The sequence below is a fragment of the Rhineura floridana genome, chromosome 6, assembly GCF_030035675.1.
Source record: "Rhineura floridana isolate rRhiFlo1 chromosome 6, rRhiFlo1.hap2, whole genome shotgun sequence".
In the NCBI taxonomy this organism is placed as follows: Eukaryota; Metazoa; Chordata; class Lepidosauria; order Squamata; family Rhineuridae; genus Rhineura; species Rhineura floridana.
The window spans coordinates 85,618,616-85,746,216 of NC_084485.1; the positions used below are offsets into that span (position 1 = coordinate 85,618,616).

A 127,601-nucleotide genomic window follows, 5' to 3' on the forward strand; every position below is an offset into this window, starting at 1 on the left:
AGATGAGGGTGGACGTGTGTGAAATATGGATGTGGATGGAAAGGACAGACACTGTACCAATTTCACTTTTATAATCTGTATTCAATAGCTGTCTGTTCAAGAAATCCATACGAAGTAGCTTATCCTTACATTCATCACCTACTAGGAGAGTGCACTGGTTCTGTGTACCTCAAATAAGGAGGCAAGCCAGGGTAATGTTTCCACTTTCCAAACTACATCAAACCATTAAGACATGTCAAAGTGGATCAAGGAGTCCCCAACGTTCTGAGTAGCTCCTTTGCCTGGGTTTTCCAAACAGTTAAGCACACAACTTCCACTTCTCTCCTTTTTTCCTTTTCTGAAAGGCAAAACTAAGCTGACTGGGGAAATGGCCAGAGGTCAAGAAGGGTGGGGGTATAGAGGGGTAGGAAACTTTCATTTAGCTAGACAGCTCTAGCTTTCCCCCAGTGCACTGCAATCACAGGGATTTGGGGGAAGAATAAACAGACTTGCTCTTCATATGGGTCATTGTTCCCAGTAGTGTAGTGGCAAATTTAGAAATGCAAGATTCTTTCATGAGTCATGCCATGCCTCCTCACAGCCCCCCCTCTCTCTCACACACTCTACTTGAGCAAACCCCGTTCAGTTTTTGTAAGCACGCTTGCACTAGTGATGGGATCTGAAGCCGTTACGGATTTGCCACCCCTACATAGAAGAAGGTGGCAGGAAAGAAGCCCTCCTCGCCAGCCAAAAAATAATGGAAGCCTTGACAACAGCCTCCCCAGCAGGGCCAGACCAGAAGAGGAACTGGAATTAAGCCAATATTTTGCCACTCCCAGCCTGCAGCCTGTCACTTGACCCAAGGTGTGGTGCCGCCTCTTCTTCATGGTCTGGTGCCGCTGGGGAGGCTTCTGCTCTATCATTCATCATGGAGGGGAGTTCCTTTCCTGCCACCTTCTCTGTGGTGGTGATAGTGGCAGATACTTGTAAAAAAAAAAAAGTAATGGGGCAGTGTCCCAACACAGCTACACTCCTGCTTGTTCTCCCTCAAGTTTTGGCTCTGAGAGTAGGATGCAGGCAGTCACGTTAAACTGTTGGGGCGGCCAGTCTCTTTCCAAATTATTTTTCCCCCTAACAATTAAATATCATAGCACTGCCTCTTTTTTGCTCTGTTTTTCATCTTTGGGTGAGGTACTTCCTGGAAGTGGGGGTAATGAGAAAAAACGCTGACTTTTCCAGTTTTTTTTAATATCGAAGATAAAGTCACACACAATAGCCCCTGGACCTATATGTCTGAACTTTGGCAAGTTTCTTACCCAGGGGCCTCTCCCTCATGTCAGCAGTTTTCAAACTGATTGCCCAGAAAAGCGAGGGGAGAGAACATGATTTCTATTTTCCCAGCCAAAATAGAAAGTTGGAGAACTACTGAACCTATTTTTCTGAAATTTGGCAGGCTTCATCCCTTCAGAAGGGATGACTATACCTCCATTTGCAGAAAATGAAAAGCCCTAGAACTTTGGCAGGCTAAAATCCACTCTGGATGGGCTACTTTGCCTGCAAATTTCATCAACATATGTGAAAAGGAAAAAAAGTTATAGATGTTGATACGTTTCCTCATTATAGTCAATGGAGGTGAAGCAGAGCTTCGCATTTAACAGATCAGACTCAGACCTGAATAATGAATTGTACTGGAATGACACAGAGCAGATCTGCTTCCAAATGCTATATATACAAGGCAAATCTTGTGGTCACATACCCCTGTCACTTACCATGGTTTCAAACTTTCTTGTCTGCCTTTTGGATAAGCAGCTGAAACAGTACCTGAGACGTAATGTTTGTGAATTGGGGCTTGAAAGAAAAAGGCCTTGTGGAAGTTTGCAGATAAGTATATTTCACCCTCGTCATAACAGCACAGTCCACAGCAAAACCAACCAATCTGGTAGTAGAGCAAGGGCAGGGAATCTTTTTTTGCCTAGCAGAACAGATCGTTATCTCCGCCCACACCCTGCAGGCCAAGTTTGACAAGTGTGTGGGACCCATCTGATGTCCCACCCGCCTGTCAAACTTGGCCCATGGGGGTGGGGGCCGAAGGGACTCCCTGTGCATCAGTTCAGTTCTGCTTTCTGCAGGATTCAGGTGCATGAAAGCATTTCCCATAGGCGAACCAAGCAGGATTGAACTCTGTGCACATCAGCTGATGTGCAGGAGTTCAGTCCTGCTTTCTGCTGGGATCAGCTGCACAAGCAGCCAGTCCAGCTGTGTCTCCACCTGCTTCACAATCTGCTTCACGCTTGAACTGTGTATGACATCGTGTGGAACAGGTTTTGGGGGAATGGTCTGGTAGGCCAAAGGGGGAGGCCTGGTGAGCCAAATTTAGTCCACAGCGCAGAGTTTCTCATCCCCATGGTAGAGGGAGCAGAAGGGGGTGTGTGCCTGTGTGATTGTTAAGTCCATGGAAACAGCAATACCACAGTAGGTAATATTAAGGTAGCTGAATATTAAAGTAATTTTCATGGAATTAGAAATACATGTAGTACTTTAAAAAAAATGCCAATGTTTTTTAAAACATGCCAAATCCTTGCTAATCCTCCTACCTTTGCAACCATTGACCAGAATACTGAAAGGTGGGAGCAGGTTGCCTTCTTGTTTGTTCAAACCTAAGATGCTAAATGCTATTTTGTCTGACTGCTGTTGGGTCAAAGAGCTTGACATGCAGAACTGTCTTCTGCTGTGAGCAACATCTGTTCACTGTATATATGCCTGGTCCATGAAATGAGAAAAGGAAAATTTAAGCAAATGTTGGCTGAGTGGGTTCTCCCCCAATATTTTCCTACCCCTTTGCGGATATCTCCTTTTCTGACTGCCTGGATGCATTTTCAGCAAATAGCAATATGTATGCCTTTAAGCTTTGGCAGATGGCCCAGTTACAACCTGATCTGGACAGGGATAGCCTGACTTCTGTTGACTATGCTCTGGTAACCTCTAGGTTAGATTACTGCAATGCTTTAAACATGGGGTTGCCTTTGAAGACAGTTTGGAAACTGCATCTGGTGCAGAATTCAGCAGCCAGATTGCTCATCGGGGCAAGACAATCTGAGCACATAACACCAATTCTGGCACAACTGCACTTGCTACCACTTCGTTTCCAGGGTCAATTCAAAGTGCTGTTTTTGACCTATAAGGCCCTATATGGCTCAGGATCCCAGTGCCTCAAGGACTTCCTCTCCCCATATCAAGCAACTCAGACCCTGCATTCAGCATCTGAGGCCCTTCTTTGTGTGCCTCCTCTGAGGAAATTGTAAAGGATGGTGACACAAGAATGGGCCTTCTCAGTGGTGGCCCCCCGCTTATGGAACACTCTCCCCAGAAAGGCATGTCTGGCGCCATTATTATTTATTTAAAATGTTTTTCTTAAAGAAGTGTTTTTAAATTTGTATATTTGTTTTTAATGTTTTTAATTGTTGTAAACCGCCCAGAGAGCTTTAGCTATGGGGCGGAATACAAATGTAATACATACATACATACATACATAAATATGTGCCAGGCAAAAACATTCCTCTTCTCCCAGGCATTTGGTTCTTCATTTTTTTGCAGGTTTTGGAAGGGCTTTTGATATTGTAGCCTCTTTTAGGTGGTAGATACAACACAATACATGGATACAATATCCATGTATTGTTTTCCCCCCAAACTTTTTATTTGTGTTAATTTTATATTGGTTTTAATCTTTTTATTGTATGTTGCTTTGGGCTCATTTTTATGAAGAAAAGCAATAATAACAACAACAACCAATAACAAACAACAACAACTTGCAGAATGTCTTTCTTGTGTTAAAACTTCAGACTACTCACAATATCATCTATTCCATCCTCTCCACACAGTCCATCCAGGATTGGCAGGCTTGAACCCTTGTCACCTCTATCACAGGTGCATATGCTAAAGTTGAACTTTACATGGACTTTAAAAAAACCAGTACCATTTTCTTTTTCCAGTTCTCACACTCTGGCTGATGGCTCAATAGACTCCCCCATGGGACTCTTAGTCTGTCTGGAGTGTTTACTGTGGCACTTTTCAGAACTGCAACCGACAACTCTGCTATCCTTTGGTACATACAGATTTTCATCAAATGTTGATTACTACCCTAGGAGTTAAACACTGTTGAGTTGGGCTTGATGTCCTTTACTAATTTGCAATTGTCTCCCAAGACATGTGTGTGGCCATGCATGTGTGCCCCTGGGGAAATGTTAACAGCTTTTTTTTTTACTGTAATACAGAAAGAAACAGGTGGATCCCCTTGTTCTGCTAAGATTAATAGCTATGAAGCATGTTGGAATGTTAGGGAGGATTCACTGATGATAGCCAATCCCTGTCTGACTACACTAGTGAGACACTTTCCTAGACGTTCTTCAGCCCTGAACGCACAAGCTTCTTTTGCTTGGAACTGACGGCTCCAGGGTGGGATTAAATTACCACTTGCTTCCTTTCCTCACTGTCCTTCCTATTAGCTCCTATGAATTTACAGCTGTAGCAGCTTCCCCTGGCTGAGAGCTGTGAGCAAATTTCCCATTATGGCTCTAGACAAAGTGAAGAGTCTCTTGTCTGATGCAGGGGTCAATGTGTGCATTGTCTCAGCTGTACTTTGTGGTTCAGCCACTGCAATCGTGGTGGTCAAATGGGTGAATCAGAGATGGGTTCAGAAGAAACTCAAAGAGGCCAAGAGGAGGCGAGAGCTTGGCTTTCAACAAATGGAGAAGGCAGCAAGACAGTTTAAACAGCAGGTGAATATTATTGCATATTACTTGGATAAAGAAGGGGTTTTCTTCTTTTTTAAAAAATATGGTTCATATCTTTAGTGGATCTTCTTTTAGATTCTCTGCAACGTGCAGAGTTGCTATTGCTGGTTCTTTTTTTAAGTACAAATATTATGAAAGATGGCAGATCTTTCTAGGTGTCTTACAGTGATGACACTATACTTTGTTCCCCAAAATCTATGTGAATTTAACTTTCTTTTCCTCTGCTTTCTCTGTATCCTTCAGCTAAGATTATTCCTCCTGACGTATGCACCCTCTCTAACTTTAGGAGCTTGTTGATACCGAGACATACCTTGTGTCATGGAAGGGAGGGTATAAAGTTGCTTTCCTCTTTTCCTCCTGCTGCATTTAAACTGGCAGTCTGAATGCAGCTGTCCCTCCCCCAGTCATCCACTGGCTGTTAACAAATCATGTACCATTAAAGAAGGGATATTTGAGCTTGAGGTTAATGTTTGCTTGGCAATTGCTGGTGCATGCATGCCAAGGTCAATGCTGACTTTCTTTGGATACACAAAGCAACCCCCTTCTACTTGACTACCTTCTTGCACAGAGATGAGTAAACAGAATTATGGGCCAAGAGAGAACTTACAATGCCCATTATTTAGCTTTAACTCTTCCTGCATGGGCTTTATGAAAATACAGCCCAGAGCTTTTCTTGATGCAGAGGGAACACATCAGCATACTGTATGGTTCCCTCTATGTGCAGAGCTTTCCCTACTTGTTAAATAATGCAGGAGTGACTTGTCAGCCCCCAAAATCAATTTGATTTTTCAAGTGTACCAAAAAGTTAAAAGTTTGGAGCATTTGATCCAAATGTGTTTAAAGTCCAATTTCTTACTCCCTTGCATTCTTATCAGTCCCTGTCCTCAGGGTGTAATGGAGGAGTAAAGCAGGGAAACACAGCTCCAGGACTCTTTTCAGAGTGGAAATGACAAAGTCATCTGCCAGAGTGCCAGGGTAACTGATGGACTTTTCTTGCTCTGGCAAGTGATTGATGTGATAACGAGTCTTCCAAGTTAATTTGTGACAGCTTAGAACAGAGGAAGCCAGAGAATGAGGAAAATAATCACGATACTACTTTTCTTTTCTTTGATGGGGTTCCTACTTCACACTAGCAGTTTAAATGGTAAGACTTCTTAAAGGCTGCATTTCAGCTGGCTACAGGGTTTTTGTGTGTGTGTTAAAACTCAATGTGTTTAGACCACACTTGAAATACTGTGCAGTTTTTGTCAACTCACCTCAGAAAGGATATTGCAGAGCTGGAAAAGGTTCAGAAAAGGGAAACCAAAACGATTAAGGGGTTGGAACAACTCCCCCATGAGGAAAGGTTGCAACATTTAGTTGAGAAAAAAGTGAAGGGGGACCTGACAGAGATGTATAAAATTATACATGGTGTGGAAAAAATGGATGGATTTCCCCCCTTCTCTCGTAATACTAGAACTCAGGGCCATCCAATGAAGATGAATGTTGGAGGATTCAGGACAGACAAAAGAAAGTACTTCTTCACATAGCACATAGTTAAACTATGGAATTTGCCACTACAAGAAGTAGTGAATGTGATGACCACTGACTTGGGTGGCTGTAAAAGAGCCTTAGACAAATTCTTGGAGGATAAGGTTATCAATGGCTACTAGCCATGGGGGCTATGTTCTCCCTCCACCATCAGAGGCAGCATGCTTCTGAATACCATTTGCTAGAAACCACAGAAAAGGAGAGTGTGGTGCTTGAGGCCTGCCTGTATGCTTCCCATTGACATCTGGTTGGCCACTATGAAAACAGGATGCTGGACTAGATGGGCCTTTGTCCTGATCCAGCAGTACTCTTCTTGTGACTTGACTTACACAGTCAGATGTAAGCACCACTGAGGTTGATGGAGCTAACTAGGGATCTATTCATAGGTTTGTATCCATGCTGATCCTAATAAACTGGATTTTATGCAATATACTGCTGGGGTGTGTGTAGGATCAATACTGCTGCCTGTATTTTTGGACTCTCCTTGGTAGGACAGCTATGGGGGCTGCCATAATGAGATTCTGCACTTCAAAAATTACTACTACACTAGTGTCCATCCCACCTTCCCCAAGCAAAAAAACCCTTACCTTGGGAAGGGTGAAGGCAGTAACAGGCAGCTCCCTGACACAAGAGAATCCTTGCCCCATGATCTCTGGCAGGAAATGATGCCTTTGCATAATTTGCACCCTCTACTTTGTCAAAGGGAGTCTTCCACGTCCTGTTATGTCTCCTCCTTCACCAAGGTAAGCCTTTTTTTTAAAAAAAACTTGGAAATATGGGAGAGGGATTAGCAGAGTTGGGGAGTATGGTTCATTTCAAATCATGCCCAGTTCAAAGTGAGCTGTGCCTGACTCAAATAGGGACAGCCAGCTCACACTTTGAGCTCCCCATTTTTGAAAAAGACTTGTTGCATCTTTGAATGTAACCCTGTAGGTGTGCCCCAAAGTGGGCCCAAGTTTTCAGGACAGATTTGAAGGAATCCTTTTTTTTTTTTTTTTTTTTGGTCTGAAGGGAGTATTTGTAGGGGACTGTCATGGAATGACTGGCCAATCTGTGCCCTGCTTTGCATGTCTGAAAATGCAAAGTGCATTGTGTCTGCAATGCAATGTAGCAACATGGGCTGCTTTCCCATTGCACTTTATTCCATTATTCTGATGATTTCTTACCTGATAATTTGCACATTATATTTGATCTTTCACACAAAGTACAAGCTAGTTCTGGAATTCTAATGGAATATAGTGTAAGTTTAACACTAATTTTTGTGATAAATAATACCAGAAATAATCCATTTGCAACCTTAGGAACCCAGAAAATCATGGGAGTTTTTCGCTAGCTGCAGCTGCTCATGTGACAGGGGCTGCTTTCAAACATGGGGCTTATTGTGTTAGTTTAATGGATTAAAATGGTAGCGCTTCTGTACCAATTTATAAAATTCCTTTCACACTGCAATATCTGTTGTGTTAAGGAATAACAGCTTTTTCAGCCAATATACCAGTATTTTACGCAATTGTCTTTCACACAGCTGCGATGAACATCTAGTTTTTGTCCCTCACCCATTATACACATACGCACTGTAGTTCCCCACTTATTTATCACAATGATTAGCACTAAACGTGCACTATATTCTAGTAGAATTCCAGCACTAGCTTGTACACTGTGTGAAAGATCAAATATAATGCGCAAATTATCAGGTAAGAGATCATCATCAGAATAAAGGAACAAAGTGCAGTGTAAAAGCAACCAGGTATCCCAGTGTGCAGTGCATTCCCATCCTTTAGGTGTGCAGGGATTTTTTGTCTGACAACAATTGTACCGGTATTTTGGTGTAGGCATGGATAGCAGCAGCATTTCACACACACATTCCTGTGGCTCTACAACTAAACACATATATAAATATGTCCGACGCCAAAGGGAGAGCGGTTGCATGGTGACAGGACAAGATCTTAAACCTCCTACACACTGGGGAACTACAGTGTGCATGTGTATAATGCGTAAGGATGAAAACTAGATTTTCATTGCAGCCGTGTGAAAGACAGTTGAGCAAAATGCTGATATATCAGCTGAAAAAGCTATTGGTCCTTAATGCCAACAGGTACTGCAGTGTGAAAGGAATTTTAGAAATCGGAACAGAAGAGATACCATTTTAATCCGTTAAACTAATGCAATAAGCCTCATGTTTGAAAGCAGGCATGGTCTAGCAAGCAAGTGCCCATTAAGTAGCAGTATATCAGCAATATGCTTGTTCCCTGTTGCAGAACCCAGGAGTGAAAGCTGCTTCAATTCTATCTCTTCCTCTTGTGGAACTGGCTGCGAAGTTGAAAGATGGTTCATTGTCTCCAGAAAGTGTGCTCTACACCTACATGGAAAAGGTAAGGCTGATTTCAATTTTAAGGAGTGACGCAGGTAGGATAATACATCATTTGTACAAACTCAGAAGCTACACAGTAGAAATCAGTGGTATCTCACAGCATAAATGTTGTAGTGCTAATTTTAAGGATCTGATATGGAAGCCAGTCCATTGCCAAACATTTTGTCATGGAAAGAGCTAAAGAGCCTAAGTGTACGGAGTGGACGGGGGTGGGGGACACAAGCGGGTGGGGGGCATTGTAAAATCTTTAGCATCCGCCAGGACTTAGACTCCAGTGTTATAGCAGGTCAATCAAGCGGAGTATCCAGAGCACAGCCTTGTCCCGATTTCTTGGATGAGTTTTAGTTGGTACAGCTTGAAGACATTGACAAGGTGCTTGGACAGGTTCGTGCAACCACTTCTGTGCTGGATCCTTGCCCTTCTTGGCTAATAAAAGCTAGCAGGGATGGAACAGCTGGCTGGGCCAGGGAAGTGATTAATGCTTCTCTGTGAGAGGGGGTGGTCCCTGACCGCCTGAAAGAGGCAGTAGTGAGACCACTCCTGAAGAGACCCTCCTCGGACCCAGAAAATCTTAATAACTATAGGCCTGTGGCAAATGTTCCATTCCTGGGCAAGGTCCTTGAACGACTGGTTGCGGGCCAGCTCCAGACACTCTTGGATGAGACCGATAATCTGGATCCATTTCAGTTGGGTTTCAGGCCTGGTTTTGGCACAGAAACAGCCTTGGTCGCCCTGTATGATGACCTCTGTCGGGAGAGAGACAGGGGGAGCGTGACTCTGTTGATTCTCCTTGATCTCTCAGCAGCTTTCGATACCATCGACCATGGTATCCTTCTGGGGAGACTGGCTGAGTTGGGAGTGGGAGGTACTGCATTGCAGTGGTTCCGCTCCTACTTGGCAGGTCACCTCCAGAAGGTGGTGCTTGGGGAACATTGCTCTGCATCCTGGACTCTCCAGTATGGGGTTCCGCAGGGGTCAGTTCTGTCCCCCATGCTGTTCAACATCTACATGAAACCGTTGGGTCCAGTCATCCAGAGCTTTGGAGTGCGTTGCTATCAGTGCGCTGATGACACGCAGCTCTATTTCTCCTTTTCATCGTCTTCAGGTGAGGCTGTCAATGTGCTGAACCCGTTCCTGGCTGCGACAATGGACAGGATGAGGGCTAATAATGAGGCTCAATCCAGACAAGACTGAGATGCTGTTAGTGGGTGGTTCTTCTGACTGGATGGTGAATGTCCAACCTGTCCTGGATGGGGTTGCACTCCCCATGAAGGAGCAGGTTCGTAGCTTGTGGGTTCTCCTAGAACCATCTCTGTCACTTGAGGCTCAGGTAACCTCGGTGGCACGGGGTGCCTTCTACCAACTTCAGTTGGTGGCCCAGCTGCACTCCTATCTGGACAGGGATAACCTGGCTTCAGTTGTCCATGCTCTGGTAACCTCCAAGTTAGATTACTGCAATGCACTCTACATGGGGCTGCCTTTGAAGATGGTTCGGAAACTGTAGGTTGTGCAAAATGCAGCGGCCAGATTGGTAACAGGGACCAGACATATAAAACCAATTCTGGCCTGCTTGCATTGGCTGCCTGTATGTTTCCGAGCTTGATTCAAGGTGCTGGTTTTAACCTATAAAGCCTTACACAGCTTGCGACCACAATACCTGATGGAACGCCTCTCCCGATACGAACCAACCCGTACACTACACTCAACATCTAAGGCCCTCCTCCGGGTGCCTACTGCAAGGGAAGCTTGGAGGGTGGCAACAAGGGAGAGGGCCTTCTCAGCGGTGGTCCCCAAATTATGGCATGATACATTTGACGAGATGCGCCTGGCGCCATCACTGTTATCTTTTTGGCGCCAGGTCGAGACTTTCCTTTTCTCCCAGGCATTTTAGCATGTGTTTTTAAATTGTTTTAAATGCTTAAATTGTGTTTTAAATTGTTTTTAAAAGATGTTTTAAATTTGTATATGTGTTTTTAGTGTTTTTAGGTACTGTATACCGGCTATGGGGCGGTATATAAATACAATAAATAAATAAATAAATAACCACCCAATGCATGGGTGGTGAACTGGACCTGGCCAGTAGACCAGATCCTGACTTTTCCCAACCCCTACAGACCATACTGAGAAGCAGGCAGGGCTGCCCATACGTCAATCACTTGATATCACTCTGACATCGGGTAAAGCATTTTCATTGGTCTGCATGGCTGAAATCAAACTGCTGCGGGCAAAGGTTCTGAGAGTTTGTAGGCACTGATAACAAGCTGACCATTGCCACCTGCAAACCCCTGTGCCTTTGTCTGCATGCTTTGATTTCAGAGTGCCCAGGTAAAGGAAGAAGGCTATGCAGGTGCTGCCAATTGGCTTGTCCCTGCTTTTGGCAGGGAGCCACAACTTGACCTGCCCCATACCTGAGATCATACATGCTGTCAGCCATAGGGCAGGTGGAAGGGGATCGCTGAAAACTGCTTGGCCTAATTAGGTTCACGGGCTGGAGTTTCCTCACCACTGCATTACACAAACACACACCTTAGACATTTAGTCTAATACATTTGAATAAAGGTTGCTTAATTTATTTAATATTTTAATAAAACTATATTTAATTTTAAGAAAATTAAAAATGTCTTCACCATTTCCCCCACCCAAGCAAAAACAAAAACAAAAAAACCCCTACTCCCTAATCCTGAAGTTCTACAGATATATTCTGAGCCAAGGTAATTCAAATTCAGCTCCAAGAAAAGCCACATTCTGCAGCTGGCATCACTTATTCAAATAATACTCCTAGCCCCCCTCAGAGTGATAGAGTTAATGGGAGAGTCTACCATCATCCTCCCCACCCCCATCTGGCACCTCTAGGGCATGTAAGGGACTCAGCCCTTTGACACACCATATGATCTGCAGAGTTATTTTCAGCCGCAATAGATTTATGATGGTTCCTAGCAGCTAAGCTACCAGCAATTTCCATTTTTGGAGCTGCTTGGCTTTGAGGCTTGTGAGGAGGGAAGCAGGGCTTTGTGAAGGGGATCGAGTGAACACAGTGCCAGCTTGGCGGCTAGTAGATGTAGGCTGCTGCTTAAGTGCCCCAAGATAAATGTGATTTTGTTGGATGGTGGGGATAGGCAACAGATGCATCACCAAATGGAGTGGTTTGTTTAAGAGTGTTTATATACCACTTTGCATCACCAGGTGACCCCCAAAGTGGTTTCCATAATAACTAATAAAACCTCATCAAAAAAACCAACAGTTAAACTGCAATAATAAAACTACAAAAGAACAGTACTATAATATAAAATAGACTCAAGGCTCAAATACTTTGACCATAGCCTTTGAAAGAGAGAGACAAAACAAGTTTTCACCAAGCAATGTAGCTCCATCAGTCTCATTGCCATCCATGCCTCCCGGGAGGGGGTACACTAGGGTACCGCTTCAGAGAAGGCCCTGCTCCCAAATCTGTGTTTATATATCCTATATATGAGAGGGGGGCAGTGATGGAAATGGTTCCCAAAGCTGTTACTAGTGGGATGTTCCAGTGAAATTATTTGTTTCTTTTGGAGTCCATCTATTCAGTCTTGTTACAAACATGGGGGTAATTCCTTATTTATTCCTTGTGCTACAGTGTTAACAAACTGCTCAGAAAATTACTTGTGATATCACAAGTTAGTCCCAGTCAATGATATGGAAATTATTTGCATCCTTGGACCAGCCTAGTGCTCCCTGAAAATGCATAAAAAACCATAAATTTTTTCAAGAACTTAACAAAAAGAAAATTCTACTTTTTGTTCCGTGGTTAATGTTTAGTCAGTGAAGCATACATAGTGATTAAATACTGTTGTACTTTTTTAGGCTTACTGCTTTGGAACCAGTTGCCTGCAGATTGCTCCTTGAGAATTATTAGCAAGAAAACCAGCTCAGCCTCCTGCAGTTAACATGTTATTGTCTTTATTTATGTTACAAACGGCTTTATATGTTTAGGAAAATACCCAAAGCAGTTTACTACACTAAAACATGTTGTAACAATAAAAATAAAACTCTAATACAATGATTCATAACATTTTAAATTAAAATGCGATATCCACAGTAAACTGTGGGTTGTGGCAGACCATTATTAATAGTTAAGGAAGGCCGAGATGAATTTTTTTTAATGTACAACAAAATCCTAATATGATCAGCGTTTATTTAATTTCTTCACAGTGAACTGATAGGTGAACACTACACCGCAAACAGAAGTCAGAATACACCCTTTGTTGTCTTCAGATTAGGAGCCCCTTAGCTGCAATTATCTAGTAGCATGTGGGGGTGGATGGTGCCCACTGGAACTCAGAAGGCAGAGAGCCCAACAGTAAGCGGAGGCAAAGCCAATGACAGGCAGAGCCAACTAATTCTAGTTTTGCCCCATCCTTCATCTCCCTGCTGAATCCTACAAGGACAACACAGAGATTGAGGAAGAGAAAGCCGACAGGCAGGGCCACCCACTGGACTGGTTGTGCGTAAGAAGGCAGGCAGGTGGGGACTGGCTGAGGGTAGACTGAGGTTGGTGGGGCAGTGCCCATTGGCCCTAGCGGGCTAGCCTCCACTTTTAGTATGTTTGTCTTGCAGGATTATCACACAAACAAAAGCACTACGTTTGCAATGTGGAAAAGAGGCCTCCACAATGTGAACAGTCAAGAAGAGAGTATGCTGTCATGGTTTACCTTCCTCTTTCACACATAGGCCTTAGAGGTAACCCGGCAAATCAACTGCGTGACAGACTTCCTTCCAGAGTGCGAGGAACAGCTCCGGGAATTGAAAAAAATGGAGAAAGGATTGCTGTATGGAGTCCCTGTCAGTATCAAGGAAAATGTGGCTTGCAAGGTACTTTTTGCCATTATTCCTTAATAACTGTGATGAGGGGAAGACGAGGAGGATTCTATTATTGTTGTTATTATTATTATTATCTTTATTTTTACCCCACCCTTTTTCCAAAATTGGAACTCAGGGCGGCTTACAGATAAAAGTGGATACATATAATAAAAACATACAAAAATCTGCATTAAACTAAACTTAAACTATTTGCAACATTAAAACATTAACATACACTCAAAATACTTAAAAACAATTTTAAAATAGTGCAATTAAAACCGTGAACAATACAGCATACCTCTAAAGGCCATGTCCTAAGCACCTTCTGTTCCAAAAGCGCGTTGGAATAAAAAAGTCTTCACCTACCGACGAAAAGCCAGCAAGGAGGGAGCCATTCTTACCTCCCTAGAAAGGGAGTTCCAAAGCCTAGGGGCGGCCACCGAAAAAGCCCTATCTTGGTCCCCACCCGTCGTGCTTGTGATTCTACAGTAGAATGAGCTTGTGAATTTAAAGCCAGTAAAGATATGTATATCTTAATATTTAGATTTGTTTAGATTGCTTGATTAAATCAGCCTTGCTGTTCACTCTTTTGAGGGCAAATACCCACTCATGTTTTGCCCACCTGCAGTAATCCTCCATAATCCTCACAAACTTCACCTTTAGTCATGTGTGTCGGCAGGAATTTTTCTATGGAATGCAGGGAAGGCGGCAAAGTAAAACAGAAAAGGGGAGCAGGCTAATTTCTCACACACACAAAAATGAGGATAGTGCATGTACTTTTTGTCTCACATTTCACATTCTACAAATGCTTTCCAGGTTTTGTTAAATGAAAGTTGGGAGTTCTGACTTATGGTGCATTGGGGCAAATCCCCTCCTCATGTGGAGTTGATACACATATCTTTAGTAGGGGTTTTCAATGGAAAATAAAGGTAATAATTAGGGTAGAGGGAAAGGCAAAGACTGGGGCAGAAGGACAGTGAAGTTTTCCCATACACATAAGAAGGATGGCAGAATATAAAGTTACTGCAGATGTTTTCTGTCCATACTTCTTTTTTTTAATGACAATAAATGCTACTGGGGATGTTCTTAAAATGTACAAGCTATCTATACAATTTCCAGTGGGGAGGACTAACCTAATTCCTTATAAATATATGCCTGAATTCACTTTCAAAAGTGAAATTTTAGGGTATTTTATAGTGATTGGTAGGATTATGGTAATTTTCTTAAAACAAAATTCTTCCCTACTTTCCTTTCTAATGCTGTTGGGTGTTTTTTGCGGGAAATGGCCCACAGATCTAAGGTTAAGTTCTTCACTTATTTTGTTTCTCTTCTTTAAGGGGTATCCCAACACACTTGGCTTGGTGAAATTTCTAGACTGTCCTGAGCAGGAGGACTCTGTGATAGTCAAGGTTTTAAAGAAACAAGGGGCAATTCCATTTGTGAAGACTAACACGTCACAGGCCATATTAAAGTAGGTATTTGTTCCTTTACTTAAACCATTTCTTTTGTGTAATTTTTAAAGAGAGCAGCTGGGTTTTAACCGTCTGACTAGGTTTGCCATTTTTGGTAACGTGAAACACAGAAATTAAGGAGGTGGGGCTCTTCCTATTATTTTATCTCCATGCCTATCTCTGAACAGGAATAAATTCAAGTCAGGCTTTACAACAATGGTGGGGAACCTGTGGCCCTCCAGATGCTGTTGGACTCCAACTCCCATCAGCCCCAGCTAGCATGTCAATGGTCAGGGATCATGGGAGTTGCAGTCAAACAATTTCTGGTGGGTCACAGGTTCCTCATTCCTTGCATTTCAAGGTCCATTTTCTTTGCAGAAGGGAGAAATGCTAGAAGTTTTATGGTTTGTTTGTGAAAACCTGTTTATTTACAAGTGTACTTGTTGTCAGATTTGAGAAGAAATGAAGCAGAAGCCGCCTTCATCTCAGCCCATGGCTTATTGGTCTCATGACAGAGAATTGGTTCAGGCCCCAAAGTCCAATAAACTGAAAGCATCCTGGTCTGCTTCTCCAAACCAATTTTTCTAACTGCTAGAAATTAGTATTTAAGAACAGACTGTACAAAATGCCCCTGTTACAAACAAAACGCCCCAGTTCCTTTTAGGGATTCTGGTGGCTTGGGTTCGCTCCCAATACTCACCCCAATAGAGTTCAGAAAACGATGAAACAATGATGGAGAAGGAGTATATTTATTACTAACACGTGCACGTGGAGAAACAGCCAAAGCTAGTTCTGGCAAAACTAAGCATTGTTAGCCTTTTTATCAGCTTTGTTATGTTAATTACATTAGCATCATTATCATCATAACTTCATCACTTTTACATCACTTTAATTCATGCCCACTTTTCTCTGGTACCTTCCCCTTTCTTCCTAGCTCCATATTTGGAGTTTGTTATTCACACTTATTTTTCCCATTTCAACCTTGGATGTTGCAACAAAGTTTAATACCTTCTTCTTCAACACAGCTGGACATTGCAACAAAGCCTGATTTTCCCAGTAATTTTGCAGACGCAGCTTTATACAAACAATACCAGTCAGCAAGTTAGCATTTCTGTTTAACACACACACAAGTAAATTAACTGTGTAAATTAACTGTGCTACAATTCCCAAAATGAGCAATGTTTATGTTTAATTTAAATAAGCAAAATTCAGTGTCAAAATCCCCCCCTTAGAAGCTTTCTGATATTTATATCATATAGCTTCTTCATTCTGAATAACTTGTTGATACATAATTTTGCCATACATTTGCATACTACTTTTAGTTACCGCATTATCTATTATGCTGCGAATACCATTCATGATTATAGGTAATAAGCAAGGCAAAAACATACATCCCAATAAAATCAAAACAACCAATACAATCATTGTCTTCATTCCTCCAAACCAATTGAACCAACTTCCCCAGCTTCCAAGATTTATTCCTTTCCAGGTCTGCACTGGGGCATGAGCAAGTACCTTAATTTTGTTGGCAATATCTTTTACTACTTCACCATTGTCATCAATTTTCAAACAACATTCTGTTAAATTGAGGAGTCCACAGACCCCTCCTTCTTTGGCTAATAAATAGTCCAAGGCCAGCCTGTTTTGGAGTATTGCTTCTCTCATTTGAGTTGACTGATCAGCAAGCAATGTTAAAGCTTTAGCTGTTTGATTAGTTATTATCTCCAATACCGCCTGAAGTCTAATGAGGCGATTCAAAATATATATTGGGCCACGGTATCCTGCTGAGCCATCATGTGCCCATGAGGCCGGATCATAATGTTTAATGATCCGTTCTGGAGGCCAAGTGTCTTCCCAGTTATTCCTTTGGCCTTTAGTCAAAGAGGTATCAATGGCCCGCTTCTTTCTGTCGGACTGTTCTCCATCAAATACTGGAATTAAAGGATTTAGGTTTCCACCTTTTATGGTATACATTGGCTGTATGATTCCAACATAGCAAATGCCAGTCCAATTTAAGGGGAGAATTGCATAAGCCTTTTGACCACAAATCCAGTAATGTCCTTTTAGCGCAGGCATGGTAGTATTATGTAAAATTGGGGAACCTTTATTATAAGGAATGTAATAGGTATCCTTTGAGCCAAGAGGGCCTGTAACAATGCAGTATCCTTGTCCCTGAACAAAATTACACTTCCATAATTGGGATTCATTCCTGTAAGTACATTTAGTATCATTATTAGTTTGGTTCCACACTGCCCAATAATTCTGAAATCCTAAAATGACAGTCCCATTAAGGTGTTTCCATAGCCAACCTTGATCTTTCAAGACCATAGGAACTGTTAGGTTTCTTTCTTGGCACTCATTCAATTGAATATCTGTGGGTTCACACTTGGATCTACACGAACTCTGGTTACGCGCATCAGGGACACATGAACACCATGGTCCATTTGTGAGTTGGACATGTGTGTAATTCCATTGGGAGGCGAATGTAGTACAATTTGTGACTGGGCAACCATTTATGGAACAATACTCACGCCACCCCAGCATCCAATTACATTTACTGGTTCCAACATATTTGCCTCTAGAAATGTTCGGTTGGAGGCAATATTTGCCAAGACTTGAACTATACAAATCCCATGTATGAGGCTCTGTCCAGGTGCTTAAATTAACATGCACCTCACTTACGTTACTCAAGAGCCATCGGGGTGCAAGAGGAAATCCAATCCACGGCCATTTTAGAAATCCTTTTGGACTTCCACAAACCCAACAATTTGTGAGATTAAATTCTTTGGCTACCTCTTGGGCGAGCTCAACAAACACATTTTCCTTTTTCTCCTGGAATGAGCGCCTTTGACGACTATGTATTCTCGTTACATGCATGGGAAAAGAGGTTGGAAAGTAGACATATATCATATATAGAAAAGTAAAACACAAGATAGTACCAAACATAGGCTTAAAGCCAAAGGAGTTGGTACTTACGTGGGTTCGACCCATTTTGACATAAAAGCTATTTACCCTGTGGATTTAGTTCCACCTACCTATTGGGCCCAGTATTCCACCCTCCGGCCTTCAATCAATCCTTCCATGGGCCAATCTCTCATATACTTTGGGGCTTGATAATAAAGGTTGGTTTTTGTTACCACCTTAGGTCTATATCGTACGGGTATCTCCTGTTGGACTGTTACCATAACAAAGATACTTGGTCTTAGACAATCAGACCCTGTGGGGTAGCTTGTATCTTGAACCTTTTTGCAGATCCGCCCATTTATTAATTTATCTCAGATGTACGGTCCTAAGATCAATATCAGGCAGAAGAACAGAACTTAAATAAGTTCTGTCAACAATATGTATGTGTGCCCTCTTGGGGTGTGTCCTCCGATTGGTACAAGTATCTACCAATTGCACTACTGTTATTGGAATCTTCCTCCTAGGATCTCCTGGCACCTGTGCACTAACAGCCTGGATGGGAAAAGGTTTCCGTGAACCTCCCATGCAATCTCAGTCTTTTTGTTTCTTCAACTTGAGCTTCAGGTTGAAACCCGGCACGGTTTCCGACAACCACTTTGCTTCAGGTGTCTGATCCTTTGCCTCTCCAGGTGGGGAGTCCTTGGCTACTCCCTTCTCGGGTTCCTGGATAATTACAGGTTCTGCTCTCTTAATTCTACTGGCATGGACTCATCGCTTGTGGCCTACAAGCTTTACTGCCGATTCGGTAATTAGAATGATCTGCTCCGGCAGTCCCCACGTGGACTGCAAAGGTTCTTGCTTCCACTTCCGAACTCGTACCCAATCACCAGGTTGGTACTGATGGATTGCCACATCCAGGGGTAACCTCTGAAACTCACAATTGTGCCTGTGAATAGAGGACAAAACACCCTGCAAGGCAGTAACATACTCCAATAACTGTCTATTCCCCAGTTCCCCATTAATCTCTGTCTGGGGCCCAGCCTCAATGGGAGGTCTGCCAAACAGTGACTCAAAAGGAGTCAATTTTGTTTTTCCCCTTGGAGTGTTTCTCATAATGGTCAAAGCCAATGGCAATGCTGTCACCCAATTCAACTTGGTTTCTTGGCACAATTTAGTCAACAAAGTCTTAACCGTCCGGTTAGCACGTTCAACTTGACCGGATGATTGTGGTCTCCACGGAGTATGGAGGTTCCACTTGAACCCCAAGGCCGCACTTACAGCGCAAATTATCTTACTCACAAAGTGCGGACCTTGGTCTGACTCAAATGTCTCTGGCATGGAGTATCTTGGGAAAATTTCCTTCAACAGTATCTTTGCTACTGTAATGGCTGTCGCCGCCCGTGTGGGGAAGGCCTCTATCCATCCTGTCAACTGGTCTATTATAACAAGTAAATACTTGTACCCCGCACATCTTGGTAATTCTGCAAAGTCTATCTGTAGTCTCTGGAAAGGGTAATAGGCCCATGGTCTTCCTCCCATGGCCAGCGGTGGCTTTGGAGCAGGATTAGTTGCTGCACAGATAGTACATCCATATACCGCTCGCTTTGTTTCTTCATATAATCCTGGTGCAACTACTTGTCTGATTAGAAGATCCCCTAAAGCATTGTCTCCAGGATGAGTCTGTTTATGAGTTTCCATTACAAGGGCTCGAAGCACCACTCGTGGGACGAAGATTAATCCTGTAGGTAACTGCCACCAACCATTAGTCAATTGCTGAGCCCCATACGGTGCTGCAGCATCTTCCTCTTTCTTAGAATATTGAGGAATCAACTCCTTCCATGGAATTATAATGTTCATTAAATTCCTCTCCAATGGTAGTCCACTCAGCGCTGCTTCCTTTGCAGCCTCATCTGCTTGATGATTTCCTTTTCGACGAACTGGATCCATTTCTCTTCCATGGGCCTTCACATGAATAATTGCTACTTTCTTTGGTAGTTGAACACACTCCAGAAATTCCTTTATCATCTGTTGATGCTCAATCCTGTGTCCATCACTTTTAATAAAACCTCTTTCTTTCCACAGCATAGCAAAAGCATGTGCAGTTTGGAATACATACTTGGAATCAGTGTATATATTCCCCTCTTGCTGGTCCAGTTCTCGCAGGGCATCTATGGCTGCAGCCAGTTCCGCCATCTGGGCTGAATAGGTGGCTGGCAACTTGATACTCTTTATGGCCTTTAAGTCCTCACACACGGCGTATCCTGCATACTGCTGTCCATTTATCACCTTCGAGCTTCCATCCACATATAAATGTCGCCCTGTTATTTGCTGATCAGTCAAGTCTACTCGGGTTTTCAATGAGTTTGTTATTCACACTTATTTTTCCCATTTCAACCTTGGACGTTGCAACAAAGTTTAATACCTTCTTCTTCAACACAGCTGGACATTGCAACAAAGCCTGATTTTCCCAGTAATTTTGCAGACGCAGCTTTATGCAAACAATACCAGTCAGCAAGTTAGCATTTCTGTTTAACACACACACAAGTAAATTAACTGTGTAAATTAACTGTGCTACAATTCCCAAAATGAGCAATGTTTATGTTTAATTTAAATAAGCAAAATTCAGTGTCACACCTCCTCATTTTTACCCAAAATACCTGCAGTCCTGTTTTTGTTTTTTTTAATATAATTTTTTATTTGGGATTTCAAAAACAAAACAAAACAAAAAGAAAAAGAACAAATTAATAACTAATACAATAAAAAATATTGACTTCCGATTTGTCATAAATCAGCTATAGGTCTATAGTATATAACAAACCTGTCCCTTAATATATTACAAAATCACTTTCCTCCAGTGGTTATCTTGGTTAATCATTAAATCTCATTAACATCATATCATTTTATTCTTTCCACAAAAAGTCAAAGAGAGGTTTCCAGTCCTTGAGAAATATATCTATCGATTTTTCTCCAAATAGACATGTCAATTAATCCATCTATTCAAGTCTAGTAAATCCAGTAGTTTCAACAGCTATTCTTCCATTATCAGTGTTAGTTCCATCTTCCATCTCCATCCTTGCACACATAATTCTGCTGTCATAGTCATATAGTAAGAGTCTGATAGGAATTTCCTTCATCACAAATATTTTCTTGCCATCAATTCTGACTGTGTTACTGAAATATTGTTGTAAAGTCATATCTCTGTTCTTCTTTTTTACGGGGTGCACTAGCACATCTCTTGAGAGTTTTTCCATTGTCACATATCTGGAATTAATTCTATAAACTTTCTCTATCTCAGGTTCCATCAGATCATTCCAGTCCAGAAACCTTTTTGAAACATTGATAAATTTATCTCTGATATCTTCACCAATTCCTTCAGAGACAGCGCTGAATTCCAAGCAATAATCTTTGTCACTAGGATCCATCACAGCTATAAAATCCAAATCTTTTTCCAATTCCACATTTGATATATCTATTCCAATCTCCAGGACTTGCACCTTCCCTTTAATTTTTCTTTCATCTTCTGTTGCTTGTCCAGTTATATCTTCTGCAGTCCTGTTTTTGGAGGATGCTATTGTCAAAAGTATCTATATCCCATGTAGTTGAACAGCAAAACCAGGTTGCAAAAATTGTTTTCACATGTGAAAATTGTCTCTTAATTCATTTTATATTGATTTCATTGAACATTGGGGATTTCACTCTGAATAGCTATCGTCTAATGGGAGGAAGTGGCATTGCAATACTTATTCATCCAACCACTTGAACATTTTGATCATAGGTCACATTCACACCATACATTTAAAGCACTCTTATACCACTTTGTCATGGCTTCCCCCAAATAATCCTGGGAATTATAGTTTGTTAGGAGTGCTGCAAATTGCAGATCTGTGAGAGATCTCCTAACTCTCAGCACCCTTAACAAACTACAGTTCACAGGATTGTTTGGGGAAGCCATGATTGTTAAAATGGTATAAGAATGTTTTAAATGTATTGCTGTCCTATGGGTTCAAAAAGATCCCTGCTGCAGTCCCTAACAACTGTAAGATTTATTCACATACAGTTCCTTACTGATCTTGCTGCATTATGTTTAGTGAACTGCCTGTCTAACCCAGGTTCACACTTTGACAGAAAGAGTCCCGTAATTTTGAGCAAGGAGTATTAACTGACTAGTCCTTTCCTGTCCCACTCAGCATTGACTGTGGCAATACAGTCTTTGGACAAACCTTGAATCCTTTCAACCACAAGAAAACATCTGGAGGTTCCAGTGGAGGTGAAGCAGCCCTCGTTGGAGGAGGAGGGTCCATTCTTGGGATTGGGACAGATGTGGCTGCAAGCATTCGAGTGCCATGTGGCTTCTGTGGGATCTGTGGGTTCAAACCAACTGGCTATAGGCTGAGGTAAGTTTCACAGGTTTGGAAAGAAACAGCCATCCATAAATCATGTACAATCAACCCAGTGAGGAACAGCAAAATTGCACTTTAAAAGCAAACTATTCAGGCTTTCTACTGTTTTCATTTCAGAAAGCCATGGAAAAGTAGTCCTCTGGATGATAAATATAACCCCTGTTGGCTAGCATAATCATATGCCATTCAGGTGTCCACTGATGCAACAGTGCCATCATCCTCACTCCATGTGGAACACCCAGAAATGTAGACACCCAGTGCAAAGTGAGAGATTCACTCTGCCAGTATCTGCTGGTATGCTTAAGACTCTGGGAAGCATGCAAGGACAGAGCATCATATTGTGCACAGGGGATTGGATGGGACTGAGTACATCATATAAAGTGTGTGTAAAAATGCATGTGAAAATAACATCAAATGCGTTGTATTAGGGGAAAATGCTTTGCAAAATGTGTACATTAGAATTGCATACAAAAGTGTGTATATTATTAGGAGAAATATGCACTAAAATGCTGATGAATTTTCATGTGAACTTTTAAAAGAAGAATTCACAGGCTGATGCAGAAATGTTGGAAAAATGAGAAATGGAGAGAAACCAAAATGAATAGATTCGTCCCTCCCTAGGAGCACCTTACCGGTAGCATCAGATCTTTCTTTTTTTCTTCCCCCCCCCTCCACTGGTGGCTGGTATTTTTTAAAATGGCACTTTCCCCTCATAATGCACCAAAAATCTGCATCCAGGGAAGTCTGGGGAAAAGAAAATGGTCTTGGGCTACCGGCAGCTACTGCTGCCATAACTGATAGCAAAGGGGGGGGGAATCCACCACTGTTGCTCTAAGGGTGAGTTGCTGCCTCCCCCCCAATTCAGAGAAATGGTTACCCCACATTGGTAGCCTGAAAATGGGATCCTGAAAATCGTTTTAACGATCGATGATCATTTATTTCCATTGCTGCAGCAGCTGCTGCTATTGTTGTTGTTGTTGGTTGTTGTCGTCTGCTAGGGATGGAAAGATCTGTCAATTTTGGTTCTCTCAGTTTCTCATTTTTCCAATCTTAAATTCAGTTCTCCACAGTTCTGCATCAAATTGTGGTGGTGGTGTTTTTTTAAAAAAAATCCTCATGGAAAATTCTCCAGTGTTTGAGTGCAAATTTCTCCTAATATACACATTTTTATAGGCAGTTTTAACAAATGTACACATTTTGCAAGCTATTTCTCATCATATAATGCATTTTGTATGTTATTGTCAGTCATATATTCATTTTTATGCACTTTTCTCCTAATATATGCATTTTTATAAACACTGTTTGGGGGTTGGTGAACTGCATTGCAAAATTCAAATAAGTGCAAATTTTGATGTATGGCTGTGTTTTGGTTCTCATGTTGTTTTGGAAAGTGTGAATTTGATAATTTGGCTTGAAATGTGAACTGAATTTAATTTCTCACCCATCCCTATTGCCTGTCCTTCACCCAGAGATCCCAGAGCAGATTACAACAACCTCAAAATACAGTGTTAAAAACAATTAAAAACAAGCAGAATCCTAGTCTGCAAAATGTTGTTGATGTTGTTATTTGCTGTGAAGTTATATGAGTGTGTTAAAATATTCTGGAGTCCTCAGACCCTACAGAACAGTTTTGAAGGGGTGCATGCAAGGAGAGGAAGCCTTATCGCACAGATGGAAGTCCTAGCGCTAACTGGATGACTTCACTGGATACAGCCCTGTGTTTTGGCATGACAACAACAGATTCTGAGACTAAGCCCTGTGGAGTCTTGGCTCAGATTTAAGTCCAACTATACCCTACAAAGAGGTTGCAGGAAGGGCTCCCCACCATTCTTTGTCTAAACAAAGTTCAGTTATTGGCAGGTAATGCTTGCCTTTTATGAGGGATAGTTGAAACTTTCAGAGAATTTGAGGAATGAGGATACACCAGTCTTCCAGGAAATGTTACTATGTCTATGGCAGAGGGGAGGGGGTTGGGAAAGAGAACCGTATTAGTACATAACTCCTGACTTCTGGACTAAAAAATGTGAGCTGTTCCACAGAAAGTATTAAACTTTGGGGAAGGTCCAGAGCCTGTTTTCACTTAAAGCTCAAATCTCTCTGAAAATTGTTGTTAGTTCCAGTCTAAATTCTAAGAGGGGAAGTGAAATTGTTTGAATCTGCAGTGTATGCAAGCTGCATAGTTAAAATATTATGATCTGCTTCAGTGAGGGAAGGATAAAAAGATTCCTTTCTCCAACAGATTTACAGAGGCTTGAAAGTTAATTAGGGATAATTAAATGTGCCTATAACATTTCTCTATCTAGAAAAAACAAACAAACCTGAAGGTACTCTCTGCGCATGCTTTCCAATTGCTTTCAGCTGTTAGAAACATCCTTTGACTCATGTCACTTGCATTTCATGGCTTGGGTCTCTTTGGCTCTCCCTGTCATTTGGCTTTTCTCCATCATTAATCTGCTTTTCTCGTTTGCTCTTGTGTAGCGTCAAAGGTGCTACCACTCCTGTAGCTGGAATGAACTCAGGTGAGCAAGTCTATTGTTGATAAAATATAAGCTAGAGTTGAAAGTGTTCCTTTGCTCATGGGAAAATTTAAAGAAGCACAACCCTTTTGATGAACACCGTGATTTTCTGACAAGCAATGTACTTTCAGAAATTGGGCTCTTTTTTAAAAACAAACTCTCATATTTATGAGGAAACCAGTTGTCAATGGTAATTTCTGATTTGTTTAATAGATCAGGTCTATTTGAAAAAAAATTGCAGGCTGTATGCTAGAAAATGGTGGGTGCATTATTCATTTATATAGAAGCTTAACAATACACAGTGCTTGAAATGTTTGGTCTCCATTTGTGCCTGGGCTACAGCCAGGTAAATCCTTTAATTTAGCAAGATTCTATGGCAGAAAATTAGGAAATAAAGTCAAAGTGTGTGTGTGTGTGTGCTTGTATGCAAGGGTACTTTTTATAAGAGCCCTGAGATCCAACAGATCCTGGTGCAACAGACATTCTGAGCCCAGCAATTTGTTTTGAGTATCAGAACTCATAGTCCTTCCAAATAAAAATCCCCTTTTGATTAAAGCTCCCCTTCATTTTAGCAATTTAATTAGAGGGGAGTTATTTTATTGTTGCTATTGTTAACAATTGGGAGTCCTTGCTGGTCTACTTCAAATCAGCAGAAATCTACCATCTGCCAACACTTGCTTTATAGTCCACCAATAAAGCCCATGATGGGAATTGTAGTTCAAAACTTCTGGAAGATTGGTTGGGTACGTGGTCAGTCTTGGTTTCATGTTATATAAGAAATGGACATGGCAACTGCAACTCAATTATTTTTAATGTTCATACTGCAAAATTTGTAATTGCTCATTTAAACCCTATCTTCAATTTTGGTTACCATGTAGATGACTTGACTTTTAAATGTTCATGTGGTGAAATGGATTTGTGAACACATTGTCACCCAATAAGATCTTTAGTCAACACTATATCATGGAAAAATAATAACTTCGTAGATGTATTTCAAAATACAATACAATTTGCAGTTTTTACAGTTGAGGAGGACTGGGTATCCACCATGTGAAAATTGAGCGGGGAGAGAGTGTAGTTCTAGAGGGATTTTTTCCTCCTCAAAAATGGCCATGTGAATCAACCCTAAAGGCACTGTCATGCAAGTAGAAATCCTAATAACTGAAAGACAACTACGCCAAATCCATGCTGTTGTTTCCTTCCCCATGCTCAGAGATCTTCCTCTTTTGTTCCAGTCATCTCTGTGACAGGCCCAATGGCAAGAGACGTGGACAGTCTGGTTCTGTGCATGAGGGCCCTCCTGTGTGATGAATTATTTCATCTGGATTCAGCTGTACCCCCATTTCCCTTTAACGAGGAGGTAACAATTGTATTCAAGAGAGGATTGGGGACGGGAAACAATTCAGATGATTATTCATCATAAACTCTTAATGTTCACCATACAGCCTTTTCTGTTGGGGTGGGGAATCAGTTTATGTCAAAGCTGAGATGTGGGTTCAATAAAGTGTAAACAGGTATGCAAAGTGGCTTCATGGGGATTTTGCACTCCATTCTACTAAATCTTACTCAGAGTATACCCACTGAAATTAATTAAGTTGTGTCTATTAATTTCAATGCATTGAGTCTGAGCTGAACTAGCACTGACTTTCACCTTATGGCAGCAGTGGTTCTGACCTAGGGCAGAGCTGTCAGCTAAGGAATAATGTCAAGGGTGGAGCCAAAATTGAGGTCCAGAGCTAGGCTTTTTTGAAAACTGGAGGGCATCAGGTTGGGGAAGACTGCTGTAAGAAGTAGTCAACAAAATAGTCCAGATTTCCAAAGGGGTCTCATGCGGGAGACCCACATATTCATCAGGGCTGCAATGGTGACATACAGATAGCAGGAGCTGTGGGGATAATATTTCACCCTTGTATTTCCTTATTTCAATCATGGTCTCAGTGATTCAATTTATACTCAAATCTCTTTTGTATAGAAATATTACTTTCAATTCATGTGGCAAGGAATATGTTTGATGATTGTCTCATTTTTCTCTTTTTTCACACTTACAAAAAAATATAGGGATCTCTACCCTGCCTTTCAAAAATGGTTTCCCAGAGTAGGCTACAAAATATTAGAAATACAATGGGCTGGATTCAGAGTTGTCCTCTATAAATAGAGGGGCTCCTTCTGTTCATGGAAGAGAGTGAGATCCTGGAGGCTCTCACTAGTGGGGAGGGAGGCGATTTTTACTGAGTTCTTCCTATGCTGTTCCAGAGGGTCCCCCAACTCTCCAGAGCAAATATTTGGGAGGTACAGGGGCTGTAGGGGGAAAGAGGAATTGGCCAAAATCATCCCCATCCCTTCTTTTGGGGACATCGTTCCATGAATGGAGTTCTGCTCACAGGAATGCTTGATCCAACCCATTCAAAACTACTAACAACTGACTGCACTTAGTATATCTAAAGAAAGCAGCATAGAAACAGCAGCAAAGATGGAAAACATTTGATCAAGAGGCCTGGGAAAATAGAAATGTCAGTATGATATCAAGGTAAATATTAGGTGAGAGCATTCAGAAATTGAGGCACCTCATTAACTACATGCCACAACTCATAAAATGGTGTACCCAAGGAGGACCTTTGATGGAGATCTTAGAATAAAGCCAGGCATGTGGGGGAGATGGATGGTCCTTTACATACCCAATCCCTAGCTTTCACCCTGGCTAAGCTAGGAAAAGCCATGAAAGTCCCAGGCTATGGTCTGAAGGCACATAAGGCCAGCACTCTGCTGAAGCTAAGCAGGGTCATGTCTGGTCAGTGCCTGGATGGGAGACTGCCTGGAAACAATATGTAAGCTGCCTTGGGTTTCAATCATGAAAAGACAGGTGGGGTATAAATGTAATAAATAAATAAATAATGTCATCTTAGTATTTTTCATCTCATTGGCCTGATAGCTGGCTCCAAGTGATTTACTCTAGCTCCTCTTTGCAGATTTACTCTAGCTCCAGGCCCCTCAGGATTGGCTACTATGATGGAGATGGTTATTTCCAGCCGTCACCCAGCATGAGACGAGCTGTGCAGGAAACCCGAAAACTGCTACAGGAAGCAGGGCATACTGTAAGCTCTGGGCCCACGGAGAGCCTTTTCTTACATTAACTTATTTAAAATAAATCTGTTTGATGCATTTTCATTGCTTTAATTTTATTGGGTTTTTGTAATACATGTAGCAAGTCAGTAATAATAAGAACTATTATGAAGAAACAATGCGGATTGCTAGCAAGAACATTGACTCTTGATCTTTGTAACTGATACAATGTAAAGTGCTATTTGTTAATTAAAAAAAGAAACAGCAAGTGAACGAAGTGGTGAGCAACTCGGATAAGGGAGAAAGAAACCTGAAGAAAAATTATAATAGGAAGGCAGCAGAAGGCAGCAATAAAGTAAGGTATTCATCATTTTCTAGAGCTGTGCAAGTCTCAGTAATGGCATCATATTCTAGGATCCCTCCAGCATGGTGTCTGACACCACTGAAAATATACCCTTTGGGTTGCTTCATGCAACGTACCCTTGGCGTTCAGGTGTGCAACTATGGACTGGGCTGCAGAGTAAAATTCTAGACAAAAATTAATTGATGCCCCTAGAGATCTCATGAGAACATTCTCCACCAAATATGTATATCTAGTTCTTTCTTGAGACCTTTTGTGTCTGTTATTTTGGTAGAAAATGGCAATATGCTTCATATTTACAAAAAGCAGCCTTAGATCTGTAGTCAGAAGTCATGTATCCATTGAATATTAGCTGTACACAATGCATCTAACAGATTTAAGAAAAACATATATAGGTCTTGCTGTCATTGTAGTGACTGCAAAAGTACACATATGTAAGGGCATTATGATAACTGTATATCTGTTACATTTTTTGTATTGCCTTTAAATATTTGCCTTGTTTTCTCACTCAGCTTATACCCTTCACTCCTCCTCGGATTGATTTTTTGGTGGATGAGCTCTTCACCAAAGGCCTCTATGCTGATGGATGTTCTACATTAGTGGAAAAGTTGTAAGTAGATAGATACCAAGACATCTTAGTCTTAGTAAGCAGCAGTGGATTATGGGGAGCTCATATTTTAGATCTAGAAAGATGGCTTCCTTTATCTCTGTCTCTTTTCTTACACACAGAATGCACATGAAGTGAGAGTCCAGCAGCAAAAACCACAGAGACAGGGTTGGGAAAAACAAGGCCACAATTTTATTGTCCCATTGATAAAAGCCACAGTCAAGGTCAAGGCATAGGCAATGCCTATGACAGAAAAGACAATGTACATATTTATGTAGTTAAAAACGTCTAAGAATTAAAAGCCCACTTTCCAAAGGTAGGATCTAAGATCTGGGAGGCCAGCAGCCTCTATGAGGCTTGAGCACATAGTGGCTTCCTTGAGTATTTTTGTGGAAGGAGGGATAGAAATATTCTGATTGACTGATTGATTGATTATAAGAACAAGGAAGTTTACCCCATCACAGCAGACTCCAGAAGGAAACTGTAAAATTGAACTGGATCTGAAATCTGAATCTCCCTAGGGAGATTCCAAAGGGCCAGATCAAGAGGCCTAGAGGGTCACATTTGATTTCCAAACTGGAGGTTTCCCACCCGAGTATATAGGATAGAAATGAAAAAGTATAACTAAAATTAGAACAAAAACAGGTATGTGGTTCCTTTATCACAAAACTATTGTGAAAGAGTCGTCTACTGATTAAATTCTTTTCATGTTGGATAGGCCTTTGCAGAAGTGTTGACCATTTTCTCCAGGAGTTAATTATCTGACATTTATTGATGCCTCTAGTTTAAAGTTCTGCATTTGTCTATCACAGATTTCAGCTCCACGTACTGTAGCTATAGCATAGGCATGCCACTACAAGAGGCAGATTGCCAAGTTTAGAATCTGCTTTCTTTCTCTTTTTACCATTCCAGTGCTGGAGAGTTTGTGGATGCCACTTGGACAAACCAGACACGTTGTTACAGATTGCCAAATCTCCTGAAAAGGATCCTGGCTCTCGTTTTAATGCCTGTGGTGAGTATCCAAGGCATGTAACAAAGAGACAGGCGTTCTCCATAGGTACCATGCAGCAGTCCAAAGATACATCATGGAGAACAAGCATAGGGTAAAATAATTGGGGGATGCCACATTTATATGTCTCCCACTTTCACTTCCATATTACATTCCACCTCAGGTTATCTTGCCACAGGTGCTTTCCAGGCTTCCCAAGTCATCCTAGGTTCAATCTGTCCTTATACGGTGTTCACCTCTTCTTTCACTGCCTGAGGGAGAGGTCATCATCCTTCCCTATGAATAATGGAAATCAACAATGGGATTCTCAACCACCTTTTGCTGGGAAAGATCATGAGAACAATCCCTTTTCCACTAGAAGGTTGTAGGGCAACCCTAAGGAGTGCAGCTTTGAAATTCCTGGCAACATTCTTGCATGTGTTGTTTTCTCTTGGTTATGTGATCATGGCAAACCTCAACTGCTTCCACATACCTAAAGAGAGGCTGATGTAGCCTCTGTGGGCTGAACCATGGAAAATTAAGTTTTTAGTTTGGCAAGAAAGGGTGGGGGAAGCTCAGAGCAGCCTATGGTGGTAGTATAGCAAGGTAGCCATTGGCTACCACAGCACTAGGCTCTCTGCTTGGCAAAGATCCTTAAAAGCCTGATTTTGACCTGGGGAGGCAAGTAGCCTAGCTAGCTTCATTAGCAGACAGTAAATCATTAGAGACTGAAGAGTGCAGAGATGGGGACAGGGTGTGACAAGCTTTGGGACTAGAGCTGCAATCTATACACGTTTACCTGGGATTAAGTCCTATATAACTTCTAAGTAGACATGCCTAAGATTACACTATAGGTGGGATAAGAAGGAGAGACTGCTAGGCCAACGATTTTCAAGATCCTGTGCAAAAAAGAAAGAAAGAAAATACACTATTTTATTAGTTTAGCCAGTATTCCAAAATGCCTATGAATCTTGATACTTTGGTTGCCAGGAATGAATTTGCAAGCCTGCTCTCTTGCTCTTGGAAATATGCTGAAGCCTTTGTTACGCATCTGAAAATGAGATTGCTTACAGGTTCCTTAACTGCATGTTCTTACAGGAAGCTTATGCCTCCCTATTTGCATTGATTGCTTTTGTTATATTTAAATCGGAAACTGGCACTGGATCTTTAGAACAAGCCATGTTCCATTTCTTTCGAAGCCGAAGCTTGAATCATAATATAAACTAGTATATTTGATTGTTTCCTTCATATACTGTTTCAAAATGACTGTTTCATTTAGAGCTCGGTCGCCTCAGCCAATCTTTTTAACTGAAATCAAGTTCTAGCTGCCTTCCTTATAACGCGGAATAACCAAAGTGGAAAATCATAATCTAAGAATAATGGTTTTGATGCAGCAGTCTCAGGTTTTCATATGCTGCTTTTTGATGATCCCATCCACTGCCAAATGATGGGGTTTCAAAACAAAGTGGAAAATAGAATTGCCACAAATCTTTATTCCCCCCCCCAATAACTTTGTTTCTTCCTGTTTTTCCTCCTCGTATATGCCACAAAGTCACAAAATATTCTTTTTATCATGACTATCCAGTATCAAATCTTTTTCTTTTCTTCTTTGGCCCTCAATAAATGAAGGAAGGCATACACTCCGACTACAACTGTGAACTTTTAAGGGCCCATTGATTTCACTGCAAACTGTGAAAGTTTGCAATGCAAGTGAATCTTGAGTATTCATGTTATTCAACTTTTTTGAAATGAAGCTAATTGGGATCTAATTATGGAGGTCAATGTAAACCAACAGGTAAAATGAGATTGATACTAATGGATGCTAAGGTTATGCACTCAGCAAAGTCATCTAATACTAGTAAAAAGATTATTGTTATTTATTTTTAACCCACCCATTTTTAACAACTATACAGATAAAATCAGTACAAATGATGACATTGCTAAATGAAGTCTTTTTGAAGGGGATCTGGGCTGGAGGAGTGCAGAAATATCCGAACTGGTGTGAAAGCACTTCTGTAGTTCCAAAAGTCTCTCTATCTTAGAAGGTACTCCCCATAAAACTGCTTGTTCATCTTACCCTCAAAAAGCTGGGGATCTTGCCCAAAAGCTTTTTAAAGGAGATGTTAGCAATAGTGGAGATATTGTGAGAGTGAATTAACACCCCTTCGGATCTCGTGATTTGTGTGCACTAACAAACCTTTGGATTATTGGTTTTTAATGGAATAGTGGCATAAGACAAAAAGTCCGTCAGTTTCTTTAGTAGAATGCTCCAATGAATAATTTGCGCAAAGGATTTACCTGTCATCGAAACCCCATCAGCAGTAATTTTGCAACTTATCACTTGGGCACCTTTCTAAAAGCTACATTATAGACAGTATTCAGGTGGATATATAGGGACTAAATATGTGTGCATGTATGCATAGTATCCCTTTCTTCCTTATATTTATACCCCACTTTTCAGCCAAGCTTGCTTCCCATAGTGTTTACAATTTGCAGAGAGGTACAATATATTAGATACATGTTGGAGTGTGTATGGTAGTCTATTCTGGCCCTTGGCATTTGGTGACACAGTGCTAGGCTCTTCTCTCCAAAGGAAAGAGGCAGAAAAAAAACTATACCTGAAATATCGGATTAGATATATCTGCTATGTACATACCTGGACACACATGGCAATGATGTGTGACACATTCCTTTCAGATTAATTTGTTCCTGGGGCTTTTTGACTGAAACCAGCTTTTAACCAGACACATAGCATAATTCAGTCATTAATATATTTTAGAATTTAGCTATGACTTTCCATCTATGAGTGCTTCCTAATGCAGAGTTGTTTTTTTCAGTTTCCACGAATCTCCCGACATCTGAATGCCCTCATTGGAGTAGGGTAAGAGAATTTTTACATGAATTTTTAATGGATTCACTGTGAAGCTCTAAATTAACCATGGTGAGGATGTTGTTGGGAATACCAATATTGCTCTAACTTCACAACCACTCTTGTGAACTTCTGATCCATATTTGTACACAATTATGTAATCATTACAAGATGGTGTACCTATTTCCACAAACATGGATCAAAAGTTTGTTTGCCACATGGATCAAAAATTGCATTGTGTTTGCCGTTCCTCTCCTTGCTTGGAGTGCTGGGAATTCAGCCTCTGCTATCAAATGGGAAAGTAGAGGAAAGAGGCCCTGCATCTTCCCACTATGTGTGTATATGTCTGAGTGCATGTATGAATAATGGGGCTGAGAACAGCTGTAAGATGCTGTAGACTGTTTTCATGCTTAGTGTACTGAGTAAAATTGCTGCAGTCCCCCCTGTTTGCCAGGACAGCTGGAGAAAAGCTATTGTATCTTATTGTTCTCTCCCCACCTACTGGCATGTTTTTCTGGGTGGCTCTTGCCAAGCACAATGGTACAGGTGTGTGCTGCAAGGGGGGGATGTTGGTTGGTAATAGGAACATAAGAGGAGTCCTGCTGGATCAAGCCCATCTAGTCTAGCATCCTGTTCTCACAGAGGCCACCCACATGCTTCTGGGGGAAGGGCTGTAGAATATCAATTCCTGACATCTCCAGGTAGGCTGGGAGAGAGACTCTTGCCTGAAAACACTGGAGAGCTGCTGCCAGTCGGTGTAGATGATGCCGAGCTAATGGACCCATGGTCTGACTCAGTCTAAGGCAGCTTCCTATACTGCCATGTTCTGAAGCCCGCAGGGAGGACCAGGGTGCAATAGCATTCTCCCCACCTATGATTCCCAGCAACTGGTGTACAGAGGCATAGTGCCTCTGACAATGGAGGGAGGGCATAGCCATCATGGATAATACCTTTCCCATTTGCTATTGTGGGAAGGGACCTTGTATAGATGTCAGAAGTGCAGACATGTTAGCATTTGGCAGCAAAAATAACAAACAGCTATTAATGGCTTTATGGTGGGAAGAGGAACAGTGATATGAAAATGAAGAGAGACATTTAAGTAAACTGACTATAAGAACAACTACCCCAATGTTCTGAAAGAACTTCTAGCAATATTGAAGGTTTTGAGTATACCATTACTAGCAGTTGATCAAATTCCTAGCATTTGACAGCTTAGAGAGATATTTTTCAAACGATCATATTAATTTGCATCAAGCTATGTCTGTGCTGAAAGATGATAACATTACCTATAAGGGCAGTTCTGACTTGATTCTGACTGGAAAAAAAACTTATTGGTGTCATTAATGCTAATTTGCATGTGTTCTGCAAATTTTCTAGGTCAGTGAAAAATTTCTGGAAGAACAACGTTGACCGGATGGTAATTATTTTTTTTCATTACATGACAAAGAAAAGTGACCAAGGATTCTAATGCTTCCGCCAGTCACGGCTCATCAGAGAGTAACCTGTTCAGAAAGAGCTGTTTCGTGATAAAGTTTGAACACAGTCCCCCTATTTGGATGCTTCTGTACCTTTTACCGATGACCAGCAGGAAACAGAAAAATAGTTAGGAAAATGCTTTGTACCTCACAATCCTATCTGGTTTGATTTGGGACGGTGATATTACTTGAGAACCTAGAACCCTAGGACTGCAGTAACAGCCACGGTGCTGGCCTACATTAATATTCCACACGCCTGTTGTGCATCAGCAGCACACAACTGATGGTGCTATAGTGTACTGTTCTGCACACAAGCAGATAGTTTTAAAGTAGCTAAATAAATAAATAAAGTGTCCAAATAGGGATTTGTCAGATGGTCAGACAGACTCTACTCAGACTGCAGTAGAGAGATACAACTCAATTTTATTAGTTCACACTTGATTCTTACCACACTGGGCAAGTAATTGCAGAAAGTTGCCTTTTACTAAGCCACACCGTTGGTCACTGAATCTCAGTATTGCCTGCATCAATACTGAGGTGGGATAGAAATGTAATAAAGTAGAATAAAGAAGTAAGGCATCAGGGATAGCCAACATAGTGCCCTCCAGAGGTTGTTGGACTCCAACCCTCATTGTCCCTGATCATTGACCATGCTGGCTGAGGCTTAAGACAGTTGTAGTCCAACAACATCCAGAAGGCATCATGTCGGCTACCTTTGGTCTGCACACTGATTGGCAGTGGCTCTCCAGAGTTTCTGGCAGAAGCCTTTCCCAGCCCTGCCTGGAAATGTCAGGGATAGAAACTGGGACATTCTGCATCATCAGCATGTGCTGTGCCACTGAACTGTGGCTCAGTCCTGGGCTGGTTGATGCTGAATCAGGGCACTTAAGCTTGTCAGTCACTTATCGAGCAGCCGCTTGATGAGTATAGCATTTGGTATACTGGTAATGCTTTGGCGGGCACTTTCATAGTCATCTAATTATGCCTGTCTTCCTATTTTATGAGTGGGTTTTATACCCTTTTAAGATATAATCAGATTACTTGAAGCATAACTCCTCCTTTCATTGTATAATTATTTTGAGCAAGTCCAAAGCTGCTCTAAAAAATGAAATGGCCTGCCTTCAAGTCAATTCCGACTTATGGCGACCCTATAAACAGGGTTTTCATGGTAAGCAGTATTCAGAGGTGGTTTAGCATTGCCTCCCTCTGAGGCTGAGAGGCAGTGACTGGCCCAAGGTCACCCAGTGAGCTTCATGGCTGTGTGGGGATTCGAACCCTGGTCTCCCAGGTCAACACCTTAACCATTACGCCACACTGGCTCTAAAGCTGTTCAAAGTAAGCAGAAATAAACATGTAACAAATCACATTACAGCATCCCATTACCTTAACCTTTCACCTAATTAGCCAATGCAATTTTACCATTAATACTGTTTGCAGCTAGATGTCCTCATCCTAAACATAAGATTCTGCCCAAACCCACATCTTTCCAATGATGCAGCTCACCACCTCAGGTTCCGTGTGTGTGTGTATGTGTGTGTTGGGAATTTGACCTATTTATTTATTTATTTTATTACATTTATGTCCTGCCTTTCTTTTCATGATGGAAATCCAAGGCAGCATACATATGGTTCCCAAGCAGTCTCCCATCCAGGCACTGACCAGACCTGACCCTGCTTAGCTTCAGCAGGGTGCTGGCCTCATGTGCTTTCAGACCATAGCCTAGGACCTCACGCCGTAGCCTGCTAGAGCTGCTAGAGCAAGCCTTTTCACAATGTGCCTGGTCAAGCATGCTTCACTATCTGTTCTTTCATCACCTTCACCCTTCTGCCCATACCTGTTAGCTGATAAGCGCACTAGTCTGTCTTCATGACCTCCACAGTGCTGCAAAAGTAATCTGTACAAGTGCAGATAAAATACAGACACTGACCTGGTTTGCATGTAACATTAAGTCATGGTTTATTGAACTATGGTTTTTCTTAAGCCATGGTTTGTTTGATTGTCCAAACCATGTCCAGGGATTCAACTAAAATTTGTTTACTGCCAATAAACCTCAGTCTGAAACCATGGTTTGCTCTTAGTTTATTTAAAATGGCTTGGCATTACATATGAACCCAGAACTCTTCTTTAACTATGGTTTGTTTGGCCACTTACTAAGCTACAAAGACACAAGGCCACATCAGCTGGAAAACAAACCAAACTTTGGGGAAACAAGCCATGGTTTGTTTGATCATCTGTGGCACAAATAATGGCTAACTCATGATTTGTTATAACAACCATGGCTTAGCATTATATGTGTGAATCAGGCCACTGTTTAGTCTCCTGAAAGCTTCTCTGTTTATTGGGAACATAACCTACATACCTTGCTGTGACCACTATTTAAAAAATGTTGCTGGGGATGTTTTCTGGTATGTAAATTGGGAGTAAATCAGGCAGTGTGATGCTGGGCAGATAAGAGAGGTAAAAGTAATTATGTAATCATTAAAGAAAAATCTACCTGCCAGTTAAATCAAAATGGAGAAAACAATACTTTGGTATTCAGCCTTGAGTACATTTGGAATGTGGGTGCCATATTTTCTTTTGGTGGTTGCAAAGAGATCTTGAACTAGGCTTTTGACACTTTGAAAATAGCCCTGAGATGGCTTAACTGGCTTATTTTTCCTAAGCTGTCTTTCCAGAGGGGGCATAAGGTTTTGAATTTGCTTAGTATTTTTGGCAGAGGATGAGCTGATGCAATGATACCATTGGATGAGCAAGATATATGTAAGAATTGGGGGTGGTATAGGAATCAAGGTGAGGGCATGGAGATCAGCAGCATGTCAATCATCTCTCAAGTACTGTATATTTCAAGTCTCTCAGCCTCCTCCTGGTTTGTTTGTTTTAGTGTTTAGCACACTTCCAGCTTTTCTGCACAGCTGACTTGAGCTGATCAGCAACTAGTATGCCAGCATGTAAACACACACTTCTGTTAATTCACACGGATTTTGAATATAATAGCCACTGTCTTTTCTTCCTCTTTCTCCCTAGGCTTACCGTGATGAGTTTGTTGCAGAATGGAGGAAGCTGAAGCTGGATGTTGTGCTTTGTCCAGCTTTGGGACCAGCTTTTAATCTGGGATATGCTGGCAAGCTATTTGGTACCAAATGATATATCCCATCTGCTTTGCCAGTATACTTGATATTGCATTGATATTGTTCTCTTGGCTTGTTGCAAACTGCAGGCTGGATTACATGGGTTACTCTGAGCTGATATGTGGTGGATCCTGCTTTGAGCCAGGATTAAATGATGGCCTTCTCTCAGCCTTATGATTCAAATGTTTGTAACGATTTATGGAGAGAGGGTATCTGGGTCCATCTAGCCACTCTGTGCATCTCTGATGTTTCCTGACTGATGATTCCACCTTGCAGGAGGTGGATGTTGGAGAATCCATCCACCGCTATATTGCTCTCTCCTGCTCAGTAGTGATCAAGCCAAAGCAAGAACGTCTTGATTTTTTTGGATTTATTAACCTTTTAAGGGGCACAGTGAATCTGAAAAGTGGTGACAAGGGCTTGTAGAGCAGGACTAAGAAATAGCAACACACTGCTACAGAACAGGTACCACCACCTGTTGTATTTATAGCCTACCCTTCAACATGAAGGATACTATCATGGCAACATAACTGTAGATTCGCCTACATGTGTCTTGCTGTACCAATGGGATGAGCTTTCTAACCAAATAGGGTATAGCTAAAATCATTAGTGTGGCCATGCCCAAAACATAATATGCTGTGAATCTGTAATGCACTGTTGGCAGAACTGTAGCTGGGCTGCTATGGTGTCCTCTAGGCCATCACTGTTCCTCATGCTCTCACATTCTATCCCCTCTCACAAACCTAAAATGAGTAGATAGGAATTTTTGACTGATGTATTAATTCTTTGATTATTCTAGGTTTACTTTGCATGAAACCTTACTTTTGCCTTTATACTTTCCCTTCAGTCAGTGTTAATGCGAAATTATTATTATCATCATTATCATCATCATCATCAACAGCAAATGGAACTTCTGTTTGTGCAAAGCAGCCCTGCTGAATTCTGGCAATTGTCCCTCAATTCCCTGTCCCCAGTGTCTGATCCCACACAACCCAGTCCCTGGTGTCTGATCCCATACCATTCCAGGGGGAGTAGCTTTGGGGGGGCAGGGGGCTATAGTGGGGATCAGGTTCACCCCATTTCACGAGTGGAGTTCTGCTCATTCGTCTCTGGATACAATATGAATCCAAAAAACAACAAAACTGTGCATTAGGCCTCATTGTTTCAAAATCTCACGGCAAGATTTTCACAGTTTGACTTGACAAGACCTCCCATGGTTGATTTACTTGTAGAATTAGGAAGAATGCACCTACAGGCAAATGCCATATTTTCCTAGTAGTGATATGAAAGCACCCTCATTGCCCAAAGTATGTCTTGTTTTTTGTTTTTTTTAAAAAAAGGCTGCAGGCTCTGATCAAACCAGTTTTTCAAGTTTTCAGCATGCTTTGAAGCCAAACCAGGAAAATCCAATTCCTCTTCCAAGAGAAGAGAGATAATAGTTGATTGTATGCATGTATGCATGGTTCATGTGGTGCCTATGGGCAAGTGCCTATTGGATCACTTGAGTCAATCAATACATTTCAGAGCCTCCTTCCCCTGAGCAGTTGAGCAGCTGTTCTTAAAGGTTATTTTAGATTACTTGCTTGATAAAGTAGTGAAAGACAATTTAGTAATCTAGTCTGCTACTTCAGGATCTTTTTCTTATCCCTTACATTTTAAGGAAAGCCAGTGTGGTGTAGTGGTTTGAGTGTTGGGCTACGACCTGGGAGACCAGGGTTCGAATCCCCACACAGCCATGAAGCTGACTGGGTGACCTTAGGCCAGTCACTGCCTCTCAGCCTCAGAGGAAGGCAATAGTAAACCCCCTCTGAATACCAATTACCATGAAAACTCTATTCATAGGGTCGCCGTAAGTCAGGATTGACTTGAAGGCAGTTTTTTTCATTTTTCATTTACATTTTAAGGCTTAAAATGTCATTTATCCCATCCATCCCTGAACAGAATATTGTCTGTCAGTCCCCTCCAGTCTCTAATGGCAGACCCATTTCCTGAGATTTAAAATCATTTCAAAAGGAACAGACATGCTTTTCACTCACTGCAAGGCTATTCTCTTAAAGTAAAGCTCCCTCTCTCTTTATGTTTCTGTAGTTATCCAGCAGTGAGTGACGCAGGACTGCATATAGATCCATAGCAAGAAGGGAAATTATCTTGAAAATGTTATGTTAGTATAACCTCTGTCAGGACCAAACCAGACATGATGTCAGAGAAGCATGAATGCATCTTTGATTTTCTCTCTCTCTCTAAAAGTCACAGGATCAGGGCCATGAAGAAGCAGAGTGACTTTTCCCCTAGATCACAGGGGCTCCCAATCCAAAGGACATGCAGAACTTCTATTAGCCATGGAAGGGGAAGCATACGTACATCATACAAAACACATACAGACACTGCAGCCAAGAACATCTGGGAGGGGGTTTACTTTAAAAAATAATAGTTGGAGAGGGGTCCTGGCCAGGATAGAAACTATGGGAAATGAATGGGGGCTTAACCCTTTCTCCCTGCCCCATATTCCTAAGGAAAATTATGTCCACCCCAAGCTGCTCTACTGGAAGCTACTATTGGATCTTGCACAGAAGTAAGAGTTGATATCATCCCATTTTCAAGTCCTTGAAGGCTAACCCAGTATATTTCAACTTGCTCTTCTCCTTTCAATTCCAGTTTGTCTCCAAAGGTTTTAGTATTGATAATACTCTGTTTTTTATACCTATTTATTTTCATATATCTAAAATGCTTTTTATACTTAAAAAAGTATTGATAATATGCCAATCAAGTATCTAAATGCCAGCAAAGGATAGCGAAAAGAGAAACTCTTTCTTTTGTTAAAATTATGGGTTCATTTGGAACTTGCTATACATTATTCTGCAAATCATCATAGTAGAATGGAACTATTTTGTGTTTGCATGGAGAAGTGTGCATTGAGAAAGGTCTAATACTGCTAAGTGACAAATGTTGTGTGTTATATATGGTCTCTTACAGTTGCTACTACTTACACACATTTATACAACGTCTTGAATTTTCCGGCTGGAGTTGTACCAGTTTCTACGGTTTCACAGGCAGATGAGGAAGAGCTGAAGCTTTACAAAGGGCTTTACGGTGACCCCTGGGATAAGAGAATGAAGGAGGTCAGTCAATAGCAACAAGGCCAATAGCAGTGCACAGAAGCCATTTTAGGGATGGGGAACCTGTGGCCCTCCAGCCCTACACTACAACTTCTATCATTCCTTCTGTCAATGGTCACATTGGCTGGTGGAGCTGATGGGAGTTGGAGTCCATCAACATCTGGGGGTGAGGCACAGTTTTCCCCACTCCTGCCATATATAGTTGGGACTAGTGCTTTCTTTGGTAAAAAATGAGGTGCTGGTGCTCATATCTTGATAAAAATGAGGTGCCACCACAAAACGGTGCCACCAGCAGCAAAAAAAGTATCGGTACTCTGTATCACTGAGTACCATCACAAAAAAAGGAGTGGTTAATACTCTGTTGTACAAAACTGTAGCTTTCCTTTACCTTTCCTTGCTCCCCGTCTAAAATCAGTGACATTTTGTAGCAGGTTCAACAACATCAATTAAGACGGAAAGTTGAAGCTGCTTCAATAATATACATTCATTGTCTGCTTCTATTCTGGGCAGGTTCTCAGTTATTGCTAGGCAAAATTAAGTGTTAAGAATAACTTGTGCAGCCTGACCCTAAGTATAATTACTTGGAATAGGTCCTACAGAGTTCAATGTTACTAAATTGTTTTCTATAAGAGCATTTAACATCGTAGCATTGACCTGAGTAAAAAGATCACAACCCTAAAATCTTGGAGCACAGTGATTCGCAATCTTTGGCACAAATGCCTTCTGTGTAGGAATCAATTTTTATAAACAGCCTTGTGTCATACAGCTCCTACTCTGAAACATTATGGTCCCTGCAGTTACATATTCAGATTTCAAATGGTTATTCATGTTGGACATGTTGTCATGGCCCCGTCAGAGGACTCCTCAGATGAGGACGACTCGGGAGTAACAGCAGCAGACCCAGGAGCAGCAGGAGACACGGAGGAGCCTCCTGAGAATCCAGCTCCTTCTGCCCCTCAGCTGCAGAGCACCCCAGGGACAGCAGAGGCCCTGCAGCCAGACACAGACAGTGAACAGGATACTCCCCCCTCACCTGCAGAACGTAGACAGCAGAAGGTCAGGCAGAAGAGAGGCAGGCCTGTCTCCTTAAGGCCCAAACGCTGAGGGCTCACACCTGCTGTCCATCCTGCTCTTTATAAGGCACACCTTGGCTGCAGCCTGTTGCTGACTGCAATGTCAGGCGTGGCTTTGTGTAGACCTAGTTTCCCTGCAGCATCTCTTTGACTGACCTCCTTGGCAATTGATCCCGGACCTCCACTGACCTTGCTTCTGGACTTCTGACTCGGCAAGTACGCTTCGGATAGGCCTGGCAGATTTACAACCCGACTGCTGGCTAAGGACTTTCCTTCCCTGCCAAAGACCCAGGAATTTCCAGCCCCCCCTGACACTGCTGATGCAGTGTAGAGCTGACACATGTATTCTTAGCATTTCCATTGCCTAATTGAAGCTAGGCCTGCTTACTCCCTCCCTAGTGGATCTTGAATAGATAGTTGCAACCAGTTCCACATCTGAGAAGCTTCCTAATATTTTGAAAGCTGCAAGATCAAACTGGTCATTTCCCTCAGTCATGGAATACCCTTCATGATATCATACTGCTTTGTCTCTCTCCTGCAGGCTGTGGAAGGTGGTGTTGGACTCCCTGTGGCTGTCCAGTGTGTGGCCTTGCCGTGGCAGGAGGAGCTGTGTCTTCGGTTCATGAAGGAGGTCGAAACTGTCTCTCATGAAAGGAGGGGCAGGAGGAAAATCTGAGCCTGTCAGAAAGGAGCACTGTATCTGCTAATAAAAGTGTTTTTGATTGGCTTCTTTGATGTATTGCTGTGTGTCTGTTTGCATATTGCTGGGTCTGCTCAGCTACATTTTCCCCGATGTGTGCCAGAAGATAGACTTGGAGAGAATTCAACGTGTAGCTTAGTGCAGTGAATCTCCTTCAACGGTGCTACGCAAAGAGGGATCCTTACAAGATGCACACTGGTTTTTAGCGTATTTTGAACAGCATCATGTTATACTGTGGATAATTTGGTTATCCTGTCCCATTGGTTTTTAGACTTGGGTCATGAAATATTGCACTTGTTGGTTTTTTTGCAGTATTTAAGTGTCTCCTCATCCTTACAGGAAATTCCTACTGGTGATATTATTAATAATTTTGACACTATTTCTCAGTCTACAAAGTGCAATACAAAGTGCACTGGGGAGACAGTAAGCAGACCTAGTTTCAATTAGACAATGGAAATGCTCAGAATACATTTCCAACATGAATAGCCATTTGAAATCTGAATACATGACTGCAGGGACCATAATGTTTCAGACTTGGAGCTGTATGACACAAAGCTGTTTATAAAATGGATTCCTAAACAGAAACAACTCTGTGGGATTGTAACCTGTTCAAGTTTTTTTTTAAAAAAAACCTGGAATTCAAACTTGAATCTCCATCACTCCATACTAGGGATGGAATCCATTGGCCAGGCTGGTTCAAAAGCAATCTGTCGACCTAACAGGCTGGTATTGATTCAAGTTTGTTCTTTGTCTGTTAGCTCCTGCTTTTACCAGTCCATTCCCCCTCACTCTGAAAGATATTTGTATGAGCAGGGGGTTGGACTTGATGGCCTTATAAGCCCCTTCCGACTCTACTATTCTGTTCTATGAATATATTGAAAGGAAATATCGATATTTTTAAAGGAAAGATTGATAAATTAAAGGAGAGATTGATAAATTGAAGGAAACATCAATAAAATATCAATATTAATATCAATATTTTAAACACAGGTTTTTTAAAAAAAAAATCCATCTCCAAAAATTGTCAAGGAAAATCACCTCATAAAAATCCAATCTGCAACAATAGTACATAAGCAAATTAATGGAACATTTGGTACCAAATCCTTATTGGATGGAATTCTAGCACATCCCTGCTCCACACTCTACACTGGCTTGTAGCTGCAGAAAGCCAAGGTCTTAGGAGACATATTTTCCTGTGCAGTCCTCCTAATCCCAACATGTTCCTGACACTACTCTGCCAATGTCATTCTTCAACCAGACGCATGCATTCAGAATTCCCCTAACGTATATGGCTTGTTTTGATCACAGAAATCCCTCAATAGTGTACATAGAAGATTCAAATAGGCAAGCTACACAGGAAGTGGATTGGACTGTGAAAGACCAACCCAAATTGTGTTTGCATTTTTACAAATTTGTAGGGCAGTATAATATCTCAGAGAGGAGGTCAGGTCCTCTGCTCCCCTGGTGCATTCACTATAGCTGCCTAATTTCCCTGCTTTTTAAAGTTTGATAGAAATATCTGTTGGCTATAGATATGTTCTTAAACCACAAGGTTTTTTTGCCTATTAGTGAATTTCTCTGCTTTTTAATCAGGAAGATAAGAAATGGGATCCTGTTCAAGTTTGCTAAGAATGGAAGGTGGCAGCTCTGCATTGAGACAGCAGTGCAGGCGGGGCTGGAAATTCCTGGGTATTTACCAGGGCGGGAAAGTCCTTAGCTGGCAGCTTGGTCGTAAATCTGCCAGGCTAACAAGGATGAAGCATGATCAGGGCAAGGCCCTTTCCAAGCTTACGTTCCAAGCCAGAAGTCCAGAAGCGAGGTCAGTAGAGGTCCGGGTTCAAGTGCTAAGGGGTCAGTCCAAGATCAGGTTCACGGAATCTGGAAACACACGAAGCCACGCCTGACATTGTAGTCAGCAACGAGCTGAAGCCAAGGTCTGTCTTTTAAGGAGCAGGTTTGTCAGCAGGTGTGAGCCATCAGCGTTTTGGCCTTAAGTGGACAGGCCTGCTTCTCTTCTGCCTGACCTTCTGTTGTCTACATTCTGCAGGTGAGGGGGGAGTATCCTGTTCACTGTCTGCGTCTGGCTGAAGGGCTTCAGCTGTGTCTGGGGTGCTCTGCAGCTGAGGGGAAGAAGGAGCTGGGTTTTCAGGAGTTTCCTCCGTGTCTCCTTCTGGGTCTGCTGCTTCTGGGTCTGCTGCTGTTACTCCTGAGTCATCCTCATCTGATGAGTCCTCCGACGGGGCCATGACAGATGGATCATTTGCATGCTTATTAAGTTCAGTGGGATTTACTCCCCTGCAATCATGCTTAGGATAGGTGAAACTGACCACAGGGGGAGGGGAGGGGAGGGGAGGAGGAGGAGGAGGAGGAGGAGAAGGAGGGAGGAGAGGAAAGGCAGAGGGGAGGAGGAGGATGGGAGCAGGCAGGAGGGGGAGGGGAAGAGGACAGTTTGATCATTTGCATGTTTATTGAGTTCAGTGGTATCTACATGCAATCATGTTTAGGATAGGTACTACTGACTGGGGGGAGAGGAGGGAGAGCTGGAGTGGCAGGGGAGAAGGAAGGGAAAGGAGAAGAGAAGAAGGGGAAAGGCAGGTCATCATTTTCATGCTTATTGAGTTCAATGGGATTTACTCCTATGCAATCATGGTTAGGATAGGTAAAACTGACCATGGGGGAGGGGGAGGGGGAGGGGGAAGGAGTGGATTGTAGGGGGGCAAAGGAAGGGGGAGGGGAAAGCAGGTTTGATCATTTGCATGTTTATAGAGTTCAGTGGTATTTACTACCATGCAATCATGCTTAAGATAGGTAAAACTGACCATAGGGAGGAGGATGCGGATGGAGAGGGAGGGGGTAAGGAAGGGGTAAGGAAGGGGTAAGGAAGGGGTAAGGAAGGGGTAAGGAAGGGGTAAGGAAGGGGTAAGGAAGGGGTAAGGAAGGGGTAAGAGGGAGGGGATAGAAGGGAGGAAAAGGGAGGGTGGGTTTGATTATTTGCATACTTTTTGAGTTCAGTGGGATTTATTTCTGTGCAATCATGTTTGAAAATGGAAATGGACTGCCTTCATGTTGATCCCAACTTATTTAGACCCTATGAATAGGGTTTTAATGGTAAATGGTATTCAGAGGTGGTTTTATCATTGCCTTCCTCTGAGGCTGAGAGGCAGTGACTGACCCAAGTTCACCCAGTGAGCTTCATGCCTGTGTGGGGATTTGAACCCTGGTCTCCCAGGTCATAGTCCAACACTGACCTGGGGGAGGGGCAGGGAGGGTCGGGGAGGAGATTTGGTGGGTGGGCACTGGGCAGAGGGGAAGCCCCTTTCCTTTCCAAAAGGAAAACATTGTGAACAGTATCATTGCTTTTCAGCGTTTCCCCCACTTTTTTATTCTACAGCAGGCACATGTAGCCTCCCACCCAAATTTAAACCAAAGCTGTCCCTGGCCACATCCACATCAGGCCTTTATTAGAGTTGCTAGGTGATGCCCTGTTCCCCTCACAGATCTTCATTCAGAGTGGCTGACTGTTAAACCACTTTGGCACTGGAGCTCTGTTGGGAATAAGAGTCTCCTCTCAGCATCCTTCACAAACTACACTTCCCAGGATTCTCTGGGGGAATTGTCTCAAGTGAAATCAGAGTCTGGTGTGGGTGTGGCCCCTGAGTAGCCAAGCCAAGCAGCTGTGAGGCTGGCTGTTAGAACACTGACAGTTGGTTCTTACTGAGCATGCTCAATACTATCATTCAGTTCAATGTAAAATTTATTAAATTAATTAAAAATCAGCCAGGCATTTTTTAAATGTTTAAACAGCAGAAGATGTAGTTCAGAGTATGGGGCAAGGTCAGTAATAGAATTCCAGGCACTCGTGAACATGGCTGATTTTTAATTAATTTCAACAGATAAGGAGAACTCTGACAGAAAAAAGTCCAAAAGGGGGTCTGGGTTTTTTCCCTCTCTTTTTAGACTTTGAACTCTCTATTCTCTTTGACTCTTTTGTGTATCGCCATGAAAATTTAGAGGGTTGTTAAGCAAGTGTTTCTATAAGTTTTGAAAGGTTTTGTTTTGAAATGAGCTTATGAGAAGCATCAGAATGGCATGGGGGGTATTTTCAATTTAACATTGCGGAATGTGAAAAATCCATGCTGGCTATATTATATAACAGCCACTCTTGTGACTGTATAATTATGAAACCTGATGTAAAAATGGTAAATATCCAGTGTAGCCCATTGATGTGCCTTTCAGACCCTTTTGAGTCCATATACATGCTCTGATGCAGTGCTTCTCAAACTCCCACCACCATGGCCCACTTGAAAATTGCTGGTAGTCTTGACGGACCACTCAATAAATTCCTTTTGTTCAATAAATCAAAGCACGCACAGAACTCATATTTTAATAGCCTTAGCCTTGCCTTTCTAATATGGACATGCCTGTTTTTCTGAACAAAGTTATGTGAAGTCGTGTGTAAAGTTTATCAGTTTGAGCAAATACAGATATTCTCAACTGGTCTGCACCTTTTCTGTGGAGCACCTGAATGGAGCCAAAATTGTACTCTTTTGGGGGACTGATTAAGACATTCTTATTTGCCCAGCTTTTAAAATGTATTATTTTAGCTGGCTGAATAGTTTTGGACTATTATTACTTGAATTTTGTGTGTATTGTTTTATTTGTATTGTTTGTTTTAACATTATATTGATTGAATTCTTTTAAAAAAATGTACATCACCCTGCAATCCATGTTTGGATTATAAGAAAAAAAAATCTTTGACCATAGCAGCCAACCCAACCACTTCCATCTTACTATAATGGGTACACTGAATGAGCAAATATATATGTGGCATCACATTTCAAACCATACCTTTTCCATTTGATATCACCTTCCTGGATACTTGCACATGCCCTTTCAGTCACTAGCGCATATTGGTTCTCTCCTGAGCTGACCCAACAGCTTTAAGAATTTTTTTAACTGAACAGCAGATTTATACACTTTCTTAATAAATAACAAATCAAATTAAAATCTCCTGTTAAAATTCTCCTGTCCTACAGTCCAAATGGACTAAACATTGCTTTGGGAAGAGTTGCTCTCTTTTCCTCACCAGCAGGCAAAAATTCAAATTTGGCAAGTGAAGCTTTCTCTGAATTTCTGCCTCCTGTTGCTCTTAGAAATAGTGGCTGTGTAGGCAGGAAGTCTGCACTATGTGAATATCATCTGAACTATTTCAATCCTGTGCAAAAGAAGCCTTGCACTGTGATTTCCCCTGCTATTTTCTTGAATCAACTTTTTGGTTTTCCATAGCAAGAGGTGATTTAAGCAGAGAGAGGGAGAGAGAGTAGTACCTCTGGAAAGAAAAGGAGATGACTTTCCATTGGCTGTGCTTCTTAGTCACCTTGTCCAGCCAGTACAGTTGCTCCACCCACTCTGAATGGCTTGGATTACTCCTGTGCTTCAAGGGATGATTTAGAGACGAGAGGGAAGGTAAGTGTGGCTTTTTGTAGGGAGAAGAAAATTAGAGAATGTGAGAAAGACAAAGTGAGATTACAGATTTTGAATTCTGTGGCTGTGCATCTGGGTAAAACTTTGGAAGGCACAACTGTTTGGTACCGTTTTTATACAAGGGAAAAGGGAGACGGAGGGAGAGGAAGAAGGAAGGTAGTGAAGCTTGTCCTAGAGTACATAGGCAGCTGCCTTATAATGAGTTGAACAATTGGTCCATCTAGCTCTGTCTTGTCTACAGTGAGTGGCAGCAGGTCTCTGGGATTTCAGACACGGGGCATTCTTTCTCAGCCCTATCTGCAATGAAATGCCAGGGGCTGCACTTGGGATCTTCTGCATGCAAGGCAGATGCTCTACCACTTGGCAGAACTATTCAAATCAGTTTCATTTGTGCACACATGCTGGCATCCTTCTGAATTTTTGCCAGAAAAAGAAAGGGAGAAGCCACAAGGGAAGAAATATGGACAGCCAGCACATTGTAGCAAAATGGGGCTCCAGAGGTAGCCATTGGGAATGGGGAAGTGGTGAGGATGGGGAAGCTGGAGGGGATGTGTAATGACAGCCAACAACATGTGGCAAGCCTCTCTTCAGTGGTTCTCTCTCAGCATCAAGAATGCAACGTTCGTAGGGCTATTTGCTGCCATTCTCTGTTTACAGGTCATTGTAATGTAGCAATTCTTACCCTGCTGTTTTTATTTTACTGCCTTGCTCCAGATAACAATTCCTATTCCTTCCTTTGTCTATTAGAAGAGCCTTGTAAATGGGGATAATCAGCATTTTTTATTTAACCATTTCACTATCTCAGGGGTCGGGATCCTGTGGCCCTCCAAATGTTGCTGGATTCCAGCTCCCATCCGCCTCAGCAAGGGATGATGGGAGATGTAGTACAGCAACACATAGAGGGCCACATGGTCTCCGCCCCTGCACTATCCAAATAGGCAAGCCAGCTTTTTAACAAAGATATTGAATTAAAAATCCTGTTTTATTAAATCAACATATACAATATACATGATCATATTTTACCAAGAAAACAATTGTGAACTAGGTTTAGAAAACCCCTACTTATTTACATGTGGGGTGAGCCTGCCTTAGGACTGTGAAATGAAATGGTGGGAAATTGATATAGTGTTGCTACATTGATCTGCTCTTTAGGGAGCTGGGTGTCAAAACTATTTTTAGTTCCAAATGAGGGAAAGAGTAGCAGCCACAGGCTGGAGAGTGTAAATCACTCTGTAGTCTTCAGTCTGTTCTATTGAAAAGGTTATCTAAGCATCTTGTTGGAGGGTCGGTCTAGACCTTCAGGGGAAAGTTAAAATATGGAAATTTCATACTTATCTCTCTACTTAAAATGTAGACAAACATGTTTCCACTTCCCGCTATGTGAGCCTCTAACCCCAATGTGGTATTTTATTTTACAAATAAAATTCATAATTATTGGGATTGTTCATAATTATGGGATTTTTTTGCCATGAGATTTTGCGCTGGCTCTGGCTTAAAGGGCTTTAAAGGGGGATTACACAGATTTATGGAGAATAGATCTATCACTGGCTAAGTGCCCTGACTCACCCCATACATTTAGAGCACATTTAATACATTGCTTTCACCAAAGAATCCTGGAAACTATAGTTGGTTAAGGGTGCTGGGTAAGGTAGCTCTGAGGAATAAATTACCGTTTCCAGGATTCTTTGTGGAAAACCATGTATGGTGTGGATATGACCTAATAGTAGGGATGGAAGGATCTGTCAATTTTGGTTCTCTCAGTTTCTAATTTTTCCAATCTTAAATTCATTTCTCCATATTTATGCAGTAATTTTTGATTCTTTTCAAAAAAGATCCTCATGAAAAATCTTCAGCACTTTAGTGATAATTTCTCCTAATAAGCATATTTCTGTATGCAGTTTTGACCAATGCACTAATTTTTACAAGCAAGGTATCCTAATGTAATGCATTTTTGTATGTTATTTTCACCAATATATTCATTTTTGTGCACACTTTCCCCTAATATATGAATTTTTGTGAACATTGCTTGGCTGGAGAAGTGCATTGCAAAATTCAGATAAATATGAATCTCAAAGGATGCCTGTGTTTTGGTTTTCATATTTTTTTGGAAGTGTGAATTTGATATATTTGGCTTTAAATGCAATCTGAATCAAATTTCTCTCCCATCTCTACCTAATAGTCATGATAACTGGGACCTGCAACAAAATGGTACAATTTACAGTATCTTCTACCCCTGAGAAGAATGCTCCACTTCAGGGTCTAGCCGGCCGTGAAACAGGATCCTTGTACTTCAGGCTTCTTAATGGGGGAAGGACTCAGAAGACATGCATAGGAAAAAAGGACACCTTTTTTCTTTCTGAGGCTTTCCCTTTCTATGCTTCAACATGTTTTTAAAGTGCTAGAGGGCTTCCCGATGAAGTATCTTCTCCTATACCAACCTGTCCGTTCTCTGATATCTTATCTACAATCAGGCCCTCCTGGTTCCATTCCCTGGGGGAGGGCCTTTTCTACTGTGGCACCCACTCTTTGGAATTCCCTCCCCCCTGCTGTGCGTCAGGAGCCAGCTTTAGTTGTGTTTTGTTGTCTCTTAAAGACCTATTTCTTTAACCAAGTGTTTGCTGAGTTTAATGCCTCGCTTTTACTGATATATTTTCTGTTTATTTTGCTATGGACCATTGTATTGCTGATTTTAGCCTATTGTTGTTTTCATGTGCTCCACCACCCTAGGATTTGTTTAATGAAAGGCAGTTTGTTATGAAATGTATATCCCACCCTTCCTTCCAAAGGAGCCTAGGGCAGCATATATAATAAAATACCGTATATACATATTTTAAATTAATAAATAAATATAATCTGGTCGAAACTATGGCTGTAGTGCATATACAGGGTAGTTTGATGGATTAATTAGCTGGCCTTCATTTTGTCTTTGTGCTACCTTTTCAGAATCCTCAAACGCTGCCCACTGATCTGTTTGCAGAATGTTGCAAAGTGCTTCCACTATGATCCCCGCATGGCTGAGACAGCCATGGCCTCATGTTAAAATTGATCTTCACATTGTCTTTGCCCTGACTGGTGGCTCAGCTCTAGCTTTCTTGGCACTCAAATGGATGGGCCAGAAAAGGATAAAAAGAGAAATACAAGAGGCAAGAAGGTTGAGAGACCATGGCTTTGATCAAATGGAAAAAGCTGTTCAGGAGTTTAAACACCAGGTATACATTTCCCAGCTATATGTGTGGTATTCTCACCATAGACTTCTGTTATTTACAGCGATTGGAATAATTATTTACTGAAAAATAGAATTTCAGCTAACAATCACTCTTTTAGTATATTCCGTTTCTGAGTGCTGAAATTTCCCTGTAGTTCTACAAATTTTCATTAATTTACAAACCCGCACATTCAACAATTTGAGAATTATGGCTAGCAGGATTCAGGGCATTGATGCCTACCTTTGTACAGTTGCTTACATGACAGGTATGCAAAGCTCAAAAGTTTGTACATCCCCTCCTCCTCCCCACATAATTCTCCAGCTTTCAGCCAGACAAGGAAGAGGTATTATCATTCTTCAAAGACACATTACAACCATACAAAAGCACTTGAGGAGAGTGCTAATCAGGGCTGGGGGGGTTGCCTGGGGATAGGGGGTGTGGTGGGAGGAGGAGGCATGGCTTTGAAGTTGAATGTTGAAGCTGGGAGATGCTGAAAGATTCAAGACAGACAAAATAAAGTACGTCTTCACGTAGCACATAGTTAGATTGTGGAATTCACTCCCCAGGGAGGCAGTGATGGTCACCAAATTGGATGGCTTTAAAATAGGATTAGACAAACTCATAGAGGATAAGGCTATCAATGGCTACTGGCCATGATGGCTACGCTCTGCTTTCATAGTCGGAGGCAGTGCTTCTAAATACCAGCTGCTGGAAATCGCAGGAAGGGAGAGTGTTCTTGAACTCAGGTCCTGCTTGTGGGCTTCCCAAAGGCATCTGGTTGGCCACTGTAAGAACATGATGCTAGATGGGCCATTGGCCTGATCCAGCAGGCTCTGCTTATGGTGTGGGGTGTGTCCTGAGCTCTGAACAGAGAGATCTTGAGGGCCACATCCAGCCCCAGGCCTGAGGTTCCCCACTATTGCTATACATAGTCCATGAGAATTATGACGGTGCCTGCTGTCTCTACAGAATCCTGGAATCCAAGCTGCTCTCATCCTTTCTCTGCCTCTGGTGGAGCTGGTGGAGAAGCTGAAGGAAGGGTCCTTGTCTCCCGAAAGGGTCCTTTACACTTATATGGAAAAGGTTAGAAGAATGATACTTTTATATTGTTCACCACCTTGATTTGTTTTTTAATGCTTGGCGGTATATAAATATTTGGAAATAAATAAAATATATAATTTACTGAGTTTGCCCCTTCAGGAAAAATACGCATATTCCTTCCTGGGCTCCTTATGGAAGGAAGGGTGGGATAGAATTGTAACTTATAATAATAAAATAATATTTAGGATGGCCTAAATATTTGAACAAAATGCCATGCTATGCAATCTGAATAATTTAGATAAATTTGCACAAGCTTATCTTCCATAATTTAATGGAGACCCCCCCCACACACAATTAGGAATATTTGTTTAGGTCTGGGCTCTTGGGTTTCTTAATATTCACTTTTGGGTCTAAAGCATAGTTTGGCCAGGTCATTGAACTTATAATCACTGATTCTCTCACACACTGGATTTCCCACAGTTAAACTCCAGTTCAGCTTCAGTAAGTTGTGGGTGGGGGTGCAGCAAGGGTGTGATCAACATTTTGCTGTGTGAGGTTAAAGGAAAGAATTGCGCCCCCTCCCAGTTCCATGTACAGAAGTGGAACTGGACTGGAAGTTAATAAAACTGTGCATGGCCCCTCTAATCCAATTCTGGGCTCCATTTGGCTCTTCAGAGCAGCCTCAATCTCACCTGGGATGATCCAGGGCCAACCTGATCCAAATCCAGGCCCCAAACTGATTTGGAGGGCTTCAAACCCTAATTAAACATGAGGTTAGGAGGGAGAGGGGGATGCATGCAGGCTGCCTGTGTGAATCCCCTGCTGTCCTCTTCTCTTTGCCACCAGACCATTCCCCACTTTTGACATCCCTGGATTACTGCAGATGGCCTAATTCAACCTGGGGCGATCTGGGGTTGCCCCAATCTGCTCCAGCTGAATCCCTGGTCAACCCAAATCAGCATGAATTGGTTTGGGATCTGGTATTTGGCCAGATCCAGTGCACAACCCTAGCAGCTGAATCTTAACACTGGTGATGGGACAACTTCCTCCACTGCACCCAAGGGCAGCAAGCTAATTTAGGGGGCAGAGGGCAAGCAGTGTGGCACACACACAGCTCTTTCCTGTAACACATTGCCCCTGCTTACTCCACCCCCCAGCATCTGCTGCCTGAGGCAGTTTCCTCACTCTGCCTAATGATAGGACTGGCTCTGAGTGTGATTAAATATTGTCCATGAATAAATGGGATGACTACTTTAATATTGACCACATATTGAACTGTTCTTGGATAAATTCAGGTAGAATTAGAGTGTGAACTATCTCCTTGATAAGAACCTAAGTTTTGCTTCTTCAAGGGCTAGTAGGCATGCATTTGGCCACACGCATGCTACTTTCCCACCCATTTATTCACATTTCCATAACTTACATTTGCACAATGCATTTTGATTGGGATGTCCCGCTTCCCCTGCCATCTCAGTCTTTGGAGGAAATGGGTTTTAGAAATGATAACAGTTTTTAAGGGTAGAGAAGCTGATTTGGATTCAGGCACCTGTAGGGTGCAAGACACTATATTAAAGAGGCACATTTCTGTTGCTAATTCTCCCCTTGTTTTCCCTGATTTTCATTGAAAAGGCTTTAACAGTTACCCAAGAGGTGAACTGTGTGCGCCATTTTATTCCAGAATGTGAGCAGCATCTTCAAGAGCTGAAAAAGCAGACGGAAAAGGGCTTGCTGTATGGTGTGCCTGTCAGTATCAAGGACCACATTGAGTACAAGGTGATTCCATTTCTTTGAATCACAGTGATTGTCTAGAGTTGGGTGCAGATGTATCAAAGAACGGCTATTAAGAGCCTGCTCGATGCATAGCAATGCATGTGAGAATAACCCTCTCCCAGGATTGTAATACCTACGAGAAGGCAAGTCAGGCAGCAAAAAGGGGAATGCACCTAAGAAAGCTTTGTAAGTTATTGGCTGCGGGTTATGTTAGAACTTTCCAACAGAGCACAACAAAAATCCATTTTATCTTTCAGCCATTTGATATTGCAGTATTTATTGATATAGTAATGTGATAAGAAATGCTTTCAAGTTGCACAGAACTCTTTGATTGATTGATTGATTGATTGATTTTAATATTTCTACCCCGCCTTTCGGCCAAAAGGCCCTCAAGGCGGCTTACAAAAGAGCACAAATATAAAGATACATCTATAAAACTAATTCTAACTTTTTGTTAGAATACTTGGCAGAAAATGTTCTTTTCAAGAAGAGAAGGGGAAAGTAGGGGATATCATTGGATAGTAGTTGAAATACGGAACCAGTTCATAGTTATGTTTTAGCTTTTCTTTAATATTTCCCTAACAGTTTGAAAATAATAATCCCAGGCACTTACAAGCTCCTTTGCTTCTAGGGACACTTATCAACATGTGGCTTTGTCCAGTCACTCAGTGCTCTGGCAGAAGATGACAGTGTGCTGGTCAAGGTGTTAAAAAGGCAGGGAGCAAATCCATTTGTAATCACCAATGTCCCACAATCCTTATTGAAGTAAGTTATCGTGGTTAGTAGAACATATCTCCCTTTTCTATATCGGTGCAAGTCAACCTTGTGTACTGAATTAATGGACTCTGGCTTTAAAAATAAATAAATAATGAAATCATTTGTTGTTATGTGCCTTCAAGTCGATTATGACTTATGGCGACCCTATGAATCAGCGACCTCCAAGAGCATCTGTCGTGAACCGCCCTGTTCAGATCTTGTAAGTTCAGGTCTGTGGCTTCCTTTATGGAATCAATCCAGCTCTTGTTTGGCCTTCCTCTTTTTCTACTCCCTTTTGTTTTTCCTAGCATTATTGTCTTTTCTAGTGAATCCTGTCTTCTCATGATGTGTCCAAAGTATGATAACCTCAGTTTCATCATTTTAGCTTCTAGTGACAGTTCTGGCTTAATTTGTTCTATTTTGCATCAGAATGTCAGTTCATGAGACACACAATCTTTATCTTCATTGATGGGTATGAGATTGGTGGATAGGCACCATGTAAACACTGGGAGCAGCCATGCTTTCCCCATTCAGTTCCCTCTGGGAGTGATAGAACAACATCAAGTCCCATTGTTCCCAGAGGATCTGGATCCTCTACTCTGTTTAAAGTGCATAGCAGAAAGAAGCCCCATTGTGTTAGTCATTCCAGGCGGTGAGCTACTGGAAGACATCTGGAGACTTTAGCTTGTTAAAAGTGTTTTTAAAAAACAGGCAGTGCAGAAGCCCTAGGGCCACCTCATGAAGTGTACTGTTGATTCCAAAATTGATTTATGATTGGTCATGATCCACTGGGATGAGATCTGGTGATTCTGATTTGGAATCAGAGTTCTTTCCCTATCTGTATTTGAGGCCACTTTGCCCACAAGCAGAAAGGATGCACAGGCTGAAGTGACCAAGGGGAACCTAGGTCATGTGTTGGAGGACTTACATGAGGATGATTCAATGATGTTAAACTTCTGATTAAAAACTTACAGGAGCAAGCACTGCAAAGGTAGCACTGCAGATAAAGCTGGATGAGCTTCAGACACCAGTAAAGTATTGTGAGGCAAGGAGGGAGCAGGAAAAGGAATTGTGATAGTATTGGAACTTGGCTGAATATCAAACTGAAAGCAAAAACAGGAAAAAGAAAGTGAAACCTTGGAGTTTAAGTGTAACCTGGAGAACAAGAAAGAGGAAGTTTCCAGAATGGAAGAGCAAGTCCATGGGCTAACACATTCTAATGAAAATTGGCAGAAACATGTGGCATGCCTTTTAGTGGAACTGAAGAAGGCAAAAGAGCCGCAAGTAGGATTGCCAGGTCAGAAGCATCCCAAAACCTGAGATTTTAGGGGCGGGCCCAAATGATGTCATTAAGCTAGGAGGGAGGATTGGAAAAACCTGATTAACGCAGCTAGAACAAGGAACTCGTTCGCTTTTTGGAGATTGCTGTCCGGGGGCGGACAATTTGCCGCTCCAAATGCGGATTTCCACATTCCACCTAATGTATGGGAATCCCATTTTAGGATGCTCTTCTCCACGTCCCTTACTAAAGGCTGTTCACAGGTGAAGACAAAAAAGCCAGAAGTGCTCCCGAAATGGCCTACAGTCTCTGTTTCAGAGATTGTTTCCCTTATTGACCAACTTAAAACGGGTAAGTCCCCAGGAAGCGATAATGTGCCCCCTGAACTACTCAAGGACAACGTGGACTGGTGGGCCCCGCTTCAGGCTGCTCTTTTTATGCACATAGATAGAACGACATGCATCCCTGAGGACTGGAGGTTGGCTATCGTAATCCCAATTTTCAAGAAAGGGAAACGCTCCAACCCTGCTAATTATCGCCCAATCAGCTTACTCAGCATCATCAGTAAGCTTTATGCCTCCCACCTCCTTAATAAATTCCAGGAGTGGATTGATACTGAAAAATTTTTAGATGAGGAACAAGCTGGCTTCAGGGTGGGATGCTCCACCCTTGACCAGGGCCTGGTCTTACAGCACCTTGTGGAGAAGTACATGTCTCCATCGGGGGGAACTCTGTATGCAGCATTTATTGATTTTAAATCTGCTTTCGATTTGATCCCCAGGAACAGACTATGGGAAAAACTGAGGGAATATAATATAGATAGGCGACTTCTCCTTCTGATCCAGGGCCTCTACGAGAACACCTATTTAAAGGTCAGGTGCAACCGTGCGGGCCAGTTAACCGCCCCTATCCCGACAGACAATGGGGTAAAGCAGGGTTGCGTTCTTGCGCCATCATTGTTCAATTTTATATTAATCCACTAATCAAACATCTTGCTGGGGAAAATGCTCACCTGCCTATATTGGCGGGAAGACCACTGTCGTCCCTTTTGTATGTGGATGATGCCGCTCTCCTGTCTTTAACATGTGTGGGTTTACGTCACCTTCTGAGAGCACTCAGTCTCTTTTGTGAGACAGAGTATCTTACAATTAACTACGACAAGTCCAAGGTCGTAGTATTTACCCATAAAAGACTTAAACATTGTTGGAGACTGAATAATCACCTGATTGAACAAGTCCCCTTTTTTAGATACTTGGGGATCACCTTTCACTCCTCGGGTTCTTGGAATTTCTATCTAAGAAACGCTGCTGCAAGTGCGCAGAGAATCATTAGGGTGCTTCTCACTTTTTTCTTTTCTAAGGGGGGTCAATATATCCCTGCGGCAATGCTGGTCTTTAATTCTAAAATAGTACCTCAACTCCTATACGGCTCACAACTATGCACCCAGGGTAACTATGCCCCCCTGGAATGCGCACAATCAAAATTTATCAGGAACATTCTAGGTCTACCTTGTTGTGTGCCAAATGTTGCATTACGTCGGGAGTTAGGTACCTTGCTGGTTGAGACTAGGGCTTGGATATACAGGATGAATATGTGGTTAAAGTTAACTTTCTCCCCTCTGGGACTTGCCCCATTAACTCTCACAGATCCATATCAATCGGGTTGGAAACGTGCGATGAACTCCAAGTTGCTGTCTATGGGTTTCTCATGGCCAGATATACTACGACTGGGATACTTTAAAGCTAAAGAGCTTATTTCTTTACGTATTAGGGACATTGAGCTCCAGCACAATATGAGCCAATTGTCGGTGTTCAACAATATAGGGCCCAGTGTAAGAGCACCTGTACCCGCGCCTTATTTAACTTCCTGAAGCATCCCCAAGTATAGGAGGGCGTTCTCTCTGGCCAGATTTAACGTTCTCCCCTCTGCTGTATTGGAGGGGAGATATAAGAAAGTACCGCTAAAATAACGGGTCTGTATTTGTGGTTCTGGAGCGATAGAAGGGGTAGAGCATGTCATATTACATTGCTCCTTTTATACAGACCTTCGCACTTTATTTATATCCCCTTGCCTTTTAAAAAGATTCAGACCTTTTGAAGATATCCAGGTGCATGTTTTACTTGACGACCGTGACCCACTCATTACGGAGATGGTGGCGAGATTTTGTGTGGCGGCCATGGCACGCAGAAAGAGCTTGGCCCAAGCATTTTAACACTTGTTAAACTATTGCTAAACTACTTGTTGTAACTATTTTGTACCTGATCTGGTCAATGTTGACAATTTTATTTGCTGGTCTTGTACCGAAATAAACAAATCAATGTCATTAAGCATGATAGATTAAGCATCAATCACAGTTGCTTGGAGCATACAATTTAAAAAAATATCTGACTGGAAATTAAGCTAGACATCTTAGCTACAAGATGGAGCCTGGGTAGGGAACATTTAATCTAGCCTACTTGCTTTCGGCAAGAAGGGTTTAAGTGCCTTCAGGCCAGGCCAGTCACCAGAAGGCCACTGTAGGAAGAAAGGAGCCTAGTGCTAGTGTTGTGAAGATGTTAGATGGGAGCATTCAGGAGTAAAGATGGATGCCCCTGAAGGCTTCAATTCTAAACACATGTACTAAGGGACGAAGCCCCCATAGAACTCAACAGGACTTACTTCTGAGTAGATATAGTTTGGATTGTGCTGTTGGTAAAGCTTGACTAGGGATCCTCTCTAAAGACATCCATCTCGAAGCAGGGTTGGCAACCCCCTGCCTGGAATGCCCTGCCCTTATCTTTTAATGTGGCTGCTCCAAACTTCTTTACAGATTTGACCCTTCACTTCAGAAAGAGGTCTGAGAAATGAGTAAGAGTAAGAAGATTCTCTACCCTTTCTGTCTGCAAATATGCCCTCATCCTTCCCCTGCACCCAGCAGAAGCTCTGGGCCAGGCGGGACACAGTGGCATCTCGTAGAGGACACCCTCCCCTTTCCTGGGGTGTATGATTTGTCCTGTCCCAGAGCAGATTTTGGGGTGGGCACCCCCAGTTACTTATTTTTTATGATTTTATGACATCATTATGTATTTATGATAATATCAAAAGCCTGATTGCATAAATGTATTGTTATTCTTGACGGGGAGAGTCCCCCGATCACAGTGATATATCATACAGGGTACCCCAACATATATTATGGGGTTCAGAGACATGTTAAGTTTAGTTTGAAGTTGCTGTAGTTGTGAACTCTTCTTTTTTAGTGTTTTGAACTTTCAAGCAAATAAGGAACTGGGAACTAGGAACTAACTTTAGCATTGTATCAAATAGATTAAACAGATGCGGGGCGGCAGCTGACATTTTGGTGTATATCTCGGGAACCAGACCACCTAGAAACTTAATTTTTTTTTAAGTTGAAGCTGAGAGTCCGGAGATTAAGGGGTGCTAGCCGGAGAGCCGGAGGGCCCACCAAAAGCTGGAGACTCCAGCCAAAAACTGGAGACCTGGTAACTCTAGCTGCAAGCTAGTGTGGAAGAGAGACTCCACAAGGAACAACACACCCATATTAAGGTCTCTTGCTTATAGTAATGAATTGGAGGCAAAAAGCAAGGAATTGACTCAAGCTGTAGAAGGGCTATGCAATCTTCTGGAAGAGGCAGGTGAAGCTAATCGATAAACACAGGATCATTTGGCTGAGGTGGAACAATCAAAGGTTGCCGTGGACTCAAGGAAAAGATCAGCTAGCTAGAGAAAGAGAACATAGGAAGAGCCTGCTGCATCAGGCCAGTGACCCATCTAGTCCAGCTTCCTGTTCTCCCAGTGGCCAACCAGATGCCCATGGGAAGCCCACAAGTAGGACCTGAGTGCAAGAGCACTCTCCCCTCCCGCGGCTTCCAGCAACTGGTTTTCAGAAGCGTGCTGCATCTGACTATGGTGGCAGAGCACAGCCATCATGGCCAGTAGCTATTGATAGCCCTGAATTTGTCTCTTTTTTAAAAGCCAACCAAGTTAGTGCCCATCACTGCCTGTTGTAGGAGCGAATTCCATAGTTTAACTATGCACTGCTTGAAGAAGCACTTTCTTTTGTCTCTCCTGAATCTTCCAACATTCAGCTTCTTTGGATGTCCATGAATTCTATTGTTATGAGAGAGGGAGAACAACTTTTTCCATGCCATGTATAATTTTATACACTTCTTTCATGTTGCCTCTAACTCACCTTTTCTCTAAACTAAACAGCCCCCAATTCAGCAACCTTTCCTCCTAGGGGAGTCACTCCATCCCCTTGAGTTGTTGGACAATGCAGATGATTTGGTTTAGACTACCAAGTTTAAAGTGACCACCTTTCCAGAGGGTGAAGCTATGCTCATTTCATGCTTCCATGAGTTTGCAGACATCTTTGATACAGCGATTGATTGTAGATAGTAACCTTGTTGTTGTGAAGCAGAGACGAGCCTTTGCCACTATATCTAACATAGATATGTGAGAGGGACTTAAGCCCGGGGAAACAGTTGCCTGCATCTTGTTAGAGTCTTAAGATGGAGTGAGGTAGCAGACATTCAATGAGGCTGCACTGGGTATTAGTCAAGTATCAGGTTGCACTGAGGCCTCTTAGGAAGCAGGAACAAATACACACGTAATGGCTGTTCCCCTTTGCTATACAGATACAGAAACTAGTCATTATTTTGGTCTGTCCACCATGCTGGTAGCCTATACAACAATTTTGAAAACTAGCTCTGCAACACAATGTATTGTTAAGAATTTCTTACTGGGTCAAAGTATGAGTTAGTATTGTGGATATATTGGGTGGTCTATGACCGAAATAAATTCATTCATTCATTCATTGTGGATATTTTTGCTTTCTTGGGTACCGGACCACGGTTCAGTTACTTGAGGAATCTGGATTTCTAAAATTGGCTAAACGTGTTAAGTGGGCACCTCTAGCACAGTATACCTTGCTTGTTCCTGCCCTCTGTTTTGGGTACACTATAATCTGATTGGTGGCACATGTCCAGTGCAGGGCGTTAGTATTTTGAATATTACTTGTCTGTCAATGTTACAGACCTCTGATTCTAATAACCCAGACCAAAGAAGTTACACAGAGTTCAGTAGGATTTTATTCTTAGCAAATGTGTTGAGGATTGCATCCTAATAAACACATGACTAACGGTTGTATTTCTGTCATCTTGTAGCTATGACTGCAGCAACTCTATTTTTGGCCAGACAGTGAATCCTATGGATCATAAGAGAGGCCCTGGTGGATCATCTGGAGGGGAAGGTGCTCTAATTTCTGCAGGAGGGTCCATCCTGGGATTTGGATCAGATTTGGGTGGAAGTATCCGTCTACCCGCCAGCTTCTGTGGTCTCTGTGGGCTGAAGCCAACAGCAGGTAGGCTAAGGTACGTAGTGAAAGCACCACCTACTGTGCAAATGATTGGCATTGCCCCCACACCTACAAAGAAGACTCATGAGACCAGTAGTGTAGTGGCAAATTCAGAAGTGCAGGGTCATGACAGTCATACCACACCCCCTCACAGCCATGTCCCCTTTCCCACTTCCCTTATCTCCCTTGCTCTCCATGTCATCTCCGAGTCCACACTTCACTACAACAGATGTCCCTAGGATCCCATCAGCATGAAAGGGAAGTGTCTTCTCAGTGGCTGACTCACCTCCTTTCACTCTGATTGGCTCCAATCAACACGAAAGGACAAGAACTCTCCTCAGTGACTAACACTCTCCCCTTTCATGCTGATTGGTTCATGCATAGGGACCTGGTTGGGACCCTGCTCCTACAAAGTAAGGGGTCTATGATCCCTTATGACCCTGGATGACTACACCCCTACATGAGACAAACATTGGACTAAAGGTTTTATTTAATAAACTATAACAACTTGGAGGAACTGTAGACCAGCTTAACCAAATCAACCTCATTCAGACAATGCAGGCAGGTGAGGATTTTATCTACACCTGGTAGGGAAGGAGCCCTCCAGACCACTGGGCATGCGTTGCAGCAGCTGGCTGTGGTTTCCCAGCAAAAGATGGGTAGGAACTACTCCCTCCTTGCTAAGTGAGACTTAGGTATGGACCTAACACACACATCCAGGCCCTGCTGTACCAGCATTCACCCAAACTATGCATGTCAGCTTGAAAGGGCAACCCACAGGTTCCCCCAGGCATAGAGCACTGGCAGATCCCTAAAGGGTACCTTTAACCCAATAATGTCTCAGTAAACCTAGTAATTTTTCTTCCAAACTTCCTCACTTGCCCAGACTCTATGCCTGCAAAAAGCAAGCAAGGCATGGCACTCCAAAATGTCAAATGATTTGATCCCAACGGTGTGAAGTAGGTGAAAAAGGAGGGACCCTAATTGCAATCAAAGAATCCCCCCCCAAATTCCTACTTAGCCACTTCAACTGGCAAGTAGCAAAGCCCACATGCATATAGGGAGGGAGGGTGCAGCAGAAATGCAATGGGCAAGACTTAAGGGAGGAGCTGGCTTTTAAGCCCTGCTCCAACCTGCCCTTTGGTCTTTGTTCAGCTCATGATGACCATCTCATCAGCTCCTTCGGGAGACAACCTCCTGGGCCTTCTTTGCTGAGGGGAGGTGTGAGGGCAAACCCACCCCTACCGTACAAGCGGGAATGATATTCTTTGATATGAAGCATGGAAAATCTCTCACCCCACAGTAAAACTGGTGACTTTATTAGGAAAGATGATGAAATGGCTTCCTGGGTAGCTCTCAAACTTTGGAGGTGAAAATATCTACTCAGTAGCTTTGTTCACATGTCATACTAAACCATAATTAATGTTTACTGTGAACATGGCTCCCACTTTGCTTCACCCCTAGCAGGAGCAACAAACCATGATCCCTGGCTTAGCACTATGTCCAAACTGGGGATCATGGGTTGTTGTTTTTTGCTTCAAACAAACCATGATGTGAAGCTAAGCTTTGTTCTTGGTTTACCAATCATGGTTTGAGTAAGCAAAACAGACCACGAATCTGATTTGGATGTCATGATAAACCCAAGGATCATGGTTGACAATGGTTTGCCATTACCTGCAAATGCAGCCATAAAATAGCTCTCATTAAAGGCCTGGTGTGGTTTTTGCACAGCAAATGCTGTGCATGCTCTAGGGAATATTTGCTCAGGAAATACTTCCATTATAGATAAAATACATTTCTAACCCTTAGAGCACTAAACTTAGTTGCTGGGAAATGGTGATTCTTTCCCTGTGAGTGCATACATTGATTCCAATGCTATTTGGAATGTGGTGGCAAAGTTATCATGGGTGCCTATTGGGCAGTACTAAAATCACCAGTTACACAACTCCTTTCCCCCACCGTAGCCCCATTATGTTCACTTTAATGTTTTGATGTTAAGCTACTGGACAGTGTGAATATTTCCCTGACCACAGTACTCATCACATTTAAGCATGCTTCTTAAAAAGTGTATTTATCGTTCATAATGTGTAGTTTAGATAGTAATTCTGGTGGCAGCAGAATTGTCCATGTTTCAGATTTATTTTTTATCAGCTGCATGTTTTTATATTTCTCTGTTCTACAGCAATTCAGGAGTAAGTGGTCCTGTTGATGGAATGCTCTCAGGTAAATGATTTCCTCTTTTTCTGGCCAAAGTCAGAAAGGACTGAGAGATTACTTTTGAACTGAATTTAAAAAGTGCATGCCTGTTCTGAGGCAGAATGATGACTGGATGGGTGTGTGTAGCTGAAATACACATTTCAACAATATATTGATGGGGAGAGTATATGCTCTTCCAGAAGTGTTGATCAGTGGGTAAAATTTAAACAGTGTTAACCCAAGGCATGATTTCAGATTGAAAATTATCTCAGCTTGACCAGCAAGTCAAAAGTGTGATCAGCAATCACTTTCTCTCCCCTTCTCCTGGCTTCAGTTTGGTCTAATTTCTAAGGTGCAGATGTATGTGCCCTCATTCATTTATCCTTTGCCTTTTTAAAAAAATGCAATCATTTGTTTTAAAAAATATATGAAATGGTCCTAAAATGCATTCTGAGGTTCTGCAGGTCTTCTTACATTATATCATTGCATATCTGACAGCCCTAAATCCCATGGGTTGTGCATGATGTGCAACCATGTTTCTCTTCTTGTTTCAACTGAAGTTATAGGAACAGTGGGCCCAATGGCAAGGGATGTGGACAGTCTAGTTCTGTGCATGAAGGCTCTTTTATGTGAAGACATGTTCCAGCTGGACCCCATTGTGCCGCCTATGTTTTTCAATGAGAAGGTACATCAAATATTAGGTTGCAAATTATTATCTGTGTGGGAATGTTTTGTGTGGTACATTAGAAAACCCCACTGATCCTGCAGATGCAGGCCCTGTTCCTGAATTTGGTAGTTTTTGCAAAATTTCCTGCAGAGAGACTTGGAAAGGAACCTGTGTTGCCTTAGGTACTCTCTAGAAGACAACAGCTTGGTGACAACCCCCCCACCCTCTCCACAGTATTAATTTTACCCACAAGATTCCCCACTTTTCTTTGCTCTAAAGCATCTCCATATATTGAAAGTATACAGTTCCATAATGTAACATTTTTATTCTGTTCTTTGATACGTTGCAGAAAAAATAAAGCAGCTTTGCAGTTGAGAGTTAAGCAAGCCTAGGCAATTTTATCTAATATCTTTCACTTTAAAGGATATGTCCTGATTTAAATTTGCAGTTCCTGATAACAACTGAGGGTATGGATTTGTGTCCTTGCATTCTGATAATACTTCTTGCTTGCTGGGATGAAGGGTAGAGAGCGGTGTGTGAGTGTGTGTGTAGAAACTGCCTTAGTGTACAAAGGGAAATTAAAAATTTACATTTATTTCTCCCACCTGCTTTTCGCTCTGGCCTGGCACACTACTGGTATGTGGCCCTCAGGAGGTTGTCCAGAAAGGAATGTGGCCTTAGGCTGAAAATGGTTCTCCATCTCTGGGCTGAAAGAGAGTGACTAGCTCATAGTCACCCAGAAAGCTTCATGGTTGAGTAGGGATGTGATCCTGAGTCTTCCCAATCCAACACCCTAATGACTATAACACCCTGGCTGTAGGGTTGCTGGCTTTGGTAGCAGCTCTGTAAGCTGTGGCATATCTAATTCTGAATATGGTGTGAGAGCAACCTTCTCATCCCCCAAATCTGATTCCCACAGATTGGTTCCGAAGCTATTCATCTAGTGATGGTGGTATGACCTGAAGGTGGTTCTCTCTTTCTTTCTAGGTATACTCTAGCTCCACACCACTCCGGATTGGGTATTATGACACTGATGGCTATTTTCTGCTCCCTCCCTGTATGAGGCGGGCTGTGCATGAAACTAGGAAGCTTCTCCAAGAAGCTGGCCATACGGTGAGTACCTTTGGCATTGGTGCCCCTTGCATATATCTATGTAGCCCAAGTACAAAGAAAGTTGTCTGCAAGCTGGTTGGCTCTTTTTGTACAGCGCATTCAGTCCAATGCCCTAAGCAATCTGGAAACAGCTGTTGTTAAGTACAAGGGGCAAACAGAGGCTAGTTTTATGAGGGAAGGGCTGTAGTTCAATAGCAGGGCATCTACTTTGCATGCAGAAGGTCCTAGGTTCAATCTTCAGCATCTCCAGGTAGGGTTGGGAGAGAATCCTGCCTGAAATCCTGGGGAGCCACCACCAGTCAGTACGGACAGTACTGAGCTAAATGGACCAATGGTATGACTCGGTATAAAACAGCTTTCTATGTTCCTAGGCAGTATGCTTCTGAATACCAGTTGCTCAAAACCGCAAATGGGGAGGTGCTCTTGTGTTCAGGTCCTGTCTTGTGGGGCTTCCCATGCAGGTTGTTTTTATGTTCTGTGTAATAAACCTGTGTCTGGGTTGCTGATGATATTGACTCCAACGTGTGAAGAGCAGAAAGCTCAGAAAAGGATTGCCTTGGGAGCTGAAACTGGAAAAATCTGCAGAAAGTCCTTGTCAGTTTAATCTCAGCAGCTTCACCTAACAATGCCTTCCATTCCAGGGCAAATAGCAGTTTAACCCTACCCATCTACCCCTTCCCTCTAAAGTATCAGTCTTGATTGCACAGATACTCCAGCAGATAATGAAGAAAGAGATTGGCTCAAAGAAAAAGAAAGCATTTAATGTAAGGTGCAGAGTCGCCCTAAAGCAGGAATAAGGGAGAAATCCAATTCAATTTAAAGACAGACCTCCCTAATAGGCAAATTAAGGCACAGTCCAAATTTGCACTTCTCTAAATTTTCCTGTGCAGTTTTCCAGCCAAACAATGTGTACAGAAATGCATGTATTAAGATAAGGTATACATAAAAATGCATACATTCATGAAAATAACATGCAAAATTGCTCTGCAAAAATGTGCCTATTAGGTAGAACTGCATGCAAAATGTGTATGTTAGGAGAAATTTGAGCTAAAATTCAGAAGGAAAAATAAGAAACTGAAATTGATAGATTTGCCCATCCCTACCCTAAAGATGAAGCTACAGGTTCTGTTATTGCTGTTCCTGATGGTTTTCTTTCTTATGTAAAGCAGCTGCACTTTTAGCTGAAGACTAGTGCCAGGAGTCATCAGAAAGGGGAGCTCCTAAAAGTGATCTCCTCTGCTTGATTACTCACAAGGAAGTAAGGGTTGAGCAGAGCCCTGTTCTTAGTATGCTAAAAGCAGGGCCCAACTCAATCCATGCCTCAAGTCCCCTCCATCACTTTTGCAGCTAGCTCCTCCTGCTCCTCCCAAAAGACCCACCCAACTTACCTGGGACAGAAGAAGAGTAAGTAGTGGCCCTGGGGACATTCCAACCCTGGAGGCATTCATTAGTAAAAATTGACATGAATTTTAGTACATGTAGTTTCAGTGCGCTCTTTGGCTGGAAAGGAAATGTGAAGGAGCAGGAGCTGCCATTGTGTCAGCCTCTCCCTTCTTCTGCCCTGGGTCAATTGGGAGGACTTTTAATGTCAGGGGACATTGATGGAGCTGGGCATTTGAATGCCTGCAAATGTTTTGTGCATGCTCATTTGGAATGCATGCCAAACATCAGTCCTTTGAGTGCATGTGCATGGACCACATGCAAAGGATCGAGCCCCTTCCAGGACAAATACAGGGATACTCGTGCATCCCTACTGAAGATGGAGGGTGGGGTCTTTCAGCACTGCTGTTTGTCCACTCTAAATGGTCCTGTCCCTTTAACTGCTCTTTTCCCTTGAAAGGTAAAAGATATAGAGCCAAAATACGCATTACCCTTAATGAGTAATGTGCAGCTATATCTCTGGATTTTCTGTTACAGGCTTGGCGGTGGTGAGGAGATTATGCAGACTGCAGCACAGGAAAAGGGAGGTTTTACTTCTCCCACCACCACCACCAAAAGCTGCGGTCAGGATGAAAATACCTTGGTGCAGCTAGGAGCCATAGAAAATCAGTTCCCATTGGCAGTAGGGGGGGGACGGCACAATTTTGTTCTGATTGCAGTTGAGGGGAAGAGATACACCTCCTTTTGATGCGTGGTGCACTGTGGATAACAGTCCTCCCCCTCATGTGCCTATAATTAAGTAAAAGAAAAATTAAATTATTTTTTAACAAATCATAAGAATATTCACTAATAGGCAAAAAACCATACGGGTTAAGAACATATCTATAGCCAACAGATATTTCTATCAAACTTTAAAAAGCAGGGAAATTGGGCAGCTATAGTGAATGCACCAGGGGAGCAGGAGACCTGACCTCCTCTCCGAGATATTGTACTGTCCTACAAATTTGTCAAAATGCAAACACAATTTGGGTTGGTCTTTCACAGTCCAATCCACTTCCTGTGTAGCTTGGAAGAATTTGATAACATGTGCCTCTGAGCATTTACTCCCGTGCAATCATGCTTAGGATAGGTAAAACTGACTATGGGGAGGGAGACCTGGAGTGGGCAGGGGAGGACAGGAAGAAGGGAGGGGAAAGGGAGAGGGGAAGGAGGGGGAAAGGCAGGTCTGATTATTTGCATGCTTATTGAATTCAGTGGGATTTAGCCCCGTGCAATCATGGCTAGGATAGGTAAAACTGAGCATGAGGGAGGAGGAGGGGGAGAGTAGAGGGAAGGGGAAAGGGAGGGGATGGGAGGGAGGAGGAGTGGAGGGCAGGTTTGATCATTTGCATGCTTTTTGAGTTCATTGGGATTTACACCTGTGCAATCATGTTTAGGATAGGTGAAACTGACCTGGGGGAGGGGCAGGGAGGGGAGGAGGAGGGCAGGAAGCGTAGGGGGAGGGAGGAAGGGAGAGGGGAGGAGATTGGATGGTTGAGCACAGGGCAGAGGGGAAGTCCTTTTCCTTTCCAAAAGAAAATAATTGTGAACAGTATCATTCTTTTTCAGGGTTTCCCCCACCTTTTTATTCTACAGCAGGCACATATAGCCTCCCACCCAAATTTTAACCAAAGCTGTCCCTGGCCACATCCACACCAGACCTTTGTTTCACTTTAGACAGTCATAGCTTCTTCCAAAGAATCCTGGGAACTGTAGTTAGTGAAGGGTGCTGAGAGTTGCTAGGAGATGCCATTCCACTCACAGAGCTTCAGTCAGAGTGGCTGACTGTTAAACCACTCTGGCCACTTGGAGCTCTGTCAGGGAAATAGGAGTCTCCTCAGCACCCTTCACAAACTACACTTCCCAGGATTCTTTGGGGGAAGCCATGACTGTCTCAAATGACATAAAGGTCTGGTGTGGATATGTCCCCTGACTAGGCAAGCCCAGCAGCGGTGAGTCTGGCTTTTAGAACACTGACAGTTGGTTCTTACTGAACATGCCCAGACTTATCCTTGACTTCAATGCTAAATTTCTTAAATTAATTAAAAATCAGCCAGGCATTTTTTTAATTTTAAACTGCAGAAGATGAAGGTCAGAGTATGAGGCAAGGTCAGTAACAGGATTACAGGTACTCTGTGAACATGGCTGATTTTTAATTAATTTCAACAAATTATGAGAACTCTGACAGAAAAAAAGTCCAAAAGGGGTCTGGTTTTTCACTCTCTCTTTTTACACTTTAAACTCTCAATTTTCTCTGACTGTTTTGTGTATCGCCATGAAAATTTAGAGGATTGTTAAGCAAGCGTTTCTGAGTTCAGGACTATAAGGTTTGTAAGGTTTTGTTTTGAAATGAGTTATGGGAAGCATCAGAATGGCATGAGGGGTATTTTCAATTTAACATTGCAGAATGCAAAAAATCCATGCTGACTATAGTGTACAGCCACTGTCGTGTGCTGCCAAAGGCCCATCTAGTGCAGCATCCTGTTCTCACAGTGGCCAACCAGATGCCTATGGGAAGCCCACAAACGGTGTGAGTTAGGCATGGAAAGATCTGTCAGTTTCAGTTCTCTTGGTTTCTCATTTTTCCAATCTTAAATTCAGTTCTCCACATTTCTGCAGAAAATTGTGGATTTTAAAAAAAATCCTCATGATTTTTTAAAAAAACCTCATGAAAATTCTCTAGACTGTAAGAATTTCTTCTAATAAACACATTCTTTGTAGACAGTTTAAACTAATGTACACACTTTCCCAAGCAATTTATTGTCATATTGGGCCATTTTTGTATGTTATTTTCACTTATATGTTCATTTTTGTGCACACTTTCCCCTAACATATGCATTTTTGTAAACACTGTTTGGTTGGTGAACTGCATTGCAAAATTCAAATAAGTGTGAGTTTTGAAGGATGGTGGTGTTTTGATTCTCATATTGTTTCAGAAAGTGAAAACTGGACAGATTCAGCTTCAATGTGAACTGAATCAAATTTCTCCTCCATCCCTAGCATGAGTGCAACAGTGCTCTCCCCACTTGTGATTTCCAACAACTGATATTCAGAAGCGTACTGCCTCTGATGATGGAGGGAGAACATAGCCATTGTAGCTAGTCACAACTGAAGTGTAACATGTAGTTTGGCACACAGGTTTCTATAGCTTGTATCTTTTCTGGAGAAAAGCAGTTCTTTTTTTTCTGTGTCCCCAATCTGAGTGGGCAAACAGCAGGCAGGAAAATAATCCCAACCTCTGTTGGAAACCGACAGCTGGGAAGTTTTTGTGAAAGAATACTTCCAGTCAATGAGTTGGCATCTGATTCTAACTAAATGAATAATCCTTTTTTTGCAGCTAGTTCCCTTCACCCCACCTTCCGTGGACTATGCCGCAGATGAACTTTATTTCAAAGGTCTTTTTGCTGATGGGGGCTCAACTCTGTTGGCCATGTTGTAAGTAATTATGAACCTTAAAGAGCACTTCAGTGAAGGAACAAGGAGACAACAAGGACCCTAATCAAACAATCCCCTTCCCTGCTGGTAAAAAAATGCAGGAACAATCAATTCAATAACCATCATTCAGCAGCCTGAGGTGGTTGTCTTATTCTAAGGGTTGTGCTGGCCCTAGTTTAGGCAAATTCTGAAGCAGCCAAATTAGCTCACTGTTTAACAAGATTGTTTCCCTGGTAATCCTACAGCAGGGGTGGGGAACTTCAGGCCAATGGGCCAAATGTAGCTCTCCAGGCCTATTTGGCCCTCAGCACTCTCTCCAGGGTATGCCCCCTCCCCAGGCCACCACCTCCCCCAGCTGTGCTCCTAGGCCTTCCTCTTCTGCTTTTGCTTGCCTGGAACGTGTCCCTGAACTGTGACAATGCCTCTTTGCTTGCCTGAAGTGTGTGTGTGTGCATGTGTGTGTATAGACACCTCTAACTTGCATGGTTGAAAAATAGCCTACTGAACAAACATAAGGGTCACATCTGTTGCTTAGTTCACGTTTGCTTCTGGGTCCACCCACCACTGGCATGCAGCCCCCGTAAGATTGCTCATAAGGGAATGTAGCCCTCAGCCTGAAAAAAGTTCCCCAACCCTGGCTTCCTGTATTTGGCAAATCTGATTGGTCTCTGTTTTGTATCAAGTTCACCTGATCCAGGACCAAGATTACATCAGTCCAACCTGCTGTCATATTTTTCTTCCTGTTGTTCAGTCTTGTGCCCTGGCAGGAAACAGATTTTCATGTTTAGACTTAAAATGGAGCTTTTGATTATTTTAAAAAACAAAGTAACATCTGGATAAAAATGTTTACTAGTTATCCCACAGAACTGAACTTAAATATTTGTGAATTCATTCATTTTGTTCTTTGGCATTTTGTTTGGTGTTTCTTTGTTGTAAATGAAATAGTTCAAACTCTGAAACAACAAAATGACTGAACTGAAATTTATTATTGGCAATGAGTTCATCATAGCCTTGAGTCAAACTTCGACTCCTTGTTTCCTTGTGTGTATCATGATCAGTAGTGCTCCATAACCCATCATGCACTATCAATATAAATAGTGATAATGTTGGGATACCTGAGTTCAGATACAAGTTAGGTGACCTGAGAGAAGTCACTGGCTCTCTGCCTTTGTCCCAGGGACATTACCTGGGGTTAGTTACCTGGGTGTCACCAAATTTCATAGCTTAATTATGCTAAAGTAAATTCTTGTGAGAAATCAATTTTTGCTGTGTTAAAAAGAAATGGATTGTCCTACTGTGCTTTTTTCCTCTGTTGCCTCTCAGTGATAGAGACATAGTAGATCCATGCTTGAAACCCCAGGTGACTCAACTTAGAATCCCAAATCTGGTGAAGAAAATTTTGGCCAAGATTGTCAAACCCTGGGTGAGTCTTGGATCTCTTTAGTTTTTCATTGATTATTTATACTACAGTACTAATTTTGCATTCCTCCAGAGAGAAGTTTAAGAACAACATTTTGGAGCAATGCTGTTATTATAAAATGTTGTGTGGGAAATGAACTGTAATGTGTGTCATTTATGAGTGTTTCTTCCACTAGAGGTATTGCAAAACTTACTTTGAGTTGGTGTATTCTGAGAAATTGTGCAGCCTGACTATTTTGTTTAGGTGGTTATTTACGATTAATGAGTAATTAAATGTTTTGGAGCAGATTTTCTTTCCATTATTATCTGGAATGATAACTGTGCCAACTCTTATCATTCTAGTTCTAGATGTGTTGGTATTGAGGGGTGGACCATGCTGTAAAGGGACAGAGGTTCTGGTGGTAGGTAAAAAATAAAGATCCCAGGTCTAGCAATTTGGTACATAGGAGGAATGGGGAATATTGGAGCTTCTAGCAGCTGGGAGGGAAATCTGAACAACAGATCTACCAAGTAACTGGCAGTTAAGACTATGTTCCAACTGTAATTTTGAAATGTAGCGGAGGCCAGGAGGATACCAGGTCTGCACATCACAGGCTGTGTACTGTTAGATCTGTCATCCACCATGTCTGCCACTGCAGTCTTGGTAGTACACCTGTTTTTGGGCCCAGACAACTTGCAGAAATGATAGATCACCAGATGTGTAGAGCTGGTAGACCTGTTTCTCAGGAGTTCCTATATAATGCCCTTGAGCAAGAGTGACGTTACTTCTCTATGTGGTCTATATACAGTATATGGTATATACTATACATACGGTATATTATATATACTATATATATATAGAAGTATATTTCTATAGTATATATATAATTTGCAAATGGTAAAGTTGATGCAGAAAGAATGTTTCACAGTTTCTTCAGTTTCCAGGATCAGCAATACCACTTTTTGTATTCTCCCTACCCCTATTATTATCTGGAGGGGGAAATCTAAAAGTACCAATGAACCCAATTTTGTTTTCATTCTAGTTTCCACGACTGGCCAGCCATCTGAACGCACTGTGTGGAGTGAGGTAAGAGTGGTACTAACAAACATACTGAAATGAGGCCTATGCAAGATGTAAGGGATGGTGCCCACAGAGCTGGCCTCACTAATCACTTACTGAGCTAGATTTCCAGCTGCTGTAGTTCACTCAAAGTTTTATCAGCATTGTACCACCTTGGGCTAATATGGTTTAAGATGCACCATCACTGGCTTACTGTGCCCCAGAAATTAACATTGCTAGCTAACATTGTGAAAATCGGGAACTCTTTGGAGTCCCTCTGGAACTCTCTCCCTTTCGATCTCAGACATGCTCCCTCCCTTGAAGACCTGGCTGTTCAGGCAGGCCTACAAGATTGGGACAGATTAACTTATGTTACAATTGATTTAATGAATGGTTTTTTAGCTTAAAATTTGATTATGTTGATCTATATGTATTGTTTTTATTCTTGTTGTTCGTCGCCTAGAGTGTCCCTAACCCGGACAGATAGGCGGCTGAAAAATAAAATTTATTATTATATATTATTATTATTAGATGTGGTATATGAATAAAAGGCATCTATTATGTTAAATAGGATTCGATGCTCTAGAACAGCCTTTCCCAACCAGTATGCCTCCAGATATTGTTGGACCACAACTCCCATCAGCCTCAGCCAGCATTGCCAATGGTCAGGAAAGATGGGAATTGTGGTCCAACAACATCTGGAGGCACACTGGTTGGGAAAGGCTGCTGTAGAATGTGGGATAATATAAAATAAGGATGTCTTGGCCAGCCTCAGGTTTAGCTTGTTTTAGGTACTTACAATCTTCTTATGTATCCAGTAGAGTGGCAGTCCTCTGTCATTTTAATATGCTCAGCTGTTTATAATGTCTTGTACATTTTAGGTCTGTGAAATACCTTTGGGAGCTGCATGACAAAGTGATGGTAAATTTTTTTTAAAGCAAAGCTTGATTTGTGCTGAGAAATCAGAGTTACTGCAGGAACTGACACGTATGAATTTCTCTCCAAGGGTCACAACAAATTTTAAGAGCAGTTCTATTTCTGTTCCTTGGTGTGAGTAATTATGACCCCAGTATACCCAGACCTCTGAGAAATTTTGCACCATAAAAATCCATAAAAGAGCAATGTAACCTCTAAACCTGCAAGAAAACACACATTCTCTGACAAATGAAGATTTCATAAACTTACTTCAGTTGCATAATTGTGACTGTTGGACTGTAGGATAGCCCCCATAGATTTTTTTTAAATTTAGCAAACAATCTGCAGACCTTAAGTACATGAACTGGTTGACTAGCTTTGTAAATCTCTGTGGCTGCACCTTTCCCCACAAGAATATTTCAGCAAGTTAGGTTTGCACACCATGTAGCACAGTAGAGCAGCAATCCCACAGGCTGTGTTTTAAAAAAAGGCTGTGCCCCAGAACTGTTTTTGTGTAACCTAAACAAGAAGATGATGAGCTGTCCTTTGGTTTTGTTGTATTAACCAAAACATCTCAGAAAATAAGATTGCAACCATATTATCGTTTGTAAAACTGTATAGGTACTGGCCCGAAAGAAAATGAACTGTCTTGGGCCCAGCGTTTTAAAAGTCATCATCATAGTCATAGTTTATTTATATACCGCATTTTCCACAAATGCATTGTGCTCAAAACTGGTCACAGAACAATTTAAGCCCAATAGCCATTACAAGTGAAAATGATACACAACACTATACCATTGATCTGAGTGACCATAACCCATGCCTTCATCATTTCTGTGCATGGGCACTTGATAATAGTGCTGTAACTTCAGCTGGTGCAGAATACTGCAGCCCACCTTCTGGTGAGGATGGGTTGTAGGGTACATATTTTTCAGCATTCAAATACAGTATCTGTAGTGTTGCCTATTGCATTCAGTTCAACATTATGGATGTTAGTCTGATCATCTAACTGGGGTTTGAATTTGCACTTTAGCAACCCGATGGGTCAGAGAAGCAGTATGACCTGTGAAGTCTTAAATGGCCCAGTAGAAGCTGTCCCATTAGGGCAAGTGGGGCACTGCCCTACCAACTGTAGTCTGCTCTCAGCCAACCCTCACCTGCATTGCCTTCTTACTTACAATCAGTCCAGGGCATGGAAGTTCCTGTCAGCTTTGTCCTCTTTAGTCTCAGTGTTAACTGTAGAACTTGGCAGGCAAGAGGATGGGGACAAAACTAGAATTAATTGGCTCTGCCTGTCATTGGCTCTGGCTCCACCTACTGTTGGCCTCCCTGCCTTCTGCCCTGCCAGTCCCAGTGGGCACCAGCCACCACTGGCCAAGTCCCAATGTATCAAAAAGACTCTTTCAGGCACATCCAAACTAATTTGCTTTCAATTCATGCATCATATGTATCTTAATGGGAGCATCTATATATTGGAGCAGCAGTGCTTAAAATAAGGTGGAACAGTAATGTTCTCATCAGACATCAACCCATGCACGGTTTCCAGGCTTTTTCTAGCCACTCACCTAAACTCTAACTTGCTCTTGCACTGTACATTCAGGCTTATCGTGAAATGTTTGTTGACCAATGGAGGAAATGCAAGCTTGATGTTGTCCTATGTCCAGTTCTGGGCCCTGCCTTCACTCTTAGATATCCCTCAAAAATAATCGGTAAGCCTCATATTTACAGGGTATGTATAGTTCAAACACTGAAAAAGCCATTATAAAGTACGTCTTGTAACTCCTGATTGCTGTGATGGGTCTGTAAGCTAGGCCTAGTTTTCGCTAAGGTGGTTAACCTGTGTCTGAGTTGTACCACTTCAGAAAGTAGGTAGAGGATATTTTCTGTGTGCATGTTTGTTTTGTTCTTGGATTCCATCAGACTATTACTTCCACATATTCTTTTCTTCCCAGTTGCTATCTCATCTACCATGCTGTACAACCTTCTGAACTTTCCTGCTGGAGTTGTGCCAGTCACCACAGTTACAGAGGCTGATGAAGAGGACCTGAGGCAGTACCGAGGGCACTATGGTGACCCTTGGGATAAGAAACTGAAAGAGGTTTGCCTGGATTTTAAATGGAGTTAGAACTGAAATTTTCAAGTTCAGTGGATTTCAAAACTTGGATTTTGATGTCCAAATGTATGACATAGAATCATAGAATAGTAGAGTTGGGCCTATAAGGTCATCAAGTCCAACCCCCTGCGCAATGCAGGAATCCAAATCAAAGCATTCCCGACAGATGGCTGTCTAGCTGCCTCTTGAATGCCTCCAGTGTTGGAGAGCCCACTACCTCTCTAGGTAATTGGTTCCATTGTCATATGGCTGTAACAGTTAGGAAGTTTTTCCTGATGGCCAGTCGAAATCCCAAAATGTGGCATTTGATTTCAGAATCAAACTTTGACATCAAAATCTGAAAATAGGCTATTACATAAATGAGTGAGGTGACATAAGGTTACTAAATAAATTCTATTGCAAGTAATCTATCAATACTGTGAAATATTAACTGCTATTGCATGTCCAGGCTTTACTCTGGTACCCATGCTCCACTGCACCCCCCTGCCAATATCTCCCAGTAATGTTTAATTAAGGACATGAATGATGCAGTGTCATCATCATGTTCAGCTTTTTCTTAACCCTCATAAGGGGCATCCAGTGAAGTCATGTGGGAATGGAGAAACACTGAGCATGATAACAATATGTCCTATATATGCTGCAACTACACATTAACAGGATGGCCATGCATTTAAGGTAAGGTCGTTTGGGCCTCAATTGTCAAATGCTGACTGGTGCTGCATGTCACCGTCAGATATTTACTGCTACTACAAAATAAAAGGATGTCAAATGCTGAGGCCAAACAGCAAATGTTCATACACCCATAGGATATTTGGTGAATTTGGTGGCAAAGGAAAATTCTAAAGATAATTTTTGATGCAAAATTGTTTCAGCTTTAGGCAGAATATTGTTGGTGAAAAATACTGAGAATCATGTCATCTGTTCTCAGATTTCAGTAGAATGCTTCTGTCCTCTTACTTCAAAGAAGGAAGATTTTATGATGGGAGATTTGAGGCAAGGTTTGCAGGTCTAATGGTGACATTCAGGACTGTGTTCATTTTGTCACAGAAGAAGGGGGGTGGCAAGTCACAAATTCCTGAGTCAAATAATGCATTCATTGAAACTCATGCATTGCGTTTTAAGAGTGGTGTAGTCATCTCAGGGGGACTTAGACCCTTTACTTTTTTGGGAGCAGGGTCCCTATGTCTCTAGCATCCTACAACCACTTAGCATGAAAAGGGAGTCTGTGAGTCACTGAGAAGACTATTTTGAGTAGCTAACCCTCTCCCTTTTCATGGTTATTGGCTTCTAGAACATCTGCTGTTGTGGGAGAAGGCATTAATGAGGATCTCATTTTCAACCCAGCAACAAAAAAAAGAGAGAAGGGTGTGTGTCTGCAACTATCAGGAAGGGACCCTGCACTTCTGAATCTGCTACTACCCTACTGGTTTTAAGTGACCATCAGGGCACAAATGGTTCTCTGAATCCGTCTTCAAGCAAAAGATGGGATAGCACTGTTGTCAAGTTATTGGCTAGCAGCCTTATTTATCCAATCTGAAAATTGGCTATTGCATAAATGAGTGAGGTAATATAAAGGTTACTAAATAAATTATTTTGCAAGTAATCAATCAATACTGTCAAATATTAACTCTCGGTGTCAGAGAGCAGTCCTGATGTTCCTCTCCATGCAGATACACAACAGCAGGTACTTTAGTATATATTTTTTCTCATATTTTTATCCTTCCTTTTGGCCAACAGACCCCAAGACAGCAGGTATACCCAGAGAGTAGGGATGGAGGAGAAACTCAATTCAGTTCATATCTAAAGCCAAAACTATCAAAACTATCAAATTTGCACTTTATGAAACTGTATGGGAACCGAAACACAGCCATCCTTCAGAATTCACACTTATCCAAATTTTGTTATACAGTTCTCCAACCAAACACTGTTTACAAAATTCATACATTAAGAGATTCATTTTAATGGACACTTAAGTGAAAATAATGTACAAAAATGCATTATATTAGGAGAAATTGCTTGCAAAAATGTGTACATTAGTCAAAACTGCATACAAAAAAGGTGTGTTAGGAGAAATTCACACGAAAATGAAGAATTTTTCTTGAGGATTTTTTTTTAAATTGCCAGTTGTTGTTGAATTGAATTTAAGACTGGAAAAATGAGAAACTACTGAAATTGACAGATCCTTCCATTCCTACCAGAGAGACGAATACATTTGTGCATGCCTACACAGAGAACAAGAGTCTGCCCTTTGAATGCTGGGAAAAGCTTTCTGATTGGCCTCAACTTGTCTTTAGCTCTTGAGGGAGGAGTCTGTGATCCTAAGGCTGAGGTCTCATGCATACTTACTGAACACAGTGGAATTTATGTCAGGGAAAACATGCAAAGTATCCGGGTGCATTACTCTAGAAAACATTCTCAGTCACTCTGCTCTTTGAACATCTTTTGCAGGCGGTGGAAGGTGCTGTGGGGCTCCCTGTGGCTGTTCAATGTGTGGCTTTACCATGGCAGGAGGAATTATGCCTTCGATTCATGAAAGAGGTAGAGATGCTGTGCCGTGATAGCAGACAGAAGACAGCCAAGTGATCTTAACAGAGAAGGCCATTGGCCCATGAAGGAAGTGACTGTATCTGGGGAAAAACAATCATGAAATATCAAGCAATATTGTCGATCAAGAAAACACACCTTTGGTTCCAGCATTTCCTTTGAAGGGAGGGTTTGGAATTCCACTTTCCCCCCTGAATTATCAACTTTCTGCAACTCACCAAAGGATGCTTTGTAGCAGACCAGTTTGATTAGCAACCCAATGTGAGGTTGGACATACTGCATTTGTTCTAGTCATTAGAACAAATTGATTGCATTGATTCTAGTCATTAACAGTGTATGATCTGATGTCGTATTTTAATATTCTTCCTTTTTTTTTTACCATCACCTTTTTCTGAACATAGGAAGTTGCCTTATATCGTATTGGATCATGGGTCCATTTAGCTCAGTGTTGTCTACAGTGACTAGCAGCAGCTCTCCAGGGATTCAGGCTGGGGATATTCTCAGCTCTACCTGGAGGTGCCAGGGGTTGAACCTGGGATGTTCTGCATACAAGGAGGATGCTTTACCACTGAGCTACAGCCCTTCCCAAATGATAAAGATGCAGTCCTAAAAATATCTGCTGTTCAGTGAATCAGTAGTGCTCTCTTCCAAGTCAATGGGTTGGATACTAAGATGAATTAATGGAAATAAAGTTTCCTTTTCTGCCCTGTATCCCTCAAAAAACTTCTCTGGAGACAGGTAGGATGGTCCTGATGACCACTGTGAGATTAGTAGAATTGCTGGGAGAGGGGAAAATTAGCCAAAATGCACAATAGGTCTGCCCTATTTAGAGCAATTTCCCCTGAATTTGGGTAGTTCAGCAGCCCACATTGTTTAGAAAACACCCATTCTCTGAAGATGCTTTTGAGGGGAGGAGGTGCAGGTGGATGCATGGGGAAAAGGGGATGGGAAAATGTGTTTAGGATTTGGGTATAACTCCTATGTTGCATTTAACCTTCACTGCAGGACAGCCTTTTTGATGAAGTAAGCTGATAGTCAAATGATAAAATAAAGCATGGAAATTTTGATACTATTCAGCATTACCAAAGGAAAGGAGCTTTCTTTTAATGTATGTTATTTTTTTAAATCTTGGGGCCACTGCATGCTTCATGAGGGAGAAAGCTGGACATACATAATTCTCTCCCATTGAAATGAAAGTGACAAAAACAAGCTTAACTTTGCCTTGTTAATTCAATACAATCACAGTCTTGACCAAATTTAGATCCATCTTCCATTGTTAATCATATCTGTATTTATCTTGGCCAAAACCATTAATGGCGGAGAACTGTAGCCATTTTACAAATGATTATAATATAAAACGGAATGCGTTTTACCACCTTCGCTTAGTCGCCCAACTACACCCCTATCTGGACAGTGATGATCTCGCCTCTGTTGTCCACGCTCTGGTAACTTCTAGATTGGATTACTGTAATGCGCTCTACATAGGGCTGCCCTTGAAGACTGTTTGGAAACTTCAGCTAGTGCAAAATGCGGCAGCCAGGCTGTTGACAAGGACCAGTTGGTCTGCACATATAACACCTGTCCTGGCTCGCTTGCACTGGCTACCCATTTGTTTCCGAGCTAGATTCAAGGTGCTGGTGTTGACCTATAAAGCCTTACACGGTGTGGGACCGCAATACCTTGTGTAACGCCTCTCCCGCTATGAACCTACCCGCTCACTTCGTTCAGTATCTAAGGCCCTCCTCCGGGTACCAACTCACCAGGATGCCCGGAGGACTGTTACTAGAACTAGGGCCTTTTCTGTGGTGGCCCCCGAATTATGGAACAGCTTACCGGAGGAAATACGCCTGGCGCCTACGGTTCTTTCTTTTAGGCGCCAGGTTAAGACCTGGCTGTACTCCCAGGCATTTTAATGTTCAATGTTTTATGTTTAATGTTTTAGTTTAATGTGTTCCTTTCTGTTACTGATTTTATTCTATATTGTATTTTAATCTCGTTTTGTACACCGCCCAGAGAGCTATTAGCTATGGGCGGTCTAGAAATGAAAATAAAAATAAAAATAAAAAAAAAATAAAAATTTTGCATCTGGGTATAAAACGTCCCCTTGGCAACCTACTGCTCTCCGTTGTAATCATATCCGCTGTAATAACTATAAAGAAATGCATCTGTTACAGACAACTGTTCCTTAACAATGCTGAACTCTAGCATTTAAAGAGGAAGTATGTAAACTATGCTACTTTACTGTTTCTTGACAAAGTGGTAATATTGTGCCACAGTGGGGACTAGAAAAGCCACTTTCTATCTTCTCTCTCTCTTTTTTTGTCTGTATCTCTTTCTTCCCATTTGGTAACTTTTAGATTAACAGCCAATAATGCTGAGTCTCCTATGTCAGGCTGGAGATGAAGTGGCACAAAGAGGGAGGTGCAGTTGAGTTGAAGGATACTAAGGACATAGGGGCAGAAGCTACATTGGAGGAGGGGGTAGTAAGAGCAGAAGAAGAGCCCTGTTGGATCAGGCTGAAGGCTTATCTGGTCCAGCACCCTGTTCTCACAGTAGTCAACCAGATGGAGGAAGCAATATGCCTATGGGAAGCCCTCAAGCCCACTCTCCGTGCAATTCCCTGGTATTCAGAGGCCTACTGCCTCCTACAGTGAAGGTACAGCATAGCCATTGTGGCTAGTAGCCACTGATAGCCTTGTCTAGGAATGGGGGAGAAATTTGATCCTGTTTGCATTTAAAAGCTAACCTACCTAATTCACACTTTCTGAAACAATGCGTGAACTGAAATTCCTTGGAAATTCACACTTCATCTTGCAGTGCAGCTCTCCAGCCAAGTAATGTGCACAAAAGCGCATACATTAGGGTAAAGGGTGCATAAAAATGCATATATTCATGAAAATAGCATACAAGAAATGCATTACATCAAGGAAAATAATAGTATTAGGGAAAATATGCTTTGCAAGAATGTATATATTAGGCAAAATTGCACAGAAAATGTGTGTATTCAGAGAAACTGGCACCAAACTTCTGATGCATTTTCATGAGGACCTTTTTTAAAAAGCAAAACAAAACACACCTGATGTGGAAATGTGGAGAACTGAACTTAAGATTGGAAAAATGAGAAACTGAGAGACCAAAATGGACAGATTTGCCCATTCTCCATGGATTGGTTGAATCCTCTTTTAAATTCTTTTAAATTCATCCAAGTTGGTGGCCATCACTGCCTCTTCTGGGAGTGAATTTCATAGTTTAACTATATGCTGTATGAAGAAGTACTTTCTTTTGTGGGTCCTGAATCTTCCAACATTCACTGGATGGCACTGAGTTCTAATATTACGAGAGAGAGAAAAAACTTATCTACCCACTTCTTCCATTCCACAATTTAATTGTGGATGAGGTGGCCGATCTGGCATGTATAACCGAGACCTGGGTGGGTAAGCAGGGTGGGGTTAGTCTCTCCCAGCTGTGCCCACCTGGGTATTTGGTTCAGCATCAGGGTAGATCTGAGGGCCGGGGAGGGGGGTTGCTGTGGTCTATAGGAGTTCCATCTCTCTCTCCAAGCACCCTGTCCATTTAGCTACTGGTCTGGAGTGTTTGCACCTTGTGTTGGGTCAGGGGGACAGATTGGGGATTCTGTTGGTGTACCGCCCACCCCGCTGCCCAACAGACTCCCTAACTGAGCTGATGGAGGTGGTCTCGGATGTATTGTTGAGATCCCCTAGACTTTTGGTGCTGGGGGATGCCAACATCCATGCCGAGGCAGCCTTATCTGGGGCAGCTCAGGACTTCATGGTCTCCATGACAACCATGGGGCTGTCCCAATACACTATTGGCCCAACGCATGTGGCAGGGCATACTCTAGACCTGATTTTTGCAACTGGACAGGGCGAAGGTGATCTGAAGGTAGGGAGTCTTACATCAGCCCCTTTCTCATGGACAGATCACCGCTTGTTGAAGTTTAGACTTACAGCGGCTTCCCCCCTCTGCAAGGGTGGGGGACCTGTTAAGATGGTCCGCCCCCGGAGACTAATGAATCCGGATGGTTTTCAAAAGGCTCTGGGGAGTTTTCCGGCTGATAAGGCTGGCGCTCCTGTCGAAACCCTGGTCGAATTGTGGCATACTGAAATGACCCTGGCAGTTGACATGATTGCTCCTGAGCGCCCTCTCCTGGGTAGAGCTCATACAGCTGCATGGTACACTCCAGAGCTGAGAGTGATGAAACAGCATAGGAGATGGCTTGAGTGCAGATGAAGACGAACTCCTGATGGATGCAATCTCGCACTGGTAAGTGCCTATACCAAGTTGTATTTAGGGGCAGTGCGGGCAGCAAAAAATTTTGCTGCCACCATACAATCTTCTATCTGCCGGCCGGAGGAGCTTTTTAAGATTGTCCGAGGGCTGTTACATTCTGGCCCTAAGGACATGATAGATCCATCCGAAGCCCATTGTAATGAATTTGCTAGGCACTTCCAGGATAAAATCTCTTGCATCCGTCAGGACTTGGACTCCAATGTTATAGCAGTGGAATTAAATGAGGTATCCAGAGCACAGTCTGGTCACAGTTTGTTGGATGAGTTTCAATTGGTACAGCTTGAGGACGTCGACAAGGTGCTTGGACAGGTGCGTGCAACCACTTCTACACTGGACCCTTGCCCCTCTTGGCTGATAAAAGCTAGCAGGGTTGGAACTGCCGGCTGGGCCAGGGAAGTGATTAATGCCTCATTGCAAGAGGGAGTGGTCCCTGGCTGCCTGAAGGCGGTGGTGGTGAGACCACTTCTGAAGAAATCTTCCCTGGACCCAGAAACTCTTAACAATTACAGGCCAGTAGCGAATGTTCCATTCTTGGGCAAGGTCCTAGAAAGAGTGGTTGCGGACCAGCTCCAGGCGCTCTTGGATGAGACCAATTATCTAGATCCATTTCAATCGGGTTTCAGGCCCGGTTTTGGCACGGAGACGGCCTTGGTCGCCCTGTATGATGACCTTTGTCGGGAGAAAGACAGGGGGAGTGTAACTCTGTTGATTCTCCTTGATCTCTCAGCGGCTTTTGTTACCATCGACCATGGTATCCTTCTAGGGAGACTTGCTGATCTGGGAGTTGGAGGTACTGCTTGGCAGTGGTTCTGCTCCTACTTGGCGGGTTGCCTCCAGAAGGTAGTGCTTGGGGAGTTTTGCTCGGCACCCTGGGCCCTCCAATATGGAGTTCCACAGGGGTCAGTACTATCCCCCATGCTTTTTAACATCTACATGAAGCCGCTGGGTGCCGTCATCAGGAGTTTTGGAGTGCGCTGCCACCAGTATGCTGATGACACGCAGCTCTACTTCTCCTGTTCATCTTTTTCAGGTGAGGCTGTCAAGGTGCTGAACCGATGCCTGGCTGCGGTAATGGACTGGATGAGAGCGAATAAATTGAGGCTCAATCCAGACAAGACTGAGATGCTGTTAGTGGGTGGTTCTCCTGACCAGATGGTGGATGTTCAACCTGTCCTGGATGGGGTTGCACTCCCCCTGAAGGAGCAGGTCCATAGTTTGGGAGTTCTTTTAGAACCATCCCTGTCACTAGAGGCACAGGTAGCCTCGGTGGCACGGAGTGCTTTCTATCAACTTCGGTTGGTGGCCCAACTACGTCCCTATCTGGACAGGGAAAACCTTGCTTCAGTTGTCCATGCACTGGTAACCTCTAAATTGGACTACTGCAATGCACTCTACGTGGGGCTGCCTTTGAAGACGGTTCGAAAGCTACAGCTCATGCAAAATGCAGCGGCCAGACTGTTAACAGGGATTTGGAGGTCCGAACATATAACACCGATTCTGGCCCGCTTGCACTGGCTGCCTATCTGCTTCCGGGCTCGATTCAAGGTGCTGGTTTTAACTTATAAAGCCTTACACGGCCTGGGACCACAATACCTGATGGAACCCCTCTCCCGATATGAACCTACCCGTACGCTGTGCTCAACATCAAAGGCCCTCCTTCGGGGGCCTACTCAGCGAGAAGCCCGGAAGGTGACGAGAAAACGGGCTTTCTCAGTGGTGGCCCCCGAATTATGGAATTCTCTTCTTGATGAGGTACGCCTGGCGCCAACATTGCTATCTTTTCGGCGCCAGGTAAAAACCTTCCTCTTCTCCCAGGCATTTTAACATTTTAATATTTAATATTTTAACATTTAATATTTAACATCTTAACATCTTAATATTTCACCCAATTTAATACTTTTTTAACATTTAATATTTTAGTATTGAGTTTGTAGCTGCTTATGTGTTTAATTATATTTAGGTTTTTTTCTTGGTATAATTATTTTATTTTAAGTTGTTTAGTATATGTCTTAATTGTATATTGGATGTTTATTTGTTGTGAACCGCCCAGAGAGCTTCGGCTATGCGGCGGTATAGAAATTTAATAAATAAATAAATAAATAACTTTACACAACTCTGTCATGTCTCCTTTTATCTAAAAGCCCCAAATATTGTAACCTTTCATCATAGGAGAGTTGCTCCAATTTGCAAGACATATACATCCAATGGGACTTCTGAGTTTGACCATGTGCTAATATATTTATATGAGAAGGGATACAATGTCATTCAGGTGAAAATTCTATAACTACTTACCTGGGTTACTTCTGAGTAGATATGTATAGTCTTCGAAATACTGAGTTTAGAGCAGTGCCTCAGCTAAAGTGCCACCTGCTGTCTATGATGTGAATTATACAGCACTCTACAAAATGATGCTACAACGTAGCTTACAACTATGGCAGCTTTATTTTCTTGAAAGATGGTCACCGTGCACAGATTGAAGGAAAATTTGAAAGAAGGTGGAGAAGAAGGAATTTTCTTATCCATTCTTATGCATAGGAAGGGACATTTAATAAATTTTCATCTTAAGTGTTCAATAAGAATACAGTTGCTTTTGCAGAGCCACATTCAGTATCCATTAAACACATGGCCGGTTCCAAAGAGCGCCAGGTGGGGCCCTGGCCAAGGGCCCCTCATTATGGTGGGGAGAAGTGCTCCCCTTCCGCGGCAAGCTCCCTGCTGCAGATCTCAGGGAGCTGCTTGCCCGCTCGATCGCTCTCCCCACTGCCCACTCGTTTGCCCTCCCCCGCTCACTCACCTGCCCGCCTGCCATCCTGCCCCTTCGCTTGCTTGCTTGCTCGCTCGCCTGCCTTGTAAGTAGGTGGGTAGGTAGGTAGGTAGGCCGTGCGTGCGTGCGTGCGTGCGCGTGCCAGGGCCCAGGGCATGCCTGGGGACAGCCCTGATTAAACAATCCTGCATAAGCACACAGTCACATATATGCATGTAGTCTTGCACCTGCATGCATACAGTCAAACAACTCTGTATTTGTGCACCTGTTGCTATTTTTGAGTGGGATTCAATCACATACCGGCAAATTCCAAATGCACAATTAAAGCCAAATTGTAGCTCTTGTGCAACAAACTTGCTTCCCCAAAAGTTTGGACTTTTTGTTATTAAAAAGTGAGGAAAATGCCATGGAAAATGTGGAATAATACTTGCTTTGATGCAATTTCATCTAGCCTTTCTACAAAGAAATCAGAGTGAATGCTCATTAAATAGCCAACTTAACTTAACCTCTGTGCAAAGAAATTAGGATGAATGGTCAAGAAAGAGGTCTTGTGGAAGCACACCTATTCATAAAAGTAAACACATCAGGGATGAGGTGGGGTAAAGAGCATCCTACCTTTCTGGAGCAAACAGAGAGGAGTGTCTCCTCCCTACCTTCAGCCTCCCTCCCTCTCCTTCTCCTTGGCTAATTTCTGTGAGCACAAGAATCTTGGGGAAAGCTGCAAGGGGAAAACATTCTCTCCCTCTGTGCTTTCTCTGCCCTGTTACAGAGGCCATGGCAATGTCTCAGACATCAGGCTCTGGATGAGCTGAAGATGGTGAAGCTTCTCAAAGATGGACCTTAGAAGGCAAGGACGTTTTTCTCCATCTGAATGAGCTTAACTGACACCAGTTTTTTCTTCCCCATCAATTAGAGCAAAAGGCATTGATAAACATCACAATTACGAAAACACAGAGAAGATGGATGCTGACACAGAGTTCCAGCTTTGCATTTAGTGCAATGCAGTGAAAGGCTATTGAAGGTTGCCAAAGCCTGATCTGGATTTTGCCCAAATCTTTTGCTGTCAATACTTGAGCCCAACCTGTTCCAGCACTACTTGACCCTTGCCTTGAGGGATGTCATAAAAAGGTACTCCCTCCTTCTTGAGCATGAAAATCACCTCCTTCCAAAATGGCAACTTTTGTGCTAAACTCCAAACCTTGTGAAAATCCCTGCTGCAGGAATAGCTTCACTGAACTGGAGGGTGTGTGTGCATGCAGGGATGCAGGGAAAATTTGATTCAGTTCAGGTATAAAGCTGAATTCATCAATTTCGCTCTTTCCCAAACAGTATGAGAACCGAAACACAGCCATCCTTCCAAATTCGCACTTATCCAAATTATGCAATGCAGTTCTCAAGCCAGTCTTTCAGAAATTCATATATTAGGGTAAAGGGTGAATAACAATGAATATATTATTGAAAACAACATACAAAAATGTATTGTATTACGATAAATTGCTTGCAAAAATGGGTACATTAGTCAAAACTGCATACAAAAATGTGCTTATTAGGAGAAATTAGCACTAAAATGCTGAAGAATTTTCATAAGGATTTTTTTTTAAAAAAAATCACAAATTACTGCAGAAATGTGGAGAACTGAATTTAATACTGGAAAAATGAGAAACAGAGACAACCAAAATTGACAAAGTCCTTCATCCCAGGCGTGTGTTTCAATCCATGTTGATTTGCATTACAATTTGTACCTCCCTGTTCAGTGAAAACAAAAGTTAATTCACAATAACATAAATCATAGAACCTAATTAGAACAATGTTATCAGTACTATTTAAATTATAATATAGGTAGCATACAGGGAAAATTAGTAATGGTATAATAGGTATTACTGTTGTATGTAACTGAGGCAGCCACTGTGATCTCTAAGATGCATTCCTACAGAATGTTCTGTACTAGGGAGAAAACTAGCCTTTCTAGCTCTCTACCTCTATGACCAAGAGAGACTGGAAGTTTCCATGTATTTTAAGCAGAGGAAGACTATTGACATCCCTTGAATAAATTTCAAATTTCTATGGATGTTCACACTTGGTGTGGTTATCCTACTGCTCAGGGATAAGCAACATGGCTGAGGGTTACAGGAACAAAAAGTGAGGATAAAAATAGTAATAGGCAGTTTGGACAGTGTCCTTGTGAGAACTAGTGTCTAGAAAGTTTAGAATAAGAAGTATTTGTATAGTATTTGTCAACTTTTTAGCAGCCCATTCTAGGTGAGAGAAAGGTAGGACATATAATGCAATAAATAAGCAAGCTAGACTTATTTACAGTTCCTAAGGTTCTATTCTGTAGTTGTGAGAACACATGAAGTGGTCTTACTTGACAGCCATCATTTGAAGATCAGCCACTAGCTTGTTAAGTTAGGCTTTTGTGCAGCTTTGCATTTAATGTGAATATTAAAGACTGAGAGTTGGTGGGGGTGGGAGTTGTTGTGTGTGTGTCTTTTTTAAGTGGCTAAGAAACACATTCTGCACGTTGTTTTACACAGCTGAATGCCGATAACTCTATTGGCAATTGTGAGTGATTACTGCATTATCTGCACTCAGAGAAAGTTATTGTTTTGAATGCAAAGGGAATTAATGATACATAAAACTATGTTATTATTGGTTGCATTCATCAGCAGAAATGCTCTGCCCAGCATCACTGCACTGTGATTACTCCTGCTTCTTCCTTCCAAAGACAGCAAGAGATAGGGGTGGAGATGGTTTATTGCTGAAGATTTGCATACATTTACATTCCAAAAGGCTGATCCGTGCAAGAGCTGATTATGTTGCAAGTCAAGAAGTACTTACTTATCTCTTCCTCCTGAACCTTTAAACCAGGGAGAATTTGACTACTTCCTTTTGGGCTGGGCAATATATTTTTGTATACCAAATAAAGCATGAGTGAAAAGGAGAGTCTAATTTAGGGCTCTAGTTGTGAAGCAGACAAACACACAAAAAGCAGATTGTTCAGAGTGAGATGGTTATTATGATATAATTCCTAGAATGCTGGTTAAATCTATGCAGAAGTGTTTTGCTTTCACCATCTCTGGGATGCATTCTGTGTAGTTTTTGAACTGCAATGTATAATGCAGCAATTGCAAATTAATTTCAATGAGAGGGAGAAGAAGGAACTGATCTGTAAGTTGCCACAAGGATGCGTACCAGGTGTTGGGAGCATCAGTGAGAGAAGGCTATTGCTTCAAGACCTGTATGTGGGTTTCTCAAAGCCATCTGATTGGCCATTGTGAGAAACGATGCTGGACTAGATGGACCATTGATCTGATCTGGAAGGGCTTCTCTTATGGCCTGCTGAGAACACATTACTACCTAAACATTTTCTCAGTGGCTTAGGTCTTTAGTCTCATTTCTGGGCTCCTGCTGGGAGGAACGGCGGGATATAAATAAATAATGTAATGGCTGGTACTTCATCACTGAGTATTGCAAGTGTCCATTGCATCAAATTGCTTGTTAAGCCACCTTAAAGGGTTGCCTTTAAGGTGCTTCCAGGTGGTAGTACCTTTAGGGAGTTTAGCACCAACAAAGGAAGTAGAACAGGAAGATGAGGAGCTTCTAGCACAGGGGTTGGCACGGTGTTGGCTTGTTTGGAGCAAGGGGCATTGTTGCTCACCTGTTGACCATGCTAGCTTGTTCAGACTTGCTATAAATGGCACAATTCCTGGGTAGTTTACAGGCACCAGGACTGTGATTCTAGCATGTCTTGTCAGAGAGTCACAATGCTGGGAACGGAGATTTCTGAGTGAGCCTATATGTGTGTTTGAATCTTTGCTAAAGATCATACCTTCCTTGCAAATTAGTCAGACAGAGACTTTAAGCTTTAAAATAAGAAATAACTACTTTATTCTGGAAGTACATACTTGATAGGAAAGAGTCCTATATCTAACTAACTAGCTAAGCTGGAGAAGCAAACACTAGGGTTAGTGTTTGCCCTCATGCTTGGAGGAGAGGGAGAGACAAAGGAATATGTCTGCTCTCCCTCACAAGAGAAAGAAGTAAGAAAGAGGGAAGGAACTGTGATCAACATCCTTTGCATATCAGTCTAGCAGGAAGGAAAAGACAGCAGTAGATCAAAGGACAGCTATAGCCTAGCAACCAAGAAGGTCTCCTCTCTAGCTACCCTTTTTAACCCCATGCAGCCTCAACCCACAAGTTGGAGTTGAACCACATATTCCAACATGTCTGACACTTGGAAACAGCTCCAGCTGGCAGCACCAGCCCAAACTAGATGTAATGCTGGAGATCCAAGATTTGAAGATGTAGGAGTGGTGCTTTGGGAGAGGGGTGTTTAACCATTTCATCCCTGCCCTTTCCCCAATTTATGTTATCACCCTATTTATTTAATCTGTATGCAGAACATATCATACGGAAAGCAGGATTGGACCAAGATGAAGGAGGTGTGAAAATTGGAGGGAGAAATATCAATAATTTAAGATATGCAGACGATACTATACTACTAGCAGAAACCAGTAATGATTTGAAACGAATGCTGATGAAAGTTCAAGAGGAAAGCACAAAAGAAGGACTACAGCTGAATGTTAAAAAGACTAAAGTAATGACAACAGAAGATTTATGTAACTTTAAAGTTGACAATGAAGACATTGAACTTGTCAAGGATTATCAATACCTTGGCACAGTCATTAACCAAAATTGAGACAATACTCAAGAAATCAGAAGAAGGCTAGGACTGGGGAGGGCAGCTGTGAGAGAAATAGAAAAGGTCCTCAAATCTAAAGATGTATCACTGAACACTAAAGTCGGGATCATTCAGACCATGGTATTTCCGATCTCTATGTATGGATGTGAAAGTTGGACAGTGAAAAAAGCATATAAGAGAAAACTCATTTGAAATGTGGTGTTGGAGAAGAGCTTTGCAGATACCATGGACTGCGAAAAAAATAATTGGGTGTTAGAACAAATTAAACCAGAACTATCACTAGAAGCTAAAATGATGAAACTGAGGTTATCATACTTTGGACACATAATGAGAAGACATGATTCATTAGAAAAGATAATAATGCTGGGAAAAACAGAAGGGAGTAGAAAAAGAGGAAGGCCAAAGAAGAGATGGATTGATTCCATAAAGGAAGCCACAGACATGAACTTACAAGATCTGAACAAGGTGGTTCATGACAGATGCTCTTGGAGGTCACTGATTCATAGGGTCACCATAAGTCGTCGTCGATTTGGAGGCACATAACAACAACAACATAAAGCACAAGGTGATTTTCTTCTGAAATTCCTTGGTCCGTTCCATTATCCAGCGTATGTTTGTGATATGATATTTGGTGCCTCTTCCCTTTCTAAATCGGACATCTGGCATTTCTCACTCCGTATATGGTAAGAGCCTTTGTTGTAGAATCCTGAGCATTACTTTGCTTTCATGGGATATTAAGGCAATAGTTCGATAATTACTGCATTCTCTGGGATCCCCTTTCTTTGGAATTGGGATGTATATTGAATGCTTCCAGTCTGTGAGCCATTGTTTTCTCTTCCATATTTGCTGACAAATTTTTGTCAATTTTTGTTTGAGAGCATACCCTCTGTTTATTACATATTTAATAAACAAGTAATGTCATGCTTGTCTCTGACGATGTCCTTTGCATAAATTGTTCCAAAATTAATAATACATATTTATTATGAATTTAGTTCTATATTCACCATGATTAATATGGATTTGAATAGCAATGTTGTGTGTGTGTGTGTGCGCGCGCACAACTGAAAGATATGAATGAATGTCTCACAGACCTGTTTCATGCATACGCAGAGAAGGAAGCCTCAGAAGGGGAGAGTGTTCTTGCACTCGGGTCCTGCTTGCGGGCTTCCCCCAGGCACCTGGTTGGCCACTGTGAGAACAGGATGCTGGACTAGATGGGCCACTGGCCTGATCCAGCAGGCTCTTCTTATGTTCTTATGTTCTTAGTGAGTTGTTTTTAAAATTATATCACTAGAGGGCGAACTTGAGTTTCTGAGATGAAATGCAAGTTATACAGTGAGTGCTGGTGAACTTTAAAATTGCTGTCCATTGAAGGAGAAGTGAACAAAAGTGGCTGTTGGAGCCATGGGTTCTGATTTTTAATTTACTTTTTGGAAGAGGGGAAGTGTGTGTCTGAGTGAATTTGGCACATACGGAAAGCATGGGCAGAATATAAGATTAGATTGCTTTATTATAAACTGATATTGCACAGTGCTGAAATATTCCTTCTTTAAATATAACACAAAGCAGTATGGTGCAGTAGAGGCATTTTAAGTCTGGAATGGGCTTGGGGCAGGGCTGTTGCTCAGTGGTAGAGTGTCTGCTTTGCATGCAGAGGGTCCCAGGTTCAATCCTTGGCATCTCTGGAGCTGGGAGAGAACCCTGCCTGAAATCCTGGAGAGCCGCTGCCACTCAGTGTAGATAATATGGGACTAGATATTCCAATGGTCTCTCTCAGCATATGGCAGCTTCCTTTGTACTCATGTTCCTAATGACAAGCTGGAGAAGTTTCTAAAGGTTCCACTCTGTGGAAAACTGTCCTTCCCCAATGAATCAATAAATATATATTTCTATAAAGAATATGTATTTTCTACAAAGAAAACTAAATCCAATTTAGAAATGCATGTACTGCATTTCATATATGTATGAAACAATTTGTACAATGCCTTTCATTTCAAAGGCAATTTACAGGACAATAAATCAACAACATATAACAAAATATAACATGCCAAGTCATATTAATAAAACAACACTAAAACAATATCAATCACAATAGCCAGAGAAGCTTCCAACCTAAGATAAGAAAGTGTGACATCAGACCTGCTGCTGGAAAAGCGGGGAGCAAGGCCATTTCCTTCTCCCATAGCTGTCCCTCCCCACCTTATTTCTAGGTGTTTCCTTCAGCCAAATAGATAGCTTTTGTGCTGAGGTCAGTCTTTGGATCTGTCACGCTGTCTTCATGCACCCTTTCAAAATGGCTGGACTTGACCATCTGTTCCACCGTCCTACTCTGTGCTCAGTCTGAAGGCCCCAGCCATGTGGTGGTGGTGATTACATTGAGGATTGTATTTCAAAAGATGACAACCCTGCCTGAAGAGCAAGAACTTCCTGTGGCCTTCAGGGTGCAAACGAGGCCCATCCTGCCATTTTGTGTTATTTACTGAAAGTGGCAGAGAGGCCTCACTTCATATTCATTGATATTTCACAGATGTATGAGTCGGTGGAGCTAAGTGTGGAGTCTGGCTGGCAGACCTGTGTTGTGGTCTGATTAACAACGATGGGGCTAACACAATTGATTCTAGAGTGTGGTACATGCAGACAGTGGAGCTAACAGTACATGCAAGTGGATGGCTCCACAAAAGCAATGAGGCAAGTCACAGGCTACAGAGTAAGTCACATATATGCACTATAGAGTTACCAGATCTCTGTTTTTTGGCCGGAGTCTCTGGTTTTGGGGGGAGCCCTCCGGCTCTCCGGCTAGCACCCCTTAATCTCCAGACTCTCAGCTTCAATTTTTTAAAAAATTAAGTTTCTAGGTGGTCTGGTTCCCGAGATCTACACCAAAACGTCAGCCCCCCCATGACTGTTTAATCTATTTAATTGATACGACGCTGAAGTTGGTTCCTAGTTCCCAGTTCCTTATTTGCTTGAAAGTTCAAAACACTAAAAAACAAGAGTCGACAACTACAGCAACTTCAAACCAAACTTAACATGTCTCTGAACCCCACAATATATGTTGGGGTACCCTGTATGATATATCACTGTGATCGGGGGACTCTCCCCATCAAGAATAACAATACATTTATGCAATCACAATCATCAGGCTTCTGATATTATCATAAATACATAATGATGTCATAAAAACAAAAAAATAAGTAACTGGGGTGCCCACCCCAAACTGTGCTCTGGGACAGGACAAATCATATACCCCAGGAAAGGGGAGGGTGTCCTCTACAAGATGCCACTGTGTCTCGCCTGGCCCAGAGCTTCTGCTGGGCACAGGGACAGAGGAGGGCATCTATGCAAAATCAAAGCAGACCAAAACATACAGGAGAAAATAAGTAACTGTGGGTGCCCACCCCAAAATCTGCTCTGGGACAGGACAAATCATACACCCCAGGAAAGGAGAGGGTGTCCTCTATGAGATGCCACTGCGTCCCACCTGGCCCAGAGCTTCTGCTGGGCGCAGGGGACGGATGAGGGCATATTTGCAAACAGAAAGGGTAGAGAATCTTTTTACTCTTACTCATTACTCAGACCTCTTTCTGAAGTGAAGGGTCAAATCTGTAAAGAAGTTTGGAGCAGCCACATTAAAAGATAAGGGCAGGGCATTCCAGGCAGGGCATTCCAGGCAGGGGGTTGCCAACCCTGCTTGGAGATGGATGTCTTTGCAGAGGATCCCTAGTCAAGCTTTACCAACAGCACAATTCAGACTATATCTACTCAGAAGTAAGTCCTGTTGAGTTCTATGGGGGCTTAGTCCCTTAGTACGTGTGTTTAGAATTGCAGCCTTCAGGGGCATCCATCTTTACTCCCGAATGCTCCCATCTAACATCTCCATAACACTAGGCTCCTTTCTTCCTACAGTGACCTTCTGGTGACTGGCCTGGCCTGAAGGCACTTAAACCCTTCTTGCCGAAAGCAAGTAGGCTAGATTAAATGTTCCCTACCCAGGCTCCATCTTTTAGCTAAGATGTCTAGCTTAATTTCCAGTCAGATATTTTTTAATTGTATGCTCCAAGCAACTGTGATTAATGCTTAATGTATCATGCTTAATGACATCACTCAGGCCTGCCCCATGACATCACTTGGGCCTGCCCCGTGACATCACTTGGGCCCGCCCCTAAAATCTCAGGTTTTGAGATGCTTCTGACCTGGCAACCCTAATGCACTATATTGTATTTATACTAGAGGACATTGGTTTCATGTGACCACTGAGGAACACTAAGGCACAGAAAGCAGTCTTGCACTAATACTTGTTATTTCAGTGCCAGGTAAAGGCCTCTCTGTTTGCATAGGATGTTGAATGTTGCAGCAATTGGGTGCTGAGCAGTGGTTCATTGGGGGGGTTGTATGACTGCTTTGTGATTTTGATACTATGTTTTTCTTATCTGCTCTTAATAGTATGGATTTTTTTTAATTATGTTGTAAACTGCCTTCAGAATACATGCTGGAAGGGGAGGCTAAGAAATATATTTAATAAATCCATTTTTAAAAAGTGACAAGCCCAAGATCAGAGTGAGTTCACCCCACATAATGATTAAACATAACAGTGAAATAATAAGAGAGGTCATCTAGGCATATGGAAATTGTTTTTCCCTCACCACTGAGCAATATGCAGCCTCACGACACAGTCCTGTGCCTGTGTACCTGGGAATAAGGTACATTGAACATGGTGGTACTTATTTCTGAATAGGTTCCGGGTTTGCACAATTAGAATTTACCACCCAAACCTCTGCACCCTGTTTATGTTCCACCCATGCAAATTTCAGATGTAGTTCTAGTTGACCTTTTCCAGACCTCATTGGACAGGGTGAAGGAGAAAATAGTAATCATTAGTAAAGACATCTCATTTGCATTTGATACTGAAGTCTGGGGAAAGAAGTTTCAGAGAGAGAAAATCAGGAATTCAGTCTAAAATAATTTCTTTTCTTGCCTGACTTAGCACTTAAAGTTATGTGACCAAATTTATGATGTATTGGGCATCACCAAACGGTAAAATGTATAAAGAAAAAGTTTACGTGCAACGTTGGTAGGCAACTTCTTTGTGGTACCTGCTGTGGGCGCTATATTTAAATGCCTTTCATGTACACACACAAAGGTAACCCATTCCTTACAACTGAGACAATTTAGAGATGGTGTCCCCCCCACCTCCCCACCTGAGCTTCTATCAAGGCAGGTGGGGTATGTGGCGGGGGGGAGGAAGAATCCAGGTGCTAGAAATGTACTTTTTGATAAGGCCAATGTGTTTTGGAAAATTCCTTCTTCATGGGCATGTTTTAATACTGCAACACTATTTATTTATTTAATTAATTTAGTTAGTTAATTTATTTAGTTTTATTTATTTATTTAACACCATCTGTGTTATCTTTTCGGCGCCTATTGAAGACCTTCCTCGTTCAACAAACCTTTTAAGTTTAGATCTTATCCCAGTCTGTGTTGGAATTGCTTTTTAATACGTTTTTAAATCTTTTAAAAAACCCAATATGTTTTAAACTTTTTTTTTAAAAAGATGTCTTGAAGGCTTTTAAAAGAATGTTTTTAAAGATGTTTTGTTTTAATGCATTTTAAAGTCTGTTTTTATGATATTTTAAAGTGTTTTTAGTGCTTTTGTTTGCCGCCCTGGGCTCCTGCTGGGAGGAAGGGCGGAATATAATAATAAATAAATAAATAAATAAATAAATAAATAAATATTACATCCAAGGGCATACAAACATGGTTGATCCTCTTCTGATTTTATTCTCACAACAACCTTGTAAGGTAGGTTAGGCTGAGAGGTGGTGACTGGCCCAAGGTCACCCAGTGAGCATCACGGCCGAGGGGGATTTAAACTCTGGTTTCCTAGGCCCGAGCCTGACACTCTAACCACTACACCACACTGGCCTACACTACACACACACATGCCTTGGATATGAGAAATTCAGGAGGTGGGTTGGTATGAAACATAGCAGGGTCTGGGATCCAGCACAGAATCAATCCATGGTGGCCAACCCATCCTCCCACCTAGTGCTCTCCCTCCCTCCCACCAACTCCTCTTTGTAGTTCTACATGTTCACCATCCAGGGAAGCATGAAGCGTTATCACAGCTCAAGGACACATTCCAGCCAGACCAAAAGCCAAAACAACCACTCATGGAGAGTGCAAAGCAAGGCAGGCCTGTATCTGGTGGGTGGGTGTGTCCCCTCCCAGGGCTGTGTTTTGCCCCCTAGGATTTTTTTTTGAGACATCGTCTTTATTTAATTTGTGACATGACGGATAACCTCTATTTAAAGAATGATAGCTTGTTTTAAGAACAGGAGCAGTTTATGAATAGGACCCTGTGAAAAGTTCAGTGAATAAGGCAGGGTGAGTGCACAACAAAAGCCTCAACTGGAAGAGCCCCTAGAAGTCTGCTCATTCAAGACTTTCCCTTATGGAGGGTGGATTTTTCATGATCACAATCACTCTATAATTACTTAAGTGATCCTGAAAAAAGCAACCTGTATTATAGTAACATGACCTTTGAAGAGTGAAATATTAGAACTTTGTATTATGGGCTAGAGTTAGACTCCACCCCTTGGACTTTCCTTTGCTCTGCTTTTCAGTTTCAGTTTCACTTGTGCTGTCTACCTAGCGCACAATAAAGAAGCATGTTTGTTTGCCTGCAGTAAGAAGCAAGTCTTTGTTTATTCTGCAGTTATTATAATGAGTAGAGCAGGATTGGGTGCTTATTGATAAAGGGTGAAATAAAGAGATAACGTGATCTGAAAAAATGGCTTCCCTTTACTCTAGTAAAGCACTTTCTATACTCACAATCATGGTGGCTATTTTTTTCTTCTTTTTCTTGATTACTTGATATCAAAGGATGAAAACAGCCCTAGAGGAATAGAAATATTGCTGTGTACACTACAGTTAGCTAGCTGGCTGGCTGCACACCTAGGCTGTAACTCAGGCATAATTTCTGAATTTTCATATATGCAGTTCAGCATGAGGTGTTTTCAGGGTTTCTGGACAGAAGAATCAACTGAGCAACCAGTAAAATAACCCAAACCCAGTTGCTTTCCACAATTAGTTTCCAACTGCTTATTGTCCTTTATATAGCAGCAAGTTAAAACATTTTCCCTTGATTATCCAACAGGAAGAAAAATCTAAATGTCAGGGGACAAGACTACAAGGAGGAACTTTTAAGGAGGACTTAACAAACACATCTTATAGTATTTATTTTCTTTCTGCCTTTCCCTAAACTTGTAGTATGTACAAGTTTGTTTTTCAGGTGGAATCCAAAACTGAGATACCGAATGCAGCATCCAAGCCAAGCTCAGGAGCTCACAGTCATTACCAAAGTAGTTCCGTTTATGAAGAATCAAAACACAGGGACAGACCACAGATGAAAGGGCACCTGTAGCTACAGGCAAAGTCAAGCTTTTGAGTCTGGTATTCCTGTGGAGATCTCTCAATAAAGTGAGACAATTCAAGAGATTAAACTCGCCCTCACATCCTCTCCACCAGTGAGTGGAAGGGGGGGATTGGCTGGTGGTATGCTCCTTCCCCCTCCCCCCAGATGTCCCACCTAGAAATGTGACTGCCCCACCTAACAAGGAAGGCTTGGCTACAGGGCTGTAGTGAGTGCTGTGACTTCAGAAGAGGGGCTGTAGCTGGGGTGGGGCTGTGGACTGGAGGGCCACAATTGGCCTTATACTGAAATCAGACGATTGGTCAATCTTGTTCAATTTTGTCTACATTGACAGCCAGTGGGTCTCCAAGGTTTTAGACTGGGGACATTCCCAGCCCTACCTGGAAGTGCCACACTTTCTGCATGCAAAGCCTGCTGCTGAGCTACAACTCTTCCCCAACTTTCCAGGCCTCAATAAGGATGGGAAAATCCCAGAAGTCCCTTCAGTACACAAAATAAACATCTTTCTAGCCAAATAGCGTGATTAGGCTGGGTGTTGTCAATATCTGGGCATAAAAATGCTGACGTGTCGGAGACAATCAGCTTTGCGAGACCTTGTAATATCTCATTTTATCCATGCCACGCTTTATTAAATTCTCATAAACCTGTCAATGGGGACAGACATCATTTCACTTTACCCCATTAGCTCGACGCAACAGCAATGGAGAAGGGAAAACGAGCCGGGTAGTGGGAGGAGGGAGGGAGTGGAGCGAGGCAGGGGGAACCTGAACACACACCGAGTGTGCAACCCAGCATTGCTCTGATAACGTAATAATGGTGGTGCCCTGGGAAAGTAATTGAATTAAGTGGCTTTTGTTAATGGTTTTAAGATTTAGAAGTGTAAATAACGGTTGGGGCTCTTTAATGGACTTTAGTTTTAGGTAACCGCAGCCCAGCGCGTAAGAAATGCTTTGCTGTAAAGTTTATGTCAGATTGTTTTGTTACTGCTTCAGCTTCATGCATGCAAAGCATATTTTGCCATCTTAGAGCTGAGGGTGTTTATCATCTGTCCTTTCTAACTTCAGACGGAGCTTAATTTGGAAAGCATTTGCATGAGCTGCTCTCATTCAGTTCCCTATCAGTTATTCTCACTGCTGGGAATAAAGCCGTATTCCTTCAGTAGCTGCTTTGAAGAACTTTCTGATTTAGGGGTTGTGCCACTCCAAAGCCCATAGTCCTATTTACATGTTCATTATTAAGTGGAATGCAGTGCTGCTGTCCTCAATCGGCAAAATGGAAAAGACGCCAAATTCTGCCTGAAGGAGTAAAACAATTGCATGCGGAAGAGTTACCCTCATAGGAAAAAGAGAAGTGGGGTGCTCTCTCTCTCTCTTTTCCTTCTATCTCTTTGCTTCTTTGACAGGTATGAGCCAAGGGATTTAAAACGTCTTTCATGGGAACTCATTCTCCTTAAAATATTATTGGATTTTCATTTATGACCCTATCAAAAATGGGAGGCTAAAGTCTGGGGCAAAGCTGGCTAAGCCACATAGGCCCAAACAAAACAGTCTTACCTTTGGCCAATGGGACAGGGCTTTTCATAACTTTGGGTGAGCTGCAAAGTGCTTTGTAAGCATTAATTTGATAAAGCAGATGACTGTCAAAAAGAAGAGCAGCCCTTGCTGGGCTGAACCATCCGCTTGGGGCTACAGCCACTCTTGGATTATAGTAGAAGGACTGAAATCAAGGGGGGGAAATCGAGAGTTGTACCTAAATCTTATTGAAATGAAAGGAACTGAGAACCCTACTGGGCTCTTTTTCCCATTGATTTCAATTGGATGTAGATAAACCTATCTTCTCGTGGATGGTAGTCAAAGTGTATAACATAAGAAGGAGCTACTGTACTTCCTTTTGGTCACATATAATAATTCTAATGCTTGGGGACACACACAGTTAGGATGATTTATTTTCTGGCCATCTTAGTTAAAAACCCACAGGCTTTTGAATTTGATTGATTTTGTTTTCTTTAAATAGAATGCTCAGCAATAATTATTCTATCTTTACAATGCCCCTTTCTCAAATTATTCATGGTTGACCCATACTCTGGCCCTATGTCCATTGACTTTCTGTTATCCAAAAGGATAACAGTTGGATTGCAACCCCCATCATCCCTGACCATTGGCCATGCTGGTTCGGGCTGATGGGAGCTGGTCCAGCAACATCTGGAGGGCAACAGGCTCCTTACCCCTGGAATAAAGTTTTTCTTCATTTACTGTCTTGCTACAAGGACGAAAAATATCCACACATGTGTATGCTAATATAATGTTTGGAAAAGTGATAAAGTCAGAACTGTGTATGTAGGCTAAGGTTAGGCCAGTGCCTGGTGTAATGTTGGTTTTCATATTGTGTATAACAGAGATGGGCAGAAGGTAGAACTGGATCTACAGGTACAGTGATTTGCAGTAGATCAGACTTCTGACTCCCAATTTTTTCACAATAGTAGCAACAAATCTCCCCACCTTTAAATAATGCTACAGAAATGAGGGAAGTTTGGGGAGTATTTCTGTGTGAAAGGAGTGTGAGCTACTTTCAGTTCTGGTACTCAAAAGAAATTCTTGGACTCAGAATACTTTAATTCCAAGTGTATATCTTTTGCACCAACTTTCAGTTACTAGATCTCAAGCAGTAGTGTCACATTTGATGGGCCCTGCTTCAAACAGTGGGATTGCTGCTATTTACCTGGATGGGACTGGGATAGAGGTGAGGTTGGGACATGCAGGTACACCAATGGGACTACTGCTGCCAATCCAGCACTCCTATTGGTGCACTTGCATGGCCCTGCCCTCGTGGCCCTACCCCAGACCTGTGCATGTAAGCAGCAACAGCAATGCCAGTGGTGGGAAGATGGCTCTGTGGCTGCACCCTGTCATTTGTGGTGCTACTGATATGAGGGTTCTATTTTTAAAAATCCCACCAACACCTGAAGACTGCCCACTCCTGAGGCATAGGATATTTTGTCTCATGGAAAAGAAAAATGTGCAAACATGAAAAAACCTGGGATAAATGAATATGGTCAATGCTGGATGGTTGCCAATGAGGTTAGCACACCTAACTTGCTCTTTTATTCTAGACATCTGAATCTGATCCACACATTGATGTAGCTACCCAAATGCAAAATGAGCAACAATGCAGCAAAATAAGATTGCTTTTAGAAATATCTCATCAGATGTATGTGTGCCAATTTGCAGTAGTGCCATAAGTCAGCATCACATTGCTACAGTGGAAAAAAGCATGCTAGGCATATGAGCAAATCCACGCCTACTATTCTTTTCGTCTAAAGGTTTAGAAGTAGTCTTGGCGAGAAATGGACAGTGGCCTTTGCTCTAACAATGTAGATTAGGTTAGAGGTGGAAGCAGCTAACCTAACCAAAGATGTGAAGGCCCAGAAAAAAAGTGGAAAAATTTGGGGAGAAAACCAGCTTTTTCCTGTTTTTCCCCAAAGCCTTTTTCCCCCTGGAAAACTGGAAAAATGGAAAAAATGAAGAAAAAATGGATTATTGAATGTTTAATTTTAGCATGATGAATAAAATGTTTCATTGAATCTTGGTGTGTCCCTCCCCCCTTTTCTCAGTTTTCTTTATAGGAATGGATGCTTTATGTCTGCTTGACGCTGTGGAGGACTAGGGGAGACATAAATAATTTTCTTTGTTATTAATGTTGATGATTTCTTCTGTTTTTTTAAATTGTTTTTTGCCTGCTCCTCATAAACTGGCAAAATGAAAGAAGTTCCTTACAGTCCAGTTGTTCCTTACAGTTCAGGATCTTGTAGATCCATTTGTTACAAAAACAGAGTAAAAATTTAAAAAAGTAAATTCAATTTGTAATAATTGTTTGAATAAAATGTACTTTTAATATACCAAATGTGATAATTTTATGCCAAACCAACTTGTACATAATTACATTTCATGCTCCTGAAGTAAAATAGTGACTTTCAATCTGTAAAAAGTGCTAATCTTGCATTTTTTCAATTTTTCCAAAAATTTCCATTTTTTCCTGAACCCCTCCCCCCCAGGAAAAAAGTTTTTTTCCATGACTTCAAAATTTCCAGAAATTTTACATCTCTAAACCTAACTAAGTGCCTCTGCTCTAAATGCCTGTCTTCTGCCCCATGAGTACTAGCTACACCCATTCCCTAATGAAGATGTTTTGCATAGTTGGTTCGGATGCCAAGGCAATAGACAGAGCAGATTCTGCGGTCTAAGCAGAGATAGGCAACCTAAAATGCAAGAGAAAAATATCCTATTAGATTTTCCAACTCTTCCTATAAGACAGCATCTAGGATAGTTGGTGCTAGGACACAGTAACAGTCCCTAATCCATCTGGAAAGAACTGGGAGAGATTTTCCAACCCCAATGATTAGGATGGATTATTTCATACCTGGGAGACCCATTAAATTATTGAGTAGTTAATCCAGCCAATAGAAGATAAAGACCTGTGGGATTTTTTTTTTATAACCCTTAAGAAGCTGCAGAGTGTCACTGGCATATGTTATTACACCCTTCATGAGATGTAACACAGACAGATGTGGGGCAATGACTGAAATGTGACAAGGTGCATAGAATCCTCAGTCCAGCAACTGCCTAAGGGTTAAAGCCACATGATACTCACTGAAAATTCATGTGTCCAGTGTGGATAGGGGGTGCTTCTCTTCTTCCCTTTGTGTTTTTCTTTCTGATAAATTATCATACATGTTTGTTTCATCCTGTTTTCCTGTCTTTTGGAGTTTGCTGGCTTTCTCTTTCTTGATGTGCGTGGTGGCATCAGTACGTTCTATGAATTCCACTCAGCCAATTGGTTGATAAAATCACAGAATTGTAGAATCACATCTGCTGGTTGTCTTTGCAGACTGAAGCCTGCAATGCTAAGTATACTTAGCTGGAAATAATTTCTATTGAAATCAGGGTGGGTGCCCAAGGTTAGGATTAGGGTTACTAAAAGACATGGGTTCAGTGATCAAAAAACAGAGGGCCTTAATACTCCCATAAAGTGGGGTTCTAGATTGAAACATTGAAGACATGTTGTAAATCCCCATCTACGTGGAAGCAATTGAAAGTGAAGAAAGTGGAAAATGTCAGTTACCACCCTCTCTAGGAAAGCCATGGACTTGCTGTTTGCATTCTGTTGGAGCATCCATATAAGGTTATACTTTGCTTGCATTCTGCCTGGATGGGGAACCCTACTAGACAACCTTCCAGGGGCCATATGCCAGTGGTCAGCAAGGCCAGAAGGAAAGGTGAGCAAACAAATTAATGTAAAGTTTACATTTTTACTGTGGGTTAGTTCTCTCTCTCTCTCTCTCCTCTCTCCTCCATCTAGGTAAGAAGAGGCATCATCGCAGCTCAAGACCTCACTTCAGCCAAAAAAAATCAAAACACCCTCAAGGAGGGTGTGTAGCAGGACTAATGAGGGGTCTTTGATGGGGGGAGGGTACCTGGGGAGGGAATGCAGCCTGGACAGAGGGCTTATCCACACAGGAGCATTACTTTGTACTAAAGACACTGTTTTTACCTCTGTTTTCTATTTGCACCATCCACAGTAAGGGCTCAATGCCAGCTGCAAACATGGTGTTTTCTATTCACACTGAGGGAAAGAATCAATCATGCAGTTTCCTAATGACCACACACTCTAATTTAACATTTCCACTCCCTCTGGTTGCTTGGCAACCAAGCATGCTCCGTTTGTTCTACCAGCTGCAGTAGGTTCCATTTTAAAAAATCAACAACTCGGAAGTGTGATCATTTGTATTTTCACTGGTACGATACAGCTGAAATACAAACCTTTGATTGGGCAGTGTTATGCTTTTGCACACAAGTTAGGGGGGAAAGAAAAATAACAGCACCATTTGCAGCAACATAAAAAAAGGCCAGCAGAATGGAGGAGAGTAGCAGGAAGTTGCTTGTCAGCCCACAGGAAATGAAATGAAAGGGAGGAAGAGATAGTGGGCATGGAGAGGGGAACAATTAACACACCCACCTAAAAGCATCAGAACAAAGCATCTGCAAGGAGGAGCACAGCGCAGTGGAGATGGTTTTTCCTCCCCTTTTGTATTATCAGCAGATTGGGTTAGTACAAATTTACAGGGGGGAAACTGCGTGATAGCTTCTGTTTGCTAGTGTTGGGTTCAAATTTAAGCTCCCTCCCCTTCCAGGAAGGGTGAGCTAGCGCGCTCCTCAGCCCTGAATAGGAGTGCAAGCTTTAGCAATTTATTTACCTATTTCAGTGGTCCAGCCAGATACCAATAAACATAAAATAAACATAAAATAGACACACACAATTACTGCTTGATCAAGAGGGATCCCTGCTCTGCACAGACAGAAGTTTGTCAGGTCAGAGAACGTTTATTAAGTTGAAGCATCCTTATATAGGGTTTCATAAGCAAAACAGGGTATTATTGCCAAAATCATAACAAGAAGGGAATACAATATTACTTAGATAAAGCAAGCGCATCTTCATTTCGTTGTTACATTACTCATAATTCTAAAAGGCAAAAAGGTGATAAGGAATTGATACACTTGTCAATCTAAGAAACTTAATGTGAGATAAGAACTGAGGAAAAGCGAGTATTAGAGTTACTTTGACACTTGGTGAAAGATAAACATGGGTCTTAGTGTGCTTCTGAAAGTTATTTATTCAGCAGTGTGACGTAAAACTTATGGGTACAATTCTATCAGAGTGTTTGGGAACACATTGTGCTGAGTTGCTACAATGCGCAGGATGTAAAAAAAATGAAGCAAGACAAAGGAAAATAATAACAATCCAGATGGGAACTAGAGAGAGAGAGACGAAACTTAGAATCTTCTGTTCCCCACTCTTTCTCAGGTCCATAATTCATTGCGACAATGGCTCAGACTACAATTTTGCATCTCTGAACAACTTTTGGGGCCTGAGAATAAAATATTTCCTAACAATTCCCCCATTTCAGCTCTGATTGAGCCCACGGATCAATCAGCTGAATCTAACTACTTGTTGACAAAAGGGAGTTTACTTGAACTTAAGGTTAAAGAAAAATGGGGCTAGATATTGGTCTGAGGTAGTGATATCCATTATGTCATGATCCAAAGTAAGGTGAGTACCATGTGTGTAACATTTCAGAGGCCCCAGCTGCTCTGGCTTGTAGGGTAAATGGTGTGTGCGTGTATCTGCATGTGTGCTTCTAATTGACACTAAAACACTAAAGCTCTTTCTAAAGAACAATGGGATTCACTGTGGGTGGGGTGTATCCGCCAAGAAATAAGATAACATTTATGCAATAGCTTTTAACTCTGCCCTTGTTTTCCTTTGCACAAAACCTCTGGAACGCATCACCAGCCATGGTGGGGGTGTGTGTGAGAGTTGAGGTGGGAGTTATAGCTCCTGGCTTTGCACCTCCTGGGTTCCACTTGAACCAAAATGGGGTTAGCCAAGCCGTATCACTCCCCCCTGTCATAGCTAGAAGGCAGATATATACAGCCGTCCTTTCACAGTATGTATAAGAAAAAGATGCCTTGCTCTGCTTGACTTGCTATAAACTCTCCATGCCACAGGGCACTATGGTTTGCATTGTTGTCTCTGGCTCTAGGACAATAATAGACAGAAATGTAGGAAGCTGCCTTATCCTCAGTAAGTGGAACCCCAAAAAATGATGAGCATCCAGGCACATCCAAGTAAAGAAGTGAAAAATCACAAGATGCTAGCAATGAGTTTATATGTAAAAAAAAAAAAAAGCCCAGCATTGCAGCCTATATGCATTCTAGAAAATTATTTATTTTTAATATCTGGTTTTTGGTATTGGTTTAAAAGAATTTTTCCATGATGTACTGTTCCTGTTTTACAACCCCTGATGAAAGCCTAGAATACATCAGGTGGCCAAGACGCATTGGGCTCCCCCCCCCTTTTTTTGTAAAAAATAAACTCATTATACTGTGTCAGACCATTCGTCCATCTAGCTCAGTATCATCATTGATTTGCAGTACTCTCCAGGGTTTCTGATGGGAGTCTTTCCCTGCCCTATGTGGAGATGCCTGGGATTGAACCTGGGGCCTTTTGTATGGAAAGCAAGTCCTGTGCCACTGAGCTACAGCTCCATCTTCAAGAGAAGAGCACCGGGGCAAGGCCTGGGAAAGACAAGAGCAATGAGGGAACTACTGAAGCTAAAGAAGCAGGCTTTGAGGTACGTAAGGAGGGATTTCCGTGGTTGGTGTGGGGAGCGATTTTACAGCAGGGGAAGAGCCTCAGCGGAGGCCTGCTCTTGGTTATAAACATGACTGAACTATAATGCCATTGGGGAAAATACACAACTGCATACAGGCACAGTTTTCAGAACATGAGAGAAAGAAGGTTGTTAAGTGCAGAGCCCCTCTTCCTCCATGAAGCGCAGATTTCCACCTAAGAGCACCCGCGAGGGGAGCCATTAGGTGGGAGGTTTGTCAAAGGGAAGGAGCAACATCTATGGTTCAATTAGGTTCTGGCATGAAAGGGGTTAAGAAGATAATCGGTGGGCTCTCTAACACAAAGAGAAAGTGGGTTTTCTGATCCATAAAGGATCAGGCTGCAGGGAACCCCATCAGACTCCTCAGCGTGAAATTACACCACAGCAGGGGGGCTACATTCCTTCTACTGTACAACATTAAAGAGATGAATTAGAACCTGACAGTCATCATAGGCTTAATAGGCCTATTTTCAGCCTTAGGAAGCCAGGGCCAATCAGAAGCAAGGACTTCTGGTTACCAGTTCTGGGAGGTTATGTGAGGCTGTTTCCTCCTCTACTGTGGGAAGAATAGGAGTACTGTGCCGATAAAGCAGCAACAGCAGCAATATGCCTGTACCACGCTGCTGTCTGGATCTCCCAAAAAGCAGCCAGGCTGTGATATAGTGTGCATCATATGAGGCTACCAGGGTTTGTGCCTTTGGCGCAAAGCTGATGCTCAAAAGGACATACAAATGCAGTTGGGTACAGTGAAAACAAGTGGCCAGAGTTCCTACAGCTTTAATTGTTGTGTAGAAGAGGGAATTTCTGCGGGTGCAGCTTACATGACTTTTCAATGTTTTTTCCTGTGCCAGTAAGAAAATGTCAGCACAGAAACAGTACAGTACACTTCCCCTACTCCTGCTCAGTGGGAGAGTTTCCCTGGGGACAAATGCAGGTAACTATTCTTACTCCCCTCTCCCTGATGGCCTCCTGGCCCACCCAGCAAAAGCCACCCAAGCCAAACCTCCCTGGCAGTTCTGCACCTGTTTCCCCTTTTGAAAAGTGCATCCCCTACCTGCCGTTAGGCATTCCCCACCAGGGAATCTTCCAGAGCGTTCCTCTCTAGGACTGTTTGCCTTGCTTGTCCCCCCTCTTCCAAACAGGTGGAAAGCAAAGCTATTGAAGGGGTGGCTTTGGCATCTGAGTTTCTTTCAAGTGATTTCTCATCTAAGTTCTGGCCAAGCCTAGACCTAATTTGCATTCAGGATTGGACAGGACTGGTCCGGTTTAGCTGTGCTGACTGCAATCACCCAAAGATTCAAGACTCGAGCTAAGCTCCTACTACTATTCCACTAGCGTACACCCTTTGTTTTCTTTTTAGATGTGCATTTCTGAAATCGTTTGGCTCCCTCCTGTCCCTTCCCTTCTTTGTCAAGGAAGCTTTTAAAACAGGCTACAAGCCCTTTAGAACTTTTGACTTTTGTGGAGAGTCCCGACAGATTAACCGTCAATGCTTGATGGGGAAATGTGAGACACTACAGAATTAAATTTGCTCTCTGCTCTGATAGGTGACTGAGAACGTAGTCCTAGACCCACTTACCTGGAAGTAAGCCCCATTGAACTCAATGGGGCATATAGAGGATTTGCACTGTGAAGGGCTTAGAAGTAACGTAAACATCAAGTCTATAAGGCTACTGGAATGGAATTCTGATGCTTCACTCTTCCCTTCCCAAAGCAGAGACAAAAGTGCCCTTTTACTAATGAAAATATTTCAGATTTAAGGACACTCTTAACTAAATAAAAAAAAATCTGTATGAAAGAGACTGTAAACTTCAACAATATAACAATAAAAGCTGCTTGAATAAGAGAATGTAAATCTAAAGTGACAAATTTTAAATGCCATGTTTGTTTTTATCTTTCTGCTTAAACTGGCGCTGCCAATGAGTGTTGGATTTCAAACCAGAGTAGCTGTTCAGAATTTTCTGCTGTAGGACTGGATCCATTTGATTAATCCTACTTTTGTAGCTGTTGTACCTGAACTTGAGGAAGAACTGAATAAAAGAGTACCTTACCTCAAAAAGCATTTGTTGGGGGGGAATGTACCGTTCGCTCACATGACTACACAAATGTTCATGAACTAGGGTTGCCAACAGTTCTTTTCAGGAAGGCTCCTGTGGGCTGTGGCACATTTTTATGTGGCAAAGCAAAATCTAGCAGCTGAAGCTTTTTTTTTTTTAGCAGAAAGATAGGGTGCCCAGTGCCATACTTCACCGAAAAAGAGGAAATGCTTAGCCAACAAGAGGACCAAAGAGGACAGCAATCTGCATAAAATTTGCATGCCCTAGTTTGTAGGTAGACATGGAAAGTCAGTATATCTCACCATAGTAGAGAAGACTGTGACCAGATGCTTGCTCAGTCTCTTGTCTGGGTGCTAATTGTTGATGGGCGACTTCAAGCCCCCCGTCCTTCTTCTTCCTTATGGTTTTTCATCCTTGGACCAGACAGCCCTTCAAATAGAGAAAGTTGTAAAGCAGGACAGGTGGCCACTGTACACACAGTTGGAGCAGTGGGGAAAGCATCACCTGTTGAATTTCTGCTGATCTTGTGGCTATTAAAGGCACAAGGGCCCAGACAGAAAAAAGAAGTTGGTGTCTGCACTTTTTGTCCAACAAGGTTAGCGTATACAGCCATACATAACAGCCATACATTAATGAAATATTACTATAATCCTAGACAGGTCTAAAATGCTATTGTTTAGAGAAAAATGCAACAGGGGAAGGATGGCAGGGTACTTTTGTAGACCATCATTTTATTAGCTCCACCACCCACTTGCTTTTCTTTCCATAACTCTGTGAAATTACTGTAGATTTCTCAGCTTCCCTTTGATGGTTATCTGCCCAGTTATTTCCATTTGGGGGATTTGTTGCGGTGACAGTTAGAAGAATACAGCACAGAATAGGGAGACTGAGCAGCAAGAAGAATGCTGGAAACAGGATTAGGATCATATTCTGCTAGCACTTGTCAAGACGCTGAATGGAGTTCAAGTTCCTTTTGTCTTGGTGAGGATTTTGCCTTTTGCCCTCCCTTTCACATGATGAGGGAACACAGGAGCAGGGAGACATACTGTTCCAAATCCTACCCCTGTGGCTCAGGACTGAGACAAAGTGGAGCTTCAGAATCTGTTAGAAATGTACTCTACTCGTCATAGCTGCCGCTTTGCTTGTAAAGCACTTTCCCTTAAAATAAGATGAAAAAGGGGCATGATGACCATTACAAAGGAGGCAAAGGGAATTCCTTCAGCTGTGCTAATAGGCAAAGTTTTATGATAATAAAGTTTCATGCTGCAGTTGATTTCCTCACCCAGGATGCTGGCTAGGTTATAACCCAATCCTATGTATGTTCATTGAAAATCCCACTAAGTTCAATGGGGCTTATTCCATTGTGGTGTTAGTGAGGGGGCCACTTCTATTATATATCTATGGGCACTTTCATGCATAGAGCTTATTGCTTCAGTTTTGCGGATTAAAATGGTAGTGTTTTGTTCTGATTTCTAAAATTCCTTTCACACGGCAGTACTTGTGTTGTGCTGCTACAATGAACAACGTCTTGTTTCCAACCCTCATCTGTTATACACATGCACACTGTAGTTCCCTCAAAATTCACTGTGCAAGTTACTGTCTGGACACAAGTGTGTTTGGGAAAAGGATGAAGGAGAAGCACCTACCTACGCTATGCTGGAAGGCTGGTACAAGGCCAAACGATAAAGAAAAAATGGGAAGGCATTCCATGCAGGAATGGCTATCACGTGAGCGGTTGCAGCTAGTGCAAAACTTCTGCAATTTTCTGGGTTCCCAAGCTTGCAAATGGATTATTTCTGGAATCATGTATCATGGAAATAAGTGCTAAACTGCCATTATATTCCACTAGATTTCTGGAAATAGCTTTTACATCATGTGAAAGTTCAAATAAAATACACAAATTACCAGGCAAGAAATTGTTGGAATAACAAAATGAAGTGCAGTGTGAAAGCAGCCTCTATTGCACCATTGGTGTGCATCATGCTTTACAGATTTTAAGAGGACTGATCTCTGCCCCAGGGGCCTTACAATCTAAAATTTGACAGAGGGGACACAACACAGAAAGGGAGAGAGAAATGGAGGCAAGGGTAAACAGGGGAAGGAATATGCAATTGTTTCAGTTGCACATACTTAGGATTAGTTACAGTGGAGCAGGGGTGGTAAGTCTGTGGGCCGGATACAACCTGGGAAGACAATTTTAGCCACCCTGTCAGCCCTTTACTAAAATTGGGTGGATGGGAACACTGGGTGGTATTCAGTGTTAGTCCTACACAGCATAGACCCACTGAAATTAATACACATGATCCACTTTTTTATTTATTTATTAAATGTATAAAATGTATATATATATATAATTTAGTTAATGTATATCCTTCACCCTGGAAGGAGCCCAGGGCTTAGGTTCATTAATTTCAGGGATTGACCCACGCTGCCATCTTGTAACCTCCCCCCCCTGGAACTTTATAATCTTATGTTTTAACAATCTTATAATATCATGTTTTAACAATTTTATCTTGTATTTTCTTACCCCATTTTGCTGCATTTTATTGCATTTTATTCTTCTGTATATTAGGATAATCTCTTATGAAAGTTTTATGTCTCTGTTTTATGCTGGTCATTGACTGTAACAAGCAAGATTTGATTTAATTCCAATGGGGCTATTAAGAGTAGAACTTAGCTGAATACAACTGACTTGTCTTAACTCTCTCCACTCTGGCTTGGCACCATTATGAAAAAGACCCTGTGAGGAGAGCCAGGAAACAGTAAGGAACTCTAAGACGTTCTTATAATGGTACTACACAGGAGGAGGAAGAGGCCATTTTCCAAGGTGAGAAGGGAACTTTCCTTCTCTTGTTGTCCATCCCCAGAGCAGCACTGGTGTAGGAACTCTGTATGTGCATGCCCGCCTGTCTGAATGTCTGTGTAGGCATGTGACTGAGTGTGTGTTGGCCACTTTGGCCATGGCCACCTCTACCATGTGGCCCTTGGACAGGATATGTACCTTCAGAATTACATGATTGTTAATAAGCCCTGGTTTGAAGTATGTAGAGACAGCTCACAACAAAGCAAGGTGAAGTAGCTCCCATAGGAGGTTGATTTTGGGCACTATTAAGTCTAGTAGAGGGATGGAAGGCCTGTGGCTTTCCAAGTATTGTTGGACTACAACTCCCATTATCCCTAACCATTGGCCATGCTAGCTTTGGTTGATGGGAGTTGTAATCCAACAACATCTGGTTTAGCAGATTATGCCTGTGTTTTGACATGAAATGGGCTGGGGAGCTCCTCCAAGATGGTGTTGGACATGGAAAGCCATGGAAAGCCACTCCTCTAGGGCCATCTTGAATGATATTGTGCTATCCTAGAACAGCCATTCCAGGAAACCTGCTGATGATGTGCATTCCCAGCACCAACCTGGAAGTTATTCCATGCTGCCAGGGCAAGATCCATGGCAGATTGAGGACATAAGAAAAGGCCAAGGATGGAGAGCAGAGAAAGAGTCTGATGTAGGGGAAACACAATTAACCTGGGTAGTAAAAGGTTAGGGCTGGCCTTGCAGGTATGTTAGTTGCACTTCTCTAGACTTTGTTTTTACCTAGCAAAGAGCAAAGTGACTCCATTACAATTTGGAGTTCAACTGCAATTTTATGAGTCAGTTGCATAAATTTGGATGAATGGTGTCCTAGGAACATTTGGAAGTATAGGAAAGTGCTTTGTACTAAATCAGACCACTGGGTTATCTAGCTTAATGTTGTCTATACTTACTAGCAGTGGCTCTCCAGGATTTCAGACAGTCTTTTTCAGCCCTACCTGGAAATGGCAGGATTTGAACCTAGGGTCTTCTGCATACAAAATATGTGCTCTGTACCACTGTTCTTCATCCTTGGGTCCCCAGAAGTTGTTGGACTACAACTCCCATCATCCTTGGCCATTGGCTAAGCTGGCTGGGGTTGATGGGAATTGTAGTCTGACAACAGCATGTGGGAGAGAGCCTTTTCAATTGTGGCTCCCAGACTTTGGAATTCCCTGCCCCAAGAAGCCCGCTTTGCTCCCTCCCCGATGGTCTTCAGGAAACTTGTAAAAACTATTTTGTTCCGGAGAGCCTTTGGTTAGGACTGACGGGTCAGCCTGACACTGTTTTAAGTTTTTTATCTTTTATTTGTATCTTTTAAGTTCCTTTATTCTCACCTTCTTATATGTGTATGTACATATATACATGTGTTATGTTTGTATGTGTATGCATAATGCATTTTATGTATGTATGTGCATAATGCATTTTATTTATTTTGATAGTATTTTATACATTTTAAATACTGTAATTTTTAATGTTTTATTGTGTATTTTATTATGTATTTTATTATATATGTGTGCGATTTTATTGTAGCCGCCCTGAGTGACCTATTGTAGGGTAGAAGGGAGGATTGAAATATTTTAAATAAATTTAAATAAATAAACATCTGGGGACCCAAGGATGAAGAACAGTGCTCTATACCACTAAGTTACAGGCCCCTCCTCCTGTATTCTGAGCTGTTGAGCCATAGCTGAGTTTTAGTGCATGCATATCTCTGAAGCATACCTTGGGAACATGATATGTTTAGCCCAGAGTCACTTTTCTACCCCGGGCAGCCTGATATCACGTCTCAAGGTGTGATTCTCTCAAAGGCCCACTTGTGTTTTGTTTACAAAAAGATTGACATGGAGCCACAGGCAGAGAGAACAGATAGCAGACATAGCAACGTCACCGGGAACAGATCTTGGTTCTAATTACAAACACACTACAATTTTGATGCATCGGAGTCTGGGCTTGAAGTTGTTACACATAAAAAATTAAGAACAGCTTAGATTTGTTGTACAGGTTTTGGCAGCATCCCTATTCTCTCTCCTCCTTCAGAATGAGCGTCAGTTGGCACTTGACATGTTTATTATTATTGTTGTTACTATTATTATTATTATTATATTGTGATTAAGAAATGAGCTGATTTATTTTGTTTAATCTACTATGTTTAAAAATAAGCCTTTTTAAAACTTGATTTTCATTAATTTTTTCTTGAAGCTTAGGGAATATTTTGTTTAGTCTACTATGTTATGATTTTTTCTTGTATTTCTTGTACTTAATTTTACACACAATCTTTATACTATATGTTGATACTAAAGAGGATGTTTTGTTCAGTTATTAATTGTATCTTGTTGATTGTGGGTTTTTTGGTTTTGGTGTTAAGATGTTTTAACTTATGTTGTACACTGTTTAGTTTTATTTAAATATAAGTGGTATATAAATTGTCTAAAAAACAAAAAAACTTACAATTAATAGAAAAGTTAAAGCCAGTATAGAAACTAATACAAAATTAAAAATTAAAAGACACAATACATAAATATAACAGCTGTGGAACAGCCCACCCCCTAAAAGAGACTACAACATCAAGAACCCTCCAAAAGCCTTCCAAAATTTGAAGCTGAATGCCTGGAAGAACCAGGCGTACCTCCCTGAGGAGAGTGTATCATAAGCAGGGGGCCACTACTGAAAAGGCCCGCTCTTGTATCACCACCCTCCAAATCTCCCTCGGTAAAGTTTGCCATGTTTTGTCCTCCACCCCACCCCATCAGAACTATATGCATCTCATAATATAATATAATATAATATAATATAATATAATATAATATAATATAATATAATATAATATAATATAATATAATATAATATAATATAATATAATATAATATAATATAATATAATATTTCCTTGGTATTTTAGTGTCTGGCATTAAGTGTAGATTGCCATAGTACTGCACAGGTTTTTATTACCATTGCTTTCATGTCTAGTGTTTTTTAAAACAAAATTTTTTTTGGCACATCATTGCCTAGATATCCTTATGCCTTCAAAGTTTTAAGTTTTTAAAGGCTTGACCCTTTACTCTGATTCTGCTCTATGCCTCCCATTGTTGGTGACTTTTATTTACCCACTTGCTTCTGAATAAAGACACTGAATGCCATGCTGTTCGCTGGTAAAGCCACAATGGTGTACGAAGGAGTTTGAAATCTGAGAGTGTGTTAATTGTGTCTATTTGAGCAAAAGTGTATTTCAAATAGCTGCTTGATATGGAAATGTTTCTGCTTGTCTTTTGCTAATGTTTGTTTTACACACACACACACACACACACCTACCTCTGCCTATGAGACCAGGGGGATATTTTAAGAAACATTCTCGGTGGAATTGCCTGTAAACAAAATGGTGTGTATACATGCATCATTCCCAAACACCCCAGATCTTGTTTGTAATCTTCCTCGTGCTGGCTTTTCTACTGGTGTAACTCACAGAGTTCAACGGGGTTATTTATGTCTTTTTAAATACAAGGGTTGGCGAGAGCATGTATTATATCAAGTTCTAAACACATGCTTAAACATGGTGTTACTTTGTGCAATAATCTGTAAAGCCAAGCAAAGAGATATTAAGCAAAATAATAGATTATATGGTTGGCTATAAATTGGATGCTTTTTATTTTATTTTACTAGAATTTATTCAGTCTGACAAGCCATGATGCTTAGAATATAATAGTGGCATAATCATAGCCTAAGGCTGTCATTCCTCACTGTAATGGGATACTTATTCATCTAAGACAGGGACAGGTCTGTCCTTGGCTTTCATTTTACAAGATTACTTGTATTTCTGTCTCATTTGGCATAGGCGATAACCTGTCAGAAAGCAGATTCCACCAATCTGGGGGTCTTTTATGGTTTGGAACTGTTTAGAATCCTCTCCCTGCCAACCATAATTTGGCATGAATACTGAAAAAGGGAATATTTAAAACAAAATAATCCCGAATGTAGTTCATCATTTAAAGATGTATTAGTTAAGTATGACCCTGAAGGAATTTTCTGCATACAAGTCGTTTTGTTTCTTGTGTATCAATTAGAGCTGAGACTAATTTTCATAAGTTTTGATTTTTGTGTTGAAAATTGTATGTTCACTGAGGGAGAATCTTTTGTCAAACAAAGTGCAGTGCATAAAGTGAAAGTGTTTTTTACACAGTTTCCCAGTGCTTAAAAAAAAGGCTTTTGGGGACATGCTGCCCCCTTCTTTCTGCTACACAAGACTTGGGTGGAAAATAGATCAAATTTTGAAGTGTACTTTAAAAAAATTCCTCCAGTGGATATGCTTTTAAAAATATAATAATGACTATGAAATGAAATTCAAAAGCCTGTTAAAGCTCAACCATAATTTTAACTTTAAAGAGAAATGTGGTATTTTCCAATGGCTTGGAAGGGAAGACTCACCTCCGTTCTGTGTTTTTTTTCCAAGTGGATGATTATAAATTGGGCAGCAGAAATGAAGCATTGTGATTTGTTTACAGCATTTTGAATTTATGCTGGGTCAGGAGTGGTGGGGCCATACAGTGTCACTGCCACTTACCAGGGCAGGGAACAGGGCAGTGGTGAGGTCAGGGCTGCAAATGCAGTGCAAGTGAGTGTATTTAACCCTTTTCATATTTATATATAAATATACAGGTTGCTTGGGCACTAACTACAAAATACGTTTCTATAATGTTTGCATGTTTCAGGGCGTGAGTGCACCTGCCTGTGGTTTCCAACACCTAATATTCAAAAGCATACTGCCTCTGACAGCGGAGGTCGAGCATAGCCATCATGGTTAGTAGCCACTGATATCCTTATTCTCCATGTTTGTCTAAACCTATTTTGAAGGCATCCAGGTTGTTGCATGTAGAAGTACTTTCTTTTGTCTGTCTTGAATCTTCTAACTTTCAACTTCATTGAATGTGCCTGAGTGCTTCTGATGAAACATGCATAGGCTCAAAGTGTAAGGTGGCTGTCCTGTGCACATTTTCCTGGGAGTAAGTTCCAGACAAATCGTCCCCGATGCCTGCCCTTTTTTATTTTTTGAAGGCCAAACTGCATATTATGTTAAACAAAGAGTTTGGTGTTCTGTGATTGTAAAAAAACAAACAAAACAAAAACAACCACAACTTTAAATAGGAGCCACAGTGGTGGGACTGGAAAATCAGGATTGGAATTGTGGTGTGAGGAAGTTTAACTAGGAACGGGACAGGAGAGAAATATGTTTGGTTCACATTTTAATGTGAGCCTTTCTAATTCACACTCCCAGAACCAATATGTGAATCAAAATGCAGCTATTCTTCAAAATTTGAATTTATTTGAATTTTGTAGTGTAATTCTCCAACCAAAAATGTGTACAAAAATGCAAATGTTAAGTGAAAGTACATACAAAAATGTGTATGTTAGTGAAGACAGTGTACAAAAACAATTACGTGAAATTGATGTGAAGAATGTTTAGTTTTGGAGAAATGTATTTGAAAATTAGGAATGTACCCCAAATTACAGGTCAAATTGGGGAGATTTAGGGACGGTTCTTAGATTTCTGAGCCAGATGGTGCCATTAACAACAAGGTGTCTCTATGAGGATCAGGTACTCCCAAAGCTTGCAAGTCACTCTGTGGCTTCATCTATCAAAAAATTGCACTTCTTCTTCTGAGAAATTAAACCAAACCGACTGAGGAAACACCCAGAGCTTGACAGGGGATGGGGTGGAAAGGTGAGGGATATTTTGCTTTGACAGACAAGTCTAGCTTTTAATCTCAGTGAATTATTTTGGGCACTCCAATCACAGTAATTCAGGGAAGGGATTAACAACTATGTTTGTTTTTCATGTGGTTGTGTCTGTAACTTTGGCCAAGGGGTAAAAGTTACAGCCATTTTGGATTCCCCATTATAATGAATGGCAAACACAAGCTTTGTTTTATACATAGCAGCTCAGAATCTGCAGCACAGATTGAAGAGGATAGAGCACAGGATAACTCAGAAACAGATCATCATTTTAAAAAATGCACAGATACAGATGGGCCTGTGCACATACATAGTGAAATTGTACAAATGTTCGTGCAGAACTTTCTTTAAAAAATTGCAAAATGATGTGGAATTGGGACAAACTGAACTTAAGAGTGGAAATAAGAAAAACTGAGAGAAACCAAAACTGACAGATTTGTCAATTCCTAATTTTAACCCTTTGTTCCTGTGACATAATCTCAACAAAAATCTCCCAGCTGCTATTTGGCATAGGGGGGAACTTGGCAGTGGTGACAATGCCAGCATTAGGGAGGATTATTTTCCAAGATTGCATTGCAGGAGGAAAGGGTTAAACAAACCTTACTGTAGTCCTGATCCTGATCCCACCCTTCAGCTTCTTTTTAAAATTAAAGAAGAAGCACAACTTCTGTCATTGCTGAAGATGAAATTTCTTGGAACTTTAGATTTTAAGAAACTATGGTCAGGATCCAATGTGAAGCAGACATTGCCAAAAGCCTTCCAGTATTTATGAAGGTTTTGAGGGTTTTTCCCCTTTCTTTCCCAAAAGAAATTGGGCCTCATGAAGCTTCTTCCATCCCAGAAATAACTGGGAAGCAGACATTGCCAAAAGCCTTCCAGTATTTATGAAGGTTTTGAGGGTTTTTCCCCTTTCTTTCCCAAAAGAAATTGGGCCTCATGAAGCTTCTTCCATCCCAGAAATAACTTCATTTTTAATTTGCTAAATTTTATGAAGATGGAATTTCAAATCTGCAGGGAAACTAAAACAAACAAAACCTTTATAGAGATGGCAGGAGATTAAACACGTTCCTTCCCCCATAATTTCCTGCTTATTGTTTCATCCATGTGTTTTCTTGTGGATACAGTGCAATTTACCACAGTGCTCTCTTGCCTAGAATTGGCAACAGGATATATTTGTAATGAATTTCAGCTGAAGGTGGGCCCGGGCGGGGGGGGGGGAGTGGATAAGCCTCATCATCATGTGCAGAGATAGCCAGCAAATTCTCTCTGAAAACAACAGTGGATTAACTTGGCATTTTCAGGTGAACACCTAATAGGAGTAAGCAGAAAACAAGCTGTTTGGAAACGGTCACCACATTTAACAAACATCTGCAAATGTGAAGACCGTTAAAACCATCTAAGCATTTATATAGTGCTTTATAATGTTCAATGGATGCTACATATTTTATCTCAAACATCCTTACAACATCCCTTCCACAAGACAGGACAATATTATTCCTCATATTATAAATGTGTGTCTGGGACTGATAGATACACTTGATACCACTGGAAAAACAAAAGCACGGGTGCTTGCCCCTCACTGCAGTGCAATTGCTTTTAGCAGGGAGTAGACCCACTGAAGTTAATGGGCATGATTAATGTAGGTTCATTAATTAATCATGCCCATTAACTTCAGTGGGTCTACTTGAGTAGGACTTAGTGAAATACATCCCACTGTCTTGGAAGTGGTAGGGTTGCTTCCCTGGAGATATTTAAGCAGAGGCTGGATAGTACTCTGTCAGGTATGTTGCAGTTGTAGCCTCCATTGCAGATCCTGGGGGCTGGAGTAGATGAGCTCTAAGATATCTTCAAATTCTAAAGTTTTATGATGTTGGAATATCCCATTCACTCATGTATCTGATGTGGGCCATAAATGGCTATCTTACACCAAAAGCAAGATCGACATCTGTGTGAAGCATAGGATCCTTCTTGAATACATTTAAAAATCTTTTACTAATAGGATGCCAGGACCAGGAAAGGTGAATATGGTTTGCCTGGTGGGATAAACTGTAAGACTTGGTGGGCCTAATTTGGTTTAGGAGGCTGGGGGGATTCCCCACACACCACTGGTCTAACATACAGCATTGGAACCAGACTTCCATTCACAAGATGGGCTTTGATGCATTGGAGGCTTCTGATGGAGGAACGGGGTAGGGGTGGGGGACAAATTCAATTCAGTGTGCATTTAAAGCTGAATTCATCAAATTTACACTTTCTGAAACAATATCTTGAAAGCTTGTTATAAGGATGCACCCACGTTATAGGACTTCCATGTTATAATTAAAACTGCACTGAAAGGGTAAATGACAGCAAGTACAGTACTACTGGTTCCTGCAGAGACAAAAATAAGAAGAAAAGCCCACTGCTGCTGCAGCTGAGAGACAGACCAGGAAGGGTAACAGAGAGGGGAAACAAGTTAAATGAAGCTCCACAAACAGTAACAAAAGAAGTCACAAACTTGGAGAAAACTTCAGAAATAAGCATCCCTTAGGAAAATCCCCCACCAGGATGGAAGAGGGCAAGATAGAGGGGGATATCAGGGAAAAAAATGTTTAAAAGCTGAGAGGAAAAAAGACTCAAGAACATCCAGGGGGGAGCAAATGGAGGACTTACCAGGAACAAGGAGCACAAAGGACAAAAATATGAGCCATAATAAACAGAAGACGAGGGAATGCAGTATTTTACTTGGGGGACATTGTCATAGCCGTGGTCATATCTGATTCCACAGTACATTGAGCTTCCACTGTATGAGAACCGAAACACAGATATGCTTCAAAATTCACACATCTGAATTTTGAGATCAGTTGTCTAATCAACGTATACAAAAATGCATATATTAGGGGGAAATGTGTACAAAATGAATATATTAGTGAAAATAATATACATGAATTATATTAGGATAAATTGCAAAAATGTGTACATTAGTCAAATCTGTGCACAAAAATTGTTTAAAACTAAAATGCTGAAGAATTTTCATGATTTTTTTTAAATTCACAAATTTCTGCAGAAACCTGGAGAACTTAAATTAAGACTGGAAAAAACAGAAATAGAGAGAACCAAAACTGAAAAATCCTTCCACCCCTAGAAGGGATAGGAAGTTTTCAACAATTTCTTCTTCCCTGTTTAACCTCCTATGCAGCTCCTTGTTCTGTTTGTTCCCTCGGTCCTCCAGGGTAGATTTGTAGAGGGAGCACAGAGAACTGGAGGGGGAAGGAGAAATAGGCTAAAATCACCTCATCCCCCTCTCCACCCCTTTTCTACCAGTGGGAGCATCCCTTGAACAAAACTCTGGACCCAGCTTCTTTTCTCTATAAATGACCATGTCCCAGGCCAGCTGCTGATGTTAACATTAAATTCTTTACCATTAATAACTGGTGTTAACAGAGAGATACAACTATTTTGTATTGCCATTGTTATTTTACTTGACTGTTAAATGTTTTAAACCATCTGGAAATCTTTTGATATGCCAATATATACCCACTGTAAGCATTTTTCTGTGCTAGTCCCATGTCTCTTCACTTCCTGGTTGATCAAAGGTATCAAATGATATGATGCCTTAAAATGATAAGCTTCTTTCTGATGTGGGGATCATAATCACCCTGGCTTCTCTGACTGACTATGGCACCATTGAACATTCTAATGTTCAGCTAGAAATCTTTCAGGGCCTGGAGTGTTATCATCACTGATCTCAGTTCTTTGTGTCGATATTTCTATGTTTAGTCTGGCACTACCCATGCACAAATTTGCAAAAGTATGAGATTTACAGAGGGAGGACCCCCACCTAATAGCCCAGTAAGAGTTGATCATGTTCATTTGCAATGGAATGCTGACTATGGGAGGCAGGCAGGCAGGCAGGCAGGAAGGGAGGGGGAATGGAATACAGTGGCTGGAATCCTGGTCAGGGGCACTCCACACTGCAACATTTTGATGCAGGTGTCACTGGTTGTTACTCAGTTGTTCTCCTTAGTGAACTACAGGAGACTTCACATACTCAGTCAGAAATAACATGTAAAGGTGTGAGAAGGATTGTGCGTGCGGGTCCACCCCCGCCCTCCCATCTGTTATGTGACAAGAACTTGCATCAATACAACTTGTATGAGCATAGCTCTCTCTGCATGATAAGGGGCCATGCATTTTGCACTGGACATCCCAGTCTCCAGACTTACCTCTTTCTCTCCTCCCTTGAACTAGGAGTAATATTGTCATGGCAGGCTTGGGTTAGGAGTCTCACCAGGATGCTGTATACAACCTTGCAAATAAATCAGTTATCAACATTTCTGTGGAACTTGAATTCAATATTTATTTTTCAACAGATAACACATGGTGCTGGCTGGGCACAATGAATCCAGCAAATACTGGGAAACTCTTTTGTAGTGACTTATAAGTCATGAACAAAAGAAGGTGAGCACTGAGCTTCCTAATTAGTAACTCATCTGTGGATGAGTGTGGCACAGAATCACAAGGTGAGAGTTTATGATTTGCATCAAGCCCAACATGAATTGAGTCTTAAAGTTAAATTGCCTAACCAAGGATAGAAATCTGGAGCCTAATGCAGTAAACTTTTAGAATTCAGGGGGAAATCAATAAAGCTGCTGTTTGATATCCCTTTTGATCTCTAACCATGAACAGAGTGTGAATTTTACATTTGGGGATAGGAAATGAATGGTGCTAGGGTTCACAAATCAGTCTCCTAGCAGACACTTTCTTGTCTTCTGTGAGTGTATTAGGGCAGTTGTGAAGTGTTGATTAGAGCAATGGTTCCCAAAATGTGGTCTGCAGACAATCAGTGGCCCTCAAGCTTTATTCCACTGGTCTGTGGCACGTCTATGAATCTGTGGTAGGAGATGGCACATCCGTCATACTAAATATTCATATTGATTTTTAGTTGTATTTTTTTGCTTCTTTTATTTCTTATATGCTGTATTTTATTGTATTACAATTTGAATTCCACAGAATTCAATACAACAAAATACATTAAGAAATAAAGCAATGAAAGTACAATGAAAAATCATAGAGCATCTAGTACAGTGCATCACAATTGCTACAACAGACAGAAAAATCATTAAGTGATCCGCCAAGACCCTCAGCAATTTTCAAATGGTCCAGTTTCAAGTGGTCCATGGGGAGAACACGTTTGGGAACTACTGGATCAGTGCGTATCCCTCTAGTTTAGGAGTGGCTAACCTGTGGCCCTCTAGCTGAACTACAGCTCCCACCAGCCCCAGTCAGCATGCCCAATGGCCAGGGTTAATGGGAGCTGTAGCTTGACAAAATTAAAGGGCCACAGGTTAGCCACTCCTGCTCTAGTGCTATTGGAATTCCAGTTGGAGATCTATTGTACATGAATGGGGAAATGCAGCAACAGAAGCTTGAACCTGGTTCATGTAAGGCGGGGAACTCCCCCTAGTAAGAGCCTTTTTTCTTTGTATTTGAATTTTACTGCTGTGTGATATGAATTTTATTTGGTTATTATTTTTGATGCTAATGCAATTGGCAATGGATCTGGTACAGCAGATAAAGGTGAGAAATGATGCATCAAGACTGGCAATCAAAATAAATTTGTAACATGCTACCCACTAAGCTCGTCTTAGAAATAAGGCAACATTTTAGAAATAATGCAATTACTCTGAATTGCACCAACTGGAGAGAAACATTGGTAATAAGTGCATTTTCCTGAGCTTTACGCATTGCTATGTTTATAGGGCTCTACATATCAAGTTAGTCAGGAGAAATTGAATAAAAGCATCTCCGGTCTGGGAAACGAGAGATTATGAAAAGCAGATTTAATACAGCATCAGTTTTCTGATATTTATGGCACATTTCATCATGTTGCCGGGGACACCCAATTATACACTTTGCCGAGTAATCTCAAGTGGAATGTACTTTGAAGAGTATTAATGCTGATTCTCCCCCATATCTTACCCATTATGTACATATTTCTTTAGATGATCTTATCCTTACCATTACAGAAATCATCCCTATTTGCTGGTTAATTCAAAGTTGAGAATTGCTCAGAGCAAGTTTTCTTTGTATTCTTCATGACATCTTTTCTCTTCTCTGGCTTGTAAGGCTAGTTGTGAATGTGATAGAGAATTCAGTGGCTTTTCATACTGGCAAGGGTAAGTGTGAATGCAGTGCTTCTGTAGACCAAAAGGTTGCTCCAATGTTCAGTTGATGTTTACTAGTAGACAGGCACTTTAGGACACGTATTCTTACAATATTTTCTTATTATGCCAAACGAAAAGTACCCCATGTTCCACTTCTGTTTGCTTGAGGGTTGCAATTGGATTCGTCCAGCGTGGGATCAACTTTTTCAGGGAGAGATCACTGGGACGTTGGTTTATTTTTTTAGAAAAAGGAGCAGTATTTACATTTGCAAATGTTGAAATTGTTAATGGGATATTATTATAGGAATGATAAAATATGAACATTTTAAACAGTTCATTTTCCTTGCAAAATAAATCTACATTTTCAGGAAACTGAGAGTCAAACTGGACATGACGTTATTAATGCTGTTAGCCCTTGCATCATTTCTTTAAAAAATAGAAGGCACTGGGGTGTGGTGTGTGATTTTAACTGAGACCATGATAGATGCAAAAGATTAACGTCTTCCCCATGCCATATTCCCAGTTTGGCTCACCTCCTGTGTATCTGCCTTTAAAAAAGAAACCATGGAAGGCCTAACAATGTGAATCACAATATCTAGTTTGTCTCTGGCTTGAGGAACTCCTTGCTTTCTGTTTGGATCAGAAAATATCATCTAGCTGCATTTCTGAGCACTAGGAGGCTCTCCTAATCTTTACTCAAAAACACCAAAATGCAAAAAAGTGTCCTGATGAACAACACGCAAAGCATTTTTTCTCACTTTTTTATTATCTGAATATGAAAACAGGCAATTTTACATAAAGTAAGACGGACACAAGTTGGGTACATGGCATCATGCTGCAGCCTGTTTCAAATGAATACAATTGCATTTCTCTTTAAACTATCAGAATAAATAAATAGTATACATGTTTGCATTGCCAGATAGTGAATCCTACAGCACAAAACTGTTACATTACAGCTTAATTTTATTTTTTTTTACAGAAAATTGCATGGTACATAGTTTTGATGTTTTCCCTTTTTAAAATGTTTTGTTCGTTATTTCAGATATGACCAACATGCATATTTGTGGTTGGGAACTCATTGGTCAAACTGGGTTAGTCACACAGCTGATTCTGAGATCTTTTCAACTGGCTCCTGAGTTATATTTAAAATGATAATTCCTTCTCCTCAATAGCCAGCCAGAGTTTCAAAAGCCAGAGGAGACAGTTATACCTCAATACTAGGTGCACAGTTTAGGAAATATATCTCCTGATTATGTTAGAGGAGATCTCTAGAAGGGATTTCACCCTCATCATTCATAGCCTAGGAAGCTTGTGAACAATCCCCACAAATTGTGCTTTTGTTCCAATATCTCCACTGAAAACAGATTATTATAGGTAACTCCAGCACACTACTATGCTTTACTGAAAACTAAGGCTGACTATTGTTCACAGTGTGTTTAGGATTGCAGCTTAAGTCAGACTTTACCAACCTAGTGCCCTCCAGGTGCTAGCTGGGAATGATGGGAGTTGTAGCCCAAAACATCTGGAGGATACCATGTCGGTGAAGGGTGGCCTTGGTGTTATACAACTTCCTGTGATTCCACTGGCTAATTTAGAAAGTCCCAAATAACTACCAGTGCTGTTGCTTTTTCCTGTTCAGTACCCAAATTAGGATCTAGTGATTTTATAAATCAGCTTGTGTCATAATGAAATCTTTACTCCCAGCTTACACAGTTTATAGCCAACTCACTTTCCACAGAGAATGAATCCTCAGTAGTGAGAAAATTGCCATTCATGTCTGTGCTTCTTGTATCCAAAAAAAGTGGCCTATCCTCACTATATTTTAAGTAGGGCTTTCCCCTTGTGAAGACAGATGTGGACTAGTTTGTGCCTCAACTACAGCAATGTAAATCTGGTGAAAATCCATTTTGGTTACTATGAATTACATCCTTGGGTGAGAGGGCATTGTGGACTCCTTTCCACCCTTTCAAGGCTTTCTGAAACAAACAAAAAAAGAGAATATGTCTGGGGGGGAAAAACTTACCTTCTTTTTCATTCACTGTTGACCTATATGTGGGCATAATTTATACTCCCTTCTAGTGTGGCCATGTGCCCTTCTTTACAGAGGACAGTTCTCTATTTGAAAGACTACTGTCAGAGGTCAGTCTTCTGTTTGAAGGAATCCCCTATTTGAAGGGCTGTCCAATCAGACTCTGATTTAAAGATAAAGAATTGTAAGAACAGATAGCAGAAGGGCTTGATATTCCCCATCAGTAGTCTGCATCTGAACCGCAGACTAAGCAGGCACACAGGTCACCTGGTCAGTCTTCCCTCCTGTGGTGAGATAAATTGTATTTCTATTTAACTTGCAGCAATTGTTTCTAAATTTGCATCTATGCATATTATTTTGCATGTGCAAAATTTTATGCAAATCTGTGGCCTAATTTGTCCTTTTGGGGTGATACATTTTGTCTGTTTTGGTAATGTGTAAGTGGCCATCCTATCCTCAGCCATGGCACATTCTTTTGGAAGCAAGGCCTATTCCTCACAAAGAGGCAGAGCTTGGAAAAGTTACTTTTTTGAACTACAACTCCCATCAGCCCAATCCAGTGGCCATGCTGGCTGGGGCTGATGGGAGTTGTAGTTCAAAAAGTAACTTTTCCAAGCTCTGCAAAGAGGTGATATAGTAAAGTTGCTTCTCTACTGCAGGTGGGGTTCACATGATAGAATGCTCTTCCATGCAAAAATATTTTCTGCACATAAAACTACAGCTTGCCTGGGAAAAGGCTTTCAGCCTTCCCTTCTCCCCAATGTCTAGCTTTCTATGTGCATTGAGTGTTTTTTGTGTGATTCCTTCACCTGCAGTCTGAAGTAATATAGTCCAAAATCAGGTTTGTCCCCTCATCTCCTGTTGGTATTGACTGGAGCAGGCCTCAGGCTAAATGAATTTAGTAAAATTTACAGTGTGATCTTATGTATATCTGCTCAAAAGTAAATCCTATTGAATTCAATAGGACTTACTCTCAGGTAAGTGTGTGGAAGCAGAGCTTTTCACCTGCCACATCAGCGAGGCCTCTGATCACAGATCCCTCTCCCTGTCTTTAGAGATGGAGCTCCGAAGAATCCTAGGGCCTCTCCACTGTCCTAAGATTTCAATCTTATACCTGCTTACCTGAGTAGACAAGTATGTCAGGGGTCCCCAAACTTTTTGGGCCCAGGGGCACATTTGGATATCTAAGGGCACAATCCAACTGGCATATACGCCAGGCTGGGGGCATACATGATGTGGCAGAGGAGGGCGGATGTCTAAATGAGCAATGGAGAACCTGTCATTCTCCACATTTTTTGGACTCCCAAGTCCCATCAGCTCCAGACAGTATGGCCAATGGTCAGGGACAATGGGAATAGTAGTCCAGCAACATCTGGAGGGCCACAGGTTAGCCACCCCTGAACTAGACCAAGCATGGGGAACCTTTGGCCCTGCAGATGTTGCAGGACCAGAAATCTCATAATTCCTGATTATTGGCCATGCTGGTTAAGGCTGATGGATGTTCAGCGACATCTGGAGAACCATAGGTTCTCCCTCCTTGATCGAAGGGAATAAAAATCTGAATCTCTGAACAGAGGAGTGAATGGTAAAATTCCACCTTTGTATTGCCCTAGTTTTATTCAAGTTATCTTAATGTTTGCTACCCTGATGTAAGAGAGTAAACTGAAACAAAATCTTAGTCAACATTAGCATCTATTAAATCAAGTGAATTTAGATGTTTAACCACCCTGATCATTGCTTCTCATTACAATATTAATTTAGGTTGCAATCCGAAATACTCTTACAAGGGGGTAAGTCCCACTGAAAACAATATGATTTACTTCCTAATGAACACATATGGGATTGTTAATTATTTCTGTTAAACTCCTTAAGAAACATCCTTCCAGAGCAGTTTTAAAGGAATCTAAGACAGCTAGTATAGCACAGCGTGGAGGAGAGCCTGGCTGGGAGTCCAGAGTCTGTGAGTTCACATCCCTGCTCGTGTCTCCTGGGTGTCAAGGGCCAGCTAAAGATTGCCCCCACAGTGAGTGGCTCAGGAGTTACGTGCCCTGCCACCTGTGCAGCCGTGGGCAAGCTGCATAGTCCCAAGGAGCCCAGTTGCCCCCCAGCTGGCAGTTGCGGACAAGGAAGGGGCTGGCTTGTGCAGCTGTGGCAAGTTGAGCAGGTCCTAGCCAGCTGGGGAGGACTAGCCTCAGAGGGAGGCAATGGTAAACCCCCTCTGAATACCTCTTACCATGAAAACCCTATTCATAGGGTAGCCATAAGTTGGGATCGACTTGAAGGCAGTCCATTTCCAATGTCATTTCTGCCCTACTTTGTTTAAATAAGACTACTATCTCAAAATTTAAATAAGGTATGGATTCTAAATTGAGCGGCTTCTGTTAGATTCTGTGAAACTACAATATCTTGAAATAAAGAACAGCAGTCTTTTAAAATCAGGGACACCCAGTAACAGTAAAGCATCCAGTTTTGGGAGACCAGTTCCATAACATTACAGCTACAATCAATGCTCCACCCACCTTTTAACGTGTTTCTGTCTTCAGAGCCCAGTAATAGGCATAAAAGTCATTTTGAGACCTTTGCACTCATACCCCCCTCCAGTCAATTTTGTATAGAAATGCTAGGGTGGCCAAATATGATTCTAGGTGAGTTTCAGTTCATTTGCATAAGATATCCCCACTATTCAGTTATTGGCACTAAGATATTACTTTTTTAAAAAAAGAAATTTAGCTGAGACTTTTTTTTTTGAAATTGGGTTGTGAATTGTTAAGAAGAAAAGTTAGTGTGAAAAATCAAATTTTAAAAGATGTATTCAGTCATACAATATTCTTTATGAACGATGACTTGTGGATAATTCATCAGTAAAAACGTATAGCTGACGTCTTCATGGAAACAGTTTTTATATAAGTTTTAAAGATATCAGTTTGGTTTGTACTTTTTTAAAAAAGCTATCAATGCACTGTTTTAGGTGTAGATATATACTGACTTAAAAAAATTGGTCACGAGACTAATATATATGGTAATAGAAAGCAAAATGACCATTTGCTGTCCATTGTTCTTGGTTTTGTACAACAGAGAGCTGAGTTCTAAAATAAAAAGGCTGGAAGTTGATCAGTTAAGGAACATAGGAAGCTGCTTTAAATCAAGCCAGATCATTGTTCCTTCCAGCTGAGTATTGCCAACAGTAGGGGACAGAGGGGTGGGGTGGCAGGACTCACCTGACCTTCAGTCGTCTGTATCACTGCTGATGACCGATGCAGAAATGAGAAGGCAGTGGCAAGGTCAGTACAGTGCAAATATACTGCCAGGGGTGCTGGATTGGCTCCTGTGGTGCATTTGCAGGTGAGCAGGAGCGCCCCGCCCTGCTATCTGCTACTGATTGTCATCAGTGACTGGCATTAGTTTTCAAGGATTTCAGACTGGGGTCTCTCTAACCCCTAGCTGAAGATGTCAGGCCTT

The 127,601-nt window shown here is 41.8% G+C and overlaps 2 protein-coding genes across 2 annotated transcripts; both read left to right on the forward strand.

The window, feature by feature from the left end:
- Positions 1-4,414: 4,414 nt before the first annotated feature.
- Positions 4,415-42,180, forward strand: LOC133387654 (vitamin D3 hydroxylase-associated protein-like). The gene is made up of 15 exons (XM_061632873.1): positions 4,415-4,754; positions 8,555-8,668; positions 13,375-13,515; positions 14,841-14,974; positions 22,046-22,252; positions 24,737-24,777; positions 26,010-26,134; positions 27,741-27,866; positions 28,708-28,805; positions 29,715-29,814; positions 32,628-32,671; positions 34,037-34,076; positions 37,159-37,267; positions 40,236-40,381; positions 41,993-42,180. Exons 1-15 carry the CDS (start codon positions 4,545-4,547, stop codon positions 42,125-42,127), a joined length of 1,770 nt encoding a protein of 589 aa, XP_061488857.1. The 5' UTR covers positions 4,415-4,544; the 3' UTR covers positions 42,128-42,180.
- Positions 42,181-50,613: 8,433 nt separating this feature from the next.
- LOC133386857 (vitamin D3 hydroxylase-associated protein-like) lies at positions 50,614-77,939 on the forward strand. The gene is made up of 15 exons (XM_061630627.1): positions 50,614-50,844; positions 51,811-51,924; positions 53,512-53,655; positions 54,284-54,417; positions 60,850-61,056; positions 63,223-63,263; positions 63,797-63,921; positions 64,891-65,016; positions 69,773-69,870; positions 71,194-71,293; positions 72,312-72,355; positions 73,210-73,249; positions 74,844-74,952; positions 75,196-75,341; positions 77,805-77,939. The coding sequence occupies exons 1-15, from the start codon at positions 50,614-50,616 to the stop codon at positions 77,937-77,939; spliced, it is 1,794 nt and encodes a 597-aa protein (XP_061486611.1).
- The last annotated feature ends 49,662 nt before the right edge of the window (positions 77,940-127,601 follow it).

Bases quoted from the DNA above. Each gene is read 5' to 3' on its own strand.
- LOC133387654 (XM_061632873.1), top strand. From the start codon at position 4,545: ATGGCTCTAGACAAAGTGAAGAGTCTCTTGTCTGATGCAGGGGTCAAT. The intron at 13,516-14,840 runs GTACTTTTTGCC...CTCTTCTTTAAG, and splicing joins AGGAAAATGTGGCTTGCAAG to GGGTATCCCAACACACTTGG. The intron at 14,975-22,045 runs GTAGGTATTTGT...TGTCCCACTCAG, and splicing joins ACGTCACAGGCCATATTAAA to CATTGACTGTGGCAATACAG.
- LOC133386857 (XM_061630627.1), top strand. From the start codon at position 50,614: ATGTTGCAAAGTGCTTCCACTATGATCCCCGCATGGCTGAGACAGCCA. The intron at 61,057-63,222 runs GTACGTAGTGAA...TCTGTTCTACAG, and splicing joins CCAACAGCAGGTAGGCTAAG to CAATTCAGGAGTAAGTGGTC. The intron at 75,342-77,804 runs GTTTGCCTGGAT...CATCTTTTGCAG, and splicing joins GGGATAAGAAACTGAAAGAG to GCGGTGGAAGGTGCTGTGGG.